This window comes from Gymnoscopelus microlampas (assembly GCF_963454915.1).
Source record: "Gymnoscopelus microlampas genome assembly, chromosome: 9".
Lineage (NCBI taxonomy): Eukaryota > Metazoa > Chordata > Actinopteri > Myctophiformes > Myctophidae > Gymnoscopelus > Gymnoscopelus microlampas.
The window spans coordinates 34,652,757-34,770,918 of NC_139946.1; the positions used below are offsets into that span (position 1 = coordinate 34,652,757).

General features: G+C 41.6%; 3 protein-coding genes across 13 annotated transcripts; 1 reads left to right on the top strand and 2 right to left on the bottom strand.

Annotated features, from left to right (window-relative positions):
- The first annotated feature begins 5,393 nt into the window (after nucleotides 1–5,393).
- sgip1a (SH3GL interacting endocytic adaptor 1a) lies at nucleotides 5,394–98,629 on the top strand. Of its 11 annotated transcripts, none has more exons than XM_084066576.1 (24): nucleotides 5,394–5,411; nucleotides 28,447–28,491; nucleotides 61,743–61,806; nucleotides 62,237–62,261; nucleotides 63,382–63,444; nucleotides 64,639–64,702; nucleotides 65,430–65,611; nucleotides 71,450–71,461; nucleotides 72,631–72,655; nucleotides 73,154–73,238; nucleotides 74,271–74,356; nucleotides 77,380–77,454; nucleotides 78,232–79,059; nucleotides 81,499–81,620; nucleotides 81,759–81,909; nucleotides 83,548–83,607; nucleotides 86,679–86,738; nucleotides 88,149–88,260; nucleotides 88,950–89,105; nucleotides 90,486–90,621; nucleotides 91,213–91,415; nucleotides 91,923–91,987; nucleotides 93,130–93,294; nucleotides 94,073–98,629. In XM_084066576.1, the coding sequence occupies exons 2-24, from the start codon at nucleotides 28,482–28,484 to the stop codon at nucleotides 94,093–94,095; spliced, it is 2,772 nt and encodes a 923-aa protein (XP_083922702.1). In that variant the 5' UTR covers nucleotides 5,394–5,411; nucleotides 28,447–28,481; the 3' UTR covers nucleotides 94,096–98,629. The 11 variants fall into 11 exon arrangements, with proteins under 11 accessions (XP_083922702.1, XP_083922692.1, XP_083922696.1 ...); XM_084066566.1 differs by lacking the exon at nucleotides 5,394–5,411 and adding an exon at nucleotides 21,887–21,957; XM_084066570.1 differs by lacking the exon at nucleotides 5,394–5,411 and adding an exon at nucleotides 21,887–21,957 and having other exon boundaries at nucleotides 78,235–79,059.
- Nucleotides 98,630–99,391: 762 nt separating this feature from the next.
- Nucleotides 99,392–101,117, bottom strand: insl5a (insulin-like 5a; the record flags this gene model as incomplete). Its single annotated transcript, XM_084067184.1, has 2 exons — nucleotides 99,392–99,537; nucleotides 100,943–101,117. 2 exons carry the CDS (start codon nucleotides 101,115–101,117, stop codon nucleotides 99,392–99,394), a joined length of 321 nt encoding a protein of 106 aa, XP_083923310.1.
- Nucleotides 101,118–104,024: 2,907 nt separating this feature from the next.
- dnai4 (dynein axonemal intermediate chain 4) lies at nucleotides 104,025–114,641 on the bottom strand (the record flags this gene model as incomplete). Its single annotated transcript, XM_084066096.1, has 15 exons — nucleotides 104,025–104,075; nucleotides 104,888–105,041; nucleotides 106,125–106,351; nucleotides 107,383–107,481; nucleotides 107,748–107,866; nucleotides 109,349–109,506; nucleotides 110,567–110,718; nucleotides 111,069–111,155; nucleotides 111,350–111,498; nucleotides 111,643–111,828; nucleotides 112,230–112,391; nucleotides 112,921–113,060; nucleotides 113,225–113,381; nucleotides 113,743–113,855; nucleotides 114,460–114,641. The coding sequence occupies 15 exons, from the start codon at nucleotides 114,639–114,641 to the stop codon at nucleotides 104,025–104,027; spliced, it is 2,136 nt and encodes a 711-aa protein (XP_083922222.1).
- Between the last annotated feature and the right edge of the window lie 3,521 nt (nucleotides 114,642–118,162).

The following is a 118,162-nucleotide window of genomic DNA, read 5'->3' on the forward strand; positions in this document are numbered from 1 at the left end:
TAATACCCTGAGATCGATAAATATTGAATAATTTAATTGACGGTTACATTTTACAACCCACTCATGAGGCATGGATTTCTATTAATCTAACTTGAATATGGTTGTACTGTATCTCTGCTGTAGTAAAATGTTGAATCTATGGTGATGACACACATTTTCCTAATATAACATGTGAAGTAACATTTTAACATAGGTTAGGTTACAGCCATTGGATACGGTATCTGCACTATATAGGAAATATAACTTTACTCCAAGGCAAACCCTGAAATCAGTTGCAAACCGTTGCAAATGTAATGGTGAGAACACAAGCCTGGTTGACGATGTATAAATGTCTTTATATGGGAGTACGTGCGTCAATTGAACAGTTTTAACTTCTCCCAGATGGAGCTGCGTGTTAGTGCTCAGCAGCTGTCTTCCTGCCCATCTGACTGGAGGGATAGCTGTTGATTAAAAAAACCTGGGATGTGTGTGTGTGTGTGTGTGTGTGTGTGTGTGTGTGTGTGTGTGTGTGTGTGTGTGTGTGTGTGTGTGTGTGTGTGTGTGTGTGTGTGTGTGTGTGTGTGTGTGTGTGTGTGTGTGTGTGTGTGCGTCCACGCGTGTGTGCCATGCATGTGCATACAGTGTGTGTGTGTGTGTGTGTGTGTGTGTGTGTGTGTGTGTGTGTGTGTGTGTGTGTGTGTGTGTGTGTGTGTGTGTGTGTGTGTGTGTGTGTGTGTGTGTGTGTGTGTGTGTGTGTGAGAGAGAGAAAGTGAATAAGAGCATGTGTTTAGTGTTTATATGCATGCATGGATGTGTGTACACGTGCATGTACAGTAGCATGTGCTCTGCTCATCTGTGGGATCGCCTGCAGGAACATTTCATTATGTCCAATCTCTGACGTCAATGCAGTTATGAATGGTCCCAATTACAATGTCTTGTTAAGGGGTCATGTGTGAGATTGTGAACAGATGGATGCAGTATAACTATTTTAGGCGTTGGGGGTCAGTGACTGCACTTGTTAAAATAAAAAGGATTCCTAGAGATGTATAGGATACTTCACTTCAGAATTCAAATCTTCTGCTCTACTTAATGCAAAGCTTTGATGTCTGAAATGTAATATCACTGATTTTTGTTTCATTAGTTTGGCACTGATTGGACCAGTGGATTAGCCCCGGACACACAGACAGACAGCGGCAAAAACATAATCTCTTTAATAGCAAAACAAAAAGCTATTACTTTTTGCAGTACTGTGGCTTTCTACTGGAAGGGCAACATGATGCTGCCCCTGGGTCCTCTGCGCCCGCATTAACCTTGTAAATTAAACCAGCAAGTCAGTCTCATGACAGATATGTGTCTATTTATATCCCCCCGAGCCAATTAGAGCACGGCAAGTGAGGGTGCAGAGAAACGCCACTAAGGGCCTGATTACAATGTTTCAGCTGGTCTCCGCTGGCCTTAGTGAGAACCACTGTGGCCTGGTCCAAGTTGCAACCAGAGGGCCAGATGACCAACAACAAAGATACACCCTCCAGCAGTTACTTCTGCAGCACAATCACCTGTGTTGTAAAATGGCAAATGGTGCATTCATATAGTGCCTTTATCTAAAACGCTTTACAATGCGTATTACATTCACACGCACCAACTGTGGGGAAAACCATGCAAGGCACCAACCTGCTCATCGTGAGCAGTTGGGGTTCAGGTTTTTGCTTAAGGAAACTTCGACACTAACCCAGGGGAAGCCAGGGGTTGAACGGAGAACCTTCTGATTTCCAAACAGCCATCCTACCTCCTGAGCCACTGCTGCCTTATCTGGTGCAACTACTGTCGGTGGGGTTAGGATGGGGCATTATAGGTGTTTAAGAAGAGCGACATAGGCTAACAAAGTGGAAGGTCAGAGCAAGTGACAAGTGACAAGAGTCAGTGGTTCTAAACCAGTGGTCCGGGGACCACTAGTGGTCCTTGACCCTTATGGGTCCATTTGGTTTCATTTTACTCTCTCAAGGCCCAGGGAACCTCAGCACAGAGGTTAGAAATATGGTGACGGGAGGCTAGGAGGCCCTGTACTGTAGCTGCCAGCTCACACCTGTCAGACAAGTTGAACACTCTAGTCTACATGGTCTCCACCCTGAACCAGATACAACTATTTGTACACAACTGTCTGACATGGTTGATAACTGTTACATAATTGGGATAACTGGGTGGAGACGACAGTCATTGTACAATAAGTAAATAAAACATGGCTTGAGGCTAGTCAAGACACCAGTGAACTCATAAGCAAGAAATAAGAGACCCTCTCTTTAAACAATTTGTGATTGGCCTCATTTCATGATTTCAAGATGTCATCTTTGATACCTGAAGAAGGTCAAACGACCAAAAGCTTGCATTAAATCTCAGATACCTGCACAGTGTTTGAGTGTGCAGGCTGCTGTTATGGTACTGCAGTAAAGCAGCACCATAATGATCAGTCTTCAATTTTTATTTTACCTGTTGTCTCAACACTGTCATATCCTTTACCGTCCATTTAACATTTTACTATTGGGGGTTGATCGACACTTGTCGGTCCTTAAATTCAGAGGTGCAGTTTTCTATATTCAGGTCCTAAACGCTGCTTAAAACACTGCCCAAAACTGATGGATATTGGCTCATATCCATGTAGGCTATACTGTGTTCCCCTCTTGACTCGATTAACTTGCGTTGGTGTGTGTATTTGCGTTTCATCTCTATAAAGAGAGAGAAAGACGGAGTGTGCGCCAGACAGGGGGAGACAGGGACATCGAGAATTGGGTTTTAAGAGAGTTCTATATCAGCACGATGGCTGGATCCTCTGCAGAGCGGTTGGCATGGCAACTGTGCCAGAGTGGATCACCGAGATTCATCCCCTCTGCTCTCCTCTCAGGGGTAAAGCCTATAAGATTCATCCCCTCTGCTCTCCTCTCAGGGGTAAAGCCTATAAGTTATGCTTCGCAGCACGATGGTGTCGCACGCCGAAAATAGCAGACCCACATGCTCACAACGCCTCGCATCCGCTACGCGTTGTGAGCCTGTAGGTCTGCTATTGTCGACGCGCGATGCCGTCGTGCGACGAAGTATACCGGGCTTAACACTATGAACAGTCACATGCCAGAAACATCTCTCACAGCTGATCATGACACACTCACGCACATGCACACACACGGGCGTCTCACCATCTGGTTCTCATTGGGACAAAATTATACCAGTCAACCTGTCATCTCTTACAGTAGATTCCAACACAGATAGCAGCTGTGGCACCAGTGTAATGTTTGCAACTGATGTCTGTTTTATATGTAACTTACCCAACAGGTTAAGAATAATGCTCCTCTATCAATGATAGTAGGGTAGTTTTCCTTGTGAACAGCGTACATGTACAGTAAATGGCATCCCAGAACAGCGAGCCACAGAATCAATTTGATGTAACTACAGTAGATTTAATTGATGTAATGAATCAAACAGAGCTGAGCTGACAATAGCCAATGGAACAGATTGACCCAGCCCCTCATCGCCCACAACCCCTTACCCCCCCCCCCCCCCCCGACCCACCCCACAAAAAAAGGGGGGGAAAAGAATACATTTGTAGCCTACTTTTCTGGTGGCAGTTTATGCTTGGGAAGTTGGGAACCATGAGTAAAATAACTGCATTAATTTCCATTTATTTTTGGAACACAATTTTTATATTAAGTGGTTTAAAAAAAGAACAAGGGCATTCTTGAATGATCCAGAGGGGTATGGCTTTGACGTCAGTGGTGTATTGCTCTCTCTGGTGTCTGTGCTCTGAGCGATGACGCTATTTCATTTGACTTTGACCTTCATTGACTGCTAAATATAATTATTGGTGCAAAACATTTTCAGGTTATTGTTTTAGGAATATGCACTCACCGGCCACTTTATTAGGTACACTTATCTAACTGTACTGTGTGTTAACGCAATGCTTTTAGGCATGCACACATGGTCAAGATGATCTGCTGCAGTTCAATCCGAGCATCAGAAAGATGAAAAAATTGTCGCGGGTTCGACTCCCGATCCTGACGACCTCTGCTACGTTTCACTCCCCATCTCTCTCTCCCCATTTCCTTTCAGTCTACTGATACTGTACTCTATCAATAAAGGCAGAAAAAAGCCCCCAAAAAAAAGAAAGGGGAAGAAAGGTTATTCAAGTGACTTTGAACGTGGCCTGAACTGTTAAGGCAGGATGGATCCACCAATAACCATGCCACATTCAAAGTCACTTAAATAACTTTTCTTCCCTATTCGGATGCTTGGTTTGAACTGCAGCACATCGTCTTGACCATGAATGCATGCCTAAATGTATTGATTCATTAGAAATGTTTGTTAACGTTGGACTGTCCAACTGTACGTTAATACAAATTTGGACAGGTGTACCTAAGTATACTAGTCCTAGTAGTCCATATTATGTGAAAACGAGATTTCTGCAGAAATGAGGATTGAGTACAACCAGCAGGGGCGCTACAATAAGTTATCAGTCCCCTAGAGATGATAAATCATCAGTAGCTGAGATGATGACATGCACTGACACTGCCTGTCTGACCTTTATGCAGTGTATATGAAATGCATTGCCTAGCTTGAGTTGAGAGAATAGAAATAATTATGGATTTTAGTATACTTTAGAAATCATGAATACATGCACCTTTTCTTCTTCTTCTCTCTTTCTTCTCCAAGATAATAATGGAAAATACCTACTGTTATGCAGGTGCCATTGCTGGCTCTGCTTTACAAAGGAGATCCTTGACATTTGACAAGAGTTGTTGAACTGGATCTGCCAGTGAGTACACTACATGCAGTGGTGTAAAGTAACTAAGTGCATTTACTAAAGTACTGTACTTAAGTACAATTTTGAGGTATTTTTTTTTCAATGCTTTTACTTCTACTTTTGATTATTATTACAAAACCACTTCAGCCCCATTTGAACTTTAATTGGCTATTTGAAAATAGCCGATCTACAAGCTCACAATGCATGGCATTTGCTACACCTGTGAGCTTGCAATGTAGATCTGCTATTTTCAAAAGATTTTTTATATATTTTTTAGACATTGTGATAACTTGTGAAACGGGACACTCGAGTACAATGAGTATACTTTTACTTTTGGCGCTTTAAGTATATATTACCGGACTTTTACTTGTGACAGAGTACTTCCACATTGCATTTGATACTTTTACTTAAGTACACAATTTGAGTACTTTTTCCACCACTGACTACATGCCCCAGCCAGCACCCCTGCCCCTACCCCCCACCCCACCCCTCGGGCTCGTGACAGCAGGCGCAGCCACCAAACCTGCCACCCATGCATATCGATCACGGCAGCACCGTCGGCTACACTTAACAGCTACAGTAGCTTTGATCTGTTTCATCGTTTGCTTTGCCTAAAGAAGAGGACAGAAGCAGAAGCGTGTGTAAGGTACAGTAGCAGTTGGGCACCACGTCAACTAACTCTGTAAACTTTTGTAAAGTGCAGGCGAATCAAGTTTCCAGAAAGATGTTCCTCGTTGCGCAGCAACAGTGTATCGAATATCAAAATATTATGGTTTTGTCGAGTGGGAAATGAGTGAGTGCATGTTGGATTACTGGTTATTAACAAAATGCTGAGGAGGGCGTGGCCGTGGGCAAGTTGTTGCAATGGATATTGTTCTCAGCTGTTGCAACATTGATTGAGTAAACAACCCTTTTATTTGGGGTTTAGGGGTTTATTTGGTCGTATTTAAGTAATAGGTTGGTGTCCACCGTTTTTATGGATCTTACAAGAGCTCTGTGTTGCTATTGTATTATTCTTTGGTCTCAATACATTATGCACCTATCTACATTATGCACCTAAGTGGGAATCGACAGTTTATTCCTACAGTAGCCTACACTGTGTGTGTGTGTGTGTGTGTGTGTGTGTGTGTGTATATATGTGTGTGTGTATATATATATATATATATATATATATATATATATATATATATATATATATATATATATATATATATATATATATATATATATATAGCTAGCTAGCCCTAGTGCTCATTGTGTGTGTTTCAGGGTTTCTGTTGGAAATGGTTTTAATTTGGCATGCATAACACAGATTACTGATGTTTTGACCGATATTAAATAAAAGTGCAAAACCTTTAAATCAATACTCTGGAAACCCTGGTTCACGGATCCACCAGTTACACCCCCCCCCCCCCCCAATTCAAGGCAAACACTCACACAATGACTAAAGGTTTCATTCACCTCTCAGAATGAAAACATTACAGAATCTTCCTGGTCAATGTCATAGCTTCATTAATTGACTCTGCAGCAGATTTGAACCATTTCCAGTTCAAATTTGCTGGAAACAGGAATGCCACCTTCTGCAAAAGGGAACTACAGTCATGCACAGAGCCTATTAACCTGTTTAGCACTATGAACTCACCTTGTACATTCTGTGCATTTTTGGAATTGTCTAATCGCAAGACTGGACATTATGCTGATATGTTGTGCTGCTGAGAGAAAGTGTGCTTGACAAAGTGGTATAATTGAATCTAATTTCTGAGATGTATCTAAATCATGTGTTGCACAGAGTTCTTCCACATCCATTTGAAGTTATTATGTGATTTTACCTTAGTTATGGAGACTGGCTTTGATATCAGTTGTCCATCTAGAACTTTAATTATCTAAATGAAATATACAACCGGAATGCCTTTTTAACACATTTATTCCTAATAAAGTGTTTTTTATGGTCTCCGCCAGGCCGAAAGTCATGGGAGATTGGGAGTGAGTCTGCAGTTCTTATTGCAATGGGGAGCTCATTCCATAGTCTGGGAGCCAGAAGGGAGAAGGGTCTGGGACGTGTGGAGCGTTGTTCTGGGTGTTTTAGCGGTGTAAGGTTCTCAAGTTTAAGTTTATTTTGTCCCAAACTGGGCAATTGATGTTACAGCAGATAATAATAAAAAACTCCAAAACATAGTAAACATACATACACAAGACATAGACATAGTGTGTGTGTGTTCTGACACCTTTCCTGTGTTAGCTAATCTGAGAGAGCGGGAGGGGTTGTAGGGTTGGATCAGGCTTTGAAGATATGGGGGTGCCATACTGTACCTTTGGTTGCTTTGTTGGCCAACGTCAGTGTTTTGTATTCAGTTTGTTTGTTTTGGGCAGTAACTGGGAGCCAATGGAGGGAGCGGAGAAGGGGTGAGAAATGTGAAAATGTTATCTGAAGACCAAGCGTGCTGCGGCATTCTGGATAATTTGGAGAGGCTTAAGTGCACATGCCGGGAGGCCAGTAAGGAGAGAGTTACAATAGTCAAGTTTTGATATGACTGATGTCTGGATAAGGAGCTGGGCTGACTCCTGGGTGAGGAAGGGTCTGATCCTTCGAATGTTATAGAGTGCAAACCTACAGGATCGAGTGACCGCTGTGATGTGTGCCTTGAATGAGAGCTGTTCAGGACAACATCAAGGTTCTTGGCTGTTGGAACCGAAGTCACCAGGGCGTTCGAAATAGTCTATGGAAATAGTTAGATCCTGCGTGGGGCAGGATTTAGCTGGGAAGAAGAGCAGCTCAGTCTTGTCCGGGTTCAGCTTGAGGTGGTGAGAAGACATCCACTGTGAGATGTCAGCCAGACATGCAGTGATGCGCTCTTCCACCTGAGTGGCAGTCTGGCAGAGGGGGGAGGATAAAAACAGTTGAGTGTCATAGGCATAGTAGTGATAAGATTAAGATAGATTGTGAGCAGAGATGACAGCACCAAGAGATTTTGTATACAGCGAGAAAAGAAGGGGGCCAAGTACCCCGGTACACACTGTACTACTTTTAAAGTGGTCGGGGGGATCATCTGATCGTTATGTATTTCACACTACATGAGTCTCTTTTTTAAATCGGCTGTCATATATCGTTGTGGTTTGTCACACTATACGATTGATCGCCGACAAGGGATCACGCTGCAAGATGTTTCACCAGGATGCGATCCAGACCCGATACATACATTTGTTTTTATTCCAATTAATTTGAACTGACGTCTCACAGACAGGACGCTATTGATTGACATTAAATAATTCTATATATCTGTATTTCTATATTTCTCTCTCTCTCTCTGAAAAAAAACAATTCAACCAGCTTAAAGGGCAAGACCACTTTGGTAGAGGTTTGGGTTGTGTAGTTACCTTGCCATGATGTAACTCCAAAGGTGGACAAGAAATCAAAAATAATTGCTCCATTGATTAGAAATTGATAATTCAAAATATGCTCCTCATTGACTTACATTGTACGGTAAAACAGCTCTCAAAGTCACTCTTTCAGCACATAAATGAACACAAACAAAGTTGATTCAGACAATATAGAACATCACCAAACCCAGTACTGTTTTTTGTTTTAAATAAAAATGTTAACTTCCTGTTGATTTTGCTATTTTATTAAGAAGAAAACCTGGACTGGATTCGCGGATCCGGATCTTCAAATGGTAAAATCAGCAGGAAGTTAATATTTTTATTTAAAAAAAAAACAGTACTGGGTTTGGTGATGTTCTATATTGTCTGAATCAGCTTTGTTCGTGTTCGTTTACGTGCTTAAAGAGTGACTTTGAGAGCTGTTTTACCGTACAATGTAAGTCAATGAGGAGCAAATTTTGAATTATCAATTTCTAATCAATGGAGCAATTATTTTTGATTTCTTGTCCACCTTTGGAGTTACATCATGGAAAGGTAAATACACAACCCAAACCTCTACCAAAGTGGTCTTGCCCTTTAAGTGCGCAATGCAATTCAGAAGCAGTGTTGCCATTATAAGCGACTTTGGGCATGTTTTTCTGTGAAGTTGCTTGTAAATATTAGTTGTAGTTGCAGTTTTTTGGGCTTGTTTCTAAAGTGTAGTTGCTTACTGTATGTGGGCTTGTTTTCTAAGCAAGCCCTCAAGCCCACATCTAGCTGTATAGATTGTGCAAGCAATTGTGTCAAGAGGAGGCCACAAGAATAAAATGTGCTACTCAGTTCATTTTAAGTTACTGTTTCCTGACCACCAATTAATAACATCAGAACAATAGACAGCAGGGAAAGGCACAAATTGCCATCATTATTTGAGAAGCGATTGCTAAACTACAGTATTGTAAAAAGGTAGTTTGTGTATTGTGTATGTCACTCAATGTCCGCAATGTCTCAATATGCTCTATGATAATCAAATCACTATACAAGGCCCTGAAACCTAATTTAATGCATTTGTAAATCATTATTTGAAGGGTGCAATTTGGGGGTTCAAGAAGGTCAGTTCGTTATTAACACAATATCGTTCATAAATTCTAAACTGCTCACCGTAGAAGGAGGATTGCATTTGAAAGCTTGTTCAAGCCATTTCACTTCCACCATGATGCATGGAGTTTCTTCAATGTTAATGTTTGTCATTTCGTGACTCAACTACGTACGCCTGTGGTTACCCTTGTGAAGATGGTTCTTAATCAATACCGTGAAGGATAAAGCCAGTGTGCCAAACAGGTTGTCTCTCATGCAACGGAGTACTGCAGTGCTCTTGTTAGTGCAATTATTAAGTAGTTTCTGGGAAATAACAATAAGTGGTTAAAATCGGGACACACATGCTACATAATTGATGATACTGATGACGTTCAAAAAGTGTCTAGACTGATATATTAGTCAGGCTCTAATTATTACATAATAACCCTGAGATCCACCACAGCAAGAGAGGGAAATGGAATCGATTGCAGTTGATTGCAGGGGTGGAGGATGTTTTTAAGCGACTTTGTGTACTCAGAAAGGTGCTATATAAATTGTATTATTATTATTATTAAAAGACAGAGAGGACAGGAGTGAAGCGTGTCTTCTGACAATCTGAGTGCTGAGTGTTTTGGTGCCGCTTTCTTCTAGGTCGATCTACACGCAGGAGTGTCAAACTGGCGAACGCGGGCCGTTCCAATGCAGCCCAAACATGATTTAAAAAGAGTTAATTGATACTACAGTACCTCTAACGACGCTGCTGCTCACCCCCCTCCCCCATCTGATACTGTAGCTTCTACAGTATCAGGTTATGTAACGCATTATGTCATACACAACAGAAAAACAACTTTCTGTTTGGGAAAATTACTGAGCTGTTTCATTAATTACACTCAGGGTGTGATTTATATTATGTAAGGGAGCTGTTAGGGCGTTGAATTGAAATATCTGCCATTAGCAATTTGATCACTGAAAAAGAACACCGGATGTGTTCATATCTTTGCATCAATATTGTGGATGACATGGATATTCACCGGCACTGTGCTTATAGCCAAGAGCACAGGAAATGTGTTTAATTTCGGAGATATGATGTGTTGTGATAACATCCCAGAGGCCTGCAGCACATGTGGCCCCAGTGAGTTCAACTTGAGGTTAGAGATATGTGGGAAATCTGGTCCACAGAGTGAGTGAGGAGTGAGGTTTCGGATTTGGGTGTGGTTTGCCTGGGAATGGAGCCTGGGAAATTTCCTTGCCTTTTCCTATGTGGAGCTGTGAAAACCTTAACTTTCAGCATTAACAGCCAGTAGGTCCTGGGCGGTCCTTTTACCCAGTGATGCTACAGTCCCCAGGATATAGATACACAGATTCAACTCCCTGGACACTTTAATTGGCTGAAGATCATAATACCAAAGGACTTCACACATTTCTTGGAAAATGTGTACATACACAACTCTTGTTTTGCCAGTGTCTGGTTGGGGAGGGAGGTATTTAGCCTAAATAGTTTTCAGTGGGCCTAGGCCTGTTGAGACTTGCTGATGTCAGTAGGACAGCGGCTCAAAACCAAGGTTGTCTCCTATTGAGAAGTTTTCTTTTACCGGTAGCAAATAGGAAGAGCAGGGGCAACATTTGTGAGTCACATGCTCACAGGAGGTGGCTCTTTTTATCCCGCTTGCATGCCTACACAGCTCGATGAACATTAGATAACTGGAAATAGATGAAAAAATGATTAGTTTGTTTCAGAAGCAGAATCAATAATTGTTTTTGTTTGCATATACAGCCTGATGAATTTGTCTTGGTATGGTTACATTGAATAACGAGAGATTTTTTTCTCAGAAATATAAAGGTAATGATATAAGACAAACTATATACTGTATGCAATATAAATGTTTTTAAATGTTCTTATTTAAATGTAAATAAGAAATGTTTTTAAATGTTCTTATTTAAATGTAAATAAGAAAGTGTTAAAGTAGTCACTTTGGTGTCAAGCAAAAAGTGTTCTCTGAGGGACTCACCATGGATTACTCATGGGGGAAGCCGGGGGTTCTTCTGCGGGAGGGAGATTATCAAGTTACCTGTAAGTCAGCTAGCCACAAATAGATTCAATAGTCACAATAATTATCCAATGTCGGGTGAATGAGTCATCTGGTTCTGTAGCATTTCTTTCCTTATTTATTTTGGTGAGAGACACTGAGCTTTAGTAAAGATTCGTGAGTAAGCTACTGTCAGATGTTGACCTTTTGATTAGGTCACATGTAGCCTTGTTAAAAGAATATGAATATTTGACAAAATAAATGTGTTTAGTTTGAAGTGTCTATTTGCAAGCTCACTGAATGTCAGGCATGGGATGTTCTGTGATGAAATCGTGGGCGCACTGCTTGAGCGTCATGCAGACACCACCGAGTTTCCCTGTGCTCATATAAGGCAGAGCTGAGAATCTTTCCGGAAGTGTATCTGTTAGAGGGATATGGTTGAGCTGTCCACCAGCAGTGTATGAGTGTGTGGGTGAGCTGAGGATTTCTCTGAGGGAAATAGGAGAACATTATGCTTATTTGACACTCTGGAGTTGGTGTGAAGCAAGTGAGCGATGAGTAATGCCTGATTTATACTTGTGTGCACATTTTGTCGCACTACCAAATATAAATCAGGGGTAAGAGAGCAAGGTGTGTGTGTGTGTGTGTGTGTGTGTGTGTGTGTGTGTGTGTGTGTGTGTGTGTGTGTGTGTGTGTGTGTGTGTGTGTGTGTGTGTGTGTGTGTGTGTGTGTGTGTGTGTGTGTGTGTGTGTGTGTGTGTGTGTGTGTGTGTGTGTGTGTGTGTGTGTGTGTGTGCGTGCGTGCGTGCGTGCATAGACTAGATGTGTGTATGGAGTCCCCAGCAGTGCAGGTCACCTATTAGTACAGTCCCCCCCCCCCCCCCCCCCCCCCCCAAAAAAAAAGCGCAATTAAAATATTTTCCAATACTCAGCTTGACAGAGCATAGCACACACTGGGGAGGGAAAAGGATAAAAGTTGCATTTGTCAGAAGATACAAGTCAGAAATCGCTTCACATTTACCAGGTGTATTCACTGGTCCAGCTGGTAAGAGCATATGGGTAATACTAATTCCATGGTAGTACTCATGATTGATGGGTTCACAGGGCCATACCCACAATGCTTTGCGTGAACAGTCGAGCTGCCCATCTAGAAACGCTTAGCCTGGAAATGATTTGTTGGTGCTTGTGCTTTCAATGGTTTGGTACAGCAATGATCCTAGGTTCGATTCCCAGTAGGAGAAATACATTTTTATGCAGAAATCTTTAGGGCTGGGTGGGTGATGAGGGCAAAATTAAATATGAAATAAATAATCGATATTTTGAGTTTGTGACATCAATTATTCATTTTCTACACATTTAACAAGTTTAGAAAGTTGTGAAATGAAATAGCAGATATACATGCTCACAAAGTCACAACACATCGTGACATAGGACACGTCAGCTTGTAGATCTAATTCTTTAGACATTTCTTTTTAAAATGTTCGCATATAATGACATGCCCAAAATAGGGATGCCAGGGTTAATGTGGTTAATCAGACTGCTGCCTGCTAGCTTAGCTATAACACATACCTACACTAAACGCATTGTTTTCAGCTGTGACTAGAAGCTCTAAAGCTCGCTCTGTCCAAAATTTGTGTGAAATAACGCATGGATTCATGCACGTACTGTACATGAACACAGCTACTTCAAATTCACGCTCGTTCTCATTACCTATCACTCTCTGGCCATTCTCTCTCCAAGGCTGTCCAGTACAAGACAAATGCAGCTTAAAATGTATTGCACTACTATTTTAGGATGTGTTATGCGTCACTGGTGCGTCACTGGGAGGCCTAGACGGCTCCATCGCAGCATATGCATAACCCTATATTAGCAACATCCTCGTGGGTGCCCAGCCAAACTAGAGCAGGCCACTAAGTGAACTGAAGTGTGTTAGGGATGGGTCAGAATAATTGAATATTCGAATAATCGTTTTTTTTTTATTAAGATAATAATTTAATTACAAAAATAATAATAAAGAAAAAATCTGTTGCAAAGGTCATCCAAACCCTGCCCATAGTAACTACATTTTAGAGGATACTTAGTATGGGTGTAATATTTATTTATTCTTTATTTTGCGATTACACATGTTTTGGTCACTTTTACACGTGTGTGTGTGTGTGTGTGTGTGTGTGGGTGGGGACATTTTTCAGTTAAGCCTGATTTATGCACTGGCATCAGTGCTGAAAATAGCAGATCTACAAGCATTGGGAATCTGTAGATCGGCTATTTTCCACACTGACGTATGATGCAACTAAGTAAAAGTCTGGAATAACACAGGCATGGGGCTTGCCACTTCACATTGAGTCTCTCATTTGACATTAGTACATATTGATATTGTCCAGCAGCTGCATGTTCTGTTTCCCAGAGAGGTTTTCTGGGAAGTATATCTATCCCATGACGAAAAAGAAACAAACAAAAATCTCCTTTGTAAATGCTTCATTTGACTTGATTCTGTCATTTCAGCCTAGCTCTCCACGCCAAGCCCACCGCTCTTGGGAGCGGTCTAATTAGGCTGCTCTAGAAATGTTTATAGATGCGAGCTGATAGCATAGCAAGTTGGTCTGTGTTTATTTGGGCTCTGTGTGGAAATGGTAATTGGTGTGAGTAAGACGCACACATTGGGCAGTGTTGACATCAAGACCATTAGGGTAGGAGACCACAGACCAGAGCAGACCAGTGCTGGAGTAGGCATGAACTCATCTTTTCCATGCACTGTCCTGAGGCCGGGGGGGGGGAGGACTGGAGCTTGGTTAGGGAAGGAGGGCTGGAGTAGAGCCTGGACCTGGCTCTGTCTGGATGGGCTTCAGGATTGCGGAACAGGCCAATTGTGAAACGGGACATTTAGTCATACGAGACCATTACAACTCAAGACCTTAATTTATTGGCAGACAGAATTGCGTCTTGTCTGGTGTGGCTGGCACATGCACTGATGCAGTCCCTTGACTGCTGGTGCGGTGGCTGCATGATTAGAGTTGGTAACCAACTGAGCTCTTACATTGTTGTTTTTATTTTTGTTTTTGCATGTAGTGGACTTTGAAATTACACGAGCAGCAAAGCGATTGCACAACTATTGAGACTGTCCATACAGTGTGAACAGTATTTTCGCTGTTCTGTCGCTGTTCTGCCTGCAATGCCTCATAACCAAGAGAACACAAGGCCATTAAACTTCATCTTATCTCTAATTCAGTATCTGAGATGCCCATTGGTGGTCAAAAAAAAATATTATTGATTGTTGTACATAACTTCTGAACTATTCATTGTGGTAGGAAGAGACTGCATTTAAAAGCTTGTCTCAAGCTATTTCACTTGACATCCAAGATGACGTAGTAGACAATGACATAGATTGACATAGATGTTTAAGGTCAACTACACACACACCACAAGGCTGCCCTATTCTTTCATTTGTGCCATTATTGCATTATTGGCCTCTGTTCACTACTGTGGCGTTTCTCCACTCTTGGTGAATAATTTATTTTTATTTTCTTTACAAGACCTGCCCTGTTTCTGGCCCCTGGCTCTCACTGGCACTGCATGGTCCCCTCCATTTTCCCCCTCTTCATCAAATCTCTTTGAAAACGGCCCATCTAAAAACACACAATGCGCTGCGTTGCGATGGGTTGTGAGCTTGTAGATCAGCTACAGTATATTCACTTATTATGTCCCAGAATATGGACACTAGGTTTCACGTGTTTACTGACTAATGTGATGGCACACAAAATAAAATGTTGCAATCCCAATGTGTCTGGGCAGTTCCCCGTTGTAGCCAACAACTGCCCTGCCTCACTCTAAGAACATGATGCCATGGGTAAAAAATCACACCCAGTGTGAAGTGAGCGGTGTTATTTAGAAACAACAGTGGTCATCACAGCGATGGAAGCTCACTTTTAAAAAAAAGGATTTTTTGAAGTGCGTGGTGCTATTTATAGGTTATTATTTCATCATGCGTCTCGCTAGCCAATCAAAGCAAAGGGTCTGAATAGAGTCAGCCAATCACGGTACGGCGAAAAGGGTGTGAATACAGTCAGCCAATCACAGTACAGGGAAAGACGAATTCCCAACCCCACTTATAGGAGCGGCTACACCGCTCAAAAATGAGACTGTAACAGACTAAACAAGCCAAGTCTACCAATAGGTGGGCAGTCAGTCAGCGATATCACATCAAGTAATCAGTGCTATCAGTGTATGTGCTACTGCTAATTTCACTGAAAACCCTCATCCTTGGTGTGTGTGTGTGTGTGTGTGGTCCCCAGAGCAGCGCAGTGACTTGGCTGATGACAGACGGAGGATATTGTCAGAACAGTAACACCAGCAGATTCATGAGTGGCTGGGCTGCACGTAGGCACTTTGCTCGGCATCCTGCCTTATTACCCAGCAGGCCTTTCCCTGCTGTTGAAAGGAATGTTGTTATGGCTTAAATTCACTAACTACTGCCGTTTGTATATTTATATACGAATGTGTGTGTCTATGGGTGTATAAGTGTATGTATATGGTGCTGACTAATCATCATCCCTCATCAGAGCAGGTGTGGTTGGGGACAGATAGGATGGGATAAGAGATTGGAAGGATATCAATACAGAAGGGTGCAGGAAACGGCGTGCGGCTGCAGGACATGAGACGTGACTGGTGGAACATGCACCAAGGGAAAGTCCCAGTTTAGGGATGATTACGGCACTGCATGATATTGCATACACAGTATGACATACTGTACATACTGTAGCACATTAACCACTTTAAACCGGGTGTCTCTGTTTTGGATACGCCATTATATGCAAAAAAATGTTTCATAAATAGAAATAATAGAAGTAATACAAGCTCACAACGCTTGTATTACTCGCCACACAACGAAGTATGTAGGTCTTAAATGGTTAAAGGGCAAGACCACTTTGGTAGAGGTTTGGGTTGTGTAGTTACCTTGCCATGGTGTAACTCCAAAGGTGGACAAGAAATCAAAAATGATTGCTCCATTGATTAGAAATTGATAATTCAAAATATGCTCCTCATTGATTTACATTGTACGGTGAAACAGCTCTCAAAGTCACTCTTTTAGCACATAAACGAACACAAACAAAGTTATTTTTTATTTTAACTTCCTGTTGATTTTGCTATTTTTATTAAGAAGAAAACCTGGACTGGATCCGTGGATTCGAATCGCAAAATCAGCAGGAAGTTGACATTTGTACAAAAAAAAAACAGTACTGGGTTTGGTGATGTTCTTTATTGTCTGAATCAGCTTTGTTTGTGTTCGTTTACGTGCTAAAAGAGTGACTTTGAGAGCTGTTTTACCGTACAATGTAAGTCAATGAGGATCATATTTTGAATGATCAATTTCTAATCAATGGAGCAAATATTTTTGTTTGGTTGTTACACCATGGCAACTACACAACCCAAACCTCTACCAAAGTGGTCTTGCCCTTTAAAGCAGTATTTCACTTTAAAATACTTCTAATCTGGGGTCATTTTAACATCTACTCTGGCTTTTGTGTGCACCCCAGAAGTTTTTCATTATTTAGCTCCCTTCAAATTTGAAAAATGTGGGGCAGAGGTTCTTCCTTGGCATGGATCTATTTGTTTGTGTCTTGTATAGTATTTACAGTTTGTTGAGGGGTAAAGGTAACAACAATGGAGATAACGTTATGACAGGTTTGCCTGAAAATCTTTTATTTTCAGCAACACTGCTGTGCTACAGCATAAATGAGGCATAACCACTTAAACCCGGGTGCCCCAGGGGTCTGTACTTGGCCCTCCCCCCCCCCCCCCCCCCTCTACCCCAGTTCTCTTCGCCGAAAATAGCTGATCTATAAGCTCGATCTAGACGATTTGTGAGCTTGTACTGTAGATCGGTTGTTGTTTTTGCTGAATGTTTGCCTTTTATAGCATGCCCAGAAAAGTAATGCTAGGGTTCACGTAGATACGGGAAAGACTGCTCCTCTCCCTGCCTGTTGGCCTGGTTTATAGCAGTACAAGGCCATGTGTATTTTGGCTTCTCTTTCCTGCGTGAAGTTTGCACCTGTGCACCTGAGTGCTGCCTCATCTTTCCAGCTCCCTGTCCTAAACTAAGGTTGAAAAGCCACAGGGAACTAGATCTTTTAGTTCCAGATTTTCCTAGAAATATTATTTTCAACAACAACTTTTTCTCGAAAGAGGTGAATCCAGGGTGACCTTAAATACACCATTCGTCCCCAGTCAGAGAAAGGCCTATGAGGTTGTCTCTTTGTCCATGACATTCAATGTTGGTCAGATTCAGAATGAAAGGAAAACCAAGGATGAATCCTACTGATTTGGTGACCCCAGAGCACTTCCTTCAGTGAATGTACAGTATAGAGCCCCCCCTCCCCAACTCTGTCTCTGATAATAACTTAAACATGTATCCCCCCCTTCACCTTTAGCCCCACTAGTGAGAGTGTGGGAGTCTGTGAATGGCAATAGCAGTCAATTCAAAACACTTTTGCCTGGTTGGGTGTAAAAGAGCAGTAAAGCCTCTAGGGGCCACTATCGGGGCTTTTGAATTTAACTTATGATATCCTGGTCAGTATCTTCAGAGTGGATTAACCACTTAAACCCTATGTACTTCATCGTATGACGATAAATAAAATGGCTGATCTACAAGCTCACACACTGCAATAAAAAATGTGAACGTTTTTGAAAATGTTTGCCTATAATGACATGGCTAAAATAGGGATGCCTAGGTTGAAAGTGGTTAAACATGCCTGAGTTCTCATGTCATTCTATCCTATATGTAAATTGGCTACTGGGAGGGCTGGCCAGCCGGCTGACCATGGTTATGTCTGAATCACTCTGACTCAAACATAACCACCATTAACAAACCAGATACACCCAAATACTCTATAGGCAGGACCACGGCTACGTCACTCTGACTCAGACATAACCATAAACAAAACCGATACGCCCATATATAGGCATATATGGCGATCCGATTGTCCAGAGCCAGAGATCCGACTGCTATTCCCATATATGGTCATGTGCATATATGGGACCGACCGACTTCAAACTTGGCGCTTCGGCAAGGACTCGAGGGAATGCAATGCCCGCCGCCGAGTTGTTTGGATATGCAGTTGTCCAGAACCGCCGATCCGACCGATATGTCCATATAATATGGATATCCAGTTATCCAGAACCGCCAATCCAAACAATATGCTCATTGGTATGCCAATACACAGGGTATGGGCATATATACAGGGTATGGGCATACTAATTATATCGAGGATCTCTGTATATGGGCATTAAAAGGGACACAGGTAGACAGACAGATACAGAGATCTCCGGGTACTCTGACAAAGACCCTGACACTGTGACTCAGACATATCGATCGGAACAGCAGTGTGACGTACATGTAGGTGTACTGAACTGTAGCTGTGGCGGCCTGAACCTCTAGTAATAATAAAGTCTCCCATCCTTGTTTTTGTATCCTCTGTCTGACGCATGTAGTACTGTCATGTCCCATAGTGTCTTTGACAATGAACTATGGAAATGTTATTGCTTGGACACTTTGATCAGTTCAAAGCACTTGAGGGCCCTGAGGTGACTGCTTCATATTCCATAAACACTCCCCCTTGACAAATTATAATGGAAAAAAAAGACTTCTGCCAAAAGCTACTTTTGTACTTCACAGCGTTTGCACAACAGCAGATTAATGATCCATTTAGGCTTTTCTGTTAATGTGTCCGTATGTGTGTCAGTACTGTATGTCTTCTGTCTGCCTATCCATCTGTCGTGTGTGTGTGTGTCAGTGTGTCAGTATGTCTTCTGTCTGCCTATCCATCTGTCGTGTGTGTGTGTGTGTGTGTATTTTAGTGACAGCATAGTGTATACTATATAGTATGTTGTGGCTTCATCGGTTGGTTGACCTGTGAGGAGGTGCAGGGAGATCAAGACAAGAGAGCCCAGAGCAAGACTGCCCCCTGCAGGTGATTAGATTTGAGCAAATGAATGGTGGGCCGAAAGTAGGCCAGAGGGAGGGATATGTGTAATTAATGCTCCGTCAGACGTACAATGCACAAACGTGTCACGCACCGAAAATAGCCGATCTACAAGCACACAACGCGTTGCGATGTGTTCTGTGCTTATATAGGTTATTTTCACCAACGCATCAGGCTAGCATAGAGAGAACGGTTGAGACGGGAGTACAGTATATAGAGAGAAATAGGAACTACTGTAACGGTAGAGGTCATTTGGCATGTAGAGAACGGTGATTTAAATCCTTGTCTGCTCCATTTGAAATGAACATGCCTACTTGACACAAGTGTGTCAGTGGTATTTTACATGCAGAAATAACTGTATCGCTTAGTCGGTTCTTGTGAATAATAATTACAGCCTTATAAATGCTGTGAACACTGACTGTCTGTATAATTGTCATATAACTGTGTGCTTTTAGAGATATAATAAGGGCCAAACAAGCTGTGGCATTAGAGTTGCTTGGGAATGTCAATATATGATTTATTGACATTTGGTGAAAATAGCAAATTCATAAGCTATTCCATAAGCAACAAACGCGTTGTGAGCTTGTAGAGCGGCTATTTTTTACCAAGATATCAAGATATTAGTGTACAAGATGTTAGTGTGCAGCAAAAACAGGAGGGAAAGAGTAGGCAAAATCATACCTATATTAAATTGTTCATAGGGTCAATATATAAGTAAATAAATATATGATAACCTTTCCACAGGAGTAGCTTTTTCATAGTTATCACACATTTTGTTATTGTCCCCATACGTACTTGACAGGTGAAAAAAATCTCAAAATTTAGAAAATAGTTATCATAATGAAACTTCCCCAGTTGATTACTTATTACATGAAGACAATGATTTATCGTATTACAAGTTTTCTGAAATTGTATATTTAAATATGCAAATTAGCTTTAGGAAAATATGCCCGAATTTGCATAACTTTCCAGAATCAACATTGGAACATTGGACAAAGCCAGAGTCAACATTCTTATTTCATTTTGTTAAGATGTTGGAGTCAAAGGTTTTTATCGAGGGAATATTCAATGTCTGGCTCAATTTTGGGGCTCTGGCTCATGGACTAAATGCCTAATTTGCATATTAAATATACAATTTCAGAAAACTTGTAATACAATAAATCATTGTCTTCATGTAAGTAATCAACTGGGGAAGTTTCATTATGATAAAGTTTGTGATTTTTTTCACCTGTCATGTACGTATGGGGAAAATAACAAAATGTGTCATAACTATGAAAAAGCTACTCCTGTGGAAAAGTTATCATATATTTATTTACTTATATTGACCCTATGAACAATTTAATATAGGTATGGTTTTGCCCACTCTTTCGGTAATCATTGCTCAATTTTGGGGCTCTGGCTCATGGACTAAGAGCCCTGGGAACTCCAGTCAACTATGTAATTATATATAGGGTTTACAGTAAGTGGTTACTTGATCATAATAATGCATTTGTACCTGCCAGTCCTCTCTTAAGTCTGTGTAGCTGACAGTTGGATTTGTCTCGCATTTAACTAAATAATGCAGTAAGAATACGTGAGTTTAGCTTAAATAAAATAAATAAATGTATATATATTTTGGGCAGTGAAGCAGATACATGGACCTTTTTTTAAATGAGACTAAATGTATTTAATTAGCTTATTACTTTTTTTATGCACAATACACTGTGTAGACCTTAACAGTAGCCGTCAAAACAGTTCATAATTCTTGATCATTGCTATGCATGATTCTGTCACAGAGTAGAAAGAAGCGGGGGTAAAAGGGTAGGTGGGGGGGGAGTGAGAGGAAGAGTAGCAAAAAAAAGGGATGGCTGATCCTGTGCCTAGAGCAGGGGTCTTCAACAGGGGGTCCTAGCATCCCATATCTGAGGAGAACTTTAGCCAAAAATAGCAGATCTACAAGCTCACAACGCCTCGCGCTGCGAGGCGTTGTGAGCTTGTAGGTCGGCTATTTTTGGCAAAGAGGTATAGGTGTAGAGGGAAAAAAGAGCAGACCAAATAAACCCCAAAAAAAAGTGTAATCTGAAACACAATTTTATACAATACAGAGGGGGTCCCTGCTTCATCTCTCTCTCAGCTAGGGGGTCCTTGGCCTGAAAACGTTTAAGACCCCTGGCCTAGAGAGAGCACTGCATTAAATTAGACAGCAGATGGCGCCAACAGCACATGCCATTGTTGTGTTCGCCTTTCACAGGGACGTGATTCTTCATACCATTTTTATCTAGGTTAACTTTGAGTTCTGTGATATCATTTACTGTTTCGCTCTCTGTTTTTATCCAATGTTTCAGAATAGAAAAATGTAAAATGCTCTGATCTTCGGTTCTTCCATTTTCAGTTGTGTGTGTGATTTGTGTGTTGAAGTCAATGTAAGCCCGGTCACCTTCACTCTCTCACCGTAGACTCCACCTGTACTACTGTGCCACATGACTATTCTGCACCGTCACATCTGTGCCTCTGTGTGTGTCTGTCTGTGCATTGGGTACAGTACATGCAAAAAGGGTCTGTCCCCTTAGCATCAGGCACAGCGCGTTGTTACTCCCACTGATCCAGGCCTCTCTTCTCGCCCAACAGACTCTGCCTGTCACTTCCATCCATCCATCCATCCATCCAGCCATCCCTCTCTCTGTTCATCCCTCCGTCAGGCTGGGGGTTGGGGGGGGGTCCATGGAGACAGCTGTAAATGGCTGAGGAGCTGTGTACCGGCTGGTTTCGTATTGTTGCAGGTAGGAGCAACAGCTTTTGTTCTACTTCAAGTGTGTCATGTGGGTATATGGATGTCTGTGCCTATCCTGAGTTTTGTGTGATTGGATTTGGCTGTGTGCCCTTCAGTATCTCATTGCGGTTATATAGTGGAGCTCTATAGCTAGGATTCTGCTAGCTCTGCAGAACCTCTATTAACTCATTCACTGCCTGAATTATTTCTGGCCGCGTTTGCCCACTGCCAAGATTTTTCATTGAAAAAAAAAAGTACTCAGGAGCCGAGATACAGCATTTTTAAGTTTTATGTTAACAAGGAAGAGGATGGGAGTCTAGATCTTCGAAAAAATCATATCTCCTTGGTGTTTGGGTCAAATAAAAAAAAAAAAATGTGTTTCTTTTTCAAAAGTCGTTTTAGTTGTTCTAGGCAGGGAATGAGTTAAGGGCCAATAGTGTTTGCAGGTGTTACTGCCTGGGCTGGTTGCATACAGTAGTTGTGTATGTTGTTATTCCATGTATCCATGTGTGTGTTCATAATTCATCAGCTTCAAGTTTGTTTGTTTTGTTTTGCATAGACCCATGTGTATGTGTGTGTGTGCAGCTGTGCAGTGGGGTACAGACTAGTATATCCTTTCCTCAAAGGAGGATGTGCTTAAGTCAAAAGAAATTATTCTGTCGCTGTAACTGAAATGGAGAGAAGGAAAAGTAAAAGAATGACAAAGAAAGAGACAGAGTTAGTAAACCAGAAAGGAAGAGAGTGAGAAACAGACAGAGAAGGGAATAAAAAAAATAAACCATGAACTCCTGTAACGCAGTCAAATGCTAAATGTTTAATTTCCCCAAGTGACTGTTCCATCTCTCTACCTCTATCTGCCACTCCCAGTCCCTACCCTTCCTCAGTTCATCTGTCCATACATTATCTGCCTCTGCAGTGGCGAAATATGACCTCCTCTGCTGACGTTTTATTTAATATTATTTGTACTTTATTTTTTAAAACAAATAGCAAATGGAGAGGGCACCGTCTTATGTCTTTAAGCTAACGTTATATTATTTAGCATTACGGAGGTTTCATATTAAATTCTCACGCTTGCGTATCTAGGTCTATATCCAGCTCCATATCTAGGTCAGCTCTCACACACACTGTGGGTAAAACATCAAAACGAGAAATATTGCATTTACCAGATCATGTTTTCAGTCCATTATATAACAACAAGCGCTGGGTACAACAATGAAGCAGGCAACGCTGATCGCGGATTCAGAATATAATTTGTCAATGAGGTAAAGATCACAGTGTCGCGAATCACAATACAGCACGTTGATAACTTGTCGGTCTGTTCTTTTTGGCAAGCAACACTGTTGTGCAGTGGAGTATGAATTGAGCTTAAAGTTACAGCAAATGCAATCTATAATAATAATAATACATCCAATTTATATAGTGCTTTTCTGGGTACTCAAAGTCGCTTTACAAAACAACAAATGAAAATAACTTTATTAACACATTACCTACCAACAACGAGTATAACCGTTATTGAAAAAATACCCCGTTATCTGCCAGTCACAAGTATAACCGTTGTTGAAAAAAAAAAAAAAAAAAATTCAATTTATCCACACAGAACCAGAGATATAGCCATCCAAAGTTTCTAGCTCCATTCACTCCTTGGTTAACTTATTACTTTAAAATCCTGTATCTCGGCTCCTGAGAGTGTTTTTTTTTTTAACATTGGCAGTGGGGGAAGTAAAAAAAAAAAGACCTCTGGCAGGGAATGTGTTAAGAGAAAACTAGTTAAAAGGCTAAAACCAAGCAGACAAAAACATAAAATTAAAAGGCAAAAAGGGGGATTGGAATTAGGTGGGGAATGCGAGTCTGAAGAGGTGGGTTTTGAACAGGGCAAGGGTGCGGCTTTGACCTTGACCTGTGACAGCTGTCAATCTCAAAGACACCTGACTCCCTCACAGAGAGACTGATACATTACAAACATCAACATTTGGCATAATTCTTATGGCTAAATCAAATCGGCAGATCTTTTTCATATCCATACTCTACCAAGCCCATCATTCTTTTTTTGACCCTTCATCATTGAGTCTAACTCTTTCTGCTACTTCTCGCTCGGTGAAAAGGACGCATGTATGAATATAGATCACATCTCCGAAAAGGACGGCAAGCATGTGACTGACGCTCATCGGCTCGCTCATAGTCGAATGCAGGATGGCGCAATGTTGTTGCTTTATAAAAATACAAAATAAAAACTATCCACGAGTTTCCAGTGTCCCATGAGACCTTGCATGAATTATGGGCATCTCTTCCTGTTGACAGTTCAATTCATTTGAGTGATCCGTGTCAGTCAATAATAATGTGGGAACACAACCTGACAGAAATCAGAAAGGGTCATATTAGTCTGCCTATTTACCCTACAAGATATCTCTCCACACAGCTTATTCAAATTAATGATCACACACCCCCTTTTCCCCAGTAGGGACTCCCTCTTTTAGGTGGGCGTGGTTATATGACTAAACCCTAATCTTTAACCTCACAGAAACTATGCCTACACCTAACCTTAACCCTAACCTTAACCTCACAGAAACTATGCCTAAACCTAACCTTAACCTCACAGAAACTATGCCTATACCTAACCTTAACCCTAACCTTAGTCTGGGAGGGTTAGCGTCGGAGCTTGGACAGCAGGGGCGCGGCCACTGCGTTGTGATTCAAATCAACAGCCAATGAAGAAAAGGGGGCGGGATCCACATGCAGTGGGTGTTGCATCTAAATAGGATCGACGGGAAGCAATTTCCCCTTGAGAAATTTCGGCCGCCATTGTTGTGTACTGCTGTTTGCCTCTCGTCGGACTTTTTAGACGAGTTGCACAGCTCTCAGACCGGTAAGAGGCGTGTCCGCTCAGATTCAGAGCGTAAGGTACATCCCGCCCACAAATACCAGGGCTCTGGCCCAGAAGTTCCTCGCCAGAGCTGGCGATAACTTCTGGGAACTCAGATTACCCTAACCTTAACCTCACAGAAACTATGCCTAAACCTAACCTCAAAACCACTCCCACCTGGGCGAAACACCTGGAAAAAGAGAGTCTGTTCCCCAGTAAGCTCCCTAGGAAATGTGTGGCTACTCTTCAGGATTTTCTAGCTCAGTGGTTCTCAAAGTGGGGTCCAGGGACCCTCACGGTTCCTTGAGGGGGTTCCAAAAGGACCCTTACAGGTCTGTAAATCTGAGTGTGCAAATGGACACCAAATGGATCCTTAAGGGTCCATGTGTACCCTCTCAGAGTTATGGGGGTCCATGAAATTAAAAAGTTTGATAACCACTGGTCTAGCTTGTTGATCAGAGTACACCTGCCTTCTTGCCCCTCAGGTTGTTAGGTTTGGCAAATCTATTCCTGACACTACATGACCACCGGAGGGCAGTACAGGAAAAAACGAAGCTTTCCCAGGTGATGGAAGACAAGAGAGATGAGAAGGAGGGAAGGAGTTAGAAGAAGATGTGGGGGGGGCGGGCAGGAGGCAACACCGATGATGAGGAGCAGTGACTAGTAGGCAGTAAGGAAGTAAGGATGGATGATCTGGGACCAAAAAGAGTAAAGAAACTGGGAGTTGGGGAGGATGAGAAGGGAATGAGCAGGAGAAGAGAGGAGGCACAAGGTCAAAGGGGGAGTTGGAGACCAGAGGCAAAAGGGGATGAGAGGAGAGCCAGACGGGAGGAGGGAGAGGCGATGGGGGATAAGGCTGTGGGTAGGTGGGACGGGGGATCCTCACAGGGAGCATATGTTGGGTGTCTAAAGACAGAAGGAGGGGGTGGAAGCAGGGAGCAAGGCTGTGACAGAAAAAAGACACACGGTCTGAGTGTGGTCATGATGATGGGGAAAAAAGAGGAATAGAGGATCCATGAGACATGATAGCGAGGGAGGGAGTCATTGACAGAGACGGTCTCACATGGACTCCCAGCATGACTTGGTAGAATGCACTATGGGTACACGGAGGCACATGACTGACTCTGTTTGAAGCAGGACTCTTTCTCACACACACACACACACACACACACACACACACACACACACACACACACACACACACACACACACACACACACACACACACACACACACACACACACACACACACACACTCAATCGATTTTCTGTGTGAGTGATAATTCTATCGATTACTTTTTTGTTTAATTGATTAATCAAGAAAGATGTTTTATGATAATTTGTTTAATTCTTTATGTTTAAATAAATTAATATCTTAAAATTTTACAAAATCGATTAGTATGATTAACCACTTAAGTCAATTGTATACTTCATTGTACAGCAGTGTTGGACAAAAACGGCAAAAATAGCAACTATATGACTTGTGAGCTTGTAGATCTGCTTTTTTCTTTTAATTTTTAAAGAAACATTTCACCCCCCCCCCCCCCCCCCCCAAATTGACTATTTCTATTAAAATGATTATTATGTGTTTTCATCGATAAAAACGTATATGGAGCTTGTGTGTCTGAACATTCATGTCAGTTATTGAAGGGAATTGATCCCAAATAAAATGTTCACCCTCTGAACACACCTAGTGTCAACTATTATGGAATAATGTTGAATTTATTTGAAATAACACACAAAAAACAGAAATCTTACTAAATATATTTAAGCATTCATGTTTGTTTGGTTTTGATCCAAAAGGGATAGCCGGATAGGACTTTCAACAACATACAGCATTATAATCTTTGTAATTTTGGTTAAAATGTTCATGATTAAGAACAAATATTTCAGATTAAATCATTTCTGATGATGCCATTGTGTATGGTTGCTATATACATTTTAATATTGCATCATTCATTATTGGTTAATTCCTAAATTGTTATTGTTCATGAATGTATCAGTTTGTTTATTTAGTTAGGTAGATCTTGTGTGAACTAATTGTCAGTCTCCTTTAGTCAGCCTTTTAGAGCTCTCTCTGTGTCTGTCTGTCTCTCTCTGTCTCTCTCTCTCTTTGTTTCTCATGCCCTTTGTTTTAGCTCCATTAGTGGTCATTCCTGGGCCTCTAGCTCCAGTCCATGCGTAAGAAGCACGCACGCACGCACGCACGCACGCACGCACGCACGCACGCACGCACGCACGCACGCACGCACGCACGCACGCACGCACGCACGCACGCAAGCACACCTACTTCCCATCTCTGGAGGCAGGCTGTTATTTGCCCCTCCTGCTCGTTGGCTGCAGCTGTGGTCTGCGTTGCCATGACGTCACGCTGATCAATCGTTATCCCTGTGAAGAGAGAGAAGCCTGATATACAGTGATGGCGGGAAGCAGCCAGTGAAACAAGCTACTGTAGTATACTGCTAGATTGTACTTAAGTACAGTAATCAAGGAAATGTACTTAGTTACTGTCCACCACTGCCTTTAAGGAAATATTCATTCTACACAAAGCAAGGAGTAGTTTTGTGCAGGGCTGTGTGTTACTGTGTACAGAATATTTTTGTACTGTTTGTGTGTATAGTGTTTGTGTTTCTTCACACAACATGGGTCGTGCCATCATTCACACCTGCTCAGTGTTCTATCTATGGGCAAACCATTAACGTCATCCATTGCTTGACATGGTTGGCACACTGCTTTGACAGAAGGTAGGGTAGAAGGGGGTTGGTTGCATGCTTGCATGTGTGTGTGTTTCTATGTTTTTGCTATATAATCTGCATTATGTTCTCTGCAAGTATACCGTGAGTTAAAGTGTACCTCTGTTAAGTTATGTGAACATGCCTGTATGCATTTTTGAGTATGGTAATATTGCGTGCATACCATACAGTACTGTAGGTGCACGATTGTAATGTGTAGAGAGAGAGAGAGAGGCTACTAATCTAGCTCTCTCTCTCTCGGGCTGTAGTGTCAGGAGATGCAGGCTATAAGCCATGTGACTCAACACAGAGCCTCAGGGATTGGCTAAGCCCAGCTGTGACCTCAGCAAGCTGGTCCCTCCCTCTTTGCCCCCCTCCTCCCTCTCTCCGTCTCTCTATCTCTCTCTCTCTCTCTGTCTCCCCGCCTCCCACCCTCTCTACCACCCCCCCATCTCTTTTTTTTCCTCTCCAAATAGCCTTTTTCCCCTCCTCTCAGCATCCTCGGCTGATTGTGTAGGGTAGAGCTGCAGCAGTAGCAGCATCATCCATGGCTTAAGCCACAGCTCTGATCGGCAGCCAGCTCGGCCAGGCCCCCTCCTCCTCCTCCTCTCTCTCTCCCTCTCTCTCTCTCTCTCTCTGGGCTAGTTGACAGGCGACGTCTAAGGGTGTCGAAGGCTCGCTGTTAGCCGGGGCGTTAGCCACACACACACACACACACACACACACACACACACACACACACACACACACACACACACACACACACACACACACACACACACACACACACATGGCTGCTCGGCTGTGATCTATTCCACTGTATCTGAGAGGTATCTGTGTGGTAAACGGGGGCTTCTGTTCTCTCTACCCCCACCTCCTCCCACCCCACCACCTACTTTCCTCCCAGGCTCCGTGGAGATAGAGGAATGCAAATCTGCAACCATGATGGAAGGTAAGACAGCATTTTAATTTATTCTCATTCTCCTTTGTTTGTTTCTTTAATTCAAGGTAATCCTCCTTTACACTGTTCTCCATCTATGGTGTCTCGTGTCCTGGCAAGTGTCTATCTGTGTGTGTGTGTGTGTGTGTGTGTGTGTGTGTGTGTGTGTGTGTGTGTGTGTGTGTGTGTGTGTGTGTGTGTGTGTGTGTGTGTGTGTGTGTGTGTGTGTGTGTGTGTGTGTGTGTGTGTGTGTGTGTGTGCGTGCGTGCGTGCGTGCGTGCGTGCGTGTGTCTGCCAGCTTCAAATGTCATAAGCTGCCCTGCTATTTTGAGTGCACACATTCCGGTGACTTGCATGTCATTCTGAGGGAAGGGCACGGGCAGAGTGTCTGTAGCATTGAAGCACAATGGCCAAGCTAATCGAACCGTGTGTGTGTGCCGAACCGTGTGTGTGCGTGTGTGTGTGTGTGTGTGTGTGCCCTATGTGTCTGTGTTGTGGTGTTTTTTTCCCCCTCTCCCCGCCCCTCTGCCCTCTTCCCGTCGTAAAGGATTATTTGGATTTATTGTGCAGAACGGCTTATGTGCCCAGCTGGCTCGCTTGTATAAATTGTCTTTGTGTGGTGTTCGTGGATACACACACACTCACACACACACACACACACACACACTGCATTATATCTGTTTGCGCTACATACAAGGCTGTTTTCGCCAGCAATAACGTTCATGTTTGTGACGTGTGTATATCGATCTATGAGTGACTTGCCACTGCTGGGTTGAGAACAAGCACAAAAAAGGAATTCATGGATGCTTGATGTCCCTTTAATTGATGACATCATGACGGCAGGCCAGATCTTGGAAGGATGACTCCATATCTCTGCAGCTGGCAAATGAAAGACTCCCTCCATTCACCCGTGTATCTGTGTAATCTGCCATCTTGTCCTCTCCATCGTTTCATAATGTTACTTTAAACAGTTGCCGTGTGTTTGACCCTAAGAGCCTTATTGCTTTGAGTCTGCCACTGTGTTAATCAGGCATTGTTTAAGTAGACACTGCCAAATAACAATGGGCTGTGTTGCTTTCTGTTAGAATTTGACCCAGTGTGACAAATCCATGTTTGGGAAGCGTAACATAAAGGACATATTTTATGGAAAGTAAATGGTGTTCCTCTCTCAGACAAACCTATATAGCACATTACATAGAAATGCTGGGCTGTATGTCATAGCGTTCATGTTTATTTCATGTGGGTGTTCGCTGTGAGCTAGATGATCTAGGCTGTGAAAGTATAATGAGTTGCTGTTGCATGAGTAATGGTATCATTCAGGCCTATTTATCCCACTGTGTTTGGTAAATGAACTCCACGTCTGTGTGTGTGTGTGTGTGTGTGTGTGCGTGCGCGTGCGCGTGCGTGCGTGCATCCTTATCTGTCTGTTTCTAGACAGGAATGGTCCTAGCAGCTCATTCCCTTTGGCTCTTAACCCACTTTACACTGAATACAAATCTTGGGAAAAATTGTCTCCTGGTGTCTCCTTGCGTTAAATCTAGCGAGACGTTTAGTGGTGGGCTGGTATCTATAGCCAGAGTGGTCATTTTAGAATAATTTGCATTGTCCAATAGTTTAGACAGACAGTGTGATCTCTCTATGGAAGTATTATCTCTATGGAATTATTAACGGTAGGTTTTTGATGAAGACTTGTCGTTTCGTTTCATCGGGCATACATTCCGTGCATTACGGTGTCTTTGGTGAAACCAGACTGAACTAGCGTCATCAATGTCTTAAAGGAGTAGTTCACAAAAAAGGACTTATTTTTATCAATTACACACCCCATGAAGCCTTGAATTCATGGCGATTTTTGTTTTTGTTGCATTCCTAAGCCATGACCGGGTCATCGGTCAGTAGGAAACTCTGTAGGAGACTCTTTGAGTCTCCGCCGGTCATCAAATTATTGGCTTAGGAATGCGACAAAAAACAAAAAAAATCCCTGAATTCAAGGCTTCATGGGTTGTGTAATTGATAGAAAATAAGATTTTTTTGGGGTGAACTACTCCTTTAAGTCGTATTGTCTGGATAGACCGTGTTGTTACCATAAAGATCTATTGTAAACATAGGCTCATTCATTATTTATGTTACGAAGCACAGGCCCCTTTTTATCCGTCGCATCATGTTTGATGCCCCATGCTGGATCTCACACAAATACACCAGAGCACAGAATTGGAATAAATGGAATGTAGTATCTAAACAGCTGACATACTGTACTTACAGTATACTAGATTAACAGCATGTTTGATGACAATGGCATGAAAATGTGAACTGATAAACTGCAATGGCATCTGTTGACAACAATAGTGTCGTGCACAGGTTCTCAACAGGGTTCCGGGTACCCCCAGGGATCGTTGAGGGGGTTACAGGGGATCCCCAGCTAAATGACTGATCATTAGGAACCAAATCAACACTTACGGGTCTGTAACCCGGAGAGTGTACAAATTGTACAACCATTTTGAACACCCGGAGTTAAATGAACACTGAAGATTGTGTAGATGTGTGGCCCCAGAGATAAATCTTTACAAATGGGGGTTTGTGCATATACTTTTTTTTGTCATTTCCTGTTTTCTTGTTTATACTTGAAAAAGACCGAAAGCCTCGAAACGTTGTATCTGCTGTTTGTCGCGAATAAAAAACTTGGAGCATTGAAAAGTGAGTTGCGAGCCCCCAGGTTTTTTTTTTGCATATCAAACTGGCGGTCCTTGAAATCAAAAAGGTTGAAAATCATAGGTCTTACTAGTAGTGGTGATCCCTCATTTCTGTCAACATTACACAAATGCCATTATGTTTGTCATACCAGAGATGACTTCATGCACTGTCAAGTGCCCTTTGTGTCTCCTCCATTGTTACAGAACACAGTCACACAGGCTTCAGAGTTTGAATATTGACATGCTGACTGAGCAGGTACAGAGTACATGCAAGTCAAGACAACGCTGTTAGGTAAATATTGTATATGGGCTGTGATAGAGTCACAGCTTCGACACTGATAACACAATCTGTGCCAGTTTGTCTGGCCTCCTCGCTGATACAATGTCTGTCGTCACAGTAATGATTGATTAGTTTGTTGATGTATTGGTTTGATCTACTTATGTTTTTTTTAGGTTAACGTCTAGCACATGTTTTGTGCTTCTGATAAAGGTCATACTGAATACTTTTACATTTATTCCATTACCACATGAACCCGAACGTCCCTATTCTGGGCATGTCATAGTATGGAACATTTTGACGAAAATAGCAGATCTACTGTACAAGCACGTTTGCGTTGCCACGCAGCGCAAGCTTGTAGGTCAGCTATTTTCAGCTAAGAGATTTGGTGTAGAGGGAAAGGAGGGGACCAAGTGTAGACCCCTGGGGGACCCCAGTCAACGTAAGTGTTTAATGTGGTTAAGACACCATAGAATAACCTGTTGGTGACACAGGTCTGTTCACAAGGGAGAGAACCTGGGTGGTCCGTGCACGTGAGATTATTCCATGGCTTTGACAGTCAGGAGCACGGTACAGACTGACACCACAGGCTCACCCAGCACTCTGAATGATGGTGAGCTGCTATGATTATGAATGAGCAGATAGACACTCCAGCTCTTCACTATCAACTAGTGTTGGGTCATATAGACAAAATCAAATATCACAATGTTTTTGACCAAAAAGCCTCAATATCGATATTGTAACGATAATATCGCATTGTGGCGATAATATCTTTCTTTCTGTTACCCAAAATGTTCACATTTTTTAATGTTTTCCGATGTCACGATTACAGTATAAAGTCCAAAATTTCAGACAATGTCTAGTCTCATATCACAATGTCGATAATATTGATATATTGCCCAGTCTGTTTATTTTTATGTTTTTTTAGGGGGGGGGGGGGCAGGGGAGTGACATGAAGGAAATGGTCCCGCTGGCTGGTAATTTAACCCGGGAACTCACTGTCCTCCTAACCAGTTTTTGTTGTTGATCCCTTTGAAATGTATTGACTCCTCTCCTCTCCTGTGTGCTGTCCTGCATGGGCTGCATGTGTCACAGGCCAGGTGTTAGGTAACAGTTACGGGGAAACGCGACGATCTGTAAATAGCCTCTCTTCCATTAGAATGACTAGCACAGGCTTAGCGTGGACTGTGTGAGTACTGGATTACTGTCAGGTGTTAAAATTGGACCCTAATCCTGGTGAGCGCTGCTTTTTATAGCCCCGTCCCATGTCCAGTGTGGCTGCTTCTGGGTGACAGAGCTATGAAAGATGGAAGACAACTGATCTGTCCATTGAGTAATTCATTGCTATTTAACAATTGAAGGAGCAGTGCAACAGTGTGAGTGTTTGTGCCAGCTCTCTTTGCCCCCATTTTAAAATCAACCGCTGTCTATCAAGATACAATACCGCATGTCCCTTGGTTGGAGGCATTGTATCTTTTCTAGTGTTTTTTTAGTAGCAGTTTCTCCCTGTGCCTTTCTGTGGTGACTATGGGCCTGTGTTTGTGTGGAGCTACTGTACTGTCACTGGAGCTTTAGTCAGCTAGCCTCCAGGTAACCACACAGGCAGGTCCTGGGATTTCTGATCCCATGAGAGTTTGACGTCACAGGGCTCCCTACATAGTAATCTCCAATAGTGTCAAAATGGACCATTATGGAGTTAAATTAACACTCCGGATTTAACAGTGTTGTTGGTGTAGTGGCATTTTCTGCATCCAACATTCACAAGTCACTCACGCTTGATGCTTCAGTTGTAATGTCCCATTCCTATACTGTACATCAGCCTGCTGAATACTTTTAGAGAGGCCCTGTACGGCTACTGTACAACTGGTCAGGATCAACCCTACATAAACCCTGGACACAGGAATGTTGAGCAGAGATCAGAAAGCATCTATGGTGGACTGGATTTCACTGCTCCTGTGCAATCGCATATGGTTCAAGTTGGGTTGTTGTCATACTGTATACAGGCTACATACAATACAGCTGATAACATCACAGGCAGTGACATTCTTGTACTCCGAAACTGAGAGCACCATTTCATTTTCTTCTGTTGAGAAAGCGGAAGTGGACAGGAAACTAAAATAACATGGTCAAACAAAGTTATAGTGTTCAACAACAATGGTATTGTTGTACTAAAACTTTCTTGTATGTCAGGTACAAAGTCATTTTCAAGCAGTCAGTGATTTGCTCAACCCTGTTTCTTGGCCGAAAATGTGCCTCACCACTAAATATGTCATGGCCCGACCCACATCCTCTTAATGAATAAGATGTAGAGTACAGTCCAAGTTGAGAAATGGCACGCCACAAGGTACTTGTATTCTAAAACAATAGCAGATTAGTCAACAGGAATATTGTAGAGCTGCGGACACGGCTGCTATTTGAATTTCTTTTTTTTTAATATTTATGTTAAAGGGTTATGTGGGCCCCAGGTTCACATCCAAGGCCATGTGAACTTTGAGTTCAAGAACAGCAATGCTATGGATTTGTGTGACAGCATGGCCATGCTGGCTGCTTCAAATAGTGATTTAATGATGTGTGTTTCCTGTGGAGCCCTTAAAGCCTGCCCTGCAGCCAATTTTACTTCCTGGACCCCCCTTATGGTCCAAAATCGTACGTCATGCCTTAGCAACGCTATGGCAACCAGGCGGACTAGCTGTCGATTCTCACAAAGGCGTTGTGAAGTGCAAGCGTGCTAGAAGATTACTCTTCTCCATCTTTTAGGGCAGAGGTCATTAGACCATACTGATTGGAGGATTTGGCTCTGGAGGAATGGAGAGTTGACCAAGCTGTCGCTGCTGTTGTCACTCAATTATCAAGAAGCAGAGGGAACACAAAGGAATAGTTATGAGTGAAATGTTCTTCCGAGGGAGACAATAAAGTAAACCTTAACTATAACCTAAGTGTCATATCATTGGGGAATATTGGTGCTTTTAACCAAGTACTGTTTCAGGAGCAGCTGAACGCACAGGGACACCAAAATCAGTAGGGTTCTTCCTCTGGAGATCAAGAATGAACTCGGCAAGTTTCATGGCAGTCCACCTTTTGAGATATGTACAAATTGAAATGTTGTCCCAGTGCTAGAGGAAAGGCAATGGGGTCACCATAGTAGTAGGGATGGCCGTCTGGCGAGCAAACGATAGTCAGATCAGCTGCACAAGAAATACCATGGCAATCCAGCTCCATTTTTGAGATGCATGTTGTTTGGGACCAAAGTGATTGACGGATTGGACAGATGGAACATCCTTACATTCAATGTTGCCACTGGAATCAATGCATGAAAACATCAGACTGCTTACGAAAAAAAATACTAACTAAAATACGAATAATTATTGTTTACAGCAGAAGCCTCTGTGTATTTTTACCATTGTTACCGTAAGCTGCCTGCTTTTAGCACAGAGATTATTCTCCAGCCATAAACCCAAATGAAAAACTCTCTTTTTCTCATGAAAACACGATCATTCGTATCATGTGGCGACCTTCGACCCAGCCACCTTTATAGAATCACATAATAATGGAATAACCAGATTATTGTGACAGTGCCTTACTGTCTTTTTTCAACATTGAAGTAACTACTGGCCATACCAGTTGTAGGTCTTAAAACATTGTCTCATGTATTACTTTAGTTTTTGAATTGTGCATATATGCACAATAATATTGCAGCTTGTTTGCTTAATTTAATTTCAAGCTGTTAAATTATATTTAACCCATTCAATCCGGGAACGCATCCGTGTCATTTTAGATTTGAGCTATAACCATTATTTTATACTTTGGCTATTAAAAAATAGCAGATATACAAGCTCATAGCACGGAGTGCCGCACTACGAGCTTGTAGATCTGCTATTTTTGAAAAATCATGAACATTTTTGCAAATCTTTGAATAAATTATATATTTTTTAAAGCAAACATTTGTAAAATATTTTGTTCCACGGACCTCCAGAAGCAAAGATTTGAGTTACAAATGTTCGCTTAAAAATGATATATTTATTGAAAGACTTGCACACATTTTCACGATTTTTCAAAAATAGCAGATATACAAGCTCATAGCGCGGCACTTGTATATCTACTATTTTTGAATAGCCAAAGAAATCTAAAATGACAGATGCGTTTCCGGTTTTAATGGGTTAAGTGGAAAATGAAGGTGCATTAATTAAACAATGTGACATGCATAGGTGTAATACCTGTCTAGGTAAAATAACCCATGTATCTACTAGTGTGAGTGTGTCACAGCAAAGCTGCTGATGACATCAGAAGTTATTTTGGCAAGGTGACCTGTCTGAGTCACCTGCTGCTCATCTCTGAGACACGGATGTGTGAGCATGTGCGTGCGCAATCACATCATGATTGCATGGCATTTTTTAAAGATATTTTTGGGGCTTTTCTGACTTTATTGATAGTACACGGTAGAGAGAGACAGGGAACAGGGTTTAGACTAGGCCCACTATTTTTTTCCCTCTACGACAAATCTCTTTGCCGAAAATAGCCTATCTACAAGCTCACAACGTGTCGCGAGCTTGTAGATCTGCTATTTTAGCCAAACGTTTGCCCACAGAATAGGAACACTAAGGTTAATGTGCATGTTGTGAATGCAGACCTGTGTGTGTGGAATACTCTGAAGAAAATAGTCAGACCTCATAGGAAGAGCTCATTGTTGCAGACACCAGAGTTGAATAGAATGGGTCCTTTGTGGCCGTACTTGACAATGATTTTTTGACAGAGACCCAAATGAACTTTCCCACAACAAAAGCATGCAGCGACATGGAGGGAAATTCAGTGCGAATGAATCGTCCAGTTCTTCTATGTCTCACACCTCTGTTCCCTCTATTCATGATAGTTCATCATTCTCAGAGCCTTTTCCTTGTGTAGCACACACACATGGTTGTACACATGGCACGTTAACATTCATGCATGACAGCCCTTTCCATTTCCAATTTGTTCTTTGTGTGCGCATTGCACACACACACACGCAGCAGCAGCCACACACGCTTATGTAATGGCACGCCTCTGAGATACAGACAGAGATAAACAGGCATGTTTGTGTAATACAGTAGTAGCTGCTGGGAGAAGATGAGGTTCCTTTACGGAGTGATGAAACCGCCTCTTCATTTTAGAAACCTGATGTGAGAATCAGGCCTGCTTCCTTATTCGTGTTGAGTGTGGTCTTTGTGGAATAAGGCAATATTCTGTTCACATGCATTGTGTGAAACTACAGTCTACTTTTGTCAGGGTATTTCATTGCATATTGCAACGATGTCCACCAAACAAACCAACAAACTAGACCTGACACGGCAAGGAAAAACTGTAGGCTATGTCTGGTTATTTCTGTGTGCTCCCCATTCTGGTGGTCTTGCATGTTAAGCCCATTGACTACGATTTACGGTATTCTTGACATTACTGCCGGCCACTTTCCAAAGCATGCATTGTTTCTTAGATTTTTTGCGGAAGACACTTTATTCCGTTCATTTCAGTGCGGTATCAAAGTCAACTCACAGAGATGTGCAACTTGCTTGAGATAGGTAACTCAACACACTGAAGGTCACTGTGTAGTTAGTTATTGTCAAAGTTGTGTTATCGTTTTCAATGCATTTTAAAGCATGGATTGATTTGAAAAGTCTAGCCGAGGGTTGAAAGGTTCCCAGACAGCAGATTGATTTACGAAAGACGTTACAATGTCCATGACTTATCAACTGTGCAACAATGTTTAGCCAACATTGACTCAATGAATTCAGCTACGTTACTGTAGTAGGTTATGTTTTAATGACTTTGGGGAATATTAAATCACATGTAAAAATCTAAAACAATGTCAACAATGACAGACATACTGACGTATGGACCTGTAACACAAACCTACCCGGAGATCAAAAGAGCATTCCATCTTCTGATTTATTCAATGGTTCAGGATGCATAGACACACGCGCGCCACTGAATTAACACCAGCACATTGTATCTTCACCTCTCTGTCCCCCTTTCTCTGTCTCTCTCTCTATGCCTCTGTCATTTTATTTTATATAAAGGGGACTGAAGACCCTGTCATTGATGCATCATTTGAACAGCCAGTGAGATTTGCTCATTTATCAGCTAGGAGAAAGCGCAAAGACTCTTATTAATGACCTCTACCATATTACGAGAGGCAGTCGAATGAGTAGATATAATCCATTTGTGTGCTTTCTCAGACTTCTCATGGTTTGTCAACAGTTCGTTGTATTATGTTTTCTGTTTCTCTCTGCCTCTGTCTGTATCTCCCTTTCTCTCCCTGAGGATAAGTTGATGTCACACACTAGATCCTTTCTGAAATGTCTTTCTCTGTCAAGGACCACACACACACACACACACACACACACACACACACACACACACACACACACACACACACACACACACACACACACACACACACACACACACACACACACACACACACACACACACACACACACACATCAAGAATCAAGATAAAATAGACTGGGCTACGTGAAAGTGAGGGTGATATAGTAGCAAAGATATAAACTGAGAAAGATAGCTGACAGGGGAGTTTCTGACTAGGAAAAGGGGGAAACACAAGCAAACACATCACAACGGGGAGTGTCTGATATTCATACTGTAGTAGAGAGATAGGGAGAGAAGGAAATTTAGGGAGACTGATTGGCAGAGATAGCATGAGAACTAGTTGGGACAGACTATGATAGCGTCTATGCCTCAGAGGGAGAGGGGTGGGGGGGTTTGTTAGAGGAAGTAGACAGTGGCTGCATCCCATTTGCTTTTCATATAAACACTCAGCCCTCGGATCAAATGAACACTCAATGACGTTTTAACCTTCTTCATTAAGAGGTTTACTTTGTGTGAGGGAGTAGGGGTTGCCACAACAAACTGAACTGACACAGCAGCCGTATGCCCGATTTATACTTTGTCATACGATGGATTATCACACCGAAAATAGCCGACCTACAATATCACACTGTGTTGTGTATGCAACATATTGTATCAGCTATTTCCGGGTACAATGGAGCATAAATTGGGAATTAGATTTTCCATGACACTACATGCGTTATTTACAAACCACTTCCTGCCTGTCAAAACGGCAACATTCCAATGCATTATGAGTGATATCTGTGCTTGAACAGATATGATGATCACTCACTCCGAGAGTGCACTTGTAGTGAACTTGACCTGCATAATTTATGGATTGGACCGATACTGACGTGAGAAAATCAACATCCGTTTTTTTATGGGAGGGGCGAGGGCTGAGGGAATGAAATTGCCTGAATGGGATTCAGCCATGTAATCACCATGTGCCTTTTGTTGCGTCACATGCTTGCATGTCCTCCTCACTGGGCCATTTGGCATCTTATTGGCTCGTAAGCGGGCTTTTTTGGGGTTACTGTATTTAACCCCTATTTAACTTGGCAAGCTGGCCCAGAACACATTCTTATGTACTGTGGTGGTAGTTGGCTGTGCTGCACCTATTTATGCAACAAGCAAGAAGGTGTTACTTTATAAAAGTGGGTTTATGACTGAAAGCAGTAGTTTGAATACCCTAATAAATGATTGCACCTCACCCCGCCTCAGCAATTACTATTTAAATGTCCTTTGGGTATTGTATTTTTTATTGGAGATCTTGGACTCAGGATTTGTCAACTATACAGTATGTGGATAAATAAGACAAGTTTATTTACTGAGGCAATACTTTAAAGCCTGAGTGTCTGCTCAACCATACCTTTTGTGAAATCGTATAGCTCCCACATGTTGATACATGGACCCCCTATGGTCACAGTTACACACACAGGCACGCAGGAAAGTACACGGCACACACACACATCTGCACACTCGCATACAGAATGATGGCTGATGATGGTTTTTCATTCCAAGCCCATTAGATCCCCAGTGATGCCAGTACTGCTACCCGTGTCACTCCTTTTGTTCTGTGCCACGAGCCAGCACCTCACACAAACCCTTTTTATCTGAGAACCCTCCTCTCCTTACTCTTATCTAGAATAATCTCTCTCTCTCTCTCTCTGTCTCTCTTTGTGTCTCTCTCTCTGTCTCTCTCTGTCTCTCTCTCTCTTGCGTGTCTCCCCTGAGCGTCTCGTATTTCATGTTGTCCTTCTCTTTCCTCTCCTCTGCTCCTTTCCTTTCTTCCTGTTCTGTGGGTGGGAAGGATGGGTGGTGGGGATACCCTCAGGGAAGTTGGATTTATTTTGGTCATATATTATTAATGGCCTCTCTTGGTAATGTATGCAGCTCCCAGGCTGATTGTTAATACTTGGCTTCAGCCTCCTCTATGTTTATTGGACATGAAACACATTTTTATTCAATTGCTATAAATAGGACTTAAGAGTTTCTTAATTCCTGAGAGCATTCTCAAAGCATCTCATCTCACTCACATGTCATACCAGTCCGTTTGTTAGAAATACTGTTTGAATTAGCAGAACATGATCCTGTGGACATATAAAATTATATTATATTCACTGTTGTGGTCTGCCATAATAATACATAGATATGATTATCTGTGTTCTCACTCAGTGGAGCAAGCATTTGAAAGCCTATTGGAAATATTCTGTAAACCAAATGAAAATGTTATTCTATTACCGTCATACCTAGGCTTACTTTAATCATTATCTATGGCTCTGAAATGCATCATTTAAAGGCATAATATGCCCTGTGTTTACATAACAAAACAATAAATAAATGTTCTACCCATCAATGAATTTCACTCTGTACCAGCAGTTATCAGCCACTGGAGTAGTGAGGTGTTGTTACCTTCAGAAACATGCTGGCCTCTATACTAGCTGTATTTTGGTGTTTCCACTGTTTGTTTTGGTAGACGGAGACTGGGCCACGAAAACAAACAGTGAAAACACCAAAATACAGCCAGAGGTCAATGTGTTTCTGCAGGTAAACACCACCACACTACTCCAGTGGCTGATGTCTGCTGTTATAGAGGGAAACTATGGATACAATGTATGGTGTTATGTAAACACATGGAAATGTTACATACTATGCCTTTAAATGAACACATACAGTGCAGTATGGACTTATAACCTAACTCTAATTAAGCTAGTTGGAAGCTAACATCACATTGGCCTTCGCGTACGACTCTGTCTTCCTCTTCTTAGCTGTGGCTGTGTCTGGGGCCCAGACTCTTGGATCCATGAGCCAGGCCTGTATAAACAGCTGTCTATTTCAGTCAGCCCATGATGCAGTGACGCAGAGACACAGCTACAGGAAGAGATTAGCAGCTTTTAGATTGATACTCACCACGCATGTCATGATGGAGGGAGAGATTGACTGGGGAGAGAGTGTTGGATGGATGGATGGATGCATGGATTGAGGAAAGGAAGGAAAAAGAGGAGGGGTTTGCGGGATGAGGTAGGCGATTAGCGAGGGAATTTCTCACAGCATGGTTTTTGAAGTGTCTATGGCTAGCTTTTGTCACATATTATTATTATTAAGCTGTAGAGTGTGTATGCTTACTTTTATAATGTCCCTGTGTGAAAAAGATTCATTAGCAATATTCTTGTCAACTGTGACACGCGTTTATTTTAGAATTTGGGTGTTAAATTCGATTTTTGTTGAAACCCAACTCCATGAAAGTATTATCTCAATTCACCTACAGTATGCCAATGCGAACAAGATAGTACAAAGTGTATTCAATAGGCTAGGCTCTGTGAAGTGGAAACTACAGTACTGAAGCTTGTTAGTTGTGTAGTAAACATTCTCACACTGTCTCTTTTAATCCCGGTTGCTGCAGTTGTATTCCCATTACTCTCCATCCATTGCACGCTACTTAATAAAACTCCAAACCCTTAAAAATAATCTTTAAATAATCATCTTTAAATAACTTTTGTGATGGTATTCTTTGTCTAATGAAAAGGTCTTTCAACACAGTGTCAATAATTAAAGTGCATGTGGTATAGTTCTGTGTACAACCTCTTTTATATAGCTTTCATAGTTTAATTAGTGAGTGACGGTAAGGGAGTGGCATAGCGGTGTTGTTGCCAACATGAGTGAATCATTGCATGGAGACTTGGAGTGTCTTATTGGTTTTTCATTATGTTTTCACATCAATAGTTATTGTTTTTTTCATTATGTTTTCTGACGAATAACTGTGATTAATTTTATTTGCATCTATCTATGTCTGAGTTTGCTGCTTTACTGGGGCTGTACTCTTGAGATTAAGCTGAAGAAGTAGTCCGATTTTGGACTTAACTGTACGTAAAAGTAGTTACAAGTAAAAGTTCTGCAATCGAAATGTTACTAAAATATTGACACCAAAATATACTTGAAGTACCAAAGTAAAAGAATTAAAATGTTTCAAACCTTTTCCAAAATATCAGATTTACAGGCTACAAGAGGCTGTACACCAGCTTGCTCGACACACTTCAAGCCACTATACAGAAGCTCTATTTTGTGCTTTGCCTGAGTCACCTGTGTGACTGTGTGCAGTGAGGTGTTTTGTGGTTCCACTTGTTTGTGTTTGTTTGAGAGGGGCATTGTGGGTACTAGTGCCAGTGTATTCCTGCTGTCGTTTTGGAAAGTAAAATATTGACAATGGTGTGAATCACCAATTCCATTTGGGTGTGTGACTAATGGTTAATTTATACACGCGCTAAAATAGCCGATCTACAAGCTCACACGTTGTGAGCTTCTACTTTGGCTATTTTTGCTGCACAACATCACTGTATGACTAAGCATGTGAATCCAAAGACACAGATGTATCTGTTTCTGCTTTGTGTGCATGCATTTTTTTAATTGTATGTTTTCATATGTATCACTGTGTGTGTGTGTGTGTGTGTGTGTGTGTGTGTGTGTGTGTGTGTGTGTGTGTGTGTGTGTGTGTGTGTGTGTGTGTGTGTGTGTGTGTGTGTGTGTGTGTGTGTGTGTGTGTGTGTGTGTGTGTGTGTGTGTGTGTGTGTGTGTGTGAATGAATAGGAGTATTAGTAGTAATAGTGTCCAGGCATGGCTGATTCTGGAGAGGGTCCTCTGCTTCTCGTTGTCCTAGCAGCTAGCTAGACTATCTGATGGATGACTCATGGCAGATAGGATTTCATTAGCAGACATCAGACCTTGCACAGAATAGAGGAGCCATTGATTTTCACCATATCAGCACTGAGAGAAAGAGAGAGAGAGACAGGGAGTGAGAGAGAGACGGAGAGAGAGACAGACTGAGACTCTGCATGTCAGCAAAACTGAAACTGAAGCTCGAAAGCACAAAACGTACCTGTCATCTGAATGTCCACTGCATGACACTGGAGAGGGAAATTGAAGGGGAGAGTGTTGGCTACATCATTGGGAAGAATGACATTGTAGATGGCCATGCATGGTTCATGGGTGTTCTGTTTGCCCTCACGAGTAAACCTTTATTTATATACTGCATCGCACAAGCCTTTTGACCAGTGCCAATGCAGTTTGATATGAATGCCAACAAAGCTATAGATGGGTAGATGGTGTAATCCCTTGTCTGCGATCAATCGTATAGTATGAAAACCCCAACGATATTATGACAGAAAGAGACTTATGTAGTGTGAAGTGCACAACGATCTGATGACTCCCTGACGACTTTAAAAGTCGTACAGTGTATAGCTGCCTTAACAAAGGCTGGCAAGTACAGTATATTATACTCTTATGTTTGGCCAATCAAATCAAATTCAGACCGACTTAGGGTGTTCATGTGAAAAATAAAACGGTGTGGCAGAGAGAGAGACAGAGAGAGAGTTGAGAGTGAGACACTGAAAGAGACAGCGATTGACAGCTCTATCAGAATGCTAGTCTCTGCAGCGCTGGCAGGAGAAGCAGCTTGGATCCAGATGATGATTCAGTAGCCAAGGTTATTTGTACACTACTGCTTTGGATGGTATACTGCTGCTACTGCACAGTGGAGAAAGGCTGAAGATATGAGCTATGAGAGAAGGGAAGGAAGCGTGTGAACTGTTTTTGACCTCACTGTGTCGCAAATACATGATATACACTAAAGTGTGTCCCACCTGCTCCCACTTTTAGAACTTCCTAAATTGTACAGTAATTCATTTAGTTTTCAAGTTCATCTACAATACCACAAGGATGTAGGCCTACATGACTTTCACTTGAGCGTAGCAATAATATTTACAGTTGTCAATGAGGAAAAATATGTTGGTATCATAAGCAGATATGCTATTGTCCCCCGAACCACCCTCAAACGAGATAACTCCTAACAGTGTTTTTAGTTTTAAGGCGGCAGAATGTTTGAGCTTTTCAGGGTTGACTTACCTTGGAGGCAAGCACATGGCAAATACAGGATGTTTGACAAGTTCTTCTCCTCCACCCATGCTGTTGGCCATTTTTCTCTCAGCAACACAGAACGTTTACTTTTCTAACCCCTGTGGCAAGTCATGTAGAGCTAGCACATCACTCAACTCTCTGCAAATGGGTTTTATGTGCAATGCCGTCATGGCTTTATAGTGGAGTTGGTTTAATTACACTATGCATTCATATTAACATATGCTAATGTTCGAAACAGGGGTTCTTTACTTATTTTATTTGTTGCCTAGAATCCACATTATAATATAATAATTATGATAATGAACTTGAGCTCTAATTCACTGCCCAGAAATTACTTTCTCTGTGAAAATACCCATTAGGGAACCAAAAAACTTAAAATGTGTTTGGTTTACCACAGTATGATACCTTTTGATAAAAAAAAGAAGTCGCATCATAGTGATAGACATCATTTTTGATGGGTTTCCAATTCAATCGTCTGTGTGGGTGTGGGTGTGGGTGTGGGTGTGTGTGTGTGTGGGTGTGTGCCAGAGTGGGAGAAGGGAGTAAAGTGGAAGTTAGCCAACAAGGGCCTCAGGCTGTCTCAGCCTTTTATTCTGTCTAGTCCAATGATAGGATTCTTGGCGTGCAAGTGCTTAAGGGCTGCTTTTTGTAGCAGGGGCACATCACTATTTGTTGTGCAGGAATGTCCTGTGATGAACACCTTTATCTTCCCTCACAACTTAGTTCTTTAATACACTCTGTGTATTTTTTTAACCCTTTCAAATGTTATAACCTTAAATATGTAAGAAATATGCAAACAAAATTCAAGCCTCTACTACACAGATTTGAATAAATGTATATGCATGTGAGTATGTTTATTGTGTGTGTATGTGGGTATACAGTATACCACGCACGTGCGAACACACACACACACACACACACACACACACACACACACACACACACACACACACACACACACACACACACACACACACACACACACACACACACACACACACACACACACACACACACACACACAATTTACAGGGCTTTAAAAAGCATTAGAGTGATGAACTGATGGTGTGTTTCCTCAAAGTGGTTCCAGAGACTCGCTTCCTGCCAGAAGCCAACAGCAGGCCGACTTGCGGGTCCTGTGGACAGTGTACTTTTATTTGAAGAATGTGACACTGGGAGGAGCTCCAAACAGGGACTTTAATATATAAGCCAAAGTCCTGGTCTTAATGGACCAAGGACACCCAGTGCATTCCACTGCCAGCCAAAACTGACCAAACCTATAATCTGGGTGTGAGTGAGAGTAGGAGGAGGAGGGGCATGGGCAGGGTGGAGCGGGCTGGGGGTCTGCCCCGAGCCAGAATGAACTCAAAGTTGATTTACGGGAGGGAGCGAGGAAGATGAGATCCACAGGAATTTAGGCCAGCTTTTTACAATCCAGTCAATGTCAGTGATGAGAGTGGTTAGTAGCAAATGAGAAGGGACAAATGAGAAAGGAAATTAGGGGGGGGGGGTCGAGAGAGAGAAAGAGAGACGTTGTATTATGTTTGTAAAGATGGAAGAAACCCTTCCTTGCTGACTCGTCACCCTGTCACGTTTTAGCATCTCTTCAGGCTGGTGAGCTTTGGCACGGATGACATTCTTCTCCCGCCCACCCCCTGTCCTCATTTTCCTAATTGTTTTTCACAAACACTAATTTCCTGTGCTCCCCAGGGGCTGAGAGTGAGAACGTGACCTGGCTGTCTTTGAGACACAGATACCTATCAGCTCTCTATGAGCGTGCTCGGTTCTGAGTAGGACAACACAAACACACACACACAGGGAACACCTAGCAGTTAGCGCTGTGCACTGGGGAAAAACACATTCCTCGTAGACATAATAATCTTACAGACAGCCTGTGCCTTCCATTTTCTTTCTCTTTTCATCCGTCTCAAATCTCTTGCTTTCCATGCGCACGTGCACACTCTCACTTCATCTCTCTCTCTTCGCTGTCTAAGGCAATCAGATGGCTGCTGTGAGATATCTGATTGGCTGGCGTGAGAGAGAGGAAGTTGTATGAGAAAAATGGTGGAAGAGCGTGTAGCATCCTTCTCTCTCTCCCTCTCCCTCTCTCCCTCTCTCCCTCTATCTCTCTCTCTCTGTATCTATGGATCTCTCTGCACTGCAGTCTTCAGATTCTGCTGCTCAGTCTTTCCTGGTTAGTGACCTGGTTTTAGGCAGCATTACAGTAACTGTGTTCTAATAAACAACAACTGACAGAAAAACATCACATGCTGTGCTCTCTATTTAATGGTAGTGAATAGGCACTAACTGCTACTTGCTGTCATAGGTAAATAAATGCAGCTCTGATCTACTGCTCCTGACTGAGTGAATTTTCAAACGGCATTCCCTGACTCTTGCCTACGCAGCTGTGTACGAAAATAAACCAACTACTGTATATGTTCCCAAACTAGCAGTGCATTTGAGCCATGCTGACCTATAGGGACATCACACTGTGATTTATGGGAATATCCGACTAACAAAGCTTGAGGGAAGGTGCATCCAAGTTATAAATTAGCCTATGGTCTTGGGCATGTACACACACATACTGTACAGTGTGTATGTACAGCCACTCGTGTGTGAACACACACACACACACACACACACACACACACACACACACACACACACACACACACACACACACACACACACACACACACACACACACACACACACACACACACACACCACCTTCCATGGCAACTCCATTTTTAATCACTTAAGCCCAATTATAAAAAATAGCAAAGATGGCTCATCTACAAGCTCTATTTTTGAAAAGCTTGATAGAGACATTTTTGAATGTTTTTGAAAAGATTTGCCTATAAAGACATGCCCAAAATCGGGACGTCAGGTTGACAGCCTTCCCTACCATCACGTGAATGCTTGTGCACACACACGTGAAGCCATTCAAACGCAGCCTGAGGAAGTGAGAGAGATAGAGAGAGAGAGAGGACAAGGGCAAGTACAGTATCACTCAAGCTTCCCATCTGCTGCATGTTTTCAGATGTTGAGCACTGTGTTTCTCTACTGTGTTGTAGCAAGCAAGAAAAACCCATATAAATAATATTAGATTGCATCTCTGTGTAAATCAGTGGACTGCTGACAAAAGTGTGTTTTTTGTCAAAACATAAATGTATATTATTATCTATATTTACAGGTGTTGAACAATGCCATGCTGTAATAATCTTACTACTGTATATTAGCTAATTGCAGTGGTTGCTCCTCCGACGCTTCCCAAGATACTTTAAAATGTATCTGAAATAACATAAAAATTATCCTGGATATATGACGTGATTTGTCTTTCTGCCCTTATGACAATAAAACGCATGCAGGGGTATTTATGGACCATTGGTGAAGTCTTATGTTATGATTCACACAGTCTCTCGCCAGCGTGAGGCTAGGGGGTGGGATGAAAGCCATTTAAGTGATTGGTTGCTTGGTGCAATGGCACTGACAATGTGGATTTGGCATTGAGTCGTGTACTCAATGCCAATGTATTATACGAGTGTATAATACATTGAGATTTGAAGGACACACCACATACTACTCAGTAGAGGAATTATGCTACTGCGCTCTGACATAATTATGTGTATCATAACGTCGTAAAGATTGACTGTACACTAACATGACACAAAATGGCTGTCGTAAAACATATTTACCGTTTCATCGCAAATTCACCCGTACTACTAAACCTAAGTTATAACCTCACCTCATTTGGTCCCTTTGTAAAGTGATTCTTTCCACATCCTCAAGAATCTAACCAGGAATGTGTCACAAGGAGCTACTGCATGCATGCATACTGTATGTACCCATACCGTAGGCATGCAGGGTAGGAGACATATGGCATCCTATCTTCAACTCTCAACAGAGTTCTAGCTATAGTAGACAGGTGACCCTGTTTAACTTCTTAATGTAGCAAAATACAAATTATGTGTGTTGAAATTACCTTTAACAAAATAATCTACAAAGTTACCATCTGCAGTCAAGTGGATCTTTATCCTCAGGATCCACAGGGGCTAGAGAAGATGGTTTAATCCACTTCCTTTTCCTGTTTATGGGTTGGACTCAGATGTCATTTAAGATTTTAGAAGAATGTAATGAATAGTAATGACTTCAGGGAGGGGCTGCACAGTCAAGATTCTGTCAAAAACATGTTCTGTCATGACAGAAAATACTGTCTTCATGCTTTCATGGTTTGAATATCAAATCAATCCATTTATGGGTTTGTTTTAAACCCCCTAACCATACCTTTGGTAGTGGTACTAACAGCTACAGTATTCAACAGCATCAATGGAAAATAAAACAACTCCTCATTTACATACACAATACAGTTCATCATTTGTCGCATATATATACCGGAAATCTCAATCAGATTTTGAGAGAGCGAGAGAATTTTGTTGAGAGAGGTTACCCTAGATTCCTAGAAAGTCGCTTGACTCTGCTAAATCGAACAACCAGAACCACACATTATAGAACACAGGAGTGCCAGTAGACGCAAGGACATTATATTGCCATACACTTTATGGAAGCTGGTCATGCAACAGTAGATATGTAAATATTTTGGTAATAGAACAAGTTAAGAAATCCAGAAGGTGGTGATTTAGACACCAAACTCCTTCAAACTGAATCAGATGGATTTTCTATTTAGATTCTGTTACCCTGGGTGGTACAGTATGAATGACGACCTCTCCCCCCAGTGCTATAGGAACCATTTATTGAATATGGGCTATTTAAAAAAAAAAACATTTTTAGATGTCCCGAGTAACATGTTTATATTTGACATGGTCTGTACATTATGATTCCATGTGTAATGCTGTTTAACCTTACGTCGTTTTGATTTGTAATGTATGTCCACCCCCCACTATTGCCATGCCGGTGATGTCTTTGATTAGTTGCCTTGATGACCCTGATCCTCAGCACCTGAGCTGATCTAGAGCCCTATAAGAGCAACATGTCTGTCTGTGATTAATTTCTGCAGCACTGACGAAGGTCCTGTGACCGAAACATTTGCTGCTTTTTTGCACCTTTTATTTATTTTCTTAGTCTCTGTCTAAGGATCATCCTGCTGTTGAGTGTTTTTCTGCCAGTTTTCCTTTGTTTTTGAGACCACCGCACCTGCAGTCAGTTTCCCCTGGGCTGTATATCCCAAACACTCAAGTGTAACACTTTGCTGGAGTCCTTGTCACTCCGGCAAAGCCAACTGTGACAATATTCAATTTCCTAGTTAACTTTGTCAATGTACAAAGGTTATTAGCTGTTGCATTGTTTAGGTCAATAATTAGCATTCCATACCATATATAGCTCCTTCGCAACGCCCATCTAATGCTTAGTGAACACAGTTTCTTCTTGATGAGATTTTGTTTATGTAGCAGGAGTGTTCTATTAACTTTAATGGATAAATAACATTTTAACCACTTAAACCCTATATGTTTCAATGACTGGAGTCCCACATTGTGACTTGTGAGTTTGTCGATTGGCTATTTTCGCCAAATGTTTGCTCCCGGAATAAGGACGCTATTGTTCATGTGGTTCAAAAGTGAAGGTGTCGAGAAAGTAAAAACTTGTACTATGACTACCCCTCTATATTGAGCTTTATAAAAAACCTCAAAGGACAATGGCACTGTTTCTCAGTTTGAGTAGTGGACAGATTTGTGCCCTGGCAGCTTGAATGGAAGTGTTGTTAAAAGACGTACAGAGAGAGGCAGATGTAGCTGTCAGATAAAAGTGTGAGTTCATGGAGAGCGTGTGAAACACCCCACATTCATCTTCCATTGCCTCCATTGCTCCAGGTTCTTCCTCTATGAAGGAATCAGAATCAGATTGGGTCTAAACACAGAAAACTAATCCAGTACTGCTGTGTACCGTGCCAAAAATAGCCAGGGAACAATGCTAAGAGCTATAAAGATTTAGTATGTTTTTTTTTGTTTTGTTGTTTACCTTTTAATATCTTCCATTCATTTTCATTATGTTGTTTTCATGGGCCTGCAGTGTTATAAATGCTTCCATTATAGTTTATCCTTGACTGCTGGCCCGCTGCTTACAACTCACAATAATTATGCTGATAGATATTATGCATGGTTACTCATGGGGGGAATAATGGTTTGGAAAATAACAGTATAGCTACCTGTCATGCTGATGAATTCACACTGTGGTTATGAAACACATTTCCCAAATAGAAAGGTTTGCTCCTCTGAGTGCAGATCTCCGCCAGGCCGGGTTGCCTACCTAGGGCTGTGTCAGTTGTGGAGTGCAGCTCTTGAGATATGAGGAAGCTGCTGCGGGAGAGTTTGTACGACAGACAAACTGCCCTTCGGCACTGGATGTGTGCTGTGCTCTATAGAGGCCCCTCAACATGTGATTCCAATTTGGGGATGATTGGATGTTGTGTTCATGATATATGGCATTTTTTGTAACAAGCCCACAATTTTCTGAATCTAATAACAGGCAAACATGTATGGAGTATGAAAACCCTCTTTGACGGTCATTGTCACATGACGCGTGAGAGCATTTGTGCTCAACAACCAGTGACATTTGTATCATTTGTGGCATCTATGGGTGGAAGTGAAATTTTTGGCTCTTGTGTTGTTTGCTGTTTGTGCGGCCCTCAATGTGTGATTAAAATGTGGGGCAGATCGGATGCTGCGTTTATAATTTGTGGCATTTTCTTTACAACACAGGCCCCTCACACACATTTTGAAGCCAATCGGAATGGAATATGAAAATTCTGATTGATACATCTTGATCATATGACTCCAGAGAGAATTTGTATAGATTTGTGTGAGTTTTGGACAAAATGTTTAGGAGTAGTGTGTTTTGAAGAAAACATAAAAAGTTGGATAATCTTGTCAGGCGTAAATGGCCGTAGCCTATATTATGGGGAGTTGTCATGATCCAAGCAATCCAGGGATAATCTTTTTATTCTTTTTTTTATACACAAGTATCCAGTGACTGGCCAGTGTGACCCATACAGATACCGTATCATATGTGTCATAATGTTTCATCATTCCTAATATAGCAGTTCAAGCAGACAGTGATGAAGCAATCTACTCGTCTGTAATCTGTCTGACCAGTTTTTGAGTGACCAGTGTTTGAGTATTTACTCAAATACATACTCACAATGTATAACATGAATCTTGCATATCACCGGCGCATAGTATAGAAATTCCCTAAAATTCTCTAATACTGTATTCTCAGATATTGTGCATATTTTATATTTTCACATTTTGTGAATTCATCATCTTAGATGGACCATGCCGTCACTCCATATTTGGTCAAGGCTGACCCTGTCTCGTTTTATACCACAAGAAGAAACGTCATAGAAACTTGCAGTGCTACTGGTCTGTGCTATCATCAGCCCGGCATAAATGTCCATTATCTTGTTTCACCTGTTAAGCTGTGGCCCTGTAAGCTATTGCTAATGACTCTTAACAGAGAAAACAACAGGAGACGATGTAGACAATCAATATGTTACTCAACTGTGACTTTAGTCAGACTAAAGCTTTGAACGCTCCTACCCCCTGACCTCACTGAGGTCTAGATGTCTCAGGCTGAAGCAGCAAACAGAACAGTATATTTATACAAATATATGTATTTGTCATCTTTTACTGATGAGACTTAGATTGATACAGTCCACCTTCCCACTTTTGTCTGCTGCAACCCTGTTGTTTTGTCATGCTGTAGTTTATGCACATGTAGTACCTAGAGCGTAAGGGTTAGTATGGAAGTGCAATATAGTATGGATGGAAGCATGATGGGGATTGATCGTTTTACTGTCTCACAATGTTCTTTTGTTCTTTTTGCCTCTTTTGTTCCCATCAGCCGGTGCTGTTGAAGTAGCAGGGCAATCAAAATGTTACATTACAGGAATCTGAATCAAATTGATACATTATATTAGTGCTGCACGATTCTTGCTAAAATGTGAATCACGATTTTCCTCCATAAGAATTGAGATCACTATTCTCACACGATTCTCTTGTAAATATAAAAATATTAAGCAAAAAAAAAAAATCAATTTATTTTTTATTTTTTTTATATTGAAAAAAAAAATCGCCATAATTTAAAATCGAGATTGCATAGGTGTCTGAATCGAGATCACGATCTTTTTTTCGATTAATTGTGCAGCCCTACATTATATAAAGTATAATGAAAGTTTGCTCATGTATCATTATAGAATCTAGTAAATACTGTATGTGTTTACTGTGTGTGTATTTTATATCAGGTGTGATCATTGAATTAATTACAATACTTACATTAATTTATTTTCAATATTGCAGCAAGAGACATTACTATGAGGAAAGGAATGACTCAAACCAGTGTAATTTGGAGCACACTGGAGATGCAGGGTTAAGTGTCTTCTCGGTGCACAGTGAGTGTTAAGTCAGTACAGGACACCCAAATACGACTGATGCCTCTCCTTTCTCCACCCTCTGTGAAATGGCTGCTGCTCTAGCTGAACTGATTGTTGGACATTAGTTCTAGGCTAAGTAAATGTGCCAGGTGGCTCTGTCTTACTGTAACGTGCATGGTTAGGCAAAGGGGGAACGTTATGTCTCTCTTCTCTGTGGTAATGGAATTCAGCCGAGCGACTGTGAATGACATTTCTGGGCACTGTCAGATATTGATGTTAAGAAGGGGTGGGTGTGTGGGGAGGGTGGTGGGGGGGAAGCTGCTTTTTGCCTTTCTCTCTTCTGCGGGCGCTGTGGTGATTTGTTGTGATAGGAGGACGTGGCTGGAATAGCTGAGGACTGGTCTCCAAGGGAGAGTAGGAGGCCTACAACAAGTTGTCTGGCAACACACACACACACACACACACGCACACGCACACGCACGCACACACGCTCACACTCACACACTGGTTTCAAGAGGGAATCCTCGCCCGGCCTAAGGGATATGTTGCACTTATGAGCTTCAGGCAGTACTATCAGTCAACCAGTAGCTGTCCTACCTGACACCAGGGTCTACATTTCTCAACTGAAGAGGGAGACCACCTCCAACTTGCAGAAGTGCATTGTTATTAACATATATAACTAGCTTGATTGGTTGAAATAATGTTTTACTCATTAAAATAAGTTCCAGATTAGAGCTTTAAGGGCTTAATAGGTGGGGAGAAGTATTTTAAATTATATTCTGGATTTTATAGGGAGCCAGTGTAGAATAACTAATATGGAAGAAATAATGATCTGTTTTCTAGTCAGTACATGCGCAGCAGCAGTCTGGACCAGCTGGAGAGTCTTTAGAGACTTGTTGGGGCAGCCTGATATTAAGGAATAGAGACATCGACAATGAATTCTTTTCAGACATCCTCCCAGGCTGTAGAGATGATGGGAAGCTCCACTGATTTTGATTCCCACTTGAATCATAGGGCAACAATTGATGTTGCATCAGCTATGAGTCATGGTTCTTACATAAATCATTTTTTCTCCTCACCCTGGTCCACAGGTGCGCATCATTATAGATTACTGATCTGCCTCACTGCGCGACAGAGTGTATGTCTTGTCATTCTTTCTACCTGTCACCTAACTATCTGTCTTGTTTTCCTATAATTCTATTAGCCTATCTGTCATACCAGTGCAACTATTCTGCTTGGTCACAACCCGATTCAAAATCGACACAGAAAGCAACGATTTACTCCTTCTACCATAGACTCGTCATTTAATAGGTGGTATGATGCTGGACTTAGGTGCTTTAAGGATCTGTACATGGATAATATATTTCATAGCTTTCCGTCTCTATGTTCTGAATTCAATCTGTCCCGTGATAACTTCTTTAGATTTTTGCAGATCCGTCAATTTGTAAAAGATACATTTGGTTCATTCCCACACCTTCCTAATAATCAGAAGTGGGAAAAACTGCTCCTGATCTCACCAACGGAGAGTGGATTCATCTCAGAGAGCTATACATTTATTTCATCGTTAACTGAAGTTAATACACAACGATTAAAAAACAAATGGGAGAGAGAATTGAGGATGGAGCTGACAAATAAGTGGTGGGCTGATGCGTTGTATAGAGTGAACGCAACTACCTCCTGTGCACGGCTCAGCCTAATCCAACTGAAAGTAGTACATAGATCTCATCTTAGTAAAGCCAGGGTGGCTGAAATGTACCCTGATGCTGACTCAAAATGTGACCGCTGTGCTCAGACACAAGCACACCTTACACACATGTACTGGTCCTGCCCACACTTACAACTGTTCTGGTCACTTGTGTTTGACACCCTTTCGGAGGTCTTAGAAACTGCACTGCAACCCTGTCCACTGCTAGCTACATTTGGCACACCAGCAAATTCTTTACAATTTTCGAATCGAAAGTTAGATATTATTGCCTTTGCAACTCTCTTGGCAAGAAGAAGAATACTACTAGCTTGGAAATCTCCAAAGCCACCCTCTCACTCAATTTGGCTAAACGATGTGATGTACTTTTTAAGCCTAGAAAAAATTAAATTCTCTCTTAGAGGAACCACTGAAGGCTTCTATGAATCATGGAGACCTTTCATTGAATACTTTAATAATCAGACCTCTCGAGAGTGGAAAGCTCCGTAGGCAGCAAGTATAGCGGTCAGTGGATTTCGGTGTATCTCCGTTGGGTGTATGTGACACAATGACAATGGCTGTGACCCATGATGTGACCCATGACCTTGCTTGTACTTTTATTTTTTTTAGTACTTAATCTCAGTTACGTCGTTGTTTTGTTTTTTTTTGTTGCTTATTTGTTGTTTTTTGTTTGGGGGGGATTGCATGTTGTCTTTTGGCTTGTCTTGTTATGTGTTAAAAAAAAAAGAAAACAATGGGGGTGACTATACGCAATGATTGTGTATGCAATGATTACTGTAACACTACTGAATTATCCCCAATAAAAAAGTGTTATAAAAAAAAAAAAGAAAGCAACGATTTGATCATTCATCTCACGCCGTATGGCTCATCTGGCGATGGACCAAAGATGTCACAATATTGTGTATTGTATGTCTGATACATGTGCTTCTTAAGCACAGCGCTGTACTCCCTTCCCCTCTCTGCTTATCATGCACAGCGACACAGGACCTCCATTCACTGTGTGGAGTGGCCAGGCCGGCTCTGGTCGGCCGTGGCTGGCAGCACAAGACTAAAGTAGTGTCTGCGGTTGAACGATAAAGTGCCTCTTCAGTTTCCCCCCACTTTGGAACAGCTTGTAAAAGCTACCTCTGCTTCCCAAACACTGAAAGACCCAGTCATGGACTGCAAAACGGTGTTCCTCTGGTTTTATGTGCCTGTGTTGCATCTTACCCAGCTAGACCTTGTTAGTATTTGGGTCAGAAAGCACCCTAATGACAAAGCTAATACACAGGAAATATGTTCAGACAAAAAGTGACATAAAATAAATGCATGCACACGCACACGCACGCACACACACACACACACACACACACACACACACACACACACACACACACACACACACACACACACACACACACACACACACACACACACACACACACACACACACACACACACACACACACACACTAGGTCCCCTGCTGAGACAGAGGCGCAGCATTCAAAGCTTATAGTTTCACAGTTTGTCTCTCTGTAATTCCAGAGATCAGTGGTCTTTGGAAATGTTCTGTTCCTATTCATTTATGAATGTCCTGAGTACCACTGAATATTAGGAATGCATTACCTCTCTGTTTTTATTAGGACTTTTTGCTGATGTGTCCAAACAGAGCTTGGTTTAACTGTAATTACATCACTATTACTTTTCTCATTCCATTTGGGTTGTCTTTTAAACTTCTCATGACGTCTCTAGACCGCTAAGATGGAATCAGCAACTGAACCAATGTTCACTAACACAGAGTTGGGAAACGGGAAAACGACACAGACATCCTCAGTGAACTCTATTTCTAGATTGAAAGTGCGTATACTTCAAGGATAATATCGTCGCTGTCGGGTGGAAACCTTCTATAATCTAGAATATAGTTACTTTTCAGAAAACGTATTCCAATGGATCCAACATAGCTACAGTATTATTTAGTCACAAGCTCTGTTAATACTTTTGATTGGTTCAATATTTACCCACAGACAAACTTGGCCTCTTTCAGTGTCACTTAAAAAAGGTATGACTAAGTAGGGCATTCATTCATGAAAAAACATTTGAAATATGGAGATACAAGGTTTCTTCCCGACAGCAACAATATTACCCTTAGATAAACTGTTTAAAAGGTGTGAGTGTAAGGCAGCATAGTCTCTGGAAGTGGAAGTTGAAGGGGAGGTGAAGGGGAGGTGAGGGGGGGCAGAAAACAAGCCCCCAGGATGGGAGGGCTTTTTGAAGCCAAAGTTGACAAGTGGTCAACTGTGGTACTACACGTTTGGGCCCAAAACATGAACGAGCAAAATGGGCTCTACCAATGGGCTTGACTCACAGGGCTTGCGCATGGAGGTAGTTTGTAACCTAGACACATAAAGGACACTAATGTGCATGCTTATTGGCCCATAACGTCATCAAACATATTGGCCCAAACCTGGAAGGAGGGCAGTATGCGCTGGGTGAGCAACTTTAATTGAAATGAGTGGATGGGGCTTTTCTGTGCCTCCCCCAGACATAATATAGCTCAATGGTACAGAACAATCAGGGTTTTACCATCCCTGGAGAAGGCACAAGCTAGGCCAACTCATGAAAACCCCAATTGAGACATGGTAGAGACCTGCAATGCAGGATTGTGTTTACACTGGGGTCCCTCCCACTAGGTCTGTGTGTCTACAACGTATGCCCTCAGCTGTTGCTGTAAATAAGAACGTGTCCTTATAGTCGGTGTGGTCGAATAACGTTAAGAGACATGTTCTAAATAGCCTCCTCAGTTTCAATGCGGCTTTCCTTATTTAAAGCAGTGTGAGCTCAGGCCTCTTCCTGTAGTTCGTAGGGTGGTGCTGCTATAATAACACACTATGTGGTACACAGGGTGGCGTTCCTACTGCCATCTGCTGTCAGACCCGATGGATCTCTCTGCTGTGAAGTGAGCTACTTTTACAACGTTCTTCTGCACAGTAGCTTTAATAGAGTCTTTTGTTTGGTACACCGACTGGCTATTTCAGCCTGACTCTTGTAGTTTGCAGGGTGGTGTTCTCTGTGTTTGGCACCAGATTCTGTGGCTTCGCATGCAATTACTTGACTGTGTCTTTAAGACAGACCGCTAATCACGTTAGCACTTCCGCTAGCTAGCAGGCCCCTCAACGGAAGCCATTAAGTCATTAAATCGTGTGTACCGCACACTCTGTTATTTTCCCGGCCACTAATTAACCCCTGCTTTATGCCTTCATGTGTTTTCAATTCTATGTCACTGAATTGGATTTTGGCCTGGACTCGGTTTTTCGCCCTGGCATTGGAATTCATTGTATATATATATTGTGTATTGTATTATATTGAATTATACTGGTGGTTTGAAGAGAGAGAGAGAGAGAGAATCTATGATATCTCTGTATGTTTGTACAGAATACATTCAGTGAAGACAAACTATTAGCAAAGACCTCAGTCATATTTTTATTTGGGCAAAACATATGGCATTGCGTGTTATAGTGTGGAATTGTGCCAAATTAATATTTTTCAGCTTTCTATTCCCAGGGGCAGTACTGAAGAGGCTCTCTCTCTCACTCTGCTGAATAGTATGATTCCTCAAAAATATAGTACCTTAAAAAATTAAGGGCTACATTACATAACGTGTTTAAAAGAGCACATATACCATAAGACAGAAGGCAGGGTCACCTTTATTTGCTGCTGTAACAAATACTATAAATGCTGATCATACTCTTTGGCAGTCAACAAATGATTGGCTAAACTGGCAAAAATAGTTTATAGACTAACGGTTTGTTATAGGCCTGGCCTACCCCACGCACGCACGCACGCACGCACACACGCACGCACAGAGAGAGCGCGAACATGGAGGGAGTCTCTCATTAACACAGTTGTAAACCTGTCAGCTCCTACTGGGAAGGAATTCTGCATTTGCAAGCGAGGAAATAGTGTGAGGAAAGTAAAGGAACAAAGCTACACAGAGAGAGAAAGCGAGAGAGAGAGAGACTGCACAAGAGAGAAAATATTGTTTGGTAGCTGTTATTTATGCACAGAAGAGAGAAGACTGATATTTTACCATGGATATATGGAGGAACTGGTGATGTTTGTGCTTCAATATCTAAAAGTTAAATTCACTAAAAATAAATTCATTGCACACTGATTCGTTCTCCACTTTTCTTGATTGTCAAAGTTTTAAGACTTCTCTGTTAGGAAAGACATTTTACTGAAACCCTGCTGCACAGTGATCTTCCTATATCTTCCTATATAATTTTAGGAATGTCAGTCAGTCACACTCTCTTTGTCTGTCTTGCTTGGCTCTACTCATTGGCTTAAGCAATTGCTCTGCACTTGCACACGGCCATTGACCATTAGCATATGCACACTGTGAGCCTGTTGTGAGCCTGTTTTTCACTTTTCCCAAATTCAGGCTGTTTATTAGCCTTTTCTGGAAACTGTCTAACTCTACGGCCGCAGTTTTTGCATGCGCAGCAACTGCCACTGGGTCTGTTGTCATGGTCCTCCCGTGTCAGAAAGTACATTATTTGAAGTATTTTCACGTTGAGAGAGGACACTAGCCGGCCGGGACAATAACTTTTCTCTCTCTATGACAACGAAGGAGGATTGTGTGTGTGTGTGTGTGTGTGTGTGTGTGTGTGTAAACACTTCACCTTGCCAGCCTGCCCCCAATTCTCTTCTCACAAAGACACTTCCATGCCAGGGACCCATGCACAGAACACTGAAATATCTACTTCCTATTTTCTCAATATCTAAATCAAAGCCTGTGCATTATAAAGGACTAGCATAGAAATGATCCTATGAAACATCAAAAGGCATGAATGAAGTATGAAGCAGGCCCTAATAAGTCACCATAATGGACATAATATAGGACATTGTTGTGTATAGCGTGTATAGCACACACAACAAACGGTTAACCACAAACATGGTCTTGTGGCCCCTGACTTCAAGTCATTTTACAATTAGTTAGAGATTAGGCAGGCCAATATTATTCACTGCCATTGACCTATCGGCAAATAAGATGACATTCACTGATGTTTTTAAGTAGTTTTTGAAACGGTTATTTTTCACAAAAATAATCTTTGTCATGCGTCTTTTTTTTTCTTTTGTCAAGAAAGTAATATTAAATGTTATTTTATAAAGTGTGTATGATTGAATGTGTGCTCATTCAAAAATATGATGAAGGGCTGAAAAGTTAGTACAGTTATTTTTTATCATTTTGAAGATGTCATTGTTTCCCTGGCTCAATATCAAACAAACAGACCAACAAACATCAGCATCAGTATTGGCCAACTGCCAAATTGTTATATTAAACACTGGTATCGGCCCAGAATTAGTGCGTCCGTAATTTGTACAAGACTTAAGGGCGTATGGTGTGAGTGTCTGCTTGTGAAAGGTATGCTTGTGCCTCTACACTGTAGTAAGGGCTTTGTATGGGCTGTGATGGCGACCATTCATAGGATGCAGGGGGTGATAACTACAGTATACTTTAGCTAGGTCAATGGGAGTCTCTGGGTGAGGCTAGTCACCGCTGGGAGCTGGCCTCCCTGGATCAATTCTCAATTCGGGCTCCTGACACTAGAGCTAATAGAGGAGAGAAAGTATCTGTGGCCAAGAAAAAGAGCACTTACTAGCTTCCCACCCCAAGCACATTACAACATGTACAACATTTTGTGTCTAACTGAACTATCATGCATTGCATTATCATTGCGACACATTGTCAGCTTGTAGATCGGCTATTTTTGGTGCAGTGATTTGGTGTGGAAAAAAAGCTAAAAAAGTACACAGCCAACTCAAGTCCAATTTACTAAGTCTAGAGGGTTTAAGTGGTTAAGGAAGTCTTGTATAGTTTGGCTGTATGGATATAGGCTTTAGGCCAAAGTCCTCCAGATGCGGTTCTGATCCGGTTCACAAGTGCACCTTGTGGTCGCAACAGACATCGTTGCTGTGTGTTGCACTAGGTGTGGAACCCCATATATGAATATGCATATATTTGGCTATATAGATATGAAATTCAAAAACAAAGTGCCATAGAGTAGCTGACTAATTTACTATTGTTCCAACTCACACGTGTGCTTACACACACACACACACACACACACACACACACACACACACACACACACACACACACACACACACACACACACACACACACACACACACACACACACACACACACACACACACACACATTTCTTTCTTATTCATGAGTGGAGCCATTGGTGTTGAATTTGAGTATCAGGCTCAAGAGAAGGGATATAGATACTGTGTGTGTGTGTGTGTGTGTGTGTGTGTGTGTGTGTGTGTGTGTGTGTGTGTGTGTGTGTGTGTGTGTGTGTGTGTGTGTGTGTGTGTGTGTGTGTGTGTGTGTGTGTGTGTGTGTGTGTGTGTGTGTGTGCGCACACACACGCGCATGTGTGTCAGTATCAGATGCCTGTGTTGTCTCTGTGTGATGGCGAACAGGCAGATGATGCAGAGAGATGGCGTGATGAGAGCTAACATCCAAGGACAGACCAGAAAGAATGAGAGAGAAGGAAAACTGTGTTGGGACCCATATGTTTAATGTAGTGTTATGTTAAGACAATTGTGGTTACTCAAATGAATTTGCCATGAAAGGAGTACTCTGAGAAATATGACAGATTCAGTACTAAGGACATGGTTTACAGTATTTATAAACAAACATCTGTTAGTAGGTGCAAAGAGCATAGAATCTGTTTTTGGCATTGATTTGGTTTGTCAGCTTTGAAGCCATTGATCAGCATTAGCTATTATTATGCTCCTTCGTTCTAACCTGTGTGCATGAGGTTTTCACTGAAGTAGTATATTTTATAGAATTTACCACTTAATTAAAGTACTTATTTGACCAGGATTTCCATCTACACCAAAATTCTTTGCAGAAAATAGCTACAATCTATGCTATTTTCACAGATAGTTTTCATATTTTCGCTAAATCTTTGCCTATAATGACATGCCCAGAATGGGGAAGTTAGGGTTCATGTGGTTAATGGTCTCTTCTCGTCACCACCTCATTATTCTGTTTCAAGTCATTTTACTTGACTCTTTTATGAGTCACTTTCATCAACAGGAATGCTGTGCTGCAGAGGCAATGAAGTTAACTTTCAATAGATGTACATGTTTTCATAGCAGGATGCAATCTATCGATGCTGAGCAGTACTCCGTTTTATTTGATGCAGAAGAGCTACAGTAGAAATAGATTAATAATTGGATGCCTACATTTGAAGCAAACAGTTCATTGTCTTGGCCACAGAGGCGTTGACATGGGGTGATAATCCACTCATTATGTCCAGATTATTCTTGTCAGCCATAGGTTTTGAACCGACAACCTTCCATGTAACATGATGGACAAGATTCTTTCGATTTTACTTGTCAGCTAAAATGTGGTTGTTTCCCTGTGCCTCAAGGCTGCACACATTATTTCTGTTGTTTGATGCATGGATTTTTATAGAGTGCTGATGGATCTGCCAATAATAAACAAGCTTTGACACTTTTAAGGCCCTGGATCAATCTGCCATGACCATGAGCACAGTTTTAGCCCTGAATAGGGGTTTGGCTTCAGACTGTGGTCTTTTCGCTCAATAATGCATGAAAACCTCACCTTTAGTCCACTGGTTGCTACTGTGGAGCTGGCCCTCTGATGCTGTCCATTTGAAGCCGAGCTCCCACCCACTCACATGCGCACACACACACACACACACACACACACACACACACACACACACACACACACACACACACACACACACACACACACACACACACACACACACACACACACACACACTGTGGCTGCTTGTTGCCTATCGTTGTTCTAAACTGTAAATGTACTGATATGATATGGATATATCTCTACTTCATATATTTAATCTCCACTCTCCCCTCTGTTTCTGTTTTAGGATTGAAAAAACGTACCAGGAAGGCCTTCGGGATACGGAAGAAAGAGAAGGACAATGACTCCACGTAAGTCCTCGTCCTGTCCGCCGTAAACGGCTATAACACAGACAGAATAACAATGTTTTTATTTACTTTAACTTCACTAGCCTCACCAGATTGGTGTCTGTGAGAATGGACAGATGCTGGATACACAAGAAGCCCATACTGTGTACTGTACACACTTGGAAAAGGATTTGGACTGCTGTTATTGAGTAGAGTCCCAATAACGTGGCCCAAGTTGCCCCATGAAAAACAAAATAAACCTTTGTGTGATTTGGATTAATATCTTATAAGTTAATACGTTATGGTTGTTGTGGGTTTGTGAGTGTTTGTGCACAGATGGCTGTGTAGATTAATACTTTTTCTGCTCTACAATTAGGCAAGTTGTTAAAAATCTGCACTATTTTCTTTTTTCTCGCCCTCTTCTCTGCTGTCTCTCGATTTCTCTTCCTTTTAGGGGGTCCCCAGACAGAGAGGGGGGTGTAAGTATGAGACAACTTTTAATAATCAGTAGCTGATGACATCTTATTGATTCAGTCGGTCAAAGAAAACAACTGATTGTATTGTACTGTACTGTACAAGCTTGATCTTCTACTGTTATGACTTGATACAGTCTGAACAATAAGACACGAACGCTACACAGAACAGAAGGCCATGTATTCATCAGTGTATGTGAACTATTTTAGCAACAACAATTCAAGGATTGATAAATAAATATGATTCTATACTTTTCTGATATCATTTTAATTTTCTGTGTTCTGGTCCTTCTTGCCTGGCAGGAACCCGAAGAAGTTGAATCGGTACCTAGGGTTATTCAAATCCTACTGTAGAGTAGAATAATCTCTAGAATCCTCTAGTCATGTAGCACTTAGAGTAGAGTGCATAATTATGTATAATTAAAATAGAAAATGTATTTGAACTGACTAATGAACAATTTTGCATCTACTGCCCTGATTTTTTTTCTTTCTTTTTTTCTCAAATGGGCCTACATTTTAGTATTATTGTAATCCACATCCATTCGTAACTTTTTCCTAGCATGCATATAAATATCTTATGTGCTATAAATATATGTATGCACATTTCCAAACAGTGGTACACAGTGTTTAGTGTAGCAGAAGAATCAGCTTAATGTACTAAAAGTAAGATTGGTTCATTCCAAATTGTTACCAAAGCTACCAAATATTTTGGTACCAAAATATTGTTTGTAAAAAAAGAGAGAAAAAAATCATTAAGAGGTAATTTAACTTGCATTTAAGCTTGCACAGATTTGGCCAGTTTATGGCCCCTTACTAGGTTGTACAGCCTACAAATTCACTCATCTTGAGTCCGTAGACTAGACCTTAACAATCACCAGGAGAGCTGTCCCGAGGAGCTCATAACCAACTGCAGTCCAGCTCCTGACAGTTTAAAGGCACTGATAAGTGTGCCAGACCAAACTGAGCCATAAAAGAGAGAACCAGAAACAATGCTTTGCACTCGAGCTCCTTAACAGCTAGCATAGAATATAGATCCATCCGGTGGTAATAGAGTAGTGCATGTTTTGGTAGTGTATCTGTACTTCCATTGCTTGGTGTGAGTTTATTTTTTTTGTCCTTTCATCAGCCCCAGAGGAAGGCCAATGGGGCTCCCAACGGCTTCTATGGAGAGATTGACTGGGACAGATATGTAAGTAAACTTTTTTTATTGTAATTTAGCTAAAACCCTATACGTTTTCTTTCAGTTGGTTAGTCAGCAGGTATTTATGTTGCAATTTGTAAAGCTATTTTTATGCGGCCCATTTGTTTACATTTGTATTGATCGAGACTGTAATCACCAGTTACTTTCATTATAACCTTCACCTCTATTACTGCCCGTAGCCTTTATCCACGTCATGGCCAAATCAATATGCTAGTGAGCAATTTGTGGCTGTAAAGTACAAGGTTAACAGTATTTATAATAACGTGGATGGATCAATGAATTTATATCAGATAAGTAAATAACGAAAGTTTGACATTACTGCCACTAGAGGCCGCTATCTCCCTGAGTAATTTTTTCTATTGAAAATTCCATAGGGAAAACTTAGATCGCACCATGTAAGAACTGGTGTTTCAAAAATAAACAAATCAGCCCCGGTGATTTTACTCAGATTGATATGAAGCATCAACTGACGGTGAAAAAGTACTAATTTATCCAAAATGAATTAAATAGTTTCTCCATAGTTTACCCCTGTTGGGATTTTCAACAGAAAAAATACTTCCGTGACCCAGGGGTAGCGGAATTGACGTAAGGACTTATATACTTAATAGCCAATTTACAAGCTCACGACGCGTTGTGAGCTTGTAGATCTGCTATTCTTGCAGTATTTTCTACCCAGAATAAGGACGTTAGATTTCATGCGGTTAAAAGACCTGTGCCACCCGTGATCGGCAAAGTCTTTGAACTTTTTGAGCAAATCTCCTGTATCCCGTAACAGGATTCCCGTTGTAAGCTGTTTTACAGTATGTCAGTAGTATTTCCAAAACTCCTGGGGCTAGATAACAGTACAAAACTGGTTATTGGAGTTACATTTCACAACTTTCACTTTTTTGCTAGCATTAGAATGCATCACAAAGCACCAATCTCTCTCATCCCCTTACATTCAATTCAATTCAATTCAATTTTATTAAAGTGTCAAATCACAACAAGTTGTCTCAAGACACTTTACATGTAGAGAAGAGACCCGACAATCCCACCCCACATGACACTGTGGCAGGGCAGAAAAGCTCCTTTAGCAACAGATGGTTATGCCCAAGTTGCAAGAACGAAATGTGTCATATTGATGCGATAATCCTACGTAGGCAAACCATTTTAAACAGGTTTTTATTGTCCTGTGTGTTTTAGAACTCTCCTGAAGTGGATGACGAGGGCTTCAGCTGCAGACCTGAGGAGGAGGAGGAAGGAGGAGATATCCTTGCCATACTCGGTTTATAGATGTGTACAGATGTGTACAGATGCCTCAACTCCAGTATGGGGTTTAGTCTACTCATATAAAGATCACTTTGTACTGTACTTATAATGGTAATATCACTCAATACATAGGTAATACTGTAATAACTGCCTACACATAAATACATTATTAAATGGTTACCGGTACAGTACCTACATTTAAATAGAAACCATGATGAAACCCATGAGTCACACTACTGAGTCACCAGACAGAGAAAAGCCCTAGCCTCCTCGTGAAGCCTGGAAATATCACTCTAATCGATACATTTATACCAAGACCATCAGCTAGTATTGAACTGAACTGAGGCTTTGCTGTTTGTCCTTCTGACTCAAAAGGATGTTCATCTATCTGTAATTACCTTCTAATAGACTGACCGCAGACTAATATTGAACTGAGTTAGACAGACACGCAGACTATGACGAAGGCTAGGCACACAATTACATTTGTGGTCAGAGTTAAAATGGCTATTGTCACCAAGTACCAAGTACATGATCTGCACTACACATGTTTTGGGTTCATGTATAACCTTCAGTAGATTAACATATACAGATGTGTTTCCTAATTTTACCCCAAACGTCTTGTATTTTGCTTCAAGCTACAGTGTTTCAAGGTAGCGTACACCAAAATAATAGTCGACAGTTCAGGAACTCAGGAACCACTACCATCCTTAACTCTTGGTTTCCACCTGCGCCCAAAGCCAAGGCACATTTCTTCTCCTCTGACGAGTCGGAAGGAGAGGAGGATCATCGTAAAAAGTTCAAAATCAAGATCAAACCCATGCCGAAAGACAGTACTACTGTGATAGCGCCTTCAGTAGAAGAACTGAAAGTGTCCATAGGCAACATAGCTCTTTCCCCAGCTCCTATGGTGAGTAGCTGTGACGTCACTGCGTGACTCGCTCTTGGTGTTTGTACGGACGTGATCTATGCATTGGTGTGCTTGCTGCTTGGTGCACAGCATTGTTGCTCCATCTATAGCATTGGTTCTCAAAGTGGGGTCCGGGGACCCCCAGGGGTCTTTGGGGGAGTACCAGGTGGTTCCCAGCAAAATGAGTTAATTTTGCATTCAATTCAGTTTAACCACTTGAGCCCAATATACATTGACTATTTGAAAATAGCCAATCTACAAGCTCACAACGTGTCGCAAAGCGACGCGTTGTGAGCTTGTAGATCTGCTATTTTCCCAAAAAATTGTGCAAAAATGTTTAACGTTTGGAATATTTTTTTAACATTTTAACACAAATCTTGTATGGGGGGTCCCTGGCACAAAATATTTTCAGATGGGGGTCCGCGGCCAAATACGTATCAATTTGGAGGTCCTTGACATGAAAAAGTTTGAGAACCACTGATCTACAGTGTGCGTGTTTGTGTATCTGTATTCTGTTCACACAGCTCCAGGAGTGTGCAACTTCATTCCTCATTCTTTTTGAAGAGTTTGTTTTTCTTCTGATGCATTACTAGTACTGTGCCCCTGTTGATTCACAGGCCTGCTTCTGACAAGTCCCGCCATGATAAGAATTATAGCTTGATTTTAATGAGCCAGGGTGTCACAGTGAGATTAAATGTCTGGGTTTCGATCCCAGACTGAAATAAGAACCCATATCCATTTAGGGCAAATTAGCTGATTATATGTCTCTTCGTCTTAAACTGTTGATGGCCTGTCATAATTGAAAAGGCATGCGCTGACATCCACTTTGACATCAATGCGGTTCCACTTCGTACAATGCACAATAAGGGTTAAATAATTACATCAAACAACCCTTTCACTTCACAAGAATTAGGTATATTCAATATATAAAAAAATAAAGTAAGTGTTTTTTTACGCAGCGAAACGATTGTGTGACCAAGTATAAATGAGCATTACAACATCCAGCAATGGGCTGCTCCATTTTGAATACAGTTCAGCTGATGAGTTCTATTGCTCAAGAAGGAAGGAGGAATTTGGATCCAAAAAAGCAAGCGGGTCTCCTTCAAAAAGAGGCTAATTAGCTGGGATGTTCTGGTCAGTTCAGGTACTTGAGTGCAGGTTCTGGCTTCCCCCGGCCTCCACCTGCTACCTCCCAACTTTCCAGTGAGCAGAGCTAGGTTGAGTGTCAGTCCTACGCTGAATAATTCAGATAGGAAAGTGGGCACGGTGAATGCGCGTGTTGGTCTGCTCTACAAAGAGAGAGCCAGTCTGCGGTCATATGAGCCTCAGGACTCAATAATTCATCCAACCTCAAAGACGTCTGTTGCTCGCCCTGCTAATGTCCAACACTGAGCAGGTGTAGTGCTTTTAATGCCATGAACTCTACTGTACGTATGAACTTGTGCGTTTGCCTTAGAAGACAGATACAGTATGTTGGCTGAAATATTGGCCAAACCGATATAAATTGATTTGGCTGATATATCAGCCATTATTTTAGTTCCTTTTAGGGTATCTGCAATTTTGCAGCCGGTATAGTTTTCCAACATTTTCAAAAATGTCCTCACATATCCTCACATGTGAGCCATGTAGATCGGCTCTTTTTGAAAATGTTTGCAAATTGTTCATTGTCAAATTAAAGTTAAATGTTCTTTTCATATATATTTTTTTATCTATCAAATACTTTCCAAAATCAGGATCAGCATCTGACTCTAAAATCTGGCATCGGTCGGTGTGTGTCCAACTCATAGGATTGTTCAGTTCACTGGGATTCCATACATGTTCTCCTTTGCTTAGGGTTTTACACTTTTCCCCAGAGATTATCCTGCTATATATTAGCTATGCTCAATCAACTCAATTCCTCTGAATGTCTTTGATAGATGGTTTGAAATACTGCACGGTATTAAAATACAGTCATGTAGAACAGGAACAGGAACAAAATGAATTAGTTATACAATGTGAATGACTTAACATAGCTTGGAAACCAATCTGTATTCAAACCTAGTCTGTGGCACTTTCCATTCTTCTGGATGTTTGCAATCTGTCTAAATACCAGTACCATTCCCTGCTTCTTGGCCTCTTTATTGAGATATCTAGCACCCTAGTTTGCACTGAGTTCTGGAAGTCCAGTCTTTCCCTCACCTATGAATTATACATGAATCACACAGCCTTCCCTTGGCCCTGGAACTGTACACTTCACTATGTAACCATGGGAACGGATTGACCATAAAATGGTTTAAAGGGACGAAGTACAGGGGTCAAAGAAAAATGGTTCTACTGCTTGTGTGTGTGTCCTTGTTCTAAAAGGTTTTGAAGACTCACTGCCAGAGTCTTCATTTTTGGCAATCCAAATCTATGGATGTTACAATCTATAATGTATCTAGGACACAGGGTGTATACAGCTTGTCTCATGTCGCAGTCTGCATAAACTCAGTTTCCATGGTAATATTTAATATGAGAATGTTCCTCATGCATTCAGTCATTATGTATACAGAAACATTGTTGCATGGGACACGAAGAAACGGATTAATAGCTTATCCCGAATATAATCTGTCTATAATAATAGTATAATATGCTCTGTAACTTATGAATGAGTAAAAAGTTTAGTAAAATGTTTGGTTGGATGGATGAATGAATGCAGTGTTTGTTTTTAGAGGTGTTCAATGCTAAACCAAAGTTCAGTGCTAAGCCTGAGATAATCCTACTGTATGATTCATATACACGTGCCTTGCTTTGAATTGCCTGCAGTAATGATATCATCTCCCCTCTGTGTTTCTGACTCCTCTACCCATCTCTCTTTTCCTTTGTCGGTTTGTCTCATGTCCCTTCTTTCTCTCGCTCTCCCTAACGATGCTAACCTCTGTAGAGAAGTCCGGTAAGCATTTGCTTTGCATGCTATTGCATTTGTCCCTTTCTTTGGCTTCTAACACTTTCTCCATCTGCATACATACTTGTTTTTTTATGCATGCTTCTAAATGCTAAAAGTATTGTGTTGTGTGAAATCAAGGTGGGAACACACCTTCAGCGCTTGCTGAACATACGATAGACTGGAATTATAATGTGCATTTTCAGTACTTGTATCATGGGTATCATTGTAGAGTGCATGTACTAATCTAATTGCCCTTTTGTGACCATGGCATACCCCTTCTGTGTTTCTCTTTGTGTATTTATCAGTAGGAATGTGTAAGTGAGCGAGGTGTAAATGTGTGTGCATAGTGTATGTTCTGTAGTCCATGCAGTACACGTGTACTGCAGTTCAAGTTGTTTCCACTGAGTAAGGCCTGATAAATCTGGTTTTAATTAGCGCTGGAGTCTTGAGATTCCAGTGCTTCAGCCCCATTACAACGTATTACCACCACAGTAGTAGAGGAGACTAGGGAAAGGTCAGATGCCTTTGCAACTTCCTCTGCTACCAAGCACTTTTGTATATGTTGTTGTGAGTTAATCTGGGGAATTCTCTAGTCTATATTGACTCTACCATTTGACATAATCAATATGAGAAAAACAAGTTTTAGAGTGAAAGAAAACAGATGGATTTGAAAAAAAAAAAGAATCACATGTTATTCTTTATTTTTGGAAGTTGAAAATGTTATCCGAATGGTTGCATTGAGACCGGGAACGCATCTGTGTGTCATTTTTAGATTTCTTTGGCTATTCAAAAATTGCAGATCTACAAGCTCATAGCGCGGCACCGAGTGCCGCGCTATGAGCTTGTAGATCTGCTATTTTTTTTTTTATCTTGAAAAGGTGTGCAAATCCTTGAATATTCTTTAAAGCAAACATATGTAACTCAAATATTTGCTTTTGGGGGGTCCCTGGAGCAACATATTTTGAGATGGGGGCCCGTGGCCAAATACAAAAGTTTGAGAACCACTGATTATATAGCAACATACGTTTAAAAAAAACAGAAAACTGTTAGAAGACATTTTGTAGAATCCCCCTGAAGCAAAATCATTTTCACGATTCTTCAAAAAATAGAAGATCTACAAGCTCCGAGCTTGTAGATCTTCTATTTTTGAATAGCCAAAGAAATCTGAAATGACACACAGATGCGTTCCCGGTCTTAATGGGTTAATCCGTAGAATATTTCAGTAGGATATTCAGCATGTGTCCAGACAGTTTGTAGATGAGCAGTGTGCTGGTACAGTGAGTCCAAAAGAAAAAAAACAGACCAAAAGGCCACACCAACGCCACTTCCTATCCTTCTTCCTCAGTACATACGGGCAGGCACGTTGTGATTGGCACTGACAAACAAGAGCACATCGTCTCCTCCGCCTAGCGTATCCAATCAGATTAATCCTCTCACTAATGCGGCCGGCCCCCCTGTTACATCACTATGGTCATTCATGGCTCACTGCATGGCTGGAACCGACACAAGAATGAGGGATGCCTGGAGTGAGGGAACAGAGCAATGACGCAATGGCAACGGGAAGTAGGTTGATGGAGAGATTCCCTGCAGAAATTAAAAGCAGCGACAGTGTTAGTGGGTGGACGGAGGAGGAAATGAATGGGAATTTGCTTTGAATGATAGAAAAGCAGATGTGACTATCAAGATGAGACAAAATGAAAGGATAAGGTATTAAAAAGATTATGATGGAGATATGTGCAGGAGATGAAAGGGTTTTGATACTGTGAATGATGTGCAGTCATGTGCATGCAGCATTAGCCTTAACCACTTAAACCCTGTATATATTTAGTTGACTGGGGTTCCCCATTGGCTCTTTACTACTGTAGGTCCACTCCTTTTTCCCTCAACACCAAATGTCTTTGCCGAAAATTGCCGATCTAAAAGGCAAAAGCTCAACCCCCAAGCTTGTAGATCTGCTATTTTCACTGAATGTTGTCCCCCCCCCCCAGAATAGGGATGCCAGAGTTTATGTGGTTAAAAAAACTGAAGACTGCAAATGGCTGTGATTTCTCCACTCATCACACACAGACATATCTAACCTAACACCTACTGTATGCACTGTGCATAAGCTCACATACACATTCACACGCATGTGTTTGTGAATGAGTCATCCTCAGCTCCTCTTTTTTGCTGCCTTCTGTTCAACGAGATTTATCAACCTGAAAGCATATACGTGGTGTACTAAGCTAATGCCATGATATGAGGCTGCTGAAATGTCACTGTATAGAGTACTGAAGTCCTGACGTCACTCGTTCATCCTCTGGGTCACGGAAGTCATTTCTCTATGGAGAATAACATTGGGTCATCTTAGAATTGTCTCGTATAAGACTTTTGGTCCAAAAATAAACAAATAGTCCCGGCGCTATTGTCAGGGAGGTGGCTCTGTATAGTTTCCGATAATCAGTCACCCATATTTGATACAGTCTGTTACTGGCAAAAATGTAATCAATTCGGTGGCGGTTACGTTAGCGTTTTGTCACCGTCAGTTGATGCTTCATATCCATATGAGTCAAACCACCGGGATCATTTTTTATTGTTTATTTTTGGAACACAGTTCTTATATACCGCAATATTAAACACGTTTATGGGAATTCAGAATGGGGGGGTGGGACGTGACCCGGGTAGGATGCGTAAATTACGTCAGACTTTGGGCTCTATAGGCTAAATGCATATTATTATCCATACATGTGAAAGCTCTGCAAGGCCCAATAAGGAAAGTACAGCCGGTGTCATTAAAAGTGGTCGTGTTGCATCGCCAAATAATGTCTCACCTTGAGAAAATGAATGTGCACACGTTTTTTGAGCCTCCAGATTCGTATCATGTGATGTCTCTTTTACTGATTTGTCACTCTCTGACCAGGGGTCTCTTCTCTCTTCCTTTTTGCTGGTCACAGAGACGTAGCCCGGTAAGTGACATTTCCCCTCTGTGTCCTGTGGGGGCCAGGGTAGATAAGTAACATGCTTTTTGTCCCTATCTGCTCCCCTCTGTCGTTTGTGGTGTCAAAGGAGGCAATGAGAGAGGATACAGTGGGTAGTCTTGAGTGGCTACAGTAACTGCTAATGAGCTGTGCTGTCTCATTGATATCAAAAGATTTAGACTAGGAAATTGATAACTGAATAATAAACTATCTTTATAATTCAATCACTCATCAAAACATTTTTGGGGGAAAAAGTTTCAATTTCAGTTTTAAATGACCATATTCACAAAGCAAACATTATGCTCTAACTTCATACTTGGTGGGTGGGGGTTCGCACTCCCAGACTATGAAGGAAGAGCAAAATGACTGCTATGTAAATGGTCGGTTTATTTCAGTGATGATAAATTCAGAGGATGCCTGTCCTCTGCCACCTCTCTCTTTACCCCTCCTTGCCCTTTCATTCATCAACTTCCTCTCGATGGGCATGTTGTCTTGTTTGAATGTGTACTCACAAACTCTCATACATTGGACAATTAAGGTCACAGGAGAACAAGTGTATTGCTGCCTAACGTCTCCCTAAACGACACACTTCCTCTCTCTTTCACCTTTCCCACACATTCTCTTAACTCCCTCATTTACCCACCCTCCTCCTCTGTCTCAGTGCAACACAGAGTGTTTGTGTTGATGGCCGCTGTCTAAAATGTCTTCCTGGGACACACACAATGCTTCTAGCTACAGCACAGTCACCCATTACACATACTCAATAGAACGAGGATGATGAATTGTAACAAATCACTGTTATTGTTGGTCTGGGTGTGGGTATCTGTGTGTTACGTGATTTATACTTTGTTGTGCATCAGTGCTGCACGCTAAAATCGGCAGACCTACAAGCTCATGCCGCATCACGCTGTAATGCACTGTGAGGTTGTAGATTGTCTATTTTTGCTGCGCAACACTGGCGTGCAACAAAGTCTAAATGAGGCTTTAGCAATCCCTTACGCCTGTAGAGCTGGTTGCTAAGCAGGAAGTTAGGCTGGTCTCATTTGATTAAGTCATCCTGAGGCTAAAGCTCATCTCCTGACCTTCACCGCTGAACAGACTGCATCATTCCTTGTACATGTTACTGTTATACATTTCCATATGCTTTCTCATTACAGGGTTTGGTGAAAAGGAATAGCTCTAGTAAGTATTTAAGGCGAATGTTGCAAGTATAAAAAAAAGGCATGTTTTAAATCATTGTTTCTCAAACAGTGGGTCGGGACCCATCTTTGGGTTGCGGACCAATTTTTATGGGTTGCAAATGAATATCCCCTTTGTTTTCATTTCCTACATTTAAAAATGTACATATTATTTCAAAAGATTTAAAAAGTTTCAGCCAACAAATCTCAACTTGTCATTCATTAAAAACAATTCCAACAACAGTATTTCATAAATAAAATGAAAAAATCTAATTTCCATGAATAAATAAAAATACAAGTTTAAGAAGTGTTGTAAATAGCTGATCTACAAGCTCACGACAGGAAGTGACACGTTGAGCTTGTAGATCTGATATTTTTACTAGTTTTGGGTCCTGGGCAAATGTCGAATTTATCTTATGGGTCTTGAGCTAAAAAGTGTGGGAATCACTGTTCTAAATAATATACAGTATATTAATATAATATATATTATTGTTGTTTCCAGGGGAAGAGATCGCTAGACCAAGACGCACTGTACCCGTTGTGCCCCCTGTGGCCCCTACACCAGCCCCAGTGCTCAAACCACCAAGGTATGAGCACCCATATGCCCTGCATCAAGGTCACTGATGAACACACGGTCATCAAGTCATTGTTAATGCAGTCCGATATACTAAGCTCATTTGAACCAGAATGCAGAAAATAATTGACATAATCCATGTTACAGTAGTTGGGTACATTCCTGCAGTAGGAGAGCCCTTTCAATGCGTGCATGACCGTTAGCAATTATTAGTCATTTAACCCATTTAAGACCTGAAGCCACTTCTACAAATGCCTTCTAAATCAGTAGTTCTCACACGTTGAAGATTTTTCAAAAATGTAAAAAAAAAAGCACATGTACAAGCTCGCACGCAGCGCGGCACGAAGTGATGTGCTGTGAGCTTGTATATCTGCTATTTTTGAATAGCCTACGCTAAATTCTAAAATGAGATGGATGCTTTTAATGGGTTAACTGCTAAAAAACCCTATACTTCAGTGACTGGGGTCCCCCAGGGGTCTGTATTTGGCCCCTTACATTTTTCCCTAGTCTACACCATATCTCTCAGAATGTTTGCATATAAACTTATGACATGCCCAGAATAGGGTTGCTAGGGGTCATGTGGTTAATGAGCCCACTGAGACGGTGTGAACGCATTGCAGTTTTTCATACACAGTGTCAGTTGCGTTGCGACGTGTTGTGAGCTTGTAGACCCCCCCTCCCCCGCAGAATAAGGACGCTAGGGTTCATGTGGTGTAAGTGATACCCTGTGAATAAGTAATTCAACAGCCACTGCAACTATTCAACTTTGTCTGGCTCCTGTGAGAAGATTCATGAAATTGTTGTCATTTCACAATAGTGGTGGTCCACAACTCGACTATCATACAACATAACGTCTCAAATGTAGCTCAAAGCACCCAACTAGGAAAGAAGAACTGTATGTAATTAAGGATTGTAGCATCAGTGCAATAAGGTCCAGTGCTAAAAGTCACGTATTGTACCGGTAATATTGACACCTTATTGATATTGAACAGAAAATAAAATGCCATGGTTCTCTACAGTACATATATATATTTTTTTGTTCCAGTAGTCAGCAAGCACCGATCCCTGAGGACACCACAGCCTTATTTGGGCCTTCTCTGGAATCAGCCTTTGGAGAACAGAAAATCGAAGGTATCATCACTTACATTTTATATATACACCTACAGTACTGTGTGTAATTGTGCGTATGTTTGTGAGTGAGAGAGAGAGATAGTGAGCGAGCGAGAACCAGAGCTCGCCGTACATTTGTGTGTGTAAGCTTGTCAATGAATATAACATTTGTTGTAAGTCTGTCTTTCCTTGTATCCACCTCTTTATTTTTTCTCTCTCTATGCATTTGACGGTAGAATGACTTATGTGCCTGTGTTGTCAGTTCATCATTATTGGGGACACTAGTGTCTGTCACTTTTAAGTCTTCCAGTCTGAAGTCCCCATGTTGTTTTGCTTCAGGATGTGTGAGCGAATGAAACTGCTTTAATGCTGTGCCACCAAGAGTCTCTAAAGCTGCCAGCTCGGCTGTCACAACGTCTCTCTCTCTCTCTCGCTCTCTCCTCATCTATTTACTCCCCCTTCCTTCACTAACATTACTGTTATTCCTTGAGGCTTTGACAGCAATGCACTTGTGAGGTCAGCCTCTTTACTGAGGTCAAGACAAGAGGCAGATTTTCCTCGAGGTCACATTAATGCACGATGGTGTTTGTTTATATGCAGATTCTCCCCTCGCCCACTCTCACCGTCATGTAACATGTTCAGTCCTACCAGATTTCACGGTGTAAATCTGTGTAGGCTGGGGGAGTGCTTGTACCGCTTATGCAATAACTGTCAGTTGATGTGCGCTGTACCTAACGCCAACATAGCAGAGATTCCCTTTTTAATATCAACATTCAGAGAAAAGAAGAAACAGCTTTGATGCTATTATTAGCCACTGATAAAAATGATTGTATAAATAAATAATGATTCTGATAGATCATGTATGGGGTATAGTCAGCATATGGAATCTCCTTTATAATATTGCGGACATCTAATTTCCGTCTCAATATTGAACACAGTGGTGAACACAGTAGTGTTCAATATTGACACAGTATTGTTCAATATTGACACGATTAGGCGAATAGTAACAGTCAGAAACATGTGCTGCAAAAGGTCTTTAGCTAATGGATTTGAATAATTAGCCTGAGGTGCTTTCAAATTGAGATACCTCTTATATATCTCTTATATAAGAGGTATCTCTTACAGTCAATGCCACTGACATGCCCCTGTGTATTCTGTTCCTCTCTGAACCTTAGTGGTTCTTTCTGAGTCAGATGTCTGGGGGGCCTCTCTGTCCCAACCAGAATCCTCTTTGACAAGACCCTTCCCCACAGGAAGTAAGTTTGATTTTATATCCTACCCTGCTAGTTGTGTTGCGCTTCCCGGAATGACTGCACGGACCCATCAAGTCACCTCATCATGAATCCCCATCATCATCATCATCAACCCACTAACAAGTGGAACAGAGAACTGAGTGGGGGGGTGTCTGTGAACTCCTTGTCTTTCACTCAACGAACTAACCTCCTTCATTTCATAAGCCATTATGCAGTCAGATTATTCACTGTTGGATGTACTTTAGCTCATTCACTTTGAGAGGTTCAGTATTCAGGCAACCATACCTCCTTCATCACCACCTCCTCTACCTAGGCCTGACATGTGGCATGGTGTTGAATGTGCTGTATCACGTGGCATGGTTGGCTGGTTGGTTGGATGGATATTCTCCCTCCCTCGACTTGATGTGATACGGTTTGACGTTAGACCAGTGGTTTTCAAACTGTTTTTATGTGCCAGTTTGCCAATTTCACTGTTGGGTCGCAAAATGGTTGTGTGTGCTGTTAGTTAGGCTTGTCACAATTATTAAATAATAATTATTCGAGATAATTATTTATATTATTTGAGATAATCGCAATTGTTTTTGCATAATCGTCATGATCTAGGTTATTTGTCATATCTGCCCTGTGCAACTTCAAATCCTAAAACAGAAATATAATTTGTATTCACATGTTCCAGTGCTCAACGACTAAAACGCAATTACATCGTTAATTGCAATTATTTGTTTGACAGTGAATCATCACGTAAAATGTCATAATCGTGACAGCCCTAGTGCAGTTACAGTATGTGTAGACTAATCTACTAAGAACGAACTAACAGGATAATTGCATGCATATACAGTAGTGGGCTATTACCCAGGAGAACTGATGCTGCTGTTACCGAGGGCAACAATGAATGTCAGGCGATAATTTGTTTATTACATACACACAAGCCTTATTTATTCACAAAGACGACTGAGAAAATAAGACTTGATCAACACGGCACACATGGCAGCCATTAACTCATGCTGAGTTAATTCCACAGTGAGATGACGGTTCAGCATGCAGTGTGCTGATTGGTCAGCTGCTGCCGTATCAGTCTGATATCAATCATCACCCTCAGTGTGCTTTCATCACTCCCCTCACCCAGGGCAAATATAAGGCCGGGAATGTGATAAAAGTATTTTATTCACCTTACTGTAAGTTTATAGGCGACTAATATAAGGCTATGGAATATTTTCATAGCCAGCCATGCAATATGAAATTCTCCTTTCAAATACATCCTGCGTTTAACCCATTAAAAGTGGGAAAGCATCTGTCATTTTAGATTTTAACCACTTTAACCATTATTTTATACTTTGGCTATTCAAAAATAGCAGATATACAAGCTCATAGTGCGTCACTTCGTGCCGCGCTATGAACTTGTAGACCTGCTATTTTAGAAAAACCATGATATGACATTTCAATATATATTTTTAAGCGAACATTTTTTTACTCAAATCTTTGCTTCTGGGGGTCCCCGGAACAAAATATTTTGAGATGGGGGTCCGCGGGCAAATGCATATAATTTTGTCGCACATGAAAGATTTGAGTTCCACTGATATAGCAACATCAGTTTTTCAGAAAACTGCCACCATTCTAATAAACAGTTGGCAGAGCACGTTAAACTTCTCCGTTGCCCTCTTTGGGTCCTCAAACCCACAGTTTGATAACCACTGGTACTAACTTGGCACGAAAAGCTTCAACGCCTCTTTAAGGAATGCCTCTTTAGACTGACAGGCTATGCTTATGGCCATACTGATGATGTCATTGCAGCACCGCCTCCGCTTCCACCTAAGAATGTCCCGACCTCCCCCCCTGCGGCCGGCCCTCCCTCTGCAGACGGCACCGGTAAGAGACCCGGGTCACCCTGCCTCCCTTTGCTGCATCATACCATCGCCCGAGGACTGTACCTTTATCTGTTGTTTCTCTCTCTAACTCATGTGTTATCGCTCTTTTGTTCTACGGTACCTACGGTACCTACATACAGTAATACAGTAAATAACGTGTTCCTTCCACGCGCTACGCCCAACCCGGGAAAACTCCCCCCTGTCAGGTGATAAGAAGCGGCTTGCTAGCTCCTCATGCATTGAAGGAGGCATGAGCTCAGTTCTGGGCTCTCCCTAGGCGGGCAGAGGGAGAGTAGCGCCCAGGATTACATAGTCAATTGGCACTGGGTGAAACAATGGGTTGCAAAATCGTGGGATAAAACTTTAAGCGAAGAAGAAGAATGCAACTACTGTAGGTAGCCTCCAGTCACACTGATGTTTGAGCAGTTAGTACTCTCTAGTCATACTAAATATTGCATTAGAGAAGTTGTAGATATTAAAGTTTTTCTGTTGGGATTTTAACCACTTAAACCCCATATGGGTAACCGGAGTCCCTCAGGGCTCAATACTAGTGTCTTTGCAGTTTTCTGTTATTGTGGGGAAAGCTTTCGCTGAAAATAGCCGATCGACAAACTCACAACGCAACGCGTCGTGTTGTGAGCTTGTCGATCTGCTATTTCCCACGAAAGCCCCCGAAATTTCCCCACAATACCGATGCCAGGGTTTAAGTGGTTAATACCAATGAGCTGCGAGTGGGTGCAAATATAGTTTTTTGATTTAGTCATTGACTCTATCTCAGCAGAGGCAGAAGGTTCTGAGAAGAAGCCGTCGATAGCTGATGTGGACAACATCTTCGGCCCAGAAGATGACTCGGCTGCTATAGAAGACACGGGGGACCAGTGGGTCTGCTTCAGTGAAGAAACCCCTGATAGACCGCCTGTATCAAAAGACACTGCACCTCCACTCCCCTCATCCCCGCCTCCTCCAGAAGAGCCCGCGCCTCCCTTGCCGACCTCCCTGCCTCCCCCCGAAGAGCCGGCTCCACCCTTACCCACATTGCCACCACCCCCAGAGGACCCCGCGCCTCCTCTCCCTATCTCTCCACCCCCAAAAGAGGAGCCTGTACCACCCGCGCCCACCTCCCCGACCTCCCCGACGTCATCAGAGGAGCCAGAGTCTGCAGCGTCTCCTGTCCCCTCTGTCTCCCCACCACCTCAAGACCCTGTACCTCCATTGCCTGCATCTGCACCTCCTGGACCAGAGGAGCCTGCTCCTCCTGCTCTGCCTCCTCCCACGTCCCCTCCTCCAGTCTCCGTCTGTCCTCTCGACTCTGCCTCCAGTATCGCCCCGGAGACCGTTCCCAAAGCACCCACGCCCCCTGCCGCCACTTCCCCCGTCGAGGAGATTGAGACTCGCCCGGTTCCAGCGCCCCTTGTCCTAGCGCAGGAGGAGCCACCCAGGATTCCAGAAGCCTCCCCGCCGAAAGAGGAGCCCAGTGAAACAGTCAGCTCGCCCAAAGATGCTAGCCAGGCGAGCCGCAGCACGCCACCCCCACCCCCTCCCCCTACGTACCGGGCAGTGGTGTCCTCACCAGGCCCCACCTCCGGAGGCGGCGCCACTGGTAGTGGTGAGTCTCTCATTTCACACGCCCCCACCAAGAGGTTAAAACTCATCAGTAGTTTCTAAAGCACGATCTTTAGAAAATCGTGGCAAGGGCAAGCGCCATCTCAAATTGCTGTCTGTTCTCTAATGATAGTCTAGACTGCATTCAATTTGTTTGTAGACATGTCCAAAACAACTTCTGAAAAAAGAAATTAACTGAGGAGGGCATTGGGGGCACATTTAGATAAAGAAGGTCTGGCAATTATGAGGCTATTGTAAGAGGAACCAATTCTCTCTCAGCAGGAACTTTAATTCTGCATTAGAAACTGGAGTCTTCATCCAAATTCCCAGAGAGCAATTGTCTCCCGGAGAGCAGCGAGAGCTGTAATAATAAGGCTATTATTGTATCGTAGCTGTCTGAGTCTGTGCCATAGAAACCTGCTGAATCACTCTATTAGAGAATAATTTCCATGTTAAGTGGAGAGTGATGACATTTTATTTAGCTTTTTCTGGATCTGGAGCTCTTCAGACACAGAACTGTGAATGCACCGGGACACTTTCTTGGTTATATTAGTCAGATGAATAGTAACATCTATAGTATCCATTCAAATGTGGTTAGAAGCAGGGGATGATATTAGGGATGTTTAGAAAGAACACAAGCCACACATACTATACATCCTTCTGAAGTGTTTAGATGTAAAGTTTCACTTTAAAATGGTGGATAAGACGAAGGCAAATGATGAAACTCTGTGATGGTTGCTCGTCCCTGTGCCATGTACAACTTCGAAAAACAGAAAATCCACAAACAATGTTCATGAAGTATGAAACAAATATTCAGTCTAGAATGTATTTAATAAAATCTACTTTTTGTTCACCCGAGCTTTACGCTGGAGGTGGTGAAGGCCCTCTACAATAGGGCAAGAGCATGGACAAGATATTTTTCATTATGTTTGACTAAACTGGCTCTCCTAAAGGTCACCTCATGACAACACACAAAGGGAAGAGGAGCTACACTCACTGCTGACACAGCACATCAGAGCTGGGATAAGAGTGGGCGTTCTTGCTCGGAATGCCTAGTTCAGCTATGGGAAAGTCGTATTCTTAGATAAACAGCGAGGGCTACGTTTTGTTAATGCTCAGTTATTTAAATAAGCTCTCACAGGAATACAAGCCAATTAGAAGAACAATGACTGAATAGTCTGTGAGGCATAACACTTGAGAATGGCTTCAATAATTATAACTTATCATCTCCATAACATTTCAAGCTTAAATACATGCAATCTTAATATCATGTGCCTTTTTTGTGATTAAATATAACTTGCACATTTTCTGCCACTATATACTGTACAACTCCTTATTTTGTTAAATTATGTTACTGGTGGTAAATACAGATCAATGTTTAATTTTCTTGTTAGTCAGACTTAAAAAATAGATTGAAGTTACAGTATGTTAGTTTAGTTCTTTTTTTCACATTTTCACAACATTTTCTATTACCATAGCTGCCTTGCAAACCTATTTTTTTCCTGGGTTAGGGTTAGGGTCAACAAGACTGTCAATGCTGCTTTTCCATACATAGTCCCGGCTCACCATGCCTCTCTACTCTGTTTTACTCAGTTTACTTTGGTTTTCCACTGGACTGGATCCTCCCTCGCCAATAGCACGGCCCCCCGAAGGTGGTGGTGGTGGGGGGGGGGGGGGGGGTTATGAGGCATGAGAACTACCATTCATCTAAAAACAAATTTTAAACTAACGTTGTCTTGACACAATCTCCATTTTAACCTATAGAGATAGGCCATGCAGTTGCTCAACATTGATTCATTCAATAGAACACCCTTTTCTATGGGTCTAAAAGAGCATAACACAAAAGACAATGAATGCAAGAAAATGTTCCATTTATTGCTACACAATCTACATTTTGACCTATACAGCCCATCAAAAACTGTTTCTGGTAACATTAAGGCAAGAAATAGGCCATGCAGTTGCTCAACATTGATTCATTCAATAGAACACCCTTTTCTATGGGACTAAAAGAGCATAACACAAAAGACTGAGAATGCAAGAAAATGTTCCATTTATTGCTACACACAGTGACATTGATATTTACAAGAATAGTGAAACTCAACGTCAGGGTGAACATGGCCAAAATAATAAACAATTACAAATAATGGATTATATACAGAAAGGAAAAGATGGCAGCAAGGAGGCTAATGCTAATAAAGGGCACATTTGGTTATTTTCAGAGCCTCACACTGCTTGGAACTTGGATTCAATGGGTACTAAAAAGCACCTGTTATTACCTGGCATCAGTAATAAATGGCAAAAAAGTAGGAGAGCCATTGTATGGCGAGCTGGGACTATGCATTGGAAAGCAGCATAATATGATAAACTAAGAGAATGTGAGATTGTAGAATGTGTCTTTCACCTGGGAAGGGTGTCCATGCTAATGCTCTGTTCTCCTCTGCAGGTTCCTCCTCTCCGGTGCGACCCACCACTCCATCAGCTGTCAACCCCACCCCGCCTCCACCTCCGCCCCGTCCTCCATCACGGCCCAAGCTCCCCCCTGGGAAGCCCTCCGCGGGGGACATCGTAAGTGCTGTCGTTTTCTTCTGTCTCATGAGCGTAATGATGAAATGCAGCGCAAGACACATTGTATGATGAGTACAAGCAAAGGCCTCGAAGTGAACCTCTGAATCTCTTACCCCTCTCCTCCTCCTGTCCGTCCAGAATCGGCCGTTCAGCCCCCCGGTCCACTCAGCCAGCCCCCCTCCCATCGCCCCCCTAGCAAGGGCAGAGAGCACTTCTTCCATCTCTTCCACCAACTCCCTGAGTGCGGCCACCACCCCCGTCGGTAAAGAGCTCTCCGTGTCCGTGTCAGGTATGTGTACAACATTACCAGGTGCAGGCGTAGCCTCATTCAGTATATTTCCAGCTGATTGTTGTTGCAACAGTAGCTGAATATTGCTGTGTGCGACATGCGTGCACACACTGTGTGTGTGTGTGTGTGTGTGTGTGTGTGTGTGTGTGTGTGTGTGTATTAAACTTATATACTTAGAATTAGGGATGCACCGATATATCAGCCACATATCGGTATCGGACGATATTTTCCGTTATCGGTCAATATCGGTATCGGCAAAAATATATCATTTTTTTGCTGGTTAAAGTTACAGGAGTTTTTACTCTACTATGTAAAAATACTATGGTGTTTGTGATATGAAATGTAAGCTTACCATAATCACAGTAAACAAGCTTTTGTTTAACGCTCGTTGACACTCATTAATGTTACTTGCATCACGGCAATTATGTTGTGTTTCTGCAGATTCTGAACAGTTATATCTTATCATTTATTTGTTGCCCTGGCACAAAAGGGGGAAATAATAAAATAATAAAATGTATAAACAAATATCAGTAGCAGTATCGGCTATGGGCTAAAGGCTAAACTGTTATTTTAAACATTGGTATCGGCCAAGAATTTCCACATCGGTGCATCCCTACTTAGAATCTATTATAGTTCTACACATGACATCTCACTCCCATATGCCTTTAGCTATGTGTTTAAGACTGTGTCTACACTATGTGTTAAAACTATTTGCTTGATTAAATATGTCTATACTTTTAAAAACACTACTTATGACTTTCACTTGAATTACTGTAGGTCCAATCAAGAATGACGTGTCCTTTTGCAAAAAGAAGTAATTAGGTCTAACTGTCCTTGATATATTATTAATGCTTACATGTCGGTATAGTCACTGACCACCTGCCTCTACACACACACACGCGCACACGCACACGCACACGCACACACACACAGACACTTTACACAAACACACACACACACACACACACACACACACACACACACACACACACACACACACACACACACACTGGGCAGCCCCTAGGTGTGAATGTTTAACTATATTTGTAACTTGAGTGTGCAGTAGGAATTTGAGCTTGTGTTCAGCAAATCTTCCTGGATAAATAAAGGTCAGAGGCACACAGAGGCATAATTATCTATCTTTAGACAGTTTAGTATGGTGTTGTGAGTCTACTGCAATATCTCAATAGACTATCATAACTCAGTCATTATAGATTACATAAATACAGACTGCAGGTAGCTGCATAAAATAAAGATGGGTCCCTGGTTGAAGGGTTGTTTTTTCAAGATACTCTCTCATCACTTCTGTGTAGTGCATTCACTAAACTAAAGTGTCACAACGTCACTATCATTGCCCTAGAATCACACATGATTAATTCACTGTGCCTTTGTTAGTCACACAATGCCATACGCTACTTCAAAGCACACCATTTTTAATTGCTGTGGTTTAATTACCAGCTCCCCCTATCGGTTCTTCACTTTCAAGTTTTCAGCACTTTTATTTTTAATTCCCTTTTTGTTGTATTTTTTGTTGTATTCTTTAATTAACTTTTTTTGTATCTGTTTTCTTTTTGTTTGGTCTGCCATCTTTGTGTTGCCCCCTTGTTTGTCTTTTCGTTTTGTCCTGTGGCTTGTCAGAAGATGATGCTTATGTAGACAAACTGCCCACGTTTGAGAGACACTTTGATTCGTTTGCAGGTATAGTAACAACCCCATCAGAGGGTGGGGTGTATTTGGGGTGGAGTGTTCCGTTCCTGTGTGACTTTTGAACCTGTCCGAATCCCATTACCCATGATGCAAAGACTGATTTATACTTATTTGCTTGACTGTGTTACGCACCGAAAATAGCCAAGCTACAAGCTCAAAACGCGTCCCAGAATGTGAGAATGTGAGTTTGTCCATTTTTGGCACACGACATGATGCACAACCATGAGTATAACTCAGGCATAAGGCATACAGTAAATGGGTAAAAGAAGGCCATGACTTGAGTTTGAGTTTGTTTTTTGTGATTGCTGTTGGGGCCGATGAACAGTCAAAAGTATTGATACAGTGAGGTATTCAGTCGTCACTGTCGGGTGGAAACCTTGTACTGTATGTCCAAAACCATTCCTTTATTATTGGTATTATTATTAATAGTGAAAATAGCTGATCTACAAGCTCACAACACTGTGCATCATGGCGCGTTGTGAGCTTGTAGATTTACTATATTCACTGCTTTTGTGCAACACTCTTGGATGATGAAATAGGGCATTACTTTACAAACATAAAAAGTTTGTAAGGAGATGGTGAAGGTTTCTCCCCGACAGCAGCTAAATCTTTATTAGTGTTTTAACATAGTTTAACATAGTTTTTACATATACCCATAATGAAAAGTTGAGCCATAATCATCTTTAATTTGTAAGCCACAAAAGATCATTGTTATGCAAAGCTGTACCTGCATAATTCATAGATTTAGGTCTTGTTGAAAGATGCAGGGACAATATCACATGTTCATGTTTCTTCGTTCCAACATGAAGCAGCACTGATGGGTAGCAAGCTAGTTTTATTTATTTTCCTTTTGCTAAATCATGCCATCCAACATCATTATTATCATAGATGAGAGATTTTCGTTCACCCTTATCTCTACTTCTCTCAGTCTCTCTCGCACTCTCCCTAGTTACTCATACCGTAGAAGAATGCTCAAACAATTACATGGTAAAATGAAAAGCTGCTTCTGATACGTAACTTTTTTGTAGAAAAGCTAAAATGTCATTCAGCACTTTATTTATCTTCCCACATAAGACTTTCTCTTTGTGTTTTAATGACTGTGCATCTGTGGCAAGACTCTCCCACGTTACCATGGCAATCTCTTGTTGACAGTAATTTTGTGTGTACAGAACGCATCGTGAAGTGACTTCTAGATACGTTTATTCTGAAACTGCACCTCATGAGTTTGTGTTTGTGCATGTTTGTGTGTGTGTGTGTGTGTGTGTGTGTGTGTGTGTGTGTGTGTGTGTGCGCGTGTTACGCTTGCACACTTGGAGCATTTCTGAAGAGCGCTTCATCTGTGGGCCCTTGAGATCCACACACACACTCTCCCGCTCTCTCACTGACAAACTCCTTCTCTCGCTCCTCCTTTCTATCTTTCATTCACTCACTCACAAATGCATTTTGTCAGATCACCAGGCCCCTCCTTAGAGAGACCTTTGATGTCTGCCGGGCGAACCAGGCTGTTGAGCGACTCAAGCTTTTTGGTATTCATGTCGCGTTTTCGCTATCCTCTTGAGTAGAGCCGTGCACCCTCAAGTTCTGCCAAGTCTCTCCTCTAACCCTCCCTAACCCCCGACCTTTAGTTTACGCCTCACTCAACCCCTGACAACCACCTCTCACACCCGTTAACTCATCTCCACTCCATCCAGGGACAAACACCCTCTCCAGCTCCCACCCACCCCACTGAACACCTGCCTCTTTGTTCGCCTCATGAGTCTCTGTTTTCCTCTCACCATCACCCACTATGTTTTGGTCCTTCTCACTCATTATTGTCCCTTGTTTCGTTCATCAACACAGCTTCACCAATGGAACCCCCTATCCCACAGAAATAGCATAACTAGAACAGCCCCTTCCTGGTTTACAATTGTAGTCTATCTACTGTGTGTGTGTGTGTGTGTGTGTGTGTGTGTGTGTGTGTGTGTGTGTGTGTGTGTGTGTGTGTGTGTGTGTGTGTGTGTGTGTGTGTGTGTGTGTGTGTGTGTGTGTGTGTGTGTGTGTGTGTGTGTGTGTGTGTGTGTGTGTGTGTGAGAAAGTGTGCGTACCATAATGCCGGATGATACATAAGAACATTGAATGAATTGCTTTCACTGAACATATTTGGCTCCAATTGGCTGCAGCCGCTTTGTGACAGCCTTTTGCGTCCACTCACTTTTCGTTCAGTTCTTAATCTTAATTGTGTGCAATACTGGCAAGTGTGTAAACTATAGCTACAGTACATCATAGGAATGCTTGTTCTAGTCATGCTAGCCAATGCCATTTAGTCCTTCTTTATTCCACAGACCCACACTGTCATGACTGCCCCCTGCAGGGTGTTGTTTGGCATAACAGCTTGGCTCAGTCTGTTTCATAACACAAAGTGGTGGGTTGGGAAATGGGAGCGTATGACAGTGAGGTCCGAGTCATTTGGACCAGGGTTTGGATGAGTAAGGTACGTTGCAGGGATGATCAATCTACCAACATCCAGAGCTACGGATAGAGACAGAGTTTGGCCATAAGCATCATCTCGCTCTGACCGTGCTCTCTTCATAACATCGCCATGATGGGTTGTCATGAGCAGCTAGCATCAAATCACCGGCTAGCAGTACTTGGATACATTGAGGAAGGAAACGTGCTCCAGCCTATCCATGCCTATCTGTGGCTGGTCTGACCATCGTGAGCGCACCGCACCACCAACCAGTAGCTCACGCCCGCCCCTGCCTTCACCCTAGTCCTGCCCGGCCAAAACACGCATGCACACACCCACCCACACAACACACACTTATCCCATGTTCTGCTCTGTCCTGGCAGTGTTTTAGCTTGCTGTTGCCCCCGTTGCTCATCCGTCCACCCCACCACCACCACACATAACTCCTCACCTCACCGTGACGTGTGTGTGATACACCTGCCATGTGAGACTCACGCTACTCTCCTTCTCTCCTCCCCTTCTCAACCCCTCCTCCTCACCCACTCTACTCTCCACTCCTCTCCTCTCGTCCCTCTCCTGCCTCCTTTGACCCCAACCCCACTCACCCCTCACACAGAGAATGACCAGCCATCCCTGGTATGGTTTGACAGAGGCAAGTTTTATTTAACCTTCGAAGGTAAGTTTTCTCGGCACCAGGGCTAAACTGTAGCGTGCGCGCACACGCGAGCCTCATCTGTGCAAGCTTTACCTCTACTTCCCCAATTACCCCCCTTTCTCTCTCTCTCTCTCTCCCTTTGTGTCTCCCTCTCTCCTTCCCTCTGCTTCCCTCAATCACCCCTGCCCACTCTGCTCTAACTCCTGGCTGAGCCCACTTCATATGGTGACAACAGCGCAATGTTGACCCCTTTCGTCGTAAATTTCTCTCCGTTCTGTGTTATCCCCTCTCCCACCATCTCCCGGATTTATCCGCTCTCATTTCATCTGCGATGAAAAGCGTTCCTTGAGAGATCATCGTTCTTGACGTACTTTACTAATCTGTCTTCACTTTTCAGTCCTGTTGTTTAGTTTCGGCCTTTTTTCTTTTTGGCTTTTTGATCTTTCATCATTTGGTATCTCTGATCTTGTTAGAATAACTTGGCTTTGATAGCATGCCTGGAACAAGCATGCGTCTCTCTCTCTCTCTCTCTCTCTCTCTCTCTCTCTCTCTCTCTTTCTCTTTCTCTTTCTCTCTCTCTCATGCTCTCTTGCTTTCTGTCTCTTTTTTAATCCTCCTTGTTTCTGTATCCTAATAAAACTCTGTGTTCACCGTACAGTTTCATAGAGTCACAGCAGCTACTTAGAGTTAGAGATCGAGTTTTGCAACTCCACAGTCAAGGAGCGAAATCAAAATTGGTTGTTGACTGTGATTATTTTCATCCCATTTAATCACACAAAGTTTGTTCAGTTAAAGTTGTAATCGAGTTTACACTGATTTGTTTGCATACCATGTTTTTTTTCTTTTAAGATTACTTTTTGCCAATGTTTTTCTTTATTACATAGTAGAGTAGAGATACAGGAAACCGAGGTCATAGAGAAGGGAGACATGGATAGACATGTCAGGAGTCGGATTTGAACTGGCTGAGCCACCAGGCACCCCTGCATACCATGTTTTGTTTCTCATTGACATCCATATGCCAGATTGTTAGGAAGATGACACTTGATTTGATTCATTTGACAATTTAACTTTAAATGCATATAGCTCTGTTGAGAATTAAACGGCACACTAACATCAAAACAAAACAAAAAGGTCAGGATAACACAATAATGCCCTAGGGCTGGTACTGGAGTGGTTGTTGAAGTGAGCATATAGGGCAGTGTTTGTTAGCTTCGTGTTGATTTCCACAAATGAGGAGGAAAAAGGACAAAATAGCAGTACATCAGCAGTGTTGTTTGTTAGCATTTATGGGCTTTGGTTGAACAGTCTGTCTCTTCACTGTCAGTGCTCCACTTGGCGAAGCTCAACATTGTGTATTTTTCTGTGGGAATCTTTGCATATCTATGTGTGTGTGTCTGTGTGTGCGGGTGTGCACGTATGCGCTTTCTCCAGGTTGCTCCAGAGGACCCAGTCCTCTCACCATGGGGGCCCAGGACACCCTCCCTGTGGCGGCTGCATTCACAGAGACGGTCAACGCCTTCTTTAAAGGAGCTGATCCCAACAAGTAAGTCGACATACAAGATCCATTCACAGTTCACACACACACACACCCCACAATGTAGCAGGGACAATGCCCGGTTTGAGCCTGAGTTATACATGGTTGTGCATTGAAAATAGCAGATCAACAAGCTCACAATGTGTGGTGCATTCTGATTTTGTAGATTTTGGTTATTTTTGGTGCAAGACGCTGACTTGTAAATAGATATAAATTAGTTCTGCATCGGTGTCGTGCACAAAAAAGTAGATCTACAAGCTTGTTGTGAGCTTGTAAATCTTCAACCAAGTACAAATCACAATACATGGAGCACGGAATGCACAAAAGGCATGATTCTGGGCTAGATAGCACACCACTCCTTTATTACAGTAAGTGAGAATTAGGAGATGGAGGGAGGGAGGGAGGGAGGGAGGGAATGATATAAATTTAGATTAACTTTTTCCACAGCCAGTGACAAATAAAGCGAATACAGACATTACATGGCGAAACCGTTCTGCAGGCACACTTATAAGTAAACTATGGATATGCTTGCACAGTGTTTGGTCTCTGTGTCTCTCTCCCCCTTCCTGCCTGTATGTCTATTTTCTCCCCCCCCCCCCCCCCCCCCCCGGCTCACCCCTCTCTCTCTCTCTCTCTCTCTCTCTCTCCCGCCCTCCCTTTAAGCGTGTTCTAACCTGCGACCTCCTCTTGTTCTGAAGGTGTGTGGTGAAGATCATAGGCGAGATGGTGCTGTCGTTTCCAGCGGGCATCACGCGGCACTTTGCCAATAACCCGTCCCCTGCCGTGCTAACCTTCAGCATAACCAACTACAGCCGGCTGGAGCATGTGCTACCTAACCCCCAGCTCCTCTGCTGGTAAACACACCACCGTAACCTCACCACCACACTCTCTCTCTCTCTCTCTCTCTCTCTCTCTCTCTCTCTCTCTCTCTCTCTCTCTCTCTCTCTCTCTCTCTAAGAAAAGAAAACAAGCAAAACAATGAAATGCATATGCTACCTTCTTTCACCCTGATAATGCACCAGCCACAATTATGCCTGATTTATTTTCGGTTGCGCGGCCAGTGCTGTGCCGAAAATAGCACTTTTACAATCTCACAATGCAACGCCTCGCGTTGTATTTTTGTTGCATGACACTGGCGCGCAACTAAGTATAAATCAGGCATTAGTCACTTAACCCAGTTAAATCAGAGAGACGTTTGTGTTCCTTTGTGCGTTACTTCCTCCCATGTTTTATAATGTTTTATGTTCATGTTTTTCACATCACTATAATAGCTTTGTTCCATCTCTAATGTATAAAGTAAATATTCCCCAAATGTCTCTCCATTTGTTGTCATCTGGATATCATAGTATGTGTTATGATGTAAATATCCAGAGTGGTGCAAGATTTAGACTGAGTTGCATGCTGGTGTCACGCAAACAAGTAAAAATCAGGCACAAGAGTCAAATGAATGTGGCGATTACATGATTTATAGATGGAATTTTCCAGAACAAATGGCAGATTATAACCTCCAGTAGAACATCACATACTGTATGGAACACATGGCTAGTAAGTCATCATGAGTTGTCAGACTAACTGCCTTTGACAGAAGTTATGAGTCTGGAATGATTTTCACATAATGTTTCTATGGAGTGAAAACCCAGCTTTGATGTTTTCACTCAAATGTGTAAAAAAAGAAATGACATGTTGATTTGGTGAAATCGGACAGCAGTGAAAAGATCACCTTGAATATTATTTTGACAAGACTGATGTCTTTCTGGGGCTGGCTCTTATACTCTGTTATGCTGTTGTACTAAAAAAACACACCACATCTATCACTAAACAGTAGTACCGGTAGATGAATCATCAAGACCATATCATCAGTGTCAGTGGAAACCTGTCCAAAACCGTTATATTTTCAGGAAATAAGAAAGTAAAAAATAACCGGTGTTCCAGTGGATCCAATGTAGTCACAAGCTCTTGTTAATATTTTGATTCAATATTTATAAAACGCACAGACAGACTTAACCACGTTCAATAATCTACAAACTAACACGTCGCGATGTGCCACATAAATGGCCTATTTTCACTACTTTGCATAACATACGGTGAAATATGATAAAATAGAGCATCAATTTATGACAAAACATAAAAAGATAATAGAAAATAGAAATATTGAGATACAAGGTTTCTGCCAGACAGTGATGATGTGATCTGTCCACTTTCTAACAGTCCCATATTGTGTGTGCTCTCCCCAGCGACACCACTACACAACCCAAGGCCAATGCCAAGGACTTTTGGGTGAACATGCCAAACCTGATATCTCATCTAAAGAAGGTGGCAGAACAGAAGCCTCAGGCAACATACTACAATGTAGACATGCTCAAGTATCAGGTAAGCTTTGATATATACGGTATCACTGAGCAAAAGGATAGAATGTAGCCAGCTATGCTATGGCCAGCATGTTTTTGGAACAAAATATGTTGCGTTTTTTTGTCCCTAATTAATACCCTCAGCCTGAACGTTTTCTATGTGTGTACATCAGCAGGGAGTAACCTTGCATGGTGGAAAGAATGGTTTTCTTTCCTAAATGACCAGTGTGATCCGGTCTAGAGTTCGCCTACTAATATCTGTATCTGGTTGGGCACCACAATGTTATAGATCCCATATTCATATGATTTCACAGCTTTATGGGTAGACTCCCTACCACTATGACGCCATTGGTTTCTTAGGGGAATTATTTTTGTGAACACAGACCATATCTGTATCCACTGATTCTCTCCAGTGGATACAGACCACATCAGAAAACCGCTAAATGAATTGATGCCAGTCTAGCAAGAAGCACTGTAAACATCAGTCTCAGGCAAATCCATGAAGGTCACCCCCGTGTGTGTGTGTGTGTGTGTGTGTGTGTGTGTGTGTGTGTGTGTGTGTGTGTGTGTGTGTGTGTGTGTGTGTCGCACGTGCATACATGTGTTTGTCCAGGTATCGGCACAGGGTCTTCAATCAACTCCTCTTAATCTGGCGGTGAGCTGGAGGTGTGAGCCCACCAGCACAGACCTGAGGATAGACTATAAATACAATGGAGAGGCCATGACAACACCCATGGCCCTCAACAATGTCCAGTTCCTCATCCCTGTGGATGGAGGCGTGGCCAAACTGCAGGCTGTACTGCCTCCTGCTGCATGGTAGGCATTTATCGCCATTACTACTGACAGCTGTGTGGAAAAAGGTTGCATCATAATGCATAACAGGGTTTTTACACAGCCTTGACATGCCTTGTAATTCATTTTCAATGAGAGGCGAGCGGTTAATCTGACAGGAGGAGTGACAAGCAGACGCACTCCGCTGAAACTGCCACGTTCGTGCTTGTCTCCCGTGCGCGTCCGTGATGAATTTGTTCTTCACAAGCATTTAAAACTCAAATTTTGACTTGAAGAGAGCTTTAAATGATACAGTGAGTTTTAGCTAATGTTGACAACAATGCACTGTACATTCTGTAACGTTTACTGAACATGGGAAGAACATAAACACGATATCTAAAAAAGTATGCAATTTTGGAGGGAAATGGTCTCAAGGTTTATGTAAACTAAGTGGCTGATGACAGTGGACAATGACATTTGGTAACAATGTTATAGTCCTTTTTAAGAAGTTTTGATTGTACCCTTCACACTTTATTTATATGATCTTGACAGGAATGGAGAGCAGCAAAGAATCCTTTGGAAGATCCCTGACATCTCACATAAATCAGACAATGGAGGTATGTGGTGATCTGAGCTGTAAACATATTGTTGAGCCTTATACAGTACTAGTTAATCCTAGTTATGATTTCAGCATTTCCAAAATATATCATAAAACTTAAAATACAGATGCACTGTGATGGTGACAGTGAGTGTGGGTAATCTCATTTGGGTGAACTCACCTGCTCTCCTGGTCACATGACGTTGGTGGAGAACGGCATGGCAGAGTATGTTGCAATAATAATTCAAAACTAGAGATGGCAGATCTACAAGCTCACACAGTTTTACGATGAAATACGGCATTCATTTACAGGGAAAAAACATAAGACGTTTCCTTGCCGGTATACATCTAAGTAAGGTTTTATGAACATGTACTTGCTGCAATGACAAGTGTAACCACAGTATATTATAATATTTTAAACAAAAGTAAACATTTTTATTTGAGTTTGGCCCTACCAGATATTCTCCACTTCTATCCTCTGCTGGAGGGATCTGATGCAATAATGTACAATAATGGTTGTACCGTACAATGGCTTGTGTAATTCACTTACTTCATTGTACATTTCTCACATTGGGAATACTTTGTGTGTGTGTGTGTGTGTGTGTGTGTGCGCGCGTCCATACACTTCTCTTAATTTTCGTAAGACATAGCACTCCACTCTTATCTCTGCATAATTGTCACATAGCGAGGGGGACAGCTCACCTCATTAGAGCTCATTGTTTATCATCTTGTTCTTTTTCTTTCAAAGTAGAAAACATTTTAGAAGTCTGGTTATTAAAAACTTAGACTGCTGTTGTGTTTCAGATTAAACTTTTTATTTTTGACTTGGTCTGCTCTTTTTTCCCTCTGCACCTACACCTCTTTGCCAAACATAGCCGATCTACAAGCTCACAACTTCTCGCAGTGAGAGGCGTTGTGAGCTTGTAGGTCTGCTATTTTTGGTTCTCCTCAGAAAAAGGATGCTAGGGTTCAAGTGGTTAATGGAAAAAAAAAATCATATCACACAAAGATTTGGTGGCCCCCCTGTAGTAACTCTGATGACCCCCAAGGGGTCCCGGACCCCCTGTTGAAGACCCCTGTACTATGACTATAAACGACTGCCTTGGGGTGGGTGAAGACTCCTCCTCCAGTTCCTCAGTGTGCAATGTGTTTGGTCATCAGGTGTGGGATCGTTGTTAGCGCGCTTCCAGCTCAACGACGGCCCCAGTAAACCGTCTCCTCTGGCGGTGCAGTTTACCAGCGAGGGCAGCATTCTGTCAGGCTGTGACATTGAGCTGGCCGGCCCAGGATATCGATTCTCTCTCGTCAAGAAGAGGTTTGCCGCAGGTCAGTTCACACATTTGACACCATGATTTTACACAGTCAAATCCTGAGTGTTCATTTAACTCAGAGTGTACAAATGTAACCAAATGTGTTTACATTTGTACACTCTCAGAGTTACAAATGGATAAAACACTGAGGATTTTTTTTTTAACCGTGTAACGCAAGTCTGTCCACACAACGCAGTGATGTTGGAAACCAATCTGATCTGGTGTTGCTCGTATTATCAAACATGTTGCTTATTTGTGAGGAAAGGTTTGAGAGCTGATGCTTGATTAGATCGTTGTCTGTAATTATATTTTGGACTTTACTTATCTGTTCCTAAACAGTAGGAACAGATTCAATATTAAAGGAAAAATAAAATGAGACACAAATACAAATCAATTCTTATCAAATAAAGTGTTGATTATAACATTTAATTAATGTGTCCATTATTAAAATATAATGAATAAGAATATAATGGATAAGGTAGGTTAAGTGCGAAAAATAATTAGTTTGACATCCAAAAGTGACCCATAAAAATTGGTCCGTGGCCCAAAAATGTGTGTTCCACCCTGTGTTTGGGAAATACTCCTGTATAGGATTTGTCTCTCAAACTGAATGCCGATACCTGTGTTGTTTGCACCTCCAAGACTAATGGTGGGCTCGGCCACGCCCCCAAACACCCATATTTGTGTCTGAAAGAATCATGTCGTCGAGAGTTCTACGCTGACAATGTCTTTAAATACAAACCTTTTGACGAGCCAAGCGGGACCCGACATAACACGTTATTTATGATTTTCAGGAAAGTATTTGGCAGACAACTAACCTACACTACTGACAAACGGCACTGCTGAACAAACTAAACTAACACTGAAGACCATCTCGATGGACAGAGGACACACCAACGCTGAGGGCACCTTTTCTTAAACCCAGAGACGGGTCACGCAGCCTACCCAGCAGTATTGTACACATACATATAACAGCATATAGCGTCGTGGAACTGTTTTAGGTCATGTAATTACTGTATTTGTACAACGTATTCATTTCATAAAGATCTGTATTGCTGCAGTTAGATGCCTGAGCCCCCCCCCACCACCACCCTTCCCCCTCTGGGTGCCTGTGCCTCTGTCTCTGAAGCCTAAATTGTACTCTGTGTCGTGCGTTGAAAATAACTGATATTCAAGCTAACGACGCATTGTTAGCTTGAAAATCTGTTGTTTTTGAGTACCATTTAGGCATAATCCCCCCCTCAACATCGGTGTGCGGTGTTCTAGTGTTTCACTATAGCTGCCTGACCAGAGCCATGGGCAGAAAACTTGGCCAGACTGTCGCTGACAATTCTTTGCTAACTTTAACCACTTTAAACCTGGTGAAGAAGTGCAAAAATAGATCTACAAGCTTGCAATGAAACGTTGTGAGCTTGTAGTTTGGCTATGTTCGCTATGTTTGAAATAGGGCTTAAATGGTTACGGCGATAGATGCCATGATGGCCTATCATTCCATACAAACAGATGGCAGTTAGAAACGGCTGCACATGATTGTGGGAGTGAGCATAGCTGGCCAAACTATCTATCAATAGCTCTAACCATCTAGTTGCACACACATACAGTACACACACATGCACGCGTGCGTGAGTACATCAACCACTAGACACACTAGTAACTCAGAGATGAAGCTAGAACTGCTGCTATGCCCAGGACAAAACTTATTGTGTGTTACGGGCCTTTTATTACAAAGGTGGAAAAACAAGTGGTAAATGTCTGGGCTGTCTCACAGCCCTGGATAGCTGTCCAGTTGTCTGTCCCTGGTGCTGCCCTGGAGTGACTGTGTTGCCAGCATGTTAATGGTGTCAGCTTTCCATGGTGTGTCACTTGAAGATGGCAGTGCTTAAGGTCAGTGCAACACTGATCGGATGGTGGGAGTTGGTGTTTTAACGTAAGGTTTTCCATCCTGTATCACCCACCGGTAGTACAGGGTCAGATGGCTTTGATTTGAAGATTGCATATGACATTTTTCTTTTTCCTTTTCTTTTTTACTGTGAATGCACTGAACAAACAATTCCTTCTGATTTTATTTCTCTGAAATCTCAGTGAATGGTTTTTAGCAGTTAGGCAGCTGCAATGATAAGTCAGTTTCTGGTTGCAATATAAGAGAAGTGTTTTCCCTAAAGAAAAAAACTGTATAAAGTGTCATTTTAAATGAAAATATATGCGCATATATATATATATATATATATATATATAATATATATATATATATGCGTGCACACACACACACACACACACACACACACACACACACACACACACACACACACACACACACACACACACACACACAGTATATATAAAAATATATCTTAAAGGGCGTTTGGTGTTTTCCTTGTGTTGTCAAATAGCCTTTCTGTTGTCCCCAGGACAGCAGTGGTAGACTTCAGAGTACATGACAGCATTCTATTTTTATTTATTGATGACAATGATTTGTTGTAAAAAGTATGTGATCCTGTATATGAATAGAATTTGAATGGTATCACAGTTCAGAAATCCTGAAAGGTATAAATATTTGAATTCTTTTTGTTATCTGTGTAGTTGGGTAACCTGTGTACAGTATAATAAGGTATAATTTTTGAATTTATTTCAGATATAATTTTTTAACTCAAGTGCAACAGAAGATTTGAGCTATATATGGGTGTGGGTGGGGGGGTGGGGTTAATGAAAAAGACAAATATCTTCCTGGATGATGTGTCATGCTTTGTGAAAGCAGTGTTATGTAGAGCTAGTTATACCATGGGCAAGGATTCATTTAAATAGTGTCTATGACAATGGTGAAAAAACAATCAAGTCTCATTGACAGCAGTGTGGAAGTTTAGTGACAATGGTACCGCTGGGACCAGGATTATTTTGTTTTACTGGTACCAGCTAAACGGTTTTTATTCAAACATCATAGCATTAGAACAGAAAGAAAACACAGCGCACACACATACTGAGCTAGCATCAGATAGCGCTGGTCCCATATATTAGCCCACGAAGTTGTTCACGTCTGCAAAATTGGACCTAACCTTGTAACTTCAACCTAGACCATTATGTCATCAGTCAGCTTCTGACCATTTGATGCCCTGTTTCCATTCACGTCAGTGCAGTGGTTCTCAGACTTTGTTTTTCTTTTTTCTCGAAGACGCCCACAACTCTCAGAGTGTCCATATGGAACCATTTGTACACTGTCAGAGTTGCAGACCTTTAAGGGTCCATTTAGAACCCCCTCAAGGAACGGCGAGGGTCCCTGGACCCCACTTTTGAGAACCACTGCATCAGTGTGTTGATGATATATACCCATTAGTCTGCATTGACAGCATGAGCAAGCCCCACCCCTTGAATCCATGGCTTTATTTTGCATAATGATAAATGGTCTCTGTGAGATGACATGTATGTTTCTGGAGGGGAAGTTAAGATGACCAAAATGTTTTGTTTTTGTTTTTGTATTTTATGTGTGTAAACCCAGACAGTCCTCTATAAAAGAGAATACGGTGAATATTTTTAAAACGGACAAAACTAAAAAAAAAAAATGAAAAAAATAATCTGTTTTCATGTGAAGAACACTGTGCTGATGTTTAAACTTCCTGAAAGCTCTGATATTCAACATGAACAAAATGTATGTGTGTGAAGGTCAGCCTATAGTCTCTGTACTGTACGTACTGTACTGTAGGTCTCATCCATGTGTCAGCATTGTATGTCTGCTACATGTAACCATCTGCAGTCCTCTCAGAGCGGCTATTCGTGTCTCAGGCTAGATTTACACAGGAACCAAATAACTAACAACAAAAAAAAGCATGGTCTTCTCGGTTGACATTTAACGGAATGCATTTTAGAGATAAAGAGAGAAATTGGCCTCATATCAGAATTTCTATATATATATATATAAAGCTACACTACTTTCTAACATTGGCCCTGATTTTCAAGCATAGTTGAAATGGACTACATTTATTTTCTCTTTTTTTTCTTCTCCTTTTTAGCCTGCAATGAAAAGATCACATCTAGGGCACGTGGAGCTGAAATCAAATGTTCTCCTTTTAATTAGATTAACTGTGTTTCCTGTGTAGACCTTCCCTCAGACAGCATTCTGCACATCTCTGTCCACACTAGAGCCCGGCCAGTGCCCGATTTTTTTGGGGTCCGATGCCGATCCCGATTTAGAGTCCTGGACCACTCATTGACCATGTTTCGATCATTTTATTTAACCACTTAAACCCTATTAAAATGTTCAAAAGAAAGCTGATCTACAACCTCACAATGTGTCTCAAAGCGTTAATATGCCTAATAATGACATGTCCAAAATAGGGACACCAGGTTGAAAGTGTTTTAAAAAAAAACTGGGACACATTGGATGCATAGTTGCCAATACTGAAAAGTTAAATAATTACCTATATACATATATATAACGGCCAAACTATATCGGTCAGGCTCTAGTCGATGCAGATATGAAGGTGAGGCATTGGCGAACAGTGCTGCCATTTAGCCCACCACACCCAGCACATTTTCCACTCAACTAGTTGACTGGATGTTGTCGTGTGCTGTTAATGAGTTCAACTGGCCGCTCTGAAAGAGATTGGACTATTTTAGCTGATTCTTGGTTCATCATGTCTTACTCCTGTCGTACAGGTCCTCCGCCATGCATCTATCTCACATTACAGCTACTGTACAACTGTGCACTGTAAGCTGCTTTTATGTGGTAAAGCGGAACTCCATTTGGTATACTGCAGCACAAAAGTTGTCTCTCTCAAATTGGTCAAATTGTTATGTCTTCATTAGGTGTGGAGATGCTTTTAGGACAACACATTTTGCATTTGCAACCACTTTGAACCTGGCATCGCTATTTGGGGGATTCGTAGATGACCATTTAAAAAGATTTCCAAAAGTTTCCCAAGAAGAAAATGTTTTAAGCCAATCTGCAAGCTCACAACACGCCACGATGCGACACGTTGTGAGCTTGTAGATCTGCTATTTTTGCCGCACAGCACCATCATGCAAGGAAGTATACTATAGGGCTCAAGTAGTTAAAGCAATTCCTGCCTGTGATAGAGCAGGTGTGTATTGCTAACTGGCTGTCCCATGCGCTAAGTGTAAAGGGAGGGCCTCTACGACTGGACTGTAATGACATGTTGCACCGCCTGTCTGAGTGACCTGTGTTAATGTTGACAAGAGCAGGGAGTGTGTTTGTGTGTGTGCTATACGCCAGAAAAAGCTTTTGGTTCTGTACCCGTTAAATCTCAAACACGTGCAAGCTGTTTGTACAGTAACAATGCTAAGATGAATTGAGAAACTTAGTTTGCTTCTTTCCAAAACCAATAAAAGTTATAACTGGACCGGTGTATGGAGTTGTTTTCACTGATTTATAGGTAGGAATAATCCAAATGTGCCCCAGGATTGTTGAAATTATTACATGTTATGCATTATGTGAAATGTATGTAAATGTGCATTGCACGTAATGTAGATTTGAGTACAAAAATGTCACACAGGCTATATGCAAGACCGTTTATTAAACAAAACTTGCAAAAATAATACAATGTAATTCAGTTTTTTTAGGAATAGATCAAATACAATTAAAAAAAACTGGCCTCTCTAGCCAGAACATTTATTGGTGTTTGTGTTTTCTGAAAATAGTTTGGAGATAACATTGACGTAGCACTCCTGAGTTTCACATTCATCCCTTGATGATGATTCTCTGAATATACTATAGCTGTGGTTCTAAACCTGCCTAGACACATTTATAACTATAGACACTTAAGGGAGGTTGCACACTCCCCTATTGCTGCAAAACGCCAGAACTGTGCTCACTCAAGTCGAGATAAAAACTCTGTTAAAGGCAGTAAAATAAATTAGCAGTGGTGGGGTTGAACACAAAGACTTTACTTTTTACATTTGTACCAGCATTGACATTCAGAATTGGAATTGTGATTATAGTACGCTAAGAAGACAGGAGAAGGAAAAAAAAAAAAAACAGGGTTTGATTTTCATTATGGTAATTGTTTGTCAAATGGAGCGAGCCCTTACGGGTCCATTTGGTTACATTTGTACACTCTCAGAGTTAAATTAACAGTCAGGATAAGAGGGATGGAGAGCGGGTCTCAGCAGAGGAAGGCGAGGTCACTCTTCCGACAGCCCACCTGGCAGCACAGGGTGGTCAGCACGTTATTCATGTCTCGTCTGGCCAACTCAGACCCCAAGCCGCTGCTTGGACTCTCTAGGCTGCTCTGCTCTCCTGTAGTTACACCTGACAACCAGACATCACATCATGAGTATACTTCAGGAAAACTCTCATTATTACACACATTTCCTAAAGCAAATGTCCAGCTTTTCCATTTACTGAGTCAAAAGAGAAAAGATTATTGTGCAAAAATGTTTTTGGAAACGACTAGATATCAAAACATAACGTGCAAAATTATGCATGACCCAAATTGTCTTCACTATTTATGTAGTGAAATTTGCATCCGTCTTATCTGTACAGTGTCTGTCATGTCTAATCGAGCCAGAGGCCCATCTTTCCATTAAATAAGGAAACTCCAAATGACGGAACAGTCAGCAGACAGCTATTTGTCTTCTGCACTGTCTGCTAACTGTTTCTAATCAGCACGGCTGATGGACTAACTGAGTTTGTGTGGTGTGCTATTAGTGTGTGTATATGCAGGGAGAACAGACTGCTCTCTGTCATAATTCATAGCTAATGATCTGATACAGTGTGTGGGTTCCTTGCGGCAGTGATTCCCAACCTGTGGGCTGAGGATATTGCAAGTGGGCCCCGAAATAATTGGCAAAAGAATCCTATGATTTTTATGATAAAATAACATTAATACTAAAACATTAATGTAAAAGAAATGTCTTTTTCTTTAAAATCCTGAAAATTGTGTTTTCATTGTGATACAGATAAATAGGAACTTAAAGTAGTCCTTTGAGATTTTCAAATGGGCCCTGATCCAAACAAGGTTGGGAACCACTGTCTTATGGCCTTCATTTTTCTCTAACTAGAGTGCAGCACATCATGTCCCTGCACCCGAGCAGCTGCCTGTCTGAGCACCCAGTGCAGACAGTGGTCTCATTTCTACTACGTTACCAGTCAATGCTCCTTCATTAAATGGCCTCTGCCTTTAGCAGTGCTGTGAGACTGAGAAGGTACAGAGTCACAGCACTGACAAACCACAGATCATTGACTCACAAACATGTCACCGGCATCTGGCCATTCTGAGCTAAAATATATAATATATATATATACATGTTTTTTTTTTAATATTACACAAGTCCTAAGTGTTTGAAATACATGAAAGCATTAGAAAATCTTAAACTATATTAACTATATTTTTTACTGAGTGTAAAGTGTACCCCTTTACAATTTTGCAGTGTTGTTAGCTTAAACGAAAGCTTAGAAGAACTTGGTGTATGAAATGTACATCCTATTATATAACAGATGACGCATGACTAACTATTAAAGATGGATTTTATTGCATTCTATGAAATTTAAGTCATCCAACAAATCAAATATTATTTAGCTCTATTACGTTCAAAAGTTGAGCATTCATTATTTTTGCTCAATTATTAACTAGTGCCGCCTGTATTCCAAGTTAAAGAGTTCATGTACGATATACAGTCAGTATATTGTCTGTCTGACTAAATAGTTGACTCACCATCCATGTCTGTTTCACTGAGCACTCTTCTCCAGCGGGAGCCTCCACAGGTATAGACCACCGCCCTCAGGAACTCTCGTCCACACAACTTGACTGCTGTGACCTGATCTGCTGTAACCTGGTTCACACCCAGCACCACACACAACACCAGGGGCAGCACCACTAATGAACGCATGCTGAAGTTCCCTGGCTAGGATTGTAAGTGGATATCTGTCAGACTGTCAAGTCTTTTTGTTGGTTTGGCGCGCTCGCTGGTCCGACCAGAACAAGACAGCTGTTCAACTCTGTCGCCGTCTGTTCTTGTTCTCTAGATATTCTTCTCAGTTGCTTGCTTACTGTTCTGTCTTCAGGTGTTGCCTGGTCTTTGATCCACTGCCTGCATGTCCTGCAATATATACCCTCCACATATCTGCTCATCAGCGTCCGAGACTCTTTCCACACACAATACCTCCTCCTCAATAGCACTTGGCCCAACCGTGCCACCCCCCCTACACACACACACACACACACACACACACACACACACACACACACACACACACACACACACACACACACACACACACACACACACACACACACACACACACACACACAGAAAAACAGCCTGCACTTACAGGCAAATCATTTTATGTTTCCGGCCATCACTGCTATCTCATTTTTTTCATTTTTTTTAGAGTGACTATGCCATCAGGCTTTTACAACCTCAGCGGACAATCACATTATACGTCAGGTGAAGCGAAGGGTAGTCTCCTCGTCCTCCCCATGAGTACACGGTTTAACAGCATGATTACACTGACCTTTCATGTAATGCATGGATAATTATGTCATGTGTGGTGATTCCCTCTACAGCCAACCAAATGATTCATCTGTTTACAATAGGTTGACACAGCCTGGCCATCATAGCCCCATAACAGCAGTTTGTGCCATGTATTGGAGGGAAACGGTCAATGTTTTCAATCCATCACGCAGGTCATTAAGGTGATGATGGTGTTGATGTGATATTCACTGTAACATGTCAGTGCATCCATTATGGGTGGAGGCCCCACTTTTACAGGCTATGGAAAATATTGTGTTTATTAGGACATGCTTCGCTGGTTCATGCTGTGATAATATGTAGAAAATAGCGACTATGATATCACTGGTTTCTAGTGGGGGTTTGTGTTTTTGGTTAAATGGTTAAGGGTCTGATGGAGCATAACCTATCCTGTCCTCTGTTGCTCAGGGTAACAAGTGCAGTCATTATTGATACAGTTCGTCTAATCTGGTTCTTTAAATAGAAAGTAATTGTCAAGCGCTGTGTCTCTATTGATAGTGTAAATATATCTTAGAGTGGACCCTCTTCATTTCCAGGGTCACATTTTACTCTTGAGCTACTTCTGGTAAATCTATTCCTCAGCCTTTTAGATAAATATGGCATGACACTGAAAGAAAGACCTGATACTTTTTTAATGCATTTGTACTTCCTGAATCAAAATGTATTGTTGGGCATAATGTTACATAACGTGATGATATATTCTAAGGAAGCAGCTATAATGGAGACTTGCTGTTTTCATTATCAACTTGTTTTTGTACAAGGAAGACTAAAGGCTAATTTATAATTTGTCGGACAGTGGTGTAGATGCCGAAAAGATATATTTAAAAATCACACCCTGTGTGAAGGTAGCGGCGCCTTTGATACATTTTGTCATCGATATGTGTTTATAATGCGTTTATACGATTAAATAAATATATTGACAATGTGTCACGTGAAGCTTGACCAATCACTTTGTTGACGGGTCTGACCAATCAGAACGTTGACGGGTCTGACCAATCAGAACGTTGACGGGTCTGACCAATCAGAATGTTGACGGGTCTGACCAATCAGAACGTTGACGGGTCTGACCAATCAGAACGTTGACGGTGAACACGGACAAAGTCAGGTATAGAGCAGGATCCGCTCGGCTAGCGCCGCTAAAAATAATATTTTCAAGCTAGCAACGTGGCGCGTCATAGGGTTGTGATTGAAGGGTTCCAAATGATCTGCTGTATCATTCATATTAATAGACAGTCATTAATAGGTTATACCTTGACTGGGACGTCTGACACCAAAAGCTTTAGGACAGCACAGCTTTACAGAATCTATCTGGCAATGTTTGATTGCCTATATTGGTTCCTTTAAATATCTTTGTCTGACTACAAACTGAACATTCTGTTAGGAGGCAGTGGGTATTATTGAGCCCCTGTTGAACAAATCTCCACTGAAAACTCTCTGCCTCTGCCAAGCCTAATAATGCATTGTACAGCATATTTATTTGCATTGTATTATTTCGTTTTCTTAACTGAAAGTATTTATCATATAAACTGCTTCACAAGGGCCTTTTTATCCCTTAGATCTAAGACTGACTTTGTATTTGCATTTAAATACCAGGACTGAAACAAGTTGACTCACACGTTGAATTTCCCTTCCAGCTAAAATACATTTCACCTATTCATAGCAGTCCTACGCTTTTCATACCCATTCAAATTGTCCATACTGTTAAAGTCTTTTCAGACTAGACTAGAACCCTTAAATCAGTTCAGACCCTTATGACCACAGAAACAAATAGCCTCTAAAATTGGAAGTGCAAGTACAAAAACTGACCAGTGTAACATACAGCATAGTAATTAAAAAAAACATTATGTTTACAATATTTTTCTTTAATACCACTCCACTGCTACTTGGCCTTAATGCATACTGATGCACAGGTCCATACATCACTTGCGAGCCTCATCTGGGTCTAATCTTCTCAAGCCCACAACTTGGCATTATGCTTTTTAGGTTTTACGTTTTATCTACAATACTTTAAGGAAATCATATTATGTACAGTATTTTGCTGCAGGGAGCACATGTTAAAAAATGATTTCATATTCCCTATAAAATGAAACCAGGTGAAGATGACGTCTTCAGATAAAATCTTCGGTAATGGTTTTGTTGATCAGGACAGGAGACACTTAACATGGAGACACTCAGTCGGCCATTTCCCTAGGGGCTAAGTATTACAAGGACACACGCTGTGCGTGCGTGCGTGGACGTTCCTGTGACCATGCGTGTGTGCGTGTTTTAAAGTTGGCTGGCTAGGGTGGAGCCAATGATGTTTTCCAAAGTATCCACCTGAAAGACGAAAGCAAAAGAGAGCCTTTTCATCACTGTTGACAATGACAGCCACACTTCCAATGACAGACTTACTCACTGAGGAAGTAATGGTTTAAATTGCCAGCATAAAAGGCTATATGGCTGGTAAAGTGCATTGACACAGAACAATATAGTGTGATGTCAATAAAGGGAAAGATTGCAATGTGGTGATAGGACTCCATTCAATAAGCTCAACTAGACCCCACCCTGTTATCAGTGTAACATTTTTATGTGCATCCATGGACTCGATTGACAATTCTGTTTACATATTATGCATGAACCTAACGTAGGCGTTCCCAAAGGTTTCCATGCCAAGAGACCTGCGTACAGCCATAGCTGCTGGCTGTGGCCCCCTATTGCGAAATGCCTAAAAAAAAGAGCAAATATAGGCGCTCTAACAAGCTCACAGAGCGTCTGCTATTTTTGCTACTTTCAAACCTTTTGGCCTCCTGAAAGGGCTGTTTTGAAGGAAGCCAGTGATCCAGATTTCTTTAAGGGATGGTGTCAGGGCATTTCACACTTTAGTTGCAGTGCAGTAGAAAGATAGTTTGTTCTATAGGTGGGTGGTACCAGATCGTTGTTGTCGCTCCCTCTAGTGTTGTGGCTGTGGGTGTCACTCACTTTGGTGAGGTAGTTAGTCAGGTATGAGGGCATTGAGGGCAGAGCCCCTTTTGACTATCTTGAAAAAAAAACAAATCACATTTTTAATTGCTTAACCTTGTCTTCTACCCTGATACCCTGATCTGATTGACATTCACTCCTGGAATGTGAGGGTCTTTCATTTATTTTACCTGGTTGCCTTCTCCCACCGTGAGGTCCTTGAGCTTGTAGACGGCAACCTGTCCGTTGCTGTCTCCTACCAGGATGCAGTCTGTCTGGGTTGCAAACAGTAGTGAGGTCAACGTCACCCCAGGGCCAGCCAAGCACACAATGGTTGGGTCCAGGCTGGAGGAGACGAGCAGAATACATGGTGGTCACATGGGGCTGTAGCCTGGATGTTTTAAACACTTAACCCTTTATACTTAGTAAACTGGACACGAGTTGTCTCTAAACTTGGTGCACTATTTTTTCCTCTACCAAATCTTGCCAAAAGTATCCCATCTACGAGCTCACAACGTGTCGCAAGCTTGTACAACTGCTATCTTTGGCAAATGTTCCCCCCAGAATAAGGATGCTATGATTAAGTTGTTGAACACTTTAACCATGGTGTCCCAATTTTGGGTATGTTATTATAGGTATTATTATTATTATTATATTACATTACATTACAGTCATTTAGCAGACGCTTTTATCCAAAGCGACTTACAATAAGTGTATTCAACATAGGTAGGGAACGAAAACTACTAATCACCAGAAGTCTTAAGTGCATTTTCTGCAAAAACAAGCAACCAAGAGTATACCTAGCGCTAAGGTAAAAGTGCAATATATCAGCTACCTATTTCCCTAAACAGATGAGACAAAATAGCAAAATCAAATGAGCACGAGCTAAAACAAATAAGTGTATAGACTAAACAAGATCCAATAAACAATACAACAATAGAAAACAAGCGTTCGTACAACTAGTTAACAAGTAGGCCAGGCAGAGAGGAAGGGTAGTGTTTCCTGAATAATTATTATTATAGAATGATTTAGAACATTCTGTGGTTAAGTGGTTAAAGGGGCATGAAACCATAGACAGCAGATTGAAAAAATGATAATGATAATAATAATGGGTGTGTTTGATTTAGGTGTTCCCAGAGCCACTGTGTTCTGCCAATATGGAAGCATAGCCAGTAGGCAACGGTGCTGTCAACAGACATGATACACCTAAATGTAACACATGTGTCCCATTATTCATTTTATCTGCAGCTGCATTACTTGATGTACTATAAGGTAAGTCTTATGCAAGACCCTGCTTTCATTTTTAACCTGAACAGGGTGAACATCCTGCGAAATCGACCTATAGGGTTTGTGGCCAAGTGGTTAAATGAGAGAGAGTAGTGAGTATGAGAGAGACACAAAGTCAAACAGAGCAAAAAAGAGTCTCACATGCTGGATCCCAGATCCCAGATCTCTATGCCTCCCTCATTGACGGCACCAAACACCGTGGCCCATTTTGGGGACCACATGACGTCATAGACAGCCCTTTGGGCGGAGGTGAACACTAACACGGGTGTGAGCAGGTCCTGCCTCCACAGCTGGATGGTCCAATCAGAGGAGCAACTCAGGAAGATATCCGGGCAGAACGGAGACCATGTGATCCGATATAGAGGTCCCTTGGGGTGAGTAAGACGCAAATTACTATTGAACATTTAGACAGCACACCCATTTTTTCTTTTGACTGCCTTCAAGAAATGTTTATCCATAGTTATATAAATCTTTCTCTCTTTTTTCTTTCTGTTTGCAAACTCTTCGCAAACACCTTTGCCTTGCATGATAACATCACATTGGAATTGGAATGAGCTAATAAAAAATAAAGAAACTTCCATAAGGGAGCATGCAATCTTCAAACAAATTACACCCATTAGTCAGCATGCAAAACCCACTGCACTGACAATTACTGTTGATAAATCTCTACAGAAGCCGACTAAAACTGCCAGTAATAAGGGAAAGGCAAGGACTATTATATAATCAGTTATACCACATTTATTGGAAGTGGATTCTTATTAAATGTTCTATTATGAATCAAAATGACAGCGAAGTGATTGCAGTGAAAGTCACAAATTGCATTTTTACATTTTGATTTAGTACTCAGTCAATTAAGTTGTATGTCTGCTGTCTAGTATAGTCTGCTGTCTGAATGTGTGTCCTGCAATGTCCTATTGCACAATTGTTTTGTAAAGTACTCCATACTTGATAATGAAGTGTTTCTGTTGGTAAGGTAAAGGGCAGAGGGGTCATTTAACATTAAGTCAGGATGGAGTGGTCTTGGATAAAGCAAGTGGCTCTTGCAAGCACGCACACGCACACGCACGTACAGTGGAGGCTGGAGGGATTGGGATGGTATTACAAGCAAGTGTTTTGTGTATTATAGATTGTCCCTAAAACCCATCGACCTACATGTATACAGTGCAGTTGGTCTATCAGATTCAATTAGCCTGCACTTTATTGATCCCGCAGGGGGTAATTGTTCTGGCAGCCAAGATACTGTAATATAAAGGTAGATTAAAAAAATACAAAATGTTCCATGCAAGATAGAAGGATCTGATCATCAAGCACATACAGTCAATATGATATAATCAGTGAGACTGGCTGTTACTGGGGGTTATATACTCTACTGTGAGGACAGCGATGGATTATATTGTACCTTGTGTCCTCTGTACGTCTCCAGAACCTGCTCATGGTAGGAACATGAACACTTGTGGATCTGGCCGTCCTCTGTACCAGCCAGGTAGATGTTGGACTCCTGGAGGAACAGTGCAACTGGTGTGATGCTTGTACAGCAAAATGATGAGGGTTTATGCAGGTCAGGAAACACACAATTGGCTCCTTCAATCGTCTTTATTTTGTGGCATATACTGTACAGTACTGTATATCATGAATGTAAACTATTTCTGAGGACTCTCTGTATCCATGAAAGGAAAATATCCATATACAAATTGTGTGTAACTAAGTGGTGGGCGGTATATGTGTATGTATATATATTTATTTATTTTTCAGTAGCAAATTTACCGCTGGATGGAAATCAAAACAGAGGCCTGGGGTGAGTCTTGAAATCAATGCATTTTTCTCGTTGTCTTTGGGCTGCTTCTTAGACTTGTCATCATGTGTTCTCTTCAGCTTCATCAGGTCTATAGCAGACAAACAAGCAAACAAGTCACTGTCACTGTTAGAGGAGATACAGTACATCCTATATTAAAATCACCTAGTGGGTGGACTTCCTGTTCTGTCCGTTCACCTTTTTCTACCACACCAGTCGTGCATTTGCCTCCACACTATGCACTAATAATAATGCCATGGGACATCTACTAAACAAAATTTCATGCTTGCAAATTTCATATTTACCGTACACTGTGTATTTGTACATTATTGAGCAATAATAGCCCTATATTACTACATGATTGCGCAATTGGTGCAACACTCACATTTTCCCACTTATACAGTGGAAATGGACGGACACGCATAGGACGACAGCCGTTGTCTCAGAGATCTCCATATATGCCCATATCAGTCGGATCGGCGGTGCAACGTACTAGGTGTGAGGGCCGCTACAGATGTGAGGGCTGCATAGCGGCCCGAACCTCTAGTGTTACTAAAAGGAGCCAACTAGATTTCCAACCTTTTCTGGATCAGGGCCCACTTCACAATTTGGAAATCGTTTGCGTTATTTGAATGATCAATCAATCGATTGTGTTGCGGCTTGATCATTGAAACTAAAATAGTATTCTTTAAGTTATCGGTATCACGGTGAAAACTAAATTTTCGAGGTTTTAAAGAACAAATACCAAGATGTTTTTGGATTAATTGTTAATGATAATATAAGATTAATATTATTAATCTTATATTTTCATTAACATCTTATATCTAATCTCAATTATTTGGGGGCCCAATATCACCAGTGGGCCCTGGCTCACAGGTTGGGCATAGCTGATGCAGTACATGGTGAGTTCTGGTTGAAAAAGCTGATTGGACAAGAGGCATTGGCACTCAATCAGGACTGACATGTTGCTTATGTTATCTTATGATATGTTGCTTATATTATGTTGCATTCTGGTTGGTGGAATCCTCAAGGAACTACAGTATATGGTGGATTTGAATAAATTACAAAATCATCAAAAAAATCTTAATCAATGTTAATTAATTCATTTGTAAACTTTTTACACCCTCACAGTTAAATCATCAATTGTGATTGTACATTCAGGGCCCTATCTTGTGCGCTGCCTTACCCCTTATGCCAAAAACGTTCTTGGATTTTTTTTTACTATTTTGAAAAACATTTTAAAGTTCAAATAGCCGATCTACAAGCTCACAATGTGTCGATGTAGATCAGCTATTTTCACTATTTTTAAATGTTTTTCAAAATTGTAAAAAATGCCAAAAAGGTTTAGGCATAAGGGGGTAACGCAAGATATGGCCCTCAGTGTACAATGTATTGTATTAGTGTACAATGTATGTATTTTAGCATAGCTGTGATATACAGTATCTTCGGCACTCGTGCCTACAACCGAATCACTGCCGTGCTACCATGTACGCTCTTTCTGAAATCCACAATAATGGCCCAACTCAACTCTCTGGTGATGTTGCTAAGCCTCTGTCTTATTCTTATACTATACCTATGCAGGTGAGGCCTTTGTGCATGAACCATGTGCTGATCCTGCCATCTGCGGACACAGAGATGAGAGCTTCTCCCTTGTCATCCCCTGATAAGCCCGTCTCTTGTTCAATCCACTTGACCTGCCAAACTGGACTGGTGTGCTTATCAGCACACTCACTACATGCAGACGGACCAAAAGAGTAGGTATTTAGTCATGTCGATGTTAAAATAGTGTGTTTTGTTATTATTTTAATTATTTGCCATTATTTTCCTCTTTAAATGTTGTTAATAGACTGTACAGTGCATGTAATATGCAAAACAATAGAAGAAGAGAAGGAGAGGATTCATAATTCCCCATTTCAGTTTTTGGGGTGTTTTGTCGTCATGATTTTAAGCAAATGCCTTGTGTATGTAATCATTTCTGCATATTGCACTATATCCCCTGAAAAGGGAAACCTGAATGGCAGTCAGTGAAGAACACCAATCAGTTCATCACCACCGGAAAAGCTAGTGCATTTTGGATGGAAATATGATTTTTTTTTTCTGGAGGTGCGTAATTCCTTTTTGATTCCACCTAATTAACCTGAAACAACAAATCTGTGGCATGAGGTGGAAAAACAAAGCGTTTCCCACAGGGTCATTAAATGTGTTTGCTGGCCAGTAAGTCACTTATTTCCGGCATAATACATTTTCCTTTTTCCCCTTCCACAATAAGCATCCTGTTTTCAGTATGTCAAAGACACAACCCAGAACGTGCTTGGCCAATGGCCATATAAATGTTATATACTGAATTATGAAGTGCTTGACTTGTAAATGGGGAAATCTGTTTTCTCAATATGCAATTACATAACATAAATCAAAGTGGAAAGCTGTTTTAGTTCTGTGCTGACAAGCAGCACATATACAGCAGTAGCCTATATTCAGTATACTGCTAATGTCAGGTCTTGTACAGTATCAAACATTCAGTCAATACATTTAAGAGGAGGAAATCAAATGAATGCTAACAAATGAGCAAAGCTGGGGGTGACATTGTTTTAATGTGATATGTTTCAACAATCAGTGATTTGGCACTTTAGTTAGTCTTGCCTGATGAATGTGAAGCTACATTCCCTACCTGCTGACGATAAATGAAACTATAGCCCCACCTGCTGTCAATAAGTGATACTACTGTCAATAAGTGATTTTTTTCCCCCAACACTATGTCACAATTTTCAATATCCAGAATCAAAACCCTCACCTGCTGTCCATGATAGGTGTCTTCTCTTGGCTCTGGACATTGTAGGAAGCTATGCTGCCATCATGCATGCCCACAGCTAGCTGGCTGGCATTACTAGCTGAGAAGTCCAGAGCAGTCACACCACTCTCACAGTGAAAGATACGCTCAGGCCACTGCAACACAGACACAACATAAACTCTTCAATGGGCCATTTTTTGTATGTCTCTAATTAACCAATACCATCTAGTGGAGGGAGGCATACTGGCCAATGGCCATACTGTTTATGGAATCTTTGACAGGTATTTATGTTGTTCTAGGGTCACCATGGCATGAACCACAGCACAATTGACTGGCTCTTGGTTGTGGTGTGATGGTTCCTTTCTAATCAGTAACCTACTAAAGTACCCTATCTGCTGATAAAGAATTATCATGTCATCACATCAACTGTCATACAGTATGACACATTTAACTGAAGCATAAGATGGAAAAAGATTGGTAACAGAAAAAAAGGCCCATAACCTACCGTGGGATTTTTGAGAGACCAACAGCAGACTAGGCCTGATTTCTGTTCTTTGAAGTCAAACTGACCATAGCCCACTGCCAGGAGATCCTGAGACAGTAAGCACAAACACATAGAGAGACGTTAGCTTACTGCTGTCATGGTAGACAACCACGGAATCCAGCGTGAGCTCTCGACACACAACACATTGGGAAGTGTTATGTTTGCACATCGGGGATGTCTCAAGGATGTTTGTAAGGAAGGACAACTCCCCTAGTCCTCTGGGTAACAGGCGAGGTGATTACCGGGTTTTTCTTGTTCCATGCCATACTGCTCACATTACGTCCCACGGTGAGTTCACAGCTGAAGGCCCAGAGACGCTCCAGGGCTGGAGTTCTCTCCCCATCCTCCTCTCTCTGCCCTGCTCCCTTGGCCTTCACCACACTGTCAGGGTCTAACAATAATCAATAATATAGCCAATATCAAAATTTGTTAAATGAAAGAGTCAGACATTTTGGGTTTTCCAACATTCATGAGAAGAAATATTGGGATGGAAAAAAATAAACATTGTATGTGGCGATGCGTTAGCTTACTGTACCTTCCAGTATGGGTAGCTGTCTGTAGGCAGCCAGCTTGGGCTGGAAAATATTTTCTAGGATGGTCCTCTCCATTACTAACAAGCTCTGCCGGAAATTCTCTGACTGCAATATCAGTTCTGGGTTTGACTCATCGGCCGCATGTGCCACAAAAGTCTCCATCTCTGTCCGGGAGCTAGAACCAGTGGCTGGAGAGATACAGTATGCACGTCAATGCAAACCTATCCATACTAAAAGGTGAAAAAAGACTGATTTGAACTGTTCTGGACGGGAGTCTCCAGACGTTAAAACAGATGATGACGATTGTAAATAAAACATTTCATGTTTCAATGATAGAGGTATTGTTTTCCAGTGTAAAGTGTTATACCCTGGCTGGAGAACACAAACAGAAGCATTAGGGCTCTTACACGTTTTTTCCCCCATGCAATTAATTCGTCCTTTAGTCAGCCCCAACAGAAGGCAGAAATCACCACTATAAATGTTTAATTATGTCAATGCATTGAATGACTTTTTAACAAGACTGTATATTTTAATGATGCAGAGTCATTACACAAGAAAACTTGTAAGCTTTGTTAGACCGTACTGTTACCTAAACTGGTGGTGCTGACAACTGACATGGTCTTCTCTGGGCCTCTGCTGGCATCCATGATGGCCTGTGGAGCAGCCTTGTCTAGGTCAGGGGTCAGGCCTGCTTCACCCTGCTCAGCCCCACAGAAAGTGTCATACATGTCCCAAACAGTAGCGCTGGTGGCTGTGGACATAGTGTGACATCAAAGTTACAATAAGAAACACATGACTGCCAAACTATGGTTTACATGGAACAGAATTGTTTTGGCTCATGGTTTCTTGATGACATCAGCATACAGTAAAACCAAATAACTCTTTAACACAGAACAACCTGCATGGGGCTTAAATTAGTGCAATGCTAATTGTAGAACATTCATTAAGTCATAAGACTCACAGGCCCAGAATTCTAGATGTACTGTACATTCTTGGGTTGTACAGAGTTGTACTGTTATACAATAAAACCCTCACAGTTCATTTAAGTATGAGAGGGTAAAGATGTGTTTGGGTCAATTTTTTAAATAACCACTGTGGGTTTTCCTATAGATAATCTGTTTATTTTGGGATCCTAGAACATTCAACTGTCCTCATCCGTGACTGCACTGAGATTTTTAAACCCATTTACCCAGCCTTATCTTTGTCTGTTGTTTACCCCTGAAAATATGAATTTCAGACATGAGAAAAAGTGTACAGAGAGGAGAATGATGTGGACAAACCTGCATCCACCTTAGAAACGTTGTCAGTCTGGACCTCTTTGCTTTTAGGGAACCCGTTGAATGTCTGCATTGATCGTTCCACGTATGTATCGTTGCCTATCCTGTTCTTGCAAAGCTCAACATAGAGGTTGCTTCTCTCTCTGAAGACAAGACAAGACAAGTGGGAGTACAGCTTGTTAGAAGTAACAACAAACAATTACAATTAGGTTACATGACTTCATCAGCAAGAGATCTATTCCAAAATTATTCGCTGGTATAGAAACTAAAAACAGACACGCTCAAAAAAGATAACAACTTGACACACTTTATCGCCTCTGCATCGTCAGCATCCTCTGACACGATGACGTCAGACATGTCCAGGTGTGAAATGGTGTCCGTCTCTGAGATGTAGCAATCAACCACCACATCTAGCATGTCTTCTCTCAAATGCTCCTTCACCTCCTCTCTTCTCACCTGTACGTCTGTCCAAAACAGTTGTCATAGCATTAGATCTTAACCACAGTGACTGTCAGTTTATTTCTACTTTGTAGAAACTACCCTGTATTTGTCATTGGTAAACTAGCCAGCAGCTTCCATTCTACCATTCACCTAACAAAATGTTATACATGTAGTTAAACCCTACTGAATGTTATTGGCAAGATTCTGTAGTATTTCAGTTGCTCATAGAGTATTATTATAATCTTGCAGATATATGCTATAATACGGTACAGTATACGTACGTTATAAATGTATGAGTCTGTTAAATATTAAGTACTTGATCATGATCAGGTGGGAAAGCGAAACAGAAGGCAACATTATAAACAAAACTGGAAGTATATGAACCTGTGAGGCTTATGGATGTGTCTCTTTTATAAGATGGGTCTTCAATCTCCTCAGTCATTGACTCCATCGTAGATAGGCTCGATCTGGACACTATACTGCTACCAAAAATGGACCTGGAAACATTGCAAACGACTTAACCGTATATACTTTTATACCTAATGTATTTGCAGAAAATAGCTTATAGATTGGCTATTTTTGCCAAAATTGTTTGCCTATTTTTGGGATGCGAGGGTTTATGTGGTTAAACTAAAATATTAAGATGCTGGTCGAATTATGTATACATATTTTTGCTACAAATGTAGTGGTACAGTAGCTCAGTGGGGTACGGTAACGACTGTCCTATTATCATATGGCTCCAAATGACTGTTGCCATCTCTACTGAATACAATAATAAAGTAGGAATGTCATAAAATAATGTTTGGATGCTCAATTCAAGGAGAAAGGATGATGGATGATGAGTGTATGTGGCACGGTACCGCCTATTTCACATAAAGATTATACGAAACATAATATTTCTATTATATCAAGCACCTCACTTTTATATTGGCCCCTTTAGAGAAACACAGGAAAAACAACATAATTCATCACAAATATCATCCCTATGGATAAGTAGCTTACAGGCATGCAAACAGCCCCAAGGTGAAAAAGGTGACAACATGTTGTTTTCTTTCGGGTCTAAGTACGTTTTACTGAGAATAGAGGGTTTACGTGGCTAACCTGGTAGGCCCAGAGAAGCTTGCATTGGTTATGGTCTGATAGAGAAAATCTGATGCAGTGCCAGCAGAAGTGTCGTTGACAAAGACCCTGCTGAGTTTGGCCTGCGGGACCCCCGGCTCTGGATGGTAGAGGGACTGAGGAGTGACGTCTTTGCCATGTTCATCAAAGACCTGCAAGATCATTGAGCTGCTTTAAACTGCCAATGATACCATATGATGTGTCAATAGTGTGTTAATGTCAGACATATACCACCACTAGCAGCACATAGTACTAGCTCTGGTCCATAGCATTAGAAGGAGTTCTCCTTAACGCTATGGACCAGAGCTAATATAGTACTAGCCTACTACTGCTGCTGCTACTACTACTACTACTACTACTACTACTACTACTACTACTACTACTTCTACTCTTTTTTATAATTACAAAATTACCTGGATTTTTTGTCTGGGTGTTTGCGTTTTATCCATAACTTTGCTGTCCACAGCCAAACTGAAGCTCTTGTGGGTTGTACTGCGGTTGCCTCGGCGCATCCCAGATACTGAACCATTCATTGTCCGGGAAGACCTGCAGTGTGAGAAAAATACAAGAAATGTGAAGACCTGCACAGTGTGAGAAAAATACAAGAAATGTGAAGACCTTAGACGCAGTATACATGATCCAGAGGCCATGAGTTCAAATCCCATTGATGTCTTTCCTATGATTCTTTCCTTTGCAGACTGGCTTCCAGAAGATCAACTGAAAACTACCAGGAAGGCTGTACTTGTCAGCCATCTGTTAGCTCAATGGGTTGAGACGCAGTATTCATGATCCAGAGGCCATGAGTTCAAATCCCATTGATGTCTTTCCTTTGCAGACTGGCTTCCAGAAGATCAACTGAAAACTACCAGGAAGGATATATTTGTCATCCAACTGTTAGCTCAATGGGTTGAGACGCAGTATACATGATCCAGAGGCCATGAGTTCAAATCCCATTGATGTCTTTCCTATGATTCTTTCCTTTGCAGACTGGCTTCCAGAAGATCAACTGAAAACTACCAGGAAGGCTGTACTTGTCAGCCATCTGTTAGCTCAATGGGTTGAGACGCAGTATTCATGATCCAGAGGCCATGAGTTCAAATCCCATTGATGTCTTTCCTTTGCAGACTGGCTTCCAGAAGATCAACTGAAAACTACCAGGAAGGCTATATTTGTCATCCAACTGTTAGCTCAATGGGTTGAGACGCAGTATACATGATCCAGAGGCCATGAGTTCAAATCCCATTGATGTCTTTCCTATGATTCTTTCCTTTGCAGACTAACTTCTAGAAAAACAAGTTAAAACCACCAGGAAACCTGTAACTCTCAGCCAACAGCTTAGCTCAACTGGTAGAGCGTCTGTCCAATAACATGACTTGACTTGAGTGGGTTAGATTCCCACTCGAGTCAAGTGTCCCCGCTAACTTGGGGCAACGGATAAATTGACTGATATCCTTAGTGATGCTTTCTTTGCAGACTAACTTCTATAAAAACAAGCTAAAACCACCAGGAAACCTGTAACTCTCAGCCAACAGCATAGCTCAACTGGTAGAGCGTCTGTCCAATAACATGACTTGACTTGAGTGGGTTCGATTCCCACTCGAGTCAAGTGTCCCCGGTAACTTGGGGCAACGGATAAATTGACTGATATCCGTAGAATAACTTGTAGGAGTGTGCTGGTTCAAATCCAGTTCAACCCAGGACCGAGCGGTCCTGGGTTCGATTCCCACTAACGTCAAGTCCCCCGGTAAATTGGGGCAGCGGATAAATTGACTGATATCCATAGAATAACTTGTAGGAGTGTCCTGGTTCAAATCCAGTCACCACCTTAGTAACTGAAACCGAATCTGGCCAATCTACACACCCTCTATCTACCTCAGTAACTGAGACCGAATTGGCCAGATTCGGTCTGCAAAGAAAGCATCACTAAGGATATCAGTCAATTTATCCGTTACCCCAAGTTAGCGGGGACACTTGACTCGAGTGGGAATCGAACCCACTCAAGTCAAGTCATGTTATTGGACAGACGCTCTACCAGTTGAGCTATGCTGTTGGCTTAGAGTTACAGGTTTCCTGGTGGTTTTAGCTTGTTTTTCTAGAAGTTAGTCTGCAAAGAAAGCATCACTAAGGATATCAGTCAATTTATCCGTTGCCCCAAGTTAGCGGGGACACTTGACTCGAGTGGGAATCTAACCCACTCAAGTCAAGTCATGTTATTGGACAGACGCTCTACCAGTTGAGCTAAGCTGTTGGCTGAGAGTTACAGGTTTCCTGGTGGTTTTAACTTGTTTTTCTAGAAGTTAGTCTGCAAAGGAAAGAATCATAGGAAAGATATTAATGGGATTTGAACTCATGGCCTCTGGATCATGTATACTGCGTCTCAACCCATTGAGCTAACAGTTGGATGACAAATATAGCCTTCCTGGTAGTTTTCAGTTGATCTTCTGGAAGCCAGTCTGCAAAGGAAAGACATCAATGGGATTTGAACTCATGGCCTCTGGATCATGAATACTGCGTCTCAACCCATTGAGCTAACGGATGGCTGACAAGTACAGCCTTCCTGGTAGTTTTCAGTTGATCTTCTGGAAGCCAGTCTGCAAAGGAAAGAATCATAGGAAAGACATCAATGGGATTTGAACTCATGGCCTCTGGATCATGAATACTGCGTCTCAACCCATTGAGCTAACGGATGGCTGACAAGTACAGCCTTCCTGGTAGTTTTCAGTTGATCTTCTGGAAGCCAGTCTGCAAAGGAAAGAATCATAGGAAAGACATCAATGGGATTTGAACTCATGGCCTCTGGATCATGAATACTGCGTCTCAACCCATTGAGCTAACAGATGGCTGACAAGTACAGCCTTCCTGGTAGTTTTCAGTTGATCTTCTGGAAGCCAGTCTGCAAAGGAAAGAATCATAGGAAAGACATCAATGGGATTTGAACTCATGGCCTCTGGATCACACCTGCACAGTGTGAGAAAAATACAAGAAATGTGAAGACCTGCACAGTGTGAGCAGTGGTGTAAAGTAGCTAAGTACATTTAACTTAAGTACAATTTTGAGGTACTTTTACTTTACTGGAGTATTTCCATTTTTCTATCCTATTACTTCTACTCCACTACGTCTCAGAGGCAACAATTGTGCTTTTTAGTCCACTACAATTATTTGACAACTTTAGTTACTCGGGTAACTCTAATTTAGATTTTGATTATTATTACAAGACATACATTACCCACTTCAGCCCTTTATACATTTGGGCCATTTGAAAATAGCCGATCTACAAGCTCACAATGCGTAGCGATGCAACGCATTGTGAGCTTGTAGATCTGCTACTTTCAAAATAATTGTATACATTTGAAAGCTTGTGAAATGGGACATTCTGCATAATGAGTACTTTCTACTTTTGGTACTTTAAGCACATTTTAATGCTAATACATTTGTACTTTTACTCATGTAAATTGTAAAATTTGAATTCTGGACTTTTACTTGAAACAGAGTATTTCTACATTGCAGTATTGATACTTTTAAGCACTTTTTCCAACACTGAGTGTGAGAAAAATACAAGAAACGTGCATAAGAACTATAGCAAACCCACAGTTTAGTATGTCTTCTTTGTAGGTAATAGTAGCTATAAGTACACTTACGGCATAACCTTCAAGGTGGGTTTCTTCAGTTTTGATGAAGTGAGAGA

Coding starts and splice junctions, on each gene's coding strand:
- sgip1a (XM_084066566.1), top strand. CDS start 21,915: ATGGCTGAGGAGCTGTGTACCGGCTGGTTTCGTATTGTTGCAG. Junction 83,608..86,678: donor ACACTTTGATTCGTTTGCAG/GTATAGTAACAA, acceptor CCCCTCACACAG/AGAATGACCAGCCATCCCTG. Junction 91,416..91,922: donor GTACTGCCTCCTGCTGCATG/GTAGGCATTTAT, acceptor TGATCTTGACAG/GAATGGAGAGCAGCAAAGAA.